This window comes from Perna viridis, chromosome 13 (genome assembly GCF_037379345.1).
Source record: "Perna viridis isolate PV_CMFRI_1.1 ecotype Kerala chromosome 13, ASM3737934v1, whole genome shotgun sequence".
In the NCBI taxonomy this organism is placed as follows: Eukaryota; Metazoa; Mollusca; class Bivalvia; order Mytilida; family Mytilidae; genus Perna; species Perna viridis.
The window spans coordinates 36,212,856-36,357,034 of record NC_142457.1 but is presented as its reverse complement, the minus strand read 5'-3'; the positions used below and the strand labels follow the sequence as shown (position 1 = coordinate 36,357,034).

The window sequence follows — 144,179 nt, the reverse complement described above, 5'->3', positions numbered from 1 at the left end:
TTCCCATTTGAGTGTTCCTGCATCGTTTATGGTGCATTTTCACAACGTTTTACGTTCGTTTAAACACATGATAGAAAAGCTCTTTTAAACGCACAATAGAAGTGTTCGTTTAAATGTATGCTCCAAGCGTGCATTTAAACGAACACTTCTATCGTGTATAAATGCACAATAGGAGCATTCGTTTAAATAAGTTCAAATAAATTTCACATCTTAAAGACACGTGGTATACTTATATTGTCTTTTTACTCCAATATCTATATATTGATGCAAGGTTTTTAATGATTTTTTCCTGTTGATTTTCCCTCTAATGAACCTTTTGTGTCATATTAAGCAATCGACATAAAGGGCTAGCTTATAAGGGTTATCTCATATACTAATTGACATAATGAAAGATAAACACTTGAATTATAATACATCTGTATTTCAGCAATTAAGGAGCTATACCAGTGCAGCATGATACAACCACAGCATATTTACAAGAAAAAACTTACACATACATGGACCCAATTATATGTTTATTCAAACCTATTGAAGTGTTCTCTGCAGAAAGAGCTTAGAAATCTTTTGAAATCTAGACTATACATAAATACCTTTTCACAAATATATTATACTCCTTGGCAAAATGGTCCAGTATCCTCTAAAATTTTATAGTTTGAGTTTAAAATTCAATATCTTTTGATGGATATATGATATTCATATGTTCAAGTGACTTTGATTTCTGGCCCTTTATTGGCTTAAAGGCCTCTTTTTAGCTCACCTGGCCATAGGCCATGTGAGCTTTTGCCATCACTTGGTGTCCATGGTCATCATCTGTCGTCATTAACAATACTTCGAACATTTTCTTCTCTGAAACTACTGAATGGATTTGGATGAAACTTATTATGATTATTTTTAGATTATCCTGCACAAAATGACTGTTTCAATTTTTGATCTGTTCAAAAACATGGCCACCATTACTAAAATTAGAACATATTTGCCAGACAAAGGGTCAAGAAACAGTAAAAAATGCCGGTCATTGACAGACAAATTTTGCAAATGACCGATAACCATTCTCCAATATCGGACATAAAAAATTTGCCAACCCTTATAAATTACTGTCTGGGTGATTTTTTAGTGTACCTGTCTCCTAATTGTTTATTGGAAATTAATTGACAGGTTGGGTCAATATTAGCCGATGTGCAGCCACCTGTGGTTGTGATTTACCTGTTACTGATTAGTTGATAAATAATCAACATTTTCTTTCAACTCAGAATTTTTTGGCTGCTTGCTGATGTGATGAGATATGATGTTTTGTTTACATGCTTGAACTTCCACATGTGGTTGAAACCAAATTTGTTCACTTGTTCAGATATTTTGTAAAAGACAGAGTATGTGATGAAATAACACAACATTTATTTTTAAATAACTACAAAAAAATTTTTTTTTTAAGCTAGTTAATTCTCGATCTGACCTTTTAAAAGAATGACACAAACGTCTGCTGAAGTTTGATAAAATGACCGAAGGGGCTGTCAAAGAGCAAGACAGCAGTTTTTTGCATATATCTCCAATACCATTAGGTTTAACCAAATTCTGACAAGGATAAAAGTGTTCAGCGTGATGAGATCTATTTGTGATGAAATTTTGGTGAAGATCTGTTGACCCATGTTAGATTTATTGCCCTTTTTTGACGTTTTCTGCTATATTTGATGTTATCACTTTCAAAAAACTTCTCCATAGAAACTACATTACAGAATTCAATGAAATTTGGCATAACAGATTTTTAGGACATCCTAAACAAAATGACAGTTTCGATTTTAGATTGGTGAAAAAATTTGGCTGCCATTAGTAAAAATAGAACATAAGGGTCAGCCAGCAGTTTTTTGCATACATGTATATCTCCAATACTGTTAGGTTTAACCAAATTCTTACATAGGGTAAAAGTGTTCACCATGATGTTGGAGTTATTGCCCTTTTTTGACCTTTTTGCAGTTTTTGATGTTGATACTTTAAAAAAATCTTCTCCTCAGAATCTTCTGTACACCATGAAAGTAGGTATTACTGTTTTTTTGGGTATCCTGCACAAAATGACCGTTTGAATTTTTGATTGATGAAAAAAACATGGCTGTTGTTACTAAAGATAGAACTTTGCAAATAGCTCAAAAACAGTTGAATTTAGCCAAATTCTGATGGAGAGTGATCTTGATCACCATCAGTAGAAGGACCTTCGCCAAAATTTTCAAAACGATTTGTTGCCTGTTTGTAGGATTTATAGCCCCAGAATCAGAGATTTTTGTTGTTGGAATGTTTACAACTCTCGGGAACCAATTGCAACAAAATTTAGCAAGAAGCTTCCAGGATTACTTACCTCGTTAAATTTTTGTTTATCAAGGGCAATAACTCTAACAAGAATGTTCTCCAACAATTTTGACTCCCCAGACTTTAGTAAGACTTATCATAAGGATCATATCAGCAATTGAAAGTTTCATACTATCTGTTAGTTTTCAAGATACTGACTGAAAACTGCTAAAAATGTAATTTTTTGCATTAAAGGGCAATAACTCTTACAGGGAGTAGTCTGACAACTTCGATACCTGGAGACTTCTGTAGGCCTTATAATAAAAATCATTTCAGCAATTGCATGTTTCATTTCATCTCTCATATTTTGAAAGATGTTGGCTGAAAATTGTGAAAAAAAAGTCATTTTTCACCTCTCAAGAGCAATAACACCTACATGGAGTCGTCTGACAACTTTGATCCCTCAGAGATTTTCGTAGACCTTCTAATTAGGATCATTTCAGCAATTGAAAGATATTGGCTAAACCTAACTGTTTTGGAGATGTATGCAAAAATCTGTTGACCGACCCCGTTGTTCTATTTTTAGAAACTGCGGCCAAGTCTTTTTAACCAATCAAAAATCCAAACGGATACCCTGAAAAACAAAAATACCAACTTTCAATGAATTCTGTACAGTAGTTTTTTAGAAGAAGATTTTTGAAATTGAAAACAGCAAAAAACGTCCAAAAAGGGCAATAACTCCAACATTTGACAACAGATTTTCACCAATATGACCATAGATAGATCTCATCATGGTGAATACTTTCCCTTTTTCAAAATTTGGTTGCAAAAGTCTGCTATCTGACCCCTATGGTCTATTTTTAGTAATGGCGGCGAGGTTTTTTAACCAATCAAAAATCCATACATCATTTTATGCAGTAATAAACCTAAGTAACAATCATCTTAAGTTTCATCCAAATCCTTACAGTAGTTTTGGAGGAGATGTTTGAAGAACTGTTCACGATGACAAATGACGACTACAGATACCAAGTGATGGCAAAAGCTCACATGGCCTACAAAATTCATTTCTTTCAGGATCTCCCCTATAATCTGATCATATAAAATTTTTCACAAGTCAAAAAAACATGAAAATGAAAGTTACCCATTATTAAAGATAAACATGATATTCTAAGTTGACAGACAGTATACAATGTAGCCTTGATTTTTTAGGCAGCCATTTGAATGAAATGACTGTCATTTGGCAAAATGGTCTGTTTCTAGTAACGGCAGCCATGTTTTTTGCCAGATCAAAAATCCCCACACAAGGAACATTCATGCAAAGTTTGTTTACAATCCTATTAAGTAGTTTCCAGGGCATAATCTAGGATTCAATGAATAGGAGAAGTGACCTCTCCCTTCCAGGACTGAGTCTGGAATGGGGACAAATCATACTTCACCGCTAGAATATTTTTTCGCATTGATATGACCTTGATATCTCAAGGACATGTATTCTAACAAATAATAAACAAATAAGTTGAATATTGTAATTCAACTTTCTACACTTGGAAGTTAATAAGTAAATGTATTATAAGTAACTGTAATTGAATATAGAAAGTGATCAGATGGTCATTGAGAACTTGTTTCTTGAAGTAACATGTTCTTAAAGTCTAAGAATGGTCTGTACTTTCATGTGGTCTCTTCCTGAAAAAAAAAAAAATATATATATATATATAAATCAACTCTGTTCTGACATAATGATGAGTACACTTGCATTATAATTGATACAAAGCACAAATCAACCTGCACAGACATGTGCATGTCCATGTATGTTTACATGTTTAGTGGGATTATTTTCAAATAATTGATAGTTATAATTTAAATTGAAAAGTGAATGACTGCATCTTGATATGGCAGTCTGTTATCCAATAAATTTCCCTGATTTTTGTTAAGAAGTGATTATTTATCAACTACCCAAAATAATATAATATGTCAAAAACTGACCATCATAATTTCCGGTTGTTTGACACTGCCATTTTGAGTTAGAATTGGATTTCATGAACTTTGATCAGCAGGACTAAAAGCTGCAAAAGCACAATAAAATCTTCCATTTTATACAAAAAAGATATTTAAGACCGATAAATGCAAATAAACCTACATGTTCTTGATAAAACACGAAAACAACTGTTCTACAAATCATCTAGTTGAGTTGGTTAATCAAATTGTCAATACATATGTAATTTTATATTGGCCCTGTTATAGGTTTCAGTCAAAAATATTGGCCTCGACAGCCTTATTGGCTCTTGGCGATGCCTCGGGACCAATATGACAGACCTCAAACCTATAACAAGGCCAATAGGAAATTACATACCTTTTAACTTATATTATAGTTAGCTTAATTACCCTTTTTTTGGCCTTATAAAAACAAATTGTCACTTCAGACGCGCATGCACTTATACACACAACTATGATCCAAGATGAACCTACCAATAATTAATTTTCTTTTAAAACCATTGAAATCACTGCAAGAGTCTCTCTATGAGTAAATAAATTAATTGTTGTCATCAAATTAAATATTTAATCAAGGAACACAAAATATACATGTACCTTACCTTTTGTGATTGTTTTCCTTTGATTTTGAACTCAATAAGTTCATGTTTCATTCAAATATGTTCTTCTGGTTTTATCCATTATCAAAGTCGCTAGATGGGGCGAAATATCCCCTGGATTGCTTGGAACTGATGACAATTAAGTGAACTTCTTCCAATTCAAGTTTTCTCTTTGTTACAAAAATTGCCGCCATTTTGGTTGTTTATTACCTGGAAGGTCTCTCTTTGGTCAAATTTCACAGCAATTTCACTTCTCTTAAAAGAACACAAGCTGGCAACTTTTCTTTATTTTCAAAAATTCTTGGCGACTAAAATCTACATTTTGCTGTCTAGATTATGCCCTGGTTTCGGAGGGAAAGATGTTTGAAAAAGTTAACGGACTACGACAGATGGACGACAGAAACATAGTGATGGCAATAGCTCACAATGCCTTTCGGCCAGGTGAGCTTAAAATAGCAAACCAAAGTTGAGAAAGGGCAATAACTCCAACATGGCTAAACAGATTAACACGATAAATTGACCACAGATAGATCTAATCATGCTGAACACTTTTACCCAATGTCAGAATTGGGCTAAACATAACGGTTCTGGAGATAAATACAAAAAAAAAAACGGTCTGACCCCTACTTTCTTTTTCCAATTATAGTGGCCATGTTTTTTTTTTATGAATCAAAAATCCCCACAACAGTTCTATACAAGATACCCAAAGGAACAGTCACACCAAGTTTGGTTCCAGTTGGTCAAGCAGTGTCAGAAGAGAAGAGTATTGAAAAATTGTTAACAATGGTGAACACCTTCGGCCAGGTGAGCTTAAAAGGTGGCAACAAACATCATTTGTTAATAGAAAATAACAAAAATGCATACAATGGATGCCAAAACCCTTGAAAAATTGCAAGAAGTCCTTGTTTTAACATGAAACCAAGTAATTTTCTGAAAGTCATGTTTAGGAAAAAGAAGCAGGCAACACCTTTTAGTATTTTCTAGTCGTTTAGAATTCCCCACCCTCTTACAGCTGTAAACTGTCTTGTAATTACACTATTTCTGACTGTCTTAAGGTCAATTTTGCTGCTGGCATTTACTCTTGGTCAGTAAAAAATATGGTAGGTTTATTACAGAGTTCTCCCCATTATTTTGGAATAGCACAGTGCTTACTGTCATAGCACAGCTCTTTTCATCTTCAACCAAAATTATAGCACAGCGCCCATAGTGCATTTTAACTAAAAATAATTACTGATAGCACAGTGCTAAGAAATTAAAGCACTGTAAAGTACAGTGCTATAATGGCCTGGGGAGAACACTGTATTATCCATGTATCTCACTGACATAATGGTGCCAGTTTGCATCCCACTTCATGCACTGACAAAAAGGGTGTATTCAACTCGCTCCTACAAGTGAGAAAGCTTACCAGATGCTTCGGCATGGTCGGGTGTTTCTCTGGGTCCATACGGCTGAATTGAGAATCAGAAGTACAATGTAGCAGTTACTCTATCATAACACTGATGAAAATCAATCCGGCACCTGAAAGTACATTTGAATTTGTGAAACAAATGTTTAAATTCATTAGAAATATCATGTGCACTTACTATAATGCATTGCATGGTCACAACAACTACATCTTACAGCACAGTTAATGACTCCTATGATGTTTCTTGTGGTGCAGCTTAATACAACTGCAGAGGTTAAACAGTTCAGGCAAATATACATGTAGGAACAATATTCAATCTCTGTACAGCTATATTTTGGATTGTGAAGAAATGTTTAGCACAACATAAGCATCTGGATAGAAAGGAAAATGTTCCAAGAACTTCAAAATTTGAAACTAATTATTATACAAAAGAAATAAGTAATTTAAACATGTACAAAGTTTCAGGAAATGATTAATTTCAATAAAGGTCCCTATTTCTAAATGGTTTGGACCACACCACTAAAATCAATCAAAATATTTTGGGTATGAATCCTTTTAGTATGTCATTTTCATTGATATTCATACAGTTTGACTGAAGTTACATGCATTAGGACTTTTTCTACCTTTGATTTACTGTCGATTATCTCCCCTATTCCCAATGACAAAAGTGTCTTTTTTTCCCAAAATTCGTCAACAATTTCCCAACTGAAGCAACAATATGAAAGTTTTCATGTGATTTGTCTGTTGGTGTAGCTAGTTGAAATGGACATGTATCTAAAGACATGATTCATTTCAATGATTGTGGCGGCTAAAATCTGAATGATCTAAAAAATTTAGTCATGTCATTAAAAATTCAGCATGATCTGTTTTTGTACATATTTATAATTTGTTGATGTGTTATTTTTTATTCACAGCTCTAACTCCTATGAGTAAGAGATATCATGTAGAAACATTACTTTGTGTTTTTAGCAAGTAATAATGCTATCTTTTGTTACTTTTGATTTTAGTTATTTATGTTCTTTGTTGTGTATGTCTGTTTTCCATGTCTGGTCTTTGTCCCTGCATAACATTCTTTTGATTACCGCTATAACCTTGGTTCCCTTGATTACTTTTTTTGACACTTTTAAATGGATAATAACTATTAATCATCATAAATAAAACACTTTGAAAATTGAATTGATTGTTGCAATTTGATTCAAGTGTCGGACTTGTAAAAACAGTCTGGTGATGCTTTTAGTTTCTAACAGTTTTAATAATTGAGTGGCTTTTCCAGAAATAAAAGAAATAACAAATGTAAGTACAGGTCCCAAGATATCTACACAATGTGTACATAAGAACTGTAAAGTAGAAGGCTTTAATCAGGACTGATAATATAGTCAGTAATAATTATAAGTTACAGTATTATGTTCGAACGAGGACAAGAGAGCGACCTCAGTCAGTTGTTTTTGACCCCTAAAATGCTTCAAGTTATCTCTTATGTCTGAGACAGTTTTTATTCAAAGTACATTTCAAATACAACCTACAAATATCATTATTTTCATGATAAGTTGCATTAAACTATTTCAAACTCTCACTGATGCTGATCGATGTTTACTCCCATATAAATATAATTCCTTGACAAACTGCACACCAATATAGTAGTCTATTTTTAGAAATTTTCATGAACACATTGTTTAAATGTCTCTGATGTGTTTCTGGTAATCAAATGGACTTCAATTAATTAAAACTCAATACAGGACAGATACGAGTATGTATAAACTGAAATGTCTTTTTTTTATGATTTTAATGTTTTATTTGATAATCGTTAATACCACATTAAAGCAGAGGACGCTTACCCTACCGGTGCACCTGGTCCATGCTCCCAGTTTTTAGTGGAGTCTGAGTGGCTCATTTACTTTTGTTACTATGTATGTATGATTTTAGTTACTTTATCTTCTTAGTGATGTATGACTGTTTTCCATGTCTGGTCTTTGCCCTGGATTACATTCTTTTGATTACCCTATAACCTTGGTTCCCTTGATTACTCTTCCAATAGTCTCACCCCATGCAGGTTCGGGTGTCATCAAATAGGCCTTCAGCAGCGCTAAGCTTGTTATAAAAGGCGACTAAATAGTGCTTAGAACCCTAGCCGGGGGCTAAGGCCCTCTGCTCATAGAGTAAGTGGGTTGTGTGCCCCAGGTGGTGGAATGGGGTACCCATGTCATGTTACATGCTGGAGTTGTCAGGCTATAATAAGGAAACCCTGACTGCAAACCATAGTGGTGCACCGAGTTGGGAAATATGCCATGTTCATCGCATGTTAAAGAACCCTGCTGTAGTATTCGATGGGAGTAGGAACCTTTGCGCTCCGCCACAGGAGGTTAAATTGCCTGACCCTACCAATCCCTCTCTTTTTCTAGTGGTAAAAAGATTTGTCGACCCTATTATCCTTGTGCCCTATCCTTTTTTTCATTTCATCATCATCATCATTTCATGTTCATTTTATCATCCATTGTATGTTCATCGCCTGAATATAGCTGAAAAATTTCTGCTCGGGCGTTAAACCCCAATAATCAATCAATCAACTAATAGTCTCAACTGCTGTGTTATAATAGCAACAGCTTTGATTAAAGCTGAACAAATCAAATATTGATTATCATTGTTGGCAAAATCAATAAGATTAAAAAAGCTAAATGATTTCTGTATTTTTTTTTTAAATGAAAACTTTTCATTTAATAAAATATAGGAAGTATCAATAGTTCAATGCAATTTGATAAAGATCAATGTGATCGGAGTGGGAGGAAGACAATCTTAATTTATACAACAATGTTTTAACAATCTCAGCAATAGTCTGACAGAGAAAAAGCAGTTCAATTTGCCTAACTTTTATGAAAATGCCATGGATGGAATCCCAAAAGTTCTAAAGAATTGTTTAATGAAACAATTCAATCGAAAACGATGTTTTAACGTCTAAGTTCTTCTTGTTAAATTATGAAGAACTTGTTAAATGCACATGGTTTAATGGCATCAACAAAATGACCACACCTACCAAGGTTTTAATTTCTCTAGAGGTGTGGACAAGCCTACGTAAGGGAGAACTTGGTATAATTGAAATAGACAATAGACTGAAAAAATTGTTGATTTCTATGTTGTAGCTAGTGCTATTAGCAAGCACCGCAAAGCGGTGTGAGCTCTACTGTTATTACGTGTACTGTTTAAATTTCCCTTAAGGTTCCCCAATATACTAACGAAAGAAAAGTCACAGTCCCAGAATAGTGTTATATCTAGGATTAGAAAAGAGCATGGTAATTTTTTTTTTCAAAAGTCACTTTTTGTCGCGATGTTTGATTTTTAGGGCACATTGATTTGTTTAAAACTTGTTATACAAATTAAAAAATCAAAGACACATCTGAATTAAAACATTTTTATTAGAACTAAAACTTAATTTCAAAAAGTCACATACTTGCCAACTTTTGAAAATAACAATGGGGGTGTTTACATTACATAGGACATGTGAATCAACATTTTCGGGACATATTTTGCAAACTGCATGGGTTTTACTGTAGTAATGTACCAATGAGACAATCACTAGCATTAAAGGGCCTTTTACAGTTGAACAAATTTTACATGCACTATAGTCTATAATATATTATAAGTTTGTTTTTGTGTTTGATTCCTCCAACCCATTTAAAATTCCTGTTTATTTTTCGAATTCCCAAAAAATGCGCATTAAACAAAAAAATGAAAATATCCGATGAAAATATGAAAGAGTAACATAAAATGCGTGGTATAATGTTATAAAACTACCCTGTGGCTCTGGTATTAGCGTCGGTTTGGTTTTTGTTTGTTTGTTTGTTGGGGTTTAACGTCCGAGCAGCAACATTTCAGCTATATTCAGACGATGAACATGAAATTGATGATGAAATGAACATGAAATGATGAAATGAAAAAAGGGATGGGACACAAGGAGAATGGGGTCAACAAATTTTGATTGTCACTGGAAATAGGGAGAGGTGGGTAGGGTCAGGCAATTTAGCCTCCTGTGGTGGACCCCTATGGTTCCTACTCCGGGAGAATACCACAGTAGGGTTCTTTAACGTGCGAGGAACGTGGCATCTTTCCCAACATGGTGCACCACTATGGTTTGCGGTCAGGTTTTCCGTATTATAGCCTGACAGTGACAACCCCAGCATGTAATACGCCAGGGGTACCCCATTTCACCACCTGGGGCACACATCCCAATTGCTCTGTGGGCAGAGCGGCCTAGCCCCCGGCTAGGGTTCTGAGCACTATTTAGTCGCCTTTTACGCCAAGCTAAGCGCTGCTGCAGGCCTATTCTTTTAACACCCGGACCTGCACGGGGCGCGTCGGTTTGGAACTGTTAGTGTAACGTTCATAGTAAATGTGAAGTGCCTTTTCTATGCAAGTTCATTTCAACAGGAAAACCCAGACTGGCAAATAACCACTTTACCCAGGACAATTCTGTGAAGCTTCGTGTCTGCTGCTTACAAATTTCTGATTTTTGACGATCACTGTGGAGCTGGTGTTATATGGCGCGTGCAAACTAGTACTTGTAAAATCCGAAACGAAATCAAAGCGAAACGAAACGAAATTAAGGCTAGAAACCACTAATTCCACTTCCCATAGGCTTCAATGCTGATTTCACAATATTCAATGGCTTCTCTGGATTAGTTAGGTCTCAGTATCGTATTAATTTTCCCATAGACTTCTTTAGTGAAGTGCATATTTTTTAGGATTTAAAAAAATATACATGTTAACTGATTCAATAAAACATTCACTTATGTAGCATTTCTAAGGACATCTAAAAAAAGTTTGGCATCTTATAGTGCGATATTTGCTCAATTTAATATGTCATTGTTACTATCTATTGACAAACATTTGTTTGTAGAGAGGCAAAAAAAAATGCACTATCTTTTTATAGCCTCCATGTTTTGAAGTACACCCGCTCATGCAGGGATACCAATGCGATACTGGAACCTATTACTAATAAACATTTCAATATAATCATAAAAGTGGTTTTATTTCTTCAACAGTATTCATGTTCATACTGAAAATCCAGAAAATCACTGCCCTGCTACAAACATGAGTTTTTTCTATTCAAATTTTTATACAGTATGCTTCCGATAGGATGAACATAAATGATTTTGGGCAGGGGAGTGGACTGCTATTCCAAGTAGCATGGCCATGTGAATGGTATAGTCCGCATTAGATGTGATGAGCATGCCTATTTTAAGAAGGAATGCTCCATGTGAAGTAGTTTGGTTATACTAAGAATACATGCACTTGAATGCCAGTCTCCTCAACAAACCTGGCTGTCTTCTGTAGGTCATCCGCATGTCCATACAGTTTCTCTGTAATGGGTTGGGTTTGGTTTATCCCATATCATCTCTCTCTGTGCCTGGTGTAACTTGCACGTCTGCAGAAAGTGTTCTGTATTCTGCTATGCTTCTAAACAGGGACACATAGGTGATGGTATGACATTTAAAACTCTGTACAGATGTTGGTTGAGCCTGTTGTGTCCTATCCTGAGCCTGAAGATTGTAGTTTAGTTCAGATCGTTTTATTTGATGGTAGCTATCTTGCTTCTGAGGGGTTTTGTGCAAAGACTTGATGATGGTCTTCATCTCTGTGTAGCAGACAGGATTTTCATCTTGCTGTTGTTGAGCGCCTTCTTTTGCTAGCTTATCTGCTTTTTCATTTCCGATTATTCCGCAATGTGAAGATATTTACTGTATGGCAGTTTTAAGGTTCACTGGCGCCTTAAAAGCAGATAACCTCGGGTAGCTGGGGCTCGTAAACCTTGGAGGTTAGCCCATCTAGGAGCAGGAAAACTCTGATCTAAAACCACCGCTGCCTTGCGGCTAAACCCTTCGACAGGGAAAGGCTTCAGAAAACAACCTCGAGAAAAATCCAGAACCAGGAATCTGTAACTTTCTTCCTGTACTTCCAGGATCAGAAGTTTTGTTCAAAAGCTAAGGGTGAGGTAACCTCGACAGAAGATGTAGAGTACTGAAGACGGGGGTGTTGGACGATACAGCGCCCTCGAACAGACCACAACACCACGCACAAACAGCCAAAATGACACTTGAAACCATAAAATGTGATGACCATGTATTTTTTGGTAGGTATGTGCTATTCGAAGTAGTATGGCAATTTTAAGAGTACCGTCCTAATATGTTGTGATGGGCGTGTTTGTCTTTAGTTTAAAAGTACTAATTTAAGTAGCATGGCTATGTTAAGAATATGTTATGAATCAGATCAGTATGTATGCTTTGGGTAGAAAAGTACTATTTCAAGTAGTATGGCCATATCAGGAGAAGAGTTCAAATAAGATATGGTGAGCCTGATTGATTTTCAGTAAAGACATGTTATTTAGAGTGGTGTGATCAAAAGTGCATCATAAGCTGTGATGAACAAGTACAATTTATTTCTGGTTTTAAAGAGCTATTCCACGTAGTCTAGATATGTTAAAATTAGTTACAAATCAGACGTAATGAGCATGTATAATTAGGTAGGAAAGTGCTACTTCAATGGTTACGGCCTTATTAATAGAAAAGTCGTCATCACATGTGGTAGGCATGCATTTCTTTTGGATAGGTAAATCCGGTTTCAAAATGTATTCCCAAGTAAAGAGTGCATTCCGAATCAAATGTGATGAGATTGATTTTGTGTATGAAAGTAATTTTTGTATTTTTTTAAGTAAAGTATGGCAGTTTAAAGAGTATAGTCACTTTAGGCTGGATCATATTAAATGGACATATATGTTTCGCTTAGGAAAGAGCTATTTCAACTAGCATGGCCATGTTTACATTACAGCAGAATCAAATGTGATCAGCAAGAATGTTTTGGGTAGGAAATTGATATTTCACATAGTGTGTCTTTTTAGAACATACAGACTGCATCAGATGAGCTTGTTTGATTTGGGTAGGATAGATCTATCTCTCATATTGTGGCTTTGTTATAATAATAGTACGAAACGGATGTTATAAGCACAAGTGGTGTGGGACGGAAAGTGCCGTTTCAAGCAGTATGGGCATGTTAAAATTTTTTTACAGATGATTTTGAATACATATGGTCAATTTATCGGGTAACTGTAGGAAAAAAACTTGCAGGCGCCACTATATGCTGAACTACCTCCGAGTTCTGTTTATAGTTAACTTGCATTCTAAACATCTGACTGAAATAAATCCATATTTTTTAAATTTAATTCCAAAAGAAATTTTCCGTCGAATTGAAAGCCATTAACCATGTCCGTATTCTATAATGTCGAATACTTGTTTTGTTTTGCTTTTTTGCAGTTTTTTTTTTTTTTTTTGTAAGTCATAAAATAAAAGATTGCAATCTGCGAGATGCGTTTGCAGATTATGGGAGTTGCTAGTCGACGCAGTGCGAAGATAAAAGAAATAAACCCCCGCTTGCTACCACACCAATCAAACCCTATCGCGACAAGATGTTTATTAAAATCTCATTGTCAGGTCGAACGTATTACGTTTCGCATATAAATGATTTTTTATCTTTAAAACCATTAATAAAAGCTTCTATTAAAGTTTTTGATCATACCATCAAACCAATTCTCCTATATGGTGCTGAGATATGGGGATATTTTAACCCATACAAAACTAGACTTAAAAAGGAAGTTTTACCACTCGATGATATATACCGAAGACTTATATGTGAAAAACTTCATGTAAAATTTTCAAAATTTATTTTGAGTGTTCATAAAAGGTCAACAAATTTAGCAGTATTGTCAGAACTAGGTCGCTTTCCACTTCACTTTGATATTATCAAATCATTGATAAAATATTGATATGGACTAGAAAATTTACAGTCGGACTTTCCATTGCTTCAACAGGCCTATGCAGAATCCAAAAATGTGTTTAGACAAAATAAACCCTCATGGTATGGATCAATAAAATACATTATGAACATTGTTCAGGATATAAAAGATAGTATAGCAAACATGACTCAATGCTCATTTGAACGAATCTCTAAACTGATCCTTTCTCAGCACTATAGAGAGACATGGGTAAGAAATTTGAGAAAGAACAATGAAGGCAAACTTAATGTATATGCTAAAATTAAAAACAATTTTGGGCTAAAGAAATACTTATCTCAAGTAAATTTTTAGCAAAGGAGAAAAATTACAAAGCTGCGCATCTCATCTCATAGACTAGAGATAGAAACAGGGTGTTATCATGGCATTCCTAGACAAAATAGATTATGTCGCAGATGCGCCTCAGGAGAAGTAGACGATGAAGTACATTTTCTTTTTTCATGCTCATGAAATAAAACAGAGAGAGATATAATATATGAGTTAATAATATCTACATGTCCACATTTTATTAACCTCAGTGATGAAAACAAATTGATATGGATCTTAAATTGTGAAAACTCTATTATTTTATCTGGTTTAAGTGATCTTGTTATATCAAGTGGGCAACGTGAGCTTTACCATACATGTATCGTCTGTGCGAGACTCAGTTGTAAAAATGATAAAGGACATTAAAAAGGGGGGTCCACCCGGATGAAATTTTTACCTCTCAAGTGCAATATTTTTTATTTATAATTAAGCAGCAAGCAAAATCACAATTTCTATTTGAAAAATGTTAATTAATAGGGGAATTTTTTTTCAATTAATGCGTAACTTGAACAATTTTTTTCGTCAAAATTCCAACACAATCCCGCTCTTTCCCTCGCTCTCAAAATGGTCAATAACTTTATAGGACTTTGCAATACTTAACATTTTCATCTATCAACATCAATATCAGTTTTGGCCTGTCAGATCAAGTACCGGAAATATTACAGTTCTCCACGGATGGGATGGTGGGAATATTTTACAGATATCATGTGACGTAAACAAAATTCAGACGACAGCTGCAAATTCAAAACAAGAAAATGATTACCTATCCTAAGGTGAAAGGAAGGTGAAACCTTTAAACGCTCCTGAAGAAACATTATTTCAAAGAACCTTTCTGGCTTTTTTATAAATTAATTTTGTCAGCACTGATATACTTTTCTTAATATGAGCAATTTTGCAAATTCTGGGTTCGACAAATAATGCAGTATATTTCATTCTGTATAATTCATCATTTCATGTCTGAAACCTCTTCTTCATATACCTCCAACTATTCCTATTATATTGAAGACTATCACTTACAAATTTCTCAGAAATCAACTAAATTTTATAGCATGCAGAACAAACTAACAAAAATGAAAAAAAAGTGCTTTAAAAAAAGCAGCATTTTTTAAATTTACCATAATCAGTCAATCAATGCATAGAGCAAAACTTGAGATGTATTTAAAAGTAAAAAAGAGGACAAAAAAAAAAAAAAAAAAAAAAAAAAAAAAATTGACAACCATGCAGCATTGCTTACCTTAAAAGTGCTGTTTATGCTTTTGATGATCCAGTTACATGCTTGACATTGGCTGTTAATGGCAGACCTTAGGGCATGCATGGAGGCAGGGATTGAATTTAAAAAAAAAAATGTCTATTTTTTTTGTTTTGTTTTGTTTGTCTGAGTTGAACTTATATATGTGTAGAATTCCACACACAAATATTAACATTTCTAATATGTGTACTAAAATTAAATAGCAAGTCTATACTCTTAAATTTCATCGCCCCTGGAATGGTATATGTTGTTATAGCTCAGGCATATATTTATTTAATTTTTTAAAAATTTATAATATACAAAAAAAAATGGTTAGAAACAAGTATGTTTCAAACCACAAAAAAAAAAAAAAACATATTTATTTAAAGAAATGAAAAACTGTAACTTTTCAATTATTTTTATTCAACTCCTGCTTCAAACTCATAGGTAATTATGTTTTTATTAAATTGTGTTTTTAGAAATATAATATTGTTCATTGTAATCAAAGATGTTCAGAGACTGGTATGTCTCACACCAATGACATAAATATTGGTTTTATTTCTTACTTGTAGTATCAAATAATGAAATACATTTAAGTACAAAAATGTCCACGAATTCAATATCTAAAAATATAGAACTGGACTGACTTTTAATTTATTTGTATAATGGTACATTGCACATCACTGTCTTCTTTGTTGGTGTCATCTGAAACCTCTTTAATTTCATGCACTGTACATAATTAAATATTTGTTGGTTTATAAAATTTTAGTTCTGAACTACAAAAGGAAGATTGACAACTGGTTATGACAATTATATTCTATAGAATTTAACAATGAATATATGGAAGTTGATGTACACCATATCTCTTTCCAATCATACCACCAGATGCCACACCCCAAAAAGTTTGGGATTAATTTTGAAGGTTGTGAATGAAATAATTAAGGAATTACATGCTTAAAAAGGGTTACTCTGATTCTGGTGAAATTCTTATCCTGTATAAAAATTCTTATCTCAATAAAATTCAACGCTGTGTCAAGTTTGAATGGTAAATCTTAACTAGCTCCGTTTGTTTTAGGTTAAACATCTGTAATAGCATAAAGTTACCCCCCCCCACCCCCACCCCCACCCCCTTTGCAAGCCTTTTTTTTTTTGTTTTATGTAACATTATTGTTTACATATCTAAATCAAAATTGTTCCACCAAGTACCAATTAAATTATTAAAAAATAATGCTTTTTCTAGTTCCAATTTATGAAATTTATATTAAATTTGAGATAATATACTATTTTAGTACAGTTTAAAAGTTTTCAAACAATGCTGTGAGTTCCAATTTTTGGGCATTCACAGTTATCAAATTTGACAAGACTAAAGTGTTACTAAATGAAATTTCTTAATTTTGTAGTTTGATTAAACCAATGTTGTGTGTAATCTGTCTAATTTCGCATGATTAATTCAAGAAGAAAGTGAACCAGTGTGGTACACATGCTATTATACCAGATATCTGATAAATAATCATCTGGATGTACACCATTGTACATGAAGTCATAACAAAATTTGGTGGACTTTCTTTTTTTGTTATTTTTCATGTGCGTTTTATGTTTAATGATAGGTTTATGCCAGCAAATATTTTTCATACCTCTCTTAGAATTCAACTCACAAATTTGGTCATTTAGGGCTGTAACATCCTGTTCAAGACTTTTTTGGGCCTCTGCAATATCCTCATCACTAAACCAGCTCTTAGTAAGTCGAAACCATCCAGTATGAACATAAAATTTGTTCTTGTTAAAATCTCTGTACTATGAGATTGAAGCAGGAGGAATGGTAGAAAAAATGACAGGAATTTGTCTCTCAAATAGATCTTTTAGCATAGCAGTATACTCTGATATAATGCTGTCAAAATTACTGCTTTCTCTGAAGTAAGATAACTCAGCCCCAAATTCATGTTTTATTTTGGTTGTAAGGTCACATAAACCAGCACAAAAAATAACAAATATTCGATCTCCTTTATCTAGAGAAATGGAATTAATTTCCATTCTTATATCCTCATAAATCTGGGATATAAGACCCCCATACCTGATTTTAATGCGAGTCCTGAAGTTTTTAAGAAAGGGTTTATGTAGGAATATGTAGTGTAATAATTTAGCCCCCCTAGAGGTGCATCCAAATATAAAGTAACTGGTCAAATAATTATGAACATATACATAATTTGCAAAAGCAGATGTTTTAGATTTGGTTGTTTTAGCCAGTGTGCAAAGTTAATTTTTTATTGCTATCCAAACCCCCTGAGAGGGTACAAAACTACAAAGATAAAAAAATAATCATAAGAACTGTGAAATTACAATCTTAGAATAAGAAATAATAAGACCAAATAATTGTTACAATTTGACAATACACTACTATAAAATTAATTTCTTCTGACTTGATTATATGTGTGAATAATTGGGAATGTGAAAATAAAATAGATTTGGTATGTTTTAGAATAAATGCTATAGATTTGGTTAATCTAAGCAAGAGATTGGTACATCTTTCATATGTGTAAATAATTGGTAATGTGAAAATGATATACATGTAGATTTAGTGTGTTTTAGTAAGAGATTGGTATACCTCCCACTAAAAACAGATATTTCAATTATACAATGAGTGTTTAATACATATGATGATATAACTTCAAGTGGCTTTACATGATAACCCAATTCTACATTCAAAGGGTCAAAATAAAGGAATTACTGTACCGAGTCATTCAGTAAAAAAATCATGTTGGTAAGAGATACATTTGTGGGACCATAATACCTCCTATCAGTGATGAATATACAAATACATGTTGGTAAAAAATGGTAAATCTCTTACTAGTGGTAAATGAAGAAAAATACATTGGTAAGAGAGTGATATATCTCTTTTAAGTCATGAATATGTAAAACATGTGGGTATGAGATTGGTATATCTCTAACCTATGGTTTAGTATGTATAAAATAATAGAAATTTATGTGCCATGTTCTTAATGATTAAGTTAATAATAACTTAAGGTTACAAATAATGTATCTCCAACAATTGGTGAATATAAATAACTTTTAATGTGTCAGAATGGTACACCCCTAGCAGTTGTTAATATAGGAAACCATGTTGGTAAGAGATTGGTATATCTCCTACCAGTTGTGGATATAGGAAACTATTTTGATAAGAGATTGGTATATCTCCTACCAGTTGTGGATATAGGAAAATATGTTGGTAAGAAATTGATATACTCCTACCAGTTGGGGATATAAGAAACTTTGTTGGTATGAGATTGGCATATCTCCTACCAGTTGTGGATATAGGAAACACCAGTTGTGGATATAGGAAACACTAGTTGTGGATATAGGAAACTATGTTGGTAAGAGATTGGTATACTCCTACCAGTTGTGGATTTAAGAAACTATGTTGGTATGAGATTGGCATATCTCCTACCAGTTGTGGATATAGGACTTGACTTTTTATGAGCAACTCGGCGGGTGTTTCTAGAAAAGCAGAGGACGCTTACCCTACCGGTGCACCTGGTCCATGCTCCCAGTTTTTAGTGGAGTCCGAGTTCCTCATTTACTTTTGTTACTTTGTATGATGATCTTAGTTACTTTATGTTCTTTGTTGTGTATGTCTGTTTTCCATGTCTGGTCTTTGTCCCTGGATTACATTCTTTTGATTACCGCTATAACCTTGGTTCCCTTAATTACTCTTGCAATCTCCTTTGTACGAGCTGTAACTGTTGGAGTATTGACTGTGTGACAAATCCTATCCTGGTTTACAAGTACAGTTGAATGCCAGGCAAAATCAGGCTCACAATTACATGTATCATCTCCTGCTGACTTTGCTCTAGAAAGGGCAACAAATAATGCACCTGTATTCCTGGATTCAAATGACATTGAACCAGGATTTATGATAATATAATTAAAAGATTCCCCCTTCCCTATGGTCATGCCTTGGCATTTATGAATTGTAGTTGTCGACCCAAGTTTTAATGGAATCTGTTTTCTTACACAACAGTTACAAGGACATTCAATTTTTCTCTCAATAGGGAAAATAGGAACAACTTTTGGGTTTTATTCTATGAAAGCAGGACCTCTATAATTATCAAATTCAACCATAACAACAGATGGCAGTGCATTTTCTGGTCTTTTACCCCTACTGTGTACAATATAAATTATTTTTCCAACAGAGCCGTTAAACAAGCCATGTGAAACACACAGGTTAATTGGAAGCATCACTTTGGCAGACTTGCACAAGTATACTGTCCTTAGCAGACCACCTGATTTATCACTATCAGCAGACTTAGTGTGATAACCCCTATTTTGAGATTCTATTTTTACAATTGGGTGAGTTTCATTTAAATGCAAAAGTTTCAATTTATTATGACCCCAAACCTCAACATGTGTAGGAAAAACAAATAAACCCTTTTCAGACATCCTGTTTAGTATATCAGCTCCATATTTCATCTTTAAATTGTGCCATTGAAAATTTTGCAACCAACATGTTTGTAGAGAGGTAGCCTTATATTTTCTTAATGCCAATAGAACTTTCAACTGCTTTTGGTCTTCAGCCTGTCTCATGATTTGCTGTAAATGAACAGCACAGTTAAAATCATTCCAAACAAGAACCCCATGCATTGAAGCAGGTATTTTTCCAGATGAGTTGTATACTGGGGAATCTAAAACTGGAGGTAGCTGAACATCATCTCCAAAAAAAAAAACGACAACTGGTAGACCACCCCATGAGACATTACAATTTTTACCCTTTTCAACACCGTATCTACACATAAATTCCATCCAACCCAGAATTCATTTTAGAAATATCAACATTTGGAAGATTTAGTTGTGAATCATTTGTAATCAAACTTGATTCCTTAACCTCCTGAAGCCACGAAGCACCTTAATCTGAGGGATATTGGAATGAAGCTTCACTCCAATCAAAATCAGGACCCCATCATTATAAACAAAATCATTCTGACATTCATCAAATTCCTTGCATGGATGAATTAATTCCATTCATTCAGGTTGATCATCCATAACTGATTCTTTGTCATTTTCATTGTCATTGTCAGCACTAGTTTCATTTGCTTTTTGTTTAGCTCGTTCCACATCGGCTTTGACAAAGTTAGGGCAATCATTTGAATCTAAAAATAATTTCATTCTATCAACCCAAGAAATATCTTCAGTTTTAGTATCTTTTAAACTGCAAATTTGGAGTTTGTCAAATCAACATGCTTCTACAGTAGTTTTCTTCAAGAGGCCAAGATGCATTTGAATATCTGTTAAAACAGGCACTTTTCCATTTTTGCAGATAAAGCTATAAAAAGATGAAACATCTTTATCGGCCCTCTGTACATATATATCTAAAGGAGTATGTTTGTAACTTTTAAATCTGAGCCATCTTTTTGTAAAATGCGAGAACCAGATAAGCTTATATTTTGAAAACTATGACTTGATCTATATAGGGGCAATTTAGATAATTAATAAGATGCTTCAACAGCAGGGATGTCTCTTTTTACTGTATTCATCAGAAGTTTTGTACATAGAGATTTTGTAGATGAACTAGTGGTTTTATTATCACAATTTACAATGTTATGAAAAAGTTCAACTATAGAACCAGTGGGTTGATAACCTTTGCAGGCATAGCCAGTAACATATTTTTCAACTCCTATGATTTCATCTACAGAGGGGTTGTCAGGGTCACTTCTAGAATGAATGAGAGATACATCCCCATTTGCTCGCCAACCTTGGGTATGGAATTTTGAATGCTGAACGAGGATTGGATGGTCTCTGGCCATTTCAAGCCTGAGAGAACCATATTTGTCAGTTTTCAGTGTTGGCGTATCTCTCAATTCTTTACCTGGGGAAGATTCACTACCAAATTCTATCCTACATTTTTTTGTTTTTCCCAATTTGGAAGTTAAGCAATAATCAGAACAACTATGTGTATTGAATCTATTGTAAGTAGTAAGTGATCTTCAAGTAACGACTCTTGTGATGTACTTACATCCATTAATAACTTAATAAGTGAGTTTTTTTCCTCAGGTGGTTTAGGGCCAGTGCCTTCTGGAGGAGGCCAAAATTCTTTCTTGGGATTACCATCTGCATTTTTTCCAGCTGGATGAGATGCAGTAAGGCCAAATTCAGAGGCAGCCCAATCATGTAGTCTTGCAGCACATTTATCATCTGACAACCCTTCCTTTAAAGCCTTATTAATAAGAAAGTGTGGTTCTTGGTCATTTCGCCAACAGAGCCCATGCCAATGAACCATACCTCTTGACTTAGCAAATTCTTGCCTATACCAAAAAAATTTAACACCAAATGCTGGAGACATCACATCATGAAAGTAGTTAAGAGTTCTAATATCAAAGTATTGGGCAACAATGTGGGTGTGTTTTTGTAAAACATCAAAAAAGTACAGATATGTCTGATAAATCTCTTTCTTCACTAGTAGTTTCCTTTATATATATTGACAAAAGTCGTTTTAAGGGCTTAAAATGATATTCTGCACAACTACCTGTAGAAAAACACGATGGCAATCCCTTTTCTCATTTATTTGAACTGAATCAAAGCTCTTAACTCTTTTGCCCTTTGTGCCCAATACTGAGAAGTACCTCTTAATGATGCACCAAAATAAAGAATTTTTTTGGCAAAAGAATCATCACCATTTTAAATTTTTTCATTTAAATCAGAAACAGTCAGATGTTCATCACCTAGGTATTGATTGGCAACAAAACAACCACATTCAAGTGCCTTTTTTTCTGCTAATCATATTGTGTACAATAAATTTAAAATAAGGATGTTTTGCAAAACGCCCATCTTCAAGTAAGTGTTCAGCCCAATCTGCCATATATGTAACAGTTCTAGCAGGATTAATAAAAAAATCACCTGTACCATATGGAAAACGAGTGGGGAATGAAAGAGTACAAAAATATTGAGTTGTAAATTCTGACACTGGATCATTATTGCGAGTTGGCCATTGGAGGACAAAAGAACCTTTTTTTATTTACAAGTACTGTTTTTGGATTATATTCCCCAAGAACATCTTTAACAATTTTATTTACTTCCTCTGAAATATTTACTTTGGGATCAGACAAAAGTACACCTGAATGTGTTGTTCCTTCAATTTCTCCTGGGTTAGTATGATCAAGAGCAGGTCCTTTATCTTTTTTCAAGGAACATGAGTCTTTATGTATTTCAACTGTTAAAATATTTTGTAGTTCACCATTTTCAGGGAGAGAATTTAATCTGTCCTCACTGATTATAATATTCCTAAAACCTGGATTATTATTTTTTAAAAAGTGTAAAGCATTCTGAATTTTAATGCGACGAACTGTGTAGTCTTTTGAAATATCATTTTTACCAATTTTACGAACTCAGATAATTTTTATTTCACGAGGAAGTCGTGAGAATATTTGAGCAGGTTCATTTACCTCTTGGGGAAATCTTACAGAAAGAGTAATCAAGGGAAACAAGGTTATAGCGATAACCAAAAGAATGTAATCCATTCATGTATCAACAGCAAGTAAAATTTGGGGAAATATGTTCTAAAATACCGTCTTCCATCCTGCAGGTTTTCTTACAATAACTCTTGGATGATTGGTATAAAATTTACCTAGTAACTGACAGCAGCTTATTGAAAAGTTTCTTATTTATTGTGTTACCTAACTGTCAAGTGTATGAAATCTTTTACCCATTATCTGATCTGTCGAGCACTATCTTGTGAATAGTTTTAACCTTTACAAGCAGTATCTTCTATTTTCTAAATTACTATACAGATGACCATGTTACTAGTACAATAATTGTATTAGTTATCAATACAATTTATTGAATGTCTATACAACACATCTGAATTTATATCTATTTCTTCTTGTTAGTGTCGGTCAAGGAGGAATAGGACAGATGTCTTGGATGAGGATCCCACCATCAATGCACGGTAAAAAAATCGAAATCATTTGTGATTGAAAGATAGAAGAAATGATTTTCTCATCAAATGGTAATCAGGAAGGCTCAGATCAAGATTAGAAATAAATTCTTGAAGCTTATGGCATAAAGTTATTCCAATAGTAGGTTGACAATGGCAATATATGTTCTTGTTTATAAGAGATGGTTCAGATATACCCTATGTCTTTTATTTTATTTTTTTTGAAAGTTTGGTTAAATGAATGATTGCAAGTCTTTTGTAGATTTTATTTGTTTACATATCATGGTTTGAATTTGGAACGATAACTTAGTATTTACAATTTAAAATCAATCTCTAGCTTAGTACCTTTTTTTTTAAAAGTGTTGTTTAATGCTTAATGTTTCTTGATCACCAAAACTTTTTCTTTTACTTACTTATTGAAAATTGACAAATTTGTTTCCCAGTTATAGGGTTTATAGCTATAGTTCATTGTTTGTAATGCATTTTATTACTTCTACTGCTTTTAGGCATTTCGGTCCTTTTATTTGAGAAATATTACTTTTGGATAGATTTAAAAACTCAAGTTCTCCATTTCTTACAAACAGAAATAGGTTAACAGGCATTTTGTATTCTATTGAATATCTGGAATTATATACTGTAGTTGATATAGGTTCTAAATATGGATACATTCAATTAATTTAGCTGATAATGAAAATTATTTGTAGAACTAATATTAAATACTAGTAATTGTGTTGGCAACTTGTCAATGTCAAAAATGTGTTCAAACCAGTACTGGTATTATATTTTTGTATGGATCTCTGAAATAAAGTAATAAAGTTAGGTATGTTTCACAAGTCAATAAATGTAAAGTAATCATAAGAAACTATTTTCTTATAACGATACTATAATGATTTGCATGTATTTCATTAATATTTTGTTAGTTTAACCCAAGGGCCGAAACTTTCTTGGTACAATTCTATTTGGAATGAAGTATACCTTTAAGGAATACAGTTAAAAGGGAATCAATATCTTCTTGTATGTGATCATACTTAGTTTATTAGAGTTTAAAACTTACAGTAAATTTCAGCACCAAGAAGGTATCAGGGTATTCATTGTTTGTTCTCTTCTCTGACTGACGAGGCCCAAAGAGAATAAGGTTTAAAAAGCTTGTTTGAAGTAGAAGTATAGGATTGGAAAAAATATTGTCAAATATAGTTGAAATGAAAGAAAATCTGAAATTCTTAAATTCCCCTTTTTGCAACGGGTTATTATTGTCACCATATACTGTGCCTGAAATGAGCAGACATATTAAATACATGGATAATTAAGCAGTCAACATGTGAAAGGAAAGTGCTATTTCAGTTTGCATGGCTATGTTAAGAGTGGCATGTATTTTGTTTTTTGTTTCTTTTGTTTTTTTTTTTGGTTGGGGGGGGGTATTTTGTGACATATGGCCATGTCAAAAGTCAACATCAGATTGATAAGCATCACTATTATAGGTAGGAAAGTGCTTTTTACGTGGCAATGTTAGGGATATAGTTAGATGTAATGGGCATGTAGGTTTTGGGTAGAAAAGTGTAAATTCACTGTGTATTTCAGGTATTATGGCAATGGTTTCAGTCCAATTTGCATCAGATGTGATGAGAATTTATGTTCCGGGTGGGAAAATGCTATTTCAAGTAGCATAGCATTGCACATTACAGTATATATCAAATGTGGTGAGCATGTATGTTTTGGGTTGAAAATTGCTATTTTACGTAGTCTGGTCATCTTTCGATAACTGTTCGAATAAGATACGATGCGCATGTATGATGACACAGTTGTTTGGGTAGGTGTACTAAGCATCTGTTCCTTGCAGGCATATTATATCTTCATTTTTCCTCCTTTCATTATAAAGAAATGGGGACATTAAGGGTCACTGGTGGGGGCAAACACTATCAGATTGTTCATTAATTACTGTATGCAGCAGAATGATTTTAGCCTTCTGGTGAAGATCTGTTCTGTGTATACGATTACAAATTAATTGCACACATTTCTTTCAAAAGAGGATTTTTAGTGACTGCTGCTTTGTTGAGAAATAACTAAGTAACTTATTTGGACAAATAAGATTTCCAAAGCACGATATCGCACTTCTTTATTCATAAAAGATGATCGTTATAAAACTTACAATGGATAAAAAAGAATAGTTCATACAATGACATTTTTTAAATTTTTTTAAGCACTAAGGATATCTTTGCAATGCAGATATAAAGCCTACTACTATTGTTCATAAAGAAGTCCTGACAAAAATTAACCTCACACAGGCGGAGGCAGAAACTAAATGTAATAAGTACAAACCAAACCTGTTTTACAGTGAAAACATAAAACTCCATTTTGCTTCCAAGGCAGGATAGCGCTCATATTACTTGATACTGCACTATATCTAAACAAACTCGAGCTTCAAAGATGTGACAATACAGTGGTTTCAATCACGCATACACAAGGATTATTTATTATTCCAGCTACTTCAATATGCAGAAAAGAAAATATGTGGAAATAAGTCTTCTGTACATAAATCTTCTGTCTACAATACTTATTTACAGAAACAAGTGGGGTAATATCAGTGTAGTATCTCCATTTCCATACTATGCAACATTCTTCTGCATTTAGCTCTCTCATTGAATAACTTGGTATGGATTTTGCTTACTTTTTCCTCCTCTGGAACATTTTTTAAGAAGCTTGCAGGCTGATTTGACAGAAACTTTTGAATCATCTTGCGACCTAAATCAAAATGTATTCATAGTTAAAAGGTGTTTGTTTTATTTCACAATCAGGCTATTCACGCAAAACTGCGAAATTAAGGGAGTTAAAACAATGCATTAATAAAGATTGCGGTTGCAAATATAAATTTTCATTTCAAATGTTTCGCACCTAGCTCCACACAGTACAGTTAAATGAATTGTCTCCCAAAAACAGTAGTGATTGCAACAACACGGTTAAAGATTGGATGCAATACTGCTATCACAACAATTACCAACTCAAAAGAGTACTTTTAGGCAATCTTCCTAAATGACACTCGATTTATTGACTTGTTTTTCTCAAACAAATTACATAATTTTATTTCATTGAAGCAAATTAACCGTAATGTCTTTCGAAGTTTAGTTTTTTCACCTGTTTACAAAATTTAAGTGAAACTGTTGCCCGAAATAAGAAGGTAAACTTGTAAATGTTGAATTTGTTGAACAAAAGAATGTAACTGGAAACTGAAAATAGAGCAGCGCTCATGATGTGGGATTTTTAACCTTACTCAAACCGGTTGCAGTATCTCGCATAAAATACCTTTGATCTTTGATATGGTAAATCAATACCACATCAACAAAGAGGACAAAAATATCAAAACATTTCTTTTTTTTTCTTTTTTTTAAATTAAGACTTCAAATAGTATCTTTACAAATGGTGACTTTGCAAATGGCTGTCTTCAAAATCAACAGGTTTATCCCCATCGCTGCTCCTTCATAATAGCTTTATATGTGTTGATTGATAATCACGAAACTTATCCTTTGCAAAAATGCAAAGACCTTTGTCAATATGTTACCTTTCATTAAAAAAATGACAAATATACCATAGGCGAAGTTACAAAGAGGAGGATTATGAAACCGTCATAATCGGATTTTTGTAACATTTACAATTTAAATTTCAGACATAATTAAAATGAATGACGCTTGTGGCCCTTAGTTGAATGTGAACTTGCTGTTGCTGACAAACAATTACGGAGTGTCATACACAATTTTGATAGAGGATCACTCCATAGTCCTTCAAATAAAAACTGTGCATAACACAGCATGATACGACAGCAGTAGTCGAATCCTGAACAATTGGTGCAAGTGTGAATCAATAATAATTGTTGACACACTTAAGCATAGGGACGTACAATTTATTTAGGACACAACAACTGGTTTGGACATTATATTGTACAAAATTTGAAATTCATTAAAAAAAACTTTCAGAATAAGACCAAACATAAAAAGTCCAATTAGCAGTCGTACAGAAATGCTGGACAAGCTGGACAAGAACATTATTTAATGAATTTCTATGAGGGTTATTTGCAATAAAAAGTTTTGATTATTTACGAGTGTCTTGTGTTTATATAAATTGTTCATGCACACATTGTACTGTTTATCCCAAAGTTTGCATGTTCGATATACCAGACAGATTATAACAACAGGATAAGTGACCAGGAGACTTTAATTTACTCGCTATGCAGTTGACAAGGGTTATGTCACATTTAAGTTTACCTGGTAAGGATCCCTTTGTCCCAGATTTTGAGAAATCATGAATGAAGGTCTTAAAATTTTGCTCCACAATTTTTTCTTCTTCTTTTGTCCACAAAGCACGAAATTCTGCAAGAAAAAAGGAGCTTGTTTTATTTTAGTTTAGTTGCAGAAAGTTGCCATATATTATTAATGATAATGTTAAATAGTGCAATGCTTTTTACGTATTTACTCCGAACAATATTTCAATAGAACAATTATGGGCATCTACATTTACTGCTATTACAAAATGAAAAAAAAATAAATAAAAAGCCAATAAAACATGTTATGCCTGTCGGAAATGAGCGAGTTTGACCACTCAAAGGAAAGTTACGGAAGATGGCCAAAGACAGGCAGAAGTGGCGTACCTCTGTTGATGTCCATACCATTGGGCATAACGGGCAGTAAGTAAGAACCTTTAATCTATTTAATATATCTATAAAGACATAGTAAAAACTGGTTTCAATCATTTATCAAAACTGGAAAACAAATAGATGGATTTGAGTTCATCTTCAAAAGTTCATTCTAACGATACAAGAACAAATATAAATTTACATTTCCTGACTGTAATCTCTCTCTACCGGATTGTGTATCGATGTTGGTTATAATCATGATACTGTTGTAAGCTTTTCTTTTTTAATATCTATTATTGCCTTTATAACTGGATGAAAAGCTGACATCATTCCGAGGGAATTTGTATAAAATGTAAGAAGTCGGAAAGACACAGTTTGCAACAAGATATGTATTACTTAACATACTTCTCTTTTCCTTTTTTCCTTTAATTTCTTTCGAAGAACCAACAAGTTCTTCAAGTTCTTTATGACATTCATTTCGATCATTTTCACTGTCAATCTCAGATTCTTCTGATTCGTAACTTGAATCATTGTCTTAAAACAAACGTAATACATTAGCTTTGTTCACGAATTGGCAAAGATGAGAGTGTATATGTTCTTGTTTCTATTTTCTACATTAATATTGTTTTATTTTATTTCAAGTTTTCATTTATTTGAAATTGTAAACGTCCACAGTTGATCACAACCCCTATTACAATGTTTCATTGATGGACCCTTTTCCGATTCACCAGCATTAATATCATTAAAATGTTTCTTGTAATAAGTTTTCTTATGTATAGATATTTTATCCGACTTTTTATGGCAGAACTTGCAACAACAAAATCGACAAAAAAAACACCAAAAAGTCTAGAACTCAGTGTATGGAAATTTATCAACGACATAAATTATCATTTGATCATTTGAACACTTTCTTTTCCAGTTCCAAGCTCAATAACTTTTTAATTTGACAATACAATGTTTTGGAATCGATTCCTAGTAGCTTTGAAATCTTAACTACAAAGAAATATATGCATGTTGATGTTCATTTAGCGATCGATGATATTGATATGGACGTTGCGCATATAAGTTCCTTAAAACTAAAAAACTTACTCAGATTGAATTGATGGTACCTTATATTTACCGGGAATAAGGTAAGCTCTTCATGAAAATAAAATAAAAAAAAAAGAATAAAAAAAATAAAGAAATAAAAATAATTAAAAAAAACCTCTGAGTCATGTGATAGTGCAGAATATTATCCTCGTATTGAACTTTTTAAAACTACATCAAGTTCCTTAAATTATAATATCTTAAACCGACCCCCCTGCACTGTCTGAGCCACTTTTTGTTAATTTGGCTCAGAATTTTGCAACTTTGATGACTCATTAAAATGTGTACGAACAAAGTAAATACGTTTGAAATCAAGATACCTTTCACTGTTAACTGCCTTTTTTGTTCTGTGTACGTCTTCTCAGATTTGTCGTTTTTCCCTGAAACTAGAAATAAAGATACATTGTGTAATAGTGCAGCGGACGGCTAAGGATTCTCTAACTTTAATGGGCCTAGAGGGTATACGACTATATCATGTCAATGGAAAGATAAATCAATGTAATTTTTTAATACCATTCTTTTCTAACTGAAATAGTAGCAGAGTTGTCTGCTATTTTGCTTTAATTAGAGGAGAGGTCAAAGATCAATGGAACCCAATACACTTTGATTAGTGATCATTGTAGGTATCGGAAAACAAGTAACATGTAAAGATCACATGTATTGAATTTCAAAAATAAAATAAAGTTGATTTGTTAATCACAGAGCAAAAATGCCCCTAAAATAGTTGCATTTTAGAGCATTTTCATTAATTAAGAGATAATAAAACACCATAGAATATTACAAGGTATATCTATGTATTCATTACTTAATTACATATAAAATAAACACAACGGTCTCGATTCAATCTGCAACATGAACTTTGCAAAATGAGTTTGAAGTTGCAAATTTTCACATATTCAAACTATTAATTGTATTAAAATTGTTTTCGGACAATTTGTCTAGTTTCTGGACTGTTTTATGAACAAGAACCGCGTTAAGTATCGAGTTTACCTTACATTTTGGTGAAATGGCTTAAGGTTTTGAGATATATTTTTGTACTTACAAAGGCATCTTTGTTCTGTGATTAAATTTTTTAAAATTCTATACAAGAGACCTTTGTATGTTACTTGTTTCCTAATACCTACAATAAATTATTTCACTATGTTATAAAGTTGTATAGATGTCGGTTCATCTTTGACCTCTCCTCTAATTATTGCGAAATAGCAAAAAATACTTTACCATTTTTCACTTTGATAAGTATGATATTCAAAAACTACATAGATTTATCTTTCCATTGTCATATGGTATATTAGTCGTAGTCCCTCTAAGATCATTAAACTCGAAAACTAAAGCACTTTTGATACCTGTTCGCAGCACCATGGAGTAGAGGAAGTCAATCATAAAATAAAGTTAGAGACAGGGATAACGTTCAGACGGCCGTTATTTAGAAATAGTTAATAGGATACCTGACGAGAACTATTACCACATTTCTCTACTTAAATGTTGTATATATCTAAAGGAAATACATCCCATAATGTTTAATACAGATTTTTAAAAAGTCTATTTACGGCTGCCATCGAAAATTTTTCATATTCGGCACAAAGTGTTGGATATGCAGTGGAACATACACCTATACCGCACTCAGTGAAAAGATCATTTGAACGGACTTTGAATATTACAACATTAAGAACTTTTTTAGAGAGCCCAAAGGGTACAGTTTCAAATAAGTTCCCCGTGGTGCCAGCCTTTCAATTTCCAATCAGCATTAAAATTATATTTTGTTTATCATAGATTTATTTGCATATGTAAAACAATAACATAGAAACCAAGAAATTGTAATGATTATAATTGACACGCAAAATTGCTATCATTTTTATCACATCGAACATTTTGTTATTGTCAATAAGTTATATGTTTTTATGATTTTATTGTTTAATGTTAGCAACAATCTGAGACTAACTACACAATTAACACTGTACATACTTAGAGATAATCTGTGTTATCAACTTACCTTTCACAATCAATTGTGGTTTCTTCACTTTTAACTTCACTTTAGTGAAGTGTCTTTTCTTTGAAACTGGAAGTAAAGGTACACTTTATAACGGATAGTAAAGGAATAGATAGCAGTAAATGTACTCCTTAAATCCTTAAACTTGGTAATAAATATAATCAATATATATATAAATATGTCAATGAGGAATCAAGGGAACAAAGATTCAAAGGGAAATCAGAAGAATATAAATGTATATTTTATAATGCAAAAAAGAGAATATTGAGGATAAATCAGTAAGTGATTTACAAATTTAAAAGTTGCTACAGGACAACAAAATAATTAGTTTTACCTGCTTCTTCTTTTGGATTGTCAAAGTCTTCCTCCTCTTCGTCTTCTGAATTACCAACAATATCTGAGTTTTCTGAACACCCCTCGACTTCCGATCTAACACCGCTTTTTCCTGAATTTTGGACATGATCTTCTGAATTCAGGATTCCTACTCCTTTTTTTTTGAGTACCTAAAACATACGTCTATCTCGTGCCTATCGTTCAGCTCAAAGAAAAATGATTTAGTAATATTAAAGTTCAAATAACAGTTAAACAGAAAAAAATCATTTTCGAGAAGATAACACATTTTTTTTAAAACATGTTGACAACATGTTTAAAAAGTCTATAGTGTGTGTACATGATGGATGTAGAAATAATCAGGATTCAAAATAAATAAATAAATAAATAAAATATAATAAAATCGAAATAGATATAAAGAAATGAAATTTTATGTAATTAATAAAAAAGTGAAGCTGTTGTTTACTCAATTTAGTGCTATGAAAATAGATTTTCTAAAGATTCGAAAATTGTTACATGCAAACGCATTGCGAATAAACGAGAATATGACCATTTTAACCATCTAAGTTGATCACACAGAAAGTTAAAACGAATAGAAACGTGAAATAATCTGTACTTTGTTCTCTCAGAAATGTTCTAAGTACACGTAAATGCACCATATCCAAATAAAACAGTATAAGAAAAACAAAAAACAAAAAAAAAAAAAACAAAAAAACAAAACAAATATTTGGAAACCCATATTAACGATATGTGAAGAGTATACACATTTGAACAAAAGAATCTACTTAATGATTGTTTTTTTCTTACAAAACAGAAATATTAAAGTCAGAAATCGTATTTTATAGTACGGAAATATTGGTTTAAGGATTTCTATATGCTCTCTTCTTATAAAACCATTCATGCTGAACCGTAATGAAACTTTAACTTCACATTTTTACTTCCCAAAACTACCTGAATCCAATGACGTGAGGAATTTTCCAACCTTAGTTACTTCCATAACTGCCATTGGTGCCTGATAAACATTTTTATTTATCTCCTCTGAGTGACCCATGTGTTGGTAAAACAGTTCTCTTTCATTCAGTGGTACATCCAAGCTTGCATAGATTGTTGATGCTCTGTGTCTCATTGATGTTGCCGTAATGTTTTGTGTTATATCTGCTTGAATCATAATATTCTTTACGGCTCTCCATCCTTTTACATGCGTGTTTGAGTGTTTTGTACTAGCAAATAAAAACGGATTAGCTTTGTCGATGTTAGCATCTTGTCGTATTGTCATATCAGCGATTTTCCTAATTCCAGCTAAGCAGTCCTTGGGAATCAAAACTGGCACCATTTTCTTCAAATTTTTGCCAGCTTGGTATGCGACTTTTATATCTTTGAAAACCCTTTTTTCCATAGGGTCAGCAATAGCTTTTGCTTTTACATTTTTGCTTATCCATTCATCATTTTCAGCATCCTTCCATTCTTGGAGTAACAACCTTCCAGGCTCTCCTCCTCTTCTAGCATTAAATAAAGTTAGACGACATACTAGAAGATCTCGTAGTGTAACAAAGTCATTACCAGCCATAAACTCATACTGATCTGAAGTCAAATCATGTATTGTCTTCACGTTGTAGTTTCTTAATTCTGCAATGACTTCTTCTTTTGGTAGACATTTTGGCTTCCTCAAATTAGTTTGCCTGACCATTTCGCAATTGTACTGAGCTTCACCAAACCACCTGTCCCACTGCAAATTCAGTACGGATTGAAATTTGTCAAACTGTTCTGCTTTTGCTGGATCATCATTTGCTATGTGAAAACCTTTTAGAATGAGACAAACATTTTTTATGATATAGCCGATGGTTCGACAAAGTCCAGATTTTAAAGAGCCATCTGCCTTCCGTGTTGATTCTAGTAATGCTGCATGCATGAATTCCATGTTACAAACATTAAACATATGGTCACAAGAGGTTATATCTTTACCTTTCTGCTTAGCTTTCTCTTTTGCAAGCAGAAAAAGTTTTGCTATGTTTCGCATGTCTCCCATAAGTTTCTCACGAAGAGTTTGTCGTTTAACAATTCTTGCTAATACCTTGTGAACTCGGGAAAGGCCAAATATTTTGATAAGATTATCTGACTGACATACTTTCCCTACATCATCATTTCTAAACTTGGATAGAATCATCTGATCAAATGTTTTCCTCTCTTCAATAGTAAATGTGTCAGTCGAAGTCAAACATGGTGTCAGCATTGTTATTGGCAATGCATATGCTTCGAGTTCTCCAGGACAAACAGCTCTGTGAGTAGACATATTACTTTTAACATAAAACCCCTTACAAGAACAGCACATAGATATTTTAGTTCTTGCACTTTTTCGCTCTTTTAACAAGTGCAACTGTTTGTCCTTGATGTTTCGATTTAGTAATACTTCTCTATTTTTAAACAGAATGCCTTCTTTTTTCATGGTGTTAAAAACCTGATGCCTCATTGGTTCTGGCAATGTCATGGCATGGGCAACTCTTGGTTCTTTGTGATGGACCTTTTTAATATGCAACGATAACTTTGACATAAATCTATGGCAAAATGGACATGGTCTGTATGGTTTTTTCCTTTTTGCTAAAAAAAGAAATGCACACGTTTTACCGAGTACATAGGAGCTCAGTTTGATATTAACTCGTCAAATAAAGTAAAGTAGTGTGTGTTTGTAATAAAAAGAAGTTTTTATATAAAAATTAACACGGGCATGTAGTGTTTTTGTCTTACTGATTGGTAGAGTATTTTATAATTCACAACCAAATCACAAGTAAAACACTTAAGAGGGCTGAGTATCACACTCGTGGACAATATGAAAAACTGATAAAAAATGTTTTTGACAGTCACATTTTTTTTTATTGTAGTTCTACAGGAAAATAATTAGCACAGAATCCTTTCAATACTTAACCAAACATAATACATTTCTCTAGGTTCCTCAATACTACACAACTTACCAGTAGTTTGCGTAACAGATGTGCTCATCCTACTGACCCGATCTGCTAATTCTATCATTTCAATCTGGGCCTGCATACTCTCAATGTATGTGACTTCTGCAAAAATAAAACTGAACTTCTAATATTTTTCCTTTCTGTCAGACGGTTTTGAGACTCTATAACGTTCCATTACATGGAAAGTTAATCAATAGTAGTAATCGATGCGAATAGTTTGGATATCGATATAATTTTAATAAGAGACAATCTTGGACCTGTTTCATGTGTATTTTTTTAATATCCCGATGGGCCGAATAATATTAGACAATGTATTCCTAAATGAATTTATTTTTTCCCTTTAAAGTGTTTTCAATTAGTACTAGTACCTTGTATCAACGTTTGGTGCCAACAGTTACCCAAAAGCCTCTAACGATAAACATTTATATTGTAATTGATGTTGGACAAAAGAATAATTATATAAATGGACAAAAGTGATGTTGATAAGTGAAATGGCCTCCCAAATCTTTTAATACACACAATTGCAGCAACATTCTATTTCTACAATTACCACCGGTCAATTGTTCTATAGATGACTTTTCTCTATGATCAGCCAGATGCAGCATTTCAATTCCTGCTGTATTACTATCTATGTACGTAATGTCTGAAAATTGGAATTATATAAATATACATTATTGTTTACATGTTAAGGAACAGTGGTTCTAAGAATCTTACAAATTCTCTGTTTTTTTTTCATTTTTGTTAATAGGTTAATATATTGTGATGAAATCATTTCAGTCTATATATTCTAAGGAAATAAATCAAATCGAAAATGCAATAGCTATGATACATGTAAGGGAAAACAATTGACCAAACTTTACGATAGACGTGATGACTTCTCATTCAGAATTGTCAACGCTCTTTCCATCCGTGGCAACATCCCTTCAGCGTACATAGTTTTCATATCACTACTCAAATGTTATTCCAGAGCTTGCCGAAAAATACGCAGACTTTTTGTATCGCACTAGACTTCTACCAAGCAGGCTTTTTGAACAGGGTTATGTTGCTACAAGTCATCACTACAAAAGTTTATGGTCGTCAGCATGAACTCGTGGATCGTTACGGTGTATACATCTCCGCCATGAAAACAGATTTGTTCAACGTGTCATAGTTTTCCTTTCTACTTTCGACTACTCTGGACTCTGGATGGTTTAGAAAAGCACTAGACTCTTATCCTATCGCTGCATCTATCCATGCTCCAGGTTTTAGTGGAGTCAGATTTGCTCATTTACTTTTGAAACTTGGTATGTATTATTCTAGTTACTTTATGTTCTTTGTCGTTTATGTCTGTTTTCCATCTCTGGTCTTTGTACCTAGATTATATTCTTTTGATTTCCGCTAGAACCTTGGTTCCTTTGATTACTCTCCTATTGTATTTTAGTGTTATTTACTGAGTTATCTCTCGTAATTATGAATTCTACAACACTATCAATGCTTTTATCTCTTACAAAAATATTTCCATGATAGGCAATAAACATATATAATGTTATTGAGGTTGGACAAAAGAACAGAAATGGAATGAATGAAAAGTGATGTTGATAAATGAAATGGCCTTCCAGATCTTTTAATACACCCAGTTACAACACCATTCTTTTTTTACACTTACCACTAGTCAATTGTTCTATAGAAGATTTTTCTGTATGATCATCAAGATGCAGGATTTCAATTCCTGATGTATTACTGTATATGTACGTGAAATCTGAAAATTCGTATTTTTATATATATTTAATATATATTCATGTTATATTATAAATAGCGGTGTTTCTAAGAATCATGCAAATTTTCTGATATATGACTACCGCCCCCTTTCCTCCCAAGCAACACATTTTCATTTGTTTCTATTACTTACTTTATGTGTCTACGTGAAGAAATGTGTAGTTATTCATTTCAATCTGTTCTAAGGAAAAAGATCATATCGAAAATCCAATAGTTTCCATTGTATTTCAGTGTAATTTACAAACTTATCTCTTAATATGAATTCTACAATACAGTCAACTTTATTTCTAAATAAAAGGTTTTGGATAGGCAAATGTAATTTCTGTTTACTGTTCACTGAAACATTGGAAACAAAATATCAGATGATAAAGATATGTTGGTTTTCCAACCATTAATCTTAAGCAAGGATTATTGATGAATACTCTCCCCAAATGGTCACTGTTTGCGTAAATAAATCATGAAGACAAAATATGTACGGATAATGTTCCCATTGAAATTTAGTTTTTAAGTTGGCATCTTTCCGCAATAATACTTTTACAAAAAACCAAATCATTCCAGTGCATTGATGCACTCTATGATTTGAAGTAAAAAGTGGCTGACTTATCCAGCGGGAGTCCAAAAATGTGAGAAAACCTACATTTACACATTGTTTTAAAAATCTTAAGTTTTTCAACACTTTTTTTAAGTCTTATGTTCGAAAAACGCACTTGATTAAAATGTCTACTGAAATTAAGTTTAATTTAAGTACAGCCTTGCATATCATTCCTTCCAAAATATATTATGTATCTCTGAATAACAAAAACCTAGAATATAGATTGATAGTTTTCTTATTTGAAATGTGTACCTTCCTATTGGAACTTGAAAACTGCAGTGTAAGTATATTTGTTTTCATGAGACTATAAAACGGATCTCTATGAAGTATAATGGATATAATGATCAATTAGCATTTTCTTACCGTCTGTTTTACTCAACGTTTCACCGAACGACGCTGACCGATTCTGATTTACATTGTTGTACAGATGAATGTCTTCTTCCGTTAGATACTCTTCAGCTTCTGAAGTATCAATGAAATTTTCACACCGATAATTCATCTCTGTATTCCGCATTTGGTGCATCTGCTTTATGTCTTCCTTTGGTTTTTGAGTTCCGCCGATTCTGTTACTTTCACTAATTTGTTCGGCATCATACATTGCATGTGACCTTATATCTGTATTTGCGTTAAGTTTTATTTGCTGGGGACAATCCACAACTTCCAAGATTAAATTTGTATTTACAATACCATTCATTTGTTGTTGATTTTCATTTGAATTTTTATCAGAAGAAGCAGTTTTATATGTTTGATCTAATGTTCCAGAGCTTCCATTTGTATTCACCATCTGTATTGTGTGTTTGACAATATTCTTTCGTTTGACACTTTCATCTGCATCCACTATTCCGTGTATTTGTTTTTCGTCATACTCCAGTTTTGTGTTTCCAATTTTATTCATTTTAGGTGGAAAATCCTCTGTAATCGGGCTTATACCTGTAATTGTATTTTGCCAACTTTGGTGATTGGATCCATCTTTTAGCTCAGAATTTTCATCAACATTATCAATTCGTGTGTGACAACTATTTTGTCCAGAACTTTCATTTGTATCTTCAATTTGATTTAATTGTGTGGGACGAGCATTTGGTTCAGCGCTCATATCAGGTTTTTCAATTAAAATTATTTGGATAGAACCATCATTTGATTCAGCACTCCTATCTGTATTTTCAATTTGGTACATGTGCATGGGTCTTTCTTTTGGCTCATAATTTTCATCAGTATTTTTCATTTGATTTTCATCAATTTGATTTATTTGTGCAAGACCACCCCTTGATTCAAAGGTTCCATTTATGTCCGCATTTTTCCCCACTGGTACAGGGATTCCAACTGAATCCTTAATTTGATATATTTGTGTTGCTCCATTCTTTGGTTCAGAGTTTCCATCTGTATTCCAAATAAGATTTCTTATTTGAATACCATTATTTTGCTCATCAGCATAATTAATGAGATTATTTTTCTTCAGACTATCTTTTAATCCTGGTCCCTCAACCATTTTTTCCCTTTGATTTTTTTGCTGTACATCATCTGCTTTATTGCTTAAAACTGTAATTGCAGTTTGCTGAATACTTTTCTTTTGATTTTGACTTTTATCTTTTTGTTTCTTCTTCTGTGATTGCTCAACTTAAAAAAAAAGTAAACAAAAATAAAAAGGATAGTAATATATAGAAGATGATGATGCTGCTGTTACATCAAATTTGATATCGGTAATCCGCCTCTTATCAACGCAAATATGAATTTCAGGTATCTGTATACCTTCTATTTAGAAATAAATTTTGTGTTACTTTTAATTATCTTTCATCCTTTTTTTACTTCTTGTTCATATGTGAGTTGATTTTACTACTAACATAGCATTGTTGACAACCAAGACTTTATTTAATGTAAAAATGGAATTTTTTTTATCCTTCCCCTACATTTCTGCAGTAAATACTTAACAATAAAGTTTATGACAGCAAAGAAAAAATCAGGAAGAAACACACACACACACACACACACACACAATAACTATATTCGTCAAAGTCAAGGAGACTTAATTGTGATCTCGTACCTATTAATGAAACATCAATCACTTTCCCCGTTTTGTACTAAAATAACCTAGAGTTATAGTGATATACGCATGTGCCCTAAGGGTTATTGATGTTTGAACTGTGAACACCATTTAAACTCATGAGAAACAAAACTTATTGAGGAATTAAATAACATTGTGTAAGTGGAATGTGAAGCAAAAACTCCGGGATCTCATCCTGAAAAGATAAAATGTGTGGAATTTCAAAACCTCAAATATAGCAAAAGCCGTTTGGTGTTATTTGAAACCGGTAACGTTTCCTTAATGAATGCAACATTAAGAAGTCGGGTATACGATTTGCCTTTGTTCCCGCAAGCTGTTCCGATCAGCTTCAACCATCAATAAACTTTACTGGGATGATATCAAAAAGCAGTTTCACCTCCCGTATATATATGAGTTTGCTAAGCGTCTGTAATATCGAAAGGATGGCGATGAGCATGCCCATGTAAAGTTAGACTTGCGTGCAACTGTTGTTAAATCCATGCTTGCGAAATAAATAATTGAAAATTTGAAAAAAAGACTGACTTTACAAAACGTTCATTTGAATCAGTTGGAATCCTTGTCTTAGCCTCTTGTGTAACTGTTTACTGGTGCATGCACAGAGACGTATTTGTGAATGGAATCATAAATGTTTTGCACTAAAATTATATTTAAATTGGTTTGATTGTCAACATTAGAATATGAGAGTTTACAACTACCATAAAAATTAAGCAACACTTTCGGCGACCATCGATTCGAAAACCAAACTTTTCGAGTTGGGGTTACTTCTGCGGACATTTTACAGGCTAGAAATTAGCGAAAACAATCCCAACGCAAACAATTTCTACTTTTACATTACATTAAACTAAAATGTCGACCAGTTTGAATCTTGTTTTTCAACAATGCCGCGCTGGTGATAGCATTATTAAGAAAACTGTTTTGTCTGAGTAATTGTGATGGTGAGAGAAATGGCTTACTCTCTAACAAACAAGAGCATCTCACCGGTCTGTTTCTAACTGGTAATGAATCTACCTTGGTTTTGATGTCAGAAAATCACCAAATCTATAAAACGTACCATGCAACAATTCGTCGCTGTCGATCTTCAGCAGTTTCACATAACATGGCTTCACCTACAGAAGTATGATTCACTTTTGATATTAATGATACGGATGTAGAAGTACACGTGCCCTTTCATACATAACATTTGTAAAATAGAAATTGTCTGAAATTGCCCAAACTTGCTTGAGAAAAGCTAATGTTTCCCTTTTTTTCATCGCTTTGAATTTGCTTTCTGATTATATGTCTGGTGATTAAAGTCTCAGCTGGTATATTTTGTAAAAGTTAACAAGGCATAGAAAGGAGAAGACAAGAAACAGAATAAATAAGTTCGTAGTAATTGTTTTAAGTCGCCTTTGAGAAATTCTGTAACTGTCAAGTTTATTGGGAAGTGATCAAATTTGTGAATATTATAAGAAAAGCAGAGAATGATAACCTAACCTGTGCATCTGACCATATTTAAAGCTTTATTAGTTGTTCATTTATTGTTTGTTTTGTGTCTATTGTATATATTTTTTTATTTCATGTCCTTCTTGTGTGTGTCTATTTTCATTTGTAATAACAAATATGATATTATTGGTTATCGAATCGAATAAGATTTCCCTTTGAATTCTGCTTCCCTTATTTGCTCTTTCGAATGATCAACTGACAAACTATTCACCTTTGTTGGGTCAAGAACTGTGCTACTCTATTTTCATTATGTATCAGGAATGGTCACTTTGTTTATATGTATACATAAATTGATTTAAATTTTGGTACAAGCACATACATGTGATAAGCATCACCGTTCAACTACAATATGCACTTACCACTACAGAAGTTTGCTCCTTCTTTTTCAATCTTTGTGCAATCTCCTTGGTCAATGAGATGTTTCGAGTGTGTCTTTGCTGTAAATAAAAGAGAATTTTTTTGTATTTGTTCTACAGAGCATAAAGAATTTAGTTTGTTTGTTTGTTGGGGTTTAACGTCCGAGCAGCAATATTTTAGCTATATTCAGACGATAAACATGAAATTGATGATAAAATGAACATTAAAAAATGATCAAATGAAAAAGGGATGGGACACAAGGACAATGGGGTCGATAAATTTTGATTGCCACTGGAAATAGGGGGAAATGGGTAGGGTCGGGCAATTTAGCCTCCTGTGGCGGAACCCTATGGTTCCTACTCCGGGAGAATACCACAGTAGAGTCCTTTAACGTGCGAGGAACTTGGCATCTTTCCCAACACGGTGCACCACTATGGTTTGCGGTCAGGTTTTCAGTATTATAGCCTGACAACCCCAGCATGTAAGACGCCAGGGGTACCCCATTCCACCACCTGGGGCACACATTCCAGTTGCTCTGTGGGCAGAGCGCCCTAGCCCCTGGCTAGGGTTCTGAGCACTATTTAGTCGCCTTTTACGACAAGCTTAGCGCTGCTGCAGGCCTATTCTTTTGACACCCGAACCTGCACGGGTCATAAAGAATTTAGAAAATGTAGATTATTATCACTAAATGCATCCATTCCCGGCAGCACTAAACCACTGAATTTAATTCATTCAACTTTACGCAAATTTGCAATTTCTTAACCTAATAAGTTAGATAGAGTCATGAAGGTAAATGGTAAAAAGTATCCAATATCTGTCGTTTATACTAATCATATAAACAATGATGTTCCTGCTCTTGGAATCATTTAATTATTAATCAAAGGGTTAACCGATTTTTTACTGAGATCTTGATCTTCAGCTAGATATCGGTGGAAAGTTCCAAGGCTTCAAAATGAAAAAATAAACATTGAAAAAAAAGGGTTTTCATAGATTTTCATTAAATTTGTATGTAGTATTGCAGTCTATAGTATGAATAGCATTATTGTAGCTAGTCTTTGACACTCCCTCCAATGTATTATTACTTGTATAATATGAATTATATAATATGTATGTCCTATCATATTCGCACGCGTTCTATGTGTGGTATAGTAATAGCTACATACAAATTTGTTACACAGTTCAGCAAGTTTCTCTGACGAAATTACGAATACCAAGAACAGTTACTTACATTCAGTTAATCAGTTTGTTATAATCCACGTTTTTTTAATTAATATAATGTACACGTACACGTACTTCATTTTATCAGTATAAGGCACGTGTACGACAATTTCCACATCTATTGTCGAATCTTTATTCAAAACCAACGATGTGTGACATAGAAGTCGGGAATTTTAAAAGTTCACTTAAACGATCGTGTCAAGTATTCAGTTTGGAGTTCATTGATTTATAATTATCGAGGTGCATGTGGCTGATACTTGCAATAGATAAATTGTGATATTATACAAGATATAGAATATTTTATTAAAAAAATGGGAGTTTTTCTTTGTCTTCAATCAATTCCTGGGTGTGAAAGGTGTAAGATATCAGGGAACCTTTACAGGGGCGGATTCAGGATTTTATATTAGGGGGCGCACAGTTAAAATTTATTTGAGGTTAAATTTTTGAACTATTCTTCTAAAGTGGGTGCAATGTAGATATCTTTTGTGGATAAATTAGCGAGAAATTAAGGTTTCCGCCTAAAACCGCCTAAATCTACCCCTGACAACCCATGCTTTGCAAAATTTTAGGGGGGGCGCACGCCCGACACGTCCTCGCCTGAATCCGCCCCTTGCTTTATATAGCTACCCTGGGCTAAGGGGAGTTTACTGTATTGCAGGATTTGTATATAAACTGTATCTGAATCTTTAAAAAAAAGAATTCAACGACACGACCAAAACCTGAGGGAAGCAAAACAAAAACATACTGAAACACCTATATACAACAGAATGCGCCACGATTATATTTAAAAACTGAATGAAACAGGCAATAATGCATTTGTAATTCTAATTCCAACAAAATATAAGAGACACCAAGTGCTTTGGAAGGGTTAGCATGTATTGTCATGCCATTGACACCGATATATTGCTAGTCGAGTGAAACAAAGCTGTTATAAATGTCAAGCGTGGTGAAAAAAAAAAACAATGGAAGTACTGCAAAAAGCGAGAGATTTCTCCGAACCCTTGGAATAGAAAAGCGCGTTATGCATCTATATACAAACAAAATTAAAGCAACACTCAGAAATGAAGTAGTGTTAATGAAAAGTCTTTAAAGATTTAAATTTCTTTGGGTGACTTTTTTCATCAATGATAGTAAAGTTTAGTGCATATTTTCTAGCTTCAAACACTTATATAACAAAGTTAAAACTACCGAGTTAAAACATCTAGTCTGTATTAACTTGAAGACTTCCACCTCTTGATCCAAAACAACAAAAAAGATATTTGAAAGAGTAAATACTTAATGTCAGATGGGGAAAATCATCCCTTTTGATATGCACAAACATTACATTAAATGTAGTACTTTAATCCTATTCCACAAGACTTTCTGTATTAATATTAAATCAAATGAATAAATCTACATTCTCAACTTCTCACTATCCAACTGATGATACTTTACTGCAGATTAATAGTAAATAAGTATTTCATATATCAGTATTACGTTTTTGAAGAAGATATTCTATTAAAGTGGTGAACAGTTTCTTACATGGTCAATAAATACTATTTCTGGAATTTATTTATTTATAATATTATGTTATAAACTGTTCCAATTGAGTTAATTACGCCAAACAAAAATATGTGCGTGTCCTGTTTCAAGTCTGAAAAAATAGGGTTGGTAGGTTGGTTTTTCTTTTTTTTTCCTTTTTTTAAATGAAAAAAATAGCCACTGTATGTCTAAATACAAACAAATACCAGTTTTGTACATTGTCAATTTCGATATGCTGTTCATGTGTTTTAAGGAGTAACCGCTCATCAGCAGCATTAAAATCAAATGTATAGGAAGATCAAAATTGTACTCCTATTTGATTTTGGAATCATTATACTAAATGCCGTCAGTACAATAGGCTCAGGAATCCCACTTTGTTCACCGATTTTCCCGCCAAAAAGTGAAGCGAATGTCATCCATTTTCTTTAATCAATTCTTGCATTTCGAAGTGTTTTAGACACTTTCTGATGGGACAAGCATTGTTAATTGGATTTAATTTATTCTGTTAAAAGGTAAATCTGATTCTGATTGTATCATATAGTTTAAAAGGGCCATGAAACCTCTATGTAGCTACGTGCACATGGCCATGATTGTGTTTACCTTTGACCAGATTATGAGAGTAGATTATCTTAATAATATATTGACTTCAGATTGACATCTCCTGTAATGATATTGTGAGTCACGATCACCTGGTCTAATTACATTTGATGGCTTCAGTCGTAAATTGGTTTTGTTCATTCAACTCTGATCAGATATCACCACAATCGTTTAATTAGAGAGAATATGTGTTACTGTCAAACTTTCTGTCAGTTTTAATATACAAAACCTAGGCGCAGAGAAAACCGCCAACAGGTTATTTTTATTGACAGATCTAATAGAAATCGCGAATTGCGACATTGGCGTAACCCTAATCCGTATCCGTTTCAATGCCAATATTGATTGTAGGGAACGTAATATAAGTACTTCATTATTATGGTAAACATTAGCTCTGAAATTTATGATTTTTGCCGAAAAAAATGCTAGGGTCGGCAATTCGCTTTACACAACAGGGTCGGTAGGGAAACCGGAAACACACTTATTTTTTTTTTTTTGGCCTAATGCGTGCATTAAATGAAAGTGAAAGTTGAAAATTGTGCCTATATAAAAATTTTTCTTTTGAATTTAATTTAATACAAATTATCAAAAGCATGTATTGCCAATGACAATTTAGTTTACAAATGTTATTGCGCCATTATAAGGTCAAATACATTTTCGTCACACATACAGGCATCTGACAATTGTTACTTACACATATGTTTTTGTTTTAGAGAATCCATAAGTAAACATTTTTTACAAATTGGAATACATGTTTTAACACTATAGTTATAATATTTTACAGAATGTTCATTTTTTATGCTTATTAAAAAAAAATCGCAAATTTCGTTCGACCGTGATAAGCAAAAACAAAAATTTGGTAATACTCAATGCCAGAACAATTTATTTGGATAAACCATACCTGAAAAAAAAGTCAAATATGTCTCTAAATTAATGCACCATAGATTAGAAAATTTAAAGCGTAACAAAGCCACATTTAAGGAGATTCCTAACTCCCAATAAAAATACCTTTCCTTTGTAACGTACATAAAACATGCTGAATAACTCATAACGTTGAAAAAAATGTATAAATAATATGACAAATTAGTTTAAGTATTAGACTGAGAACTTACCATCATTCGTCCTTTTCCGATGAATCTAACTTAGCTCTTTTATGTTATATTTATTATGCAATCAGATGTCTTTTGATTGGATACAGTTTAATTTTCCTCTATGGGCGTGTACAAATACAACTAGTTGATATAATATTTGCTCTATCAGTTTAACATGATAAATTTTACGTAGCTAAAAGAAATGTCAAAACATCATTATACTACCGCAAACTTATTAGGGGGGCACGTATCCGTCTCACCGTACGTCTGTTCACATACTTTATAAGATCATCTCTTCTTAAATGCTTGATGGAATTTTGATGAAACTATCAGGGGTGGATCCAGGATTTTAGATTAGGGGGCGCACAGATCAAATTTCACCGAGCGGAGAGAGATGAAAAATGTTTTTAAGGTTAAATTTTTGAAATATTCTTCTAGAGTAGGTGCAATATAGATATTTTTGAGATAACAAAAGCGAGAAAGTTTTAACCTAAAACCGCCTAAATCTACCCTGACAACCCATGCTTTGCAAATTTTAGGGGACGCACACCCGCCACGCCCCGCCTGAATCCACCCCTGACTATACATAAAGTATACCATATGCAGATGTACATAAAACAATGGCTCTTCGTTACCATTCAAGGGGATATCAGGACTTTGTATGTAACTGCGGGGTAAACCTTTTTTATCCGTTATGGCGTATTTTCCGGCAAAACAAAGGAATGTTTGAAATACAAAGACCAAATATTTAAAACCTTTCTTCCCGAAATCGGTATATAAAAATATTGTGAAAATTTTACCAGCAAATGTGGTGAAAAAACTATTATGTTGCTTAGAATTTGGCTACCTATAATATTACAACAATTATCACACGCCTAAACTTTTGAAAGGAAATTGATGGTAATAAATGTTGAAGTTCAGCAACTTCTTCTTTTATAATAGGGTGTTAATAAATCTAACAGATTAATAGGTGTCAAATTGTGCATAATGACAGAAATTTCCTTTCAAGTATCAAAATCTATGAAAATATTAACAATTTCACTTTTATTAAATGTTAGAAAGTCCCCCCCCACAAAAATAGTTAAGTTGATAAACTGATACAATACTCATAAAAGGCACACCATGTATTGTAACCCATTAATTGGAAGTGCTGGGGTAGTACAAGAATTAGATGGTAGAGAGGATATGCAGGAAGAAATAACAGAAGAGTAATAACCAGGTATTTATATATTTTGTAGGGTTCGAACTTAAAAGACTCCTAAATAATAGGTCGGAGAATCAACCTCAGTTATGACACTGGATGTCTGAGGGTGTGCCACCCAGAATTCATTACTGTAATTATGGCGATACGGGCCCACCTAAACTATTAAAATACGGGAAAATACCTAAAAGTGATGTAAACCCGGAACACAAGCTTTGAAAGATATCCGAAAATATCTTCGGATACGCTCTTATGAAAATGCCTTCCAAAGAGAAAGAAATAATGATAAGATTTGGAGAATTTAGAATACAGGATTCTGCCGCCGACGCTATAAAAGAAAGTGCTGAAACCTATATCACTTCAATATTATCAAACGCTAACGTGTGTTATATTCATGGTAAAAGAATACAATATTAGTCAAAGATATACAGCTTGCCCGAAGACTTATGATGGATTATTATTTGCTATTATCAGATTATTATTGGTTGTAATAGAAGTGATATAGCAGTGTCAGTAAAGAGTACAGATACAGTTCCACCAGCGCCACGACACGAAAAAAAGAACAAAGAAAAGAAAAATAAATACTCCTTCCAAAAAACCAGTGAAGAAAAGACTTTTTATATCAGGTAACTATTATTTATTATTATTTTTTTTTTTTAGCAAAAATGCCTGTCAAGAAAAATTTCTCTCGGATGCGTCTTCATTTACACTCCCTGTTGTACCATCATAAACACAGTTGATATTGCTAAATACGGAGATTATGATGACGATAGAAGGCACGCAATCCGTACCAACTGGGAAAATTGAAATTGACAAAAAGTAGCAGAGCTCATCATGTAGATTTTGAATCATCATTGAACTATGACAGAATGTTTAAAATTATTATTATTGTAAATTGAGCGTTGACAGATATAAAAGCGCTGTCAGTTTTGGTGTTAAAGATGGTGTAGTACAAATATTACACAACACCACCAGATCCAAACTTCCCTGAATTGAATTGGATCTACACAGGAAAGGAAAATTACTTGCACCATAAGGCTGGTGCTGATTTATATACATCCGCAGAACACCAACCAACAAAGTTGCAAGCCAAAAAATCATTCCAGATCAAAATTACAAAAATGATATACATAGACAGAGAGTCAAATATGAAACCTATTTTAACAAAAGTAAAGGTGTCCGTCAAACAGAATGAAGTTCACGAGGCTTACGATCCGGATGAAATATCTTTCGGGGTACTCCAAAACATGACACTTAGTCATTACATGTCAGGAGATATTATACTCAGGAAATGGTGGACACCAGTGGCTTTATATTTATATTGGAAAGAATATACAAAACAGCGCAAACTGAATTTATAGGTATATGTAAGACAACTGCACTAGTAGGCCATATATTTACTGAAATGGCCAAAATTTTTTCAGTATAAGTCACTTGTTCAGTGCCTATTCAGTGTGTTTTACCCGTTCGTGTTCAGTGTTTTAAGTATACCGTTCAGTATGTTCAGTAGCTTTTCATTAATGTTCAGTAATTGAGTTCAGTACGATACAAGAGCCTGTTCAGTGTAATTTGGTATAAGAAAATAATATCTTTGTTATATCCCTTTGGCCTCCAATTAGATAATACATACTGTGTATATGCATTCAAAGTTACATTTGCCAGCTACACAAACAACTTGTTTGTTAATATTTTGTTTTTGTGCTTGTTTGTTTTTGTCTATATTTTATTTTTATTTGTATTTTTAATTCTATCTACTTTTGTTTTTTGTTTAATTGTTATTTAATTGGAATGCCGAATAATCTCAAAGATATTCCGCGTGCAGTCATTTAAGATATAATTAATTGAAATTCATTACAATATCATGGTTTTGATTTCTTTAAAAAATGATGATTTATTTCAAACGTTAACTAGACGTATTAAATCGTAAATGTACATGTGCAGGTACTGTTCTCGAAATGTCTGGATTGAATTCTTTAATATCATTTTATTTTACGTACTGAATGTATGTAGTGAATTTATGGCGCCACGCCGATTTTGTTTTTAACATGTGACTGCCGAGCCATGCGAAGATAAAAGAAGCCGCCCACTCTACCAATAATAAAGCCTTACATATAAACAGATTTGCAATACAAAGGTTATAATATTATTAAAATCAATTAGATAAAATTTTGTGCTGAGCCCCTTGTTCACTTTAATTTTAAAAGATCTGTTAGTAACTTTTGTTTAATTTGAGTTTATGTTTGCGGTTCTCCGAGGAACCCTGCCACCCTGTACATTTATAAAATAAGTGCGTTTTAGTTTAACTTACCAGAACAGGTTCTTTCAAGTATCTATCTAATTATGATTATTGAATTTTGTTCAAATATTTACAAATGTAGCTCTAGATAGACCTACATTACTTAGAATGCACGAGAAAAATAAATGTAACCCAACGTTAATTAGCTATGCAAAATGATTAAATCATTGGTCTACGTATTGCACTATTCAATATTCCAAGATAATGGTTTATTGCTCATGGACATATTTTCAAATACTACACATACATTTAAAATTATTTTTTTTTATAGACAGAAAATATCTGTAGGTTCTTTCCTTGCAAGCATAGGGTCACATTATACTCTAATTAACACTTCTTCGTCACCTTAATTTGCTTTCCAAATTGTCGAAAATTAAAGTCAAGATAATTAATTTTCTAAGGGCTTTGAAATCATTTGTTATTTAAACATTTCCCTCCCCTTCATGTTTTTTTTATTTAATAATAGAAATAAAACATCAAACCGAATTTCAAAGTCGAGCAACAACGTACCGCTAATCAACGAAAGTCTACAACGTCGTGGTTACAGACCGTTACTAATGTTATTGCCGAGAAGACTTGAATGTTTTTTTTAATGAATTTAGTATCGCAAGCACTGCCCATTTTTATTACTGTATTTTATTTTGAGAAAACATATCTATGTCGGTCTTCGTGCACTAAGATCGGTCTTTGCAGTGTTTAGCTGAACCCGCAATCAACGACACAACAATTACATAATTACTTAGAACAGGTTCATATAGAAGTCTATAACTATATAGAAGAAATTGCACAAAAGACTAAATAGTGAATGTTTCAATGACTATTATTATATAAATAACCTTTCCAATGGTATTACTTTTACTTCAGAAAAATGTCATATGGGGCTTAGTGCTACTTTTAAGGTCTTAGTGCACTAAGACCGGTTTTGCAGTGTTTAGACGGACCGTAAAATTGCTGTGTAATTTAACTTTCGAAAACTAAGGCCTAATGGATTCCCCAATTACATGTAACGCGTGTCATATGGTTTTGACTAATTTTCCACTGCACATCTCTGTTATAAATAAATACTGTACTATAAATTAATGTTCAATTTGAAAAAAAACATTAAGTTTTAATGTTTATATGCATGTACAACCAACTAAATGTTACCTTATAAATTTGCGTGATGATAATCCATTTTAAATACATTGACATGCCCTTTTGATTTGAAATAATAAACCTGTCGTGTAACGTTTTAAAATGACTTTATTCATTTGGGAAAAATATCGATATGTTATCTTTTTTTCAGCTAGGTTAACACTCTCTTTAAAAAAAAACAACAACTACTGAATTATTTATATATATTTTATTATTATAGGCTTCTATCAGACTACGGAACCGTTGGCATTTTCGAATTATTCATTTATCTCAATTGGTTTTGTTTCTCATAAATATATATATATCTATATATAAATATAATAAGTTTTCCTTTATTTATTGATTAATTTGTTAGTTTATTTATTTATATATTTATTTATCTGACTGTAATAAAGAAAATAAGAAAAAAATAATTATGATTTAGAGCCCAACAAATATAGCCGTCATTACAAGACCCTTAGTAACTACACTAATTTGCACTTTAAAATAAGTTTAATTTAAGGGAGGTAACTCAATTTGATTTAATGTCTAATTCTAGTATAAATATATTGTTAGTCATGTGCACATAGAAATACAAGACATAAACTTATTTTCCCTTGACAGAAAGTAATGAACACTCTTAACACTACTGAATCAATGTTGAGTAAAGGTACTTAATTACTAAAATTGCTCTTGACAACTCTTAACGACAGATACTGAATTTGCACTGAAAAGGCACTGAAACTCTTAAAACAACTGAAATTAAATTTGTTAAGAGTTTTCAGTAGATGTTTAGTAGGAAATGGCCAATTCAGTAAAAAAATTCTACTAGTGCTGATGTACAATTGTACATTACATTAATTAATGGACAAATGTACCAGGTTAATGCATTCGACACACCCTAAGCTAAAGTACACCATCTTATATCATCTGTTGTTGAAATACTTTATCATTCTCTCGAACCTTACGAACACGCACAAGTTTTAAATGAAAATATGATTACTTCTATGTATGGCAACTACTTGCATGAATCCAAAACAGAAGACACCAACAAGGTTCCATACAATATTGCAGTTCATCCCTTTTTGTCTGGAGCCATTGCTGGTTGGTCAGAAATTTGGGACTAGAACAAAAATAATGAAACTTCTATCATGTAACAACAAAAACAAACTGTTATGTGAAAGAGTAATCAAGGGAACCAAGATTATAGCAGTAATAAAAAAGAATGTAATCCAGGGACAAAGATCAGACAAGGAACTCAGGCATACACAACAAAGAACATAGAGTAACTAAAATAATACATACAAAGTAACAAAAGCAAATGAGCAATCCTGGTAGGGTAAGCATCGACTGCTTTTCTAGAAACACCCGCCGAGTTGCTCATAAAAAGGCAAGTCCGGGGTAGACAAACGAGAAAAGGAAAACTATGACCCGTTAAATAAATCAGTTTTCATCGTGTAGATGGGTATACCATAACGATCCACGAGTTCCTGATAACGACCATAAAACTTCTGTAGTGATGACTTCAATCTTGTAGCAACACAACGCTGTTCCGGAACGCTATTAGAGTTCTTGCGCGATACAAAATGTCTGTGAAGTTTCGGCAAGCTCTGGCATAATGTATGAATTGTGATATGAACACTCCATACGCAGGTGCTGAAGGGGTGTTGCCACAGATGAAAGGAAAGTTGACAAGTCTGAATGAAAAGTCATCACGTTTGTCGTTAAGTTTGGTCAATAGTTTTCCTTTACTATCGATTTCTAAGTGTAGATCAAGATATGAGGCTCATTTCACAGTACCTTAGTATCCTTTATCTCATGATCTTTAGGGTAGATGCGATGTATCAAGTCCACGAAATTAGGATTGTTTAAAGATAATACGTCATTTATATAGCGAAAACTGAAATTAAAGGATCTAGCCAAACCATATTCTTTTTTCGGATCAGATCATCTATAAAGTCAGCCTCATAAGAGTGAAGGAATAGGTCAGCAAGTAAAGGAGCGCAATTTGTTCCCATTGGAATGCTGCCCGTTTGTTGAAAAACACGCCCACCACACTGGACAAATATGTTATCGATTAAAAATTTCAGCATTTTGTAAACATTCTCCTCTGTAAATTTGGAAGATGATTTGGAATTATTTCTTACAAAGTATGAGAAATCTCTATCAAGAACTATATATTTGTATCTAGGTGTACCGTCTTTTTTGGAAACAAACAACGATGTATAATATTTTTCAGTCGGGATTTTAACTGCGTATGGGGAATAGAAGTATACAGTGTTGAAAATCATAGGTTTTAATGTTATTATATTCAGATAATAGTTTTGAACTGATTGTCTCCAAAAGATCTCTCGATTTTTCATGATCCATATTGAATTAATACCACTATGGGAGTTCAAATGTTGTGGTAGGACTGCGGAGCCTCTTTGACGTTGTGAGTATAGAAGTTAAAAGTTTGTATGGATTCTTGTGGAGTTTATGAATCCAGTACATAAATGGTAAATCACAATCATCGTCCTTGGTAGAGAGACCAAAAGAGGATAACACATATTTATGGTTTACCACAAGCTCACTAGTCGTCACCACACAAGCCTAATATACGGGTAGTGTACGGTGGAGTTGACTTGCAATTTCAAGTTGACAACATTTACGTTGCAATTGTAGAAGAAACTAAAGTAACAAGGACGTGCACTCTATGTATAGATTTACAATATTGCAAAAAGAAAGTCATTAATTACATATTTATTTGACCTTGTAAGCATATCTAAGAGAGAATGAACATCTGTTACTATATTGATTTCTCAATTTAATTTTGAACGATAAAAATCTGTACTTTACAATTAATACCTCTATTGGGGGTATATACATGTAACATTTTAATAAATGAACTTTACAAGGCAACGGCATTATTTAAATACTCTGTATTTTTTCAGGAGTTTTCTTTGATATATTCAAGAAAAAATATTTCATCAGACCTTTTATGAAACCATAAGAAAAGTCATTTCTACAATGATATTCCGACAGGATACAGGAAACCTGGGAAAACACCCACTACTGCTTCCATGTATGCTTTGCCGTTAAAAGTAGCCAAAAATGAAGATGAAACAGAATATGTACTTTATCCGGTCTTTAGAAGTCAATAAGCTTATAATGTTACTTTTGTTTAGAATGAATGAGGGATGTTCATAGTTGTGCAGTTTTTGATAGGTTCAGTGAAACATTAAAACAAGAAGAAGAATGTGCATGTATTTTTATTTTCATAAGTAGATATATTAAACCATTTAAACATTTTCCAAGAACAAAGACTAAGTCACTCCTGTGCAACTGGACTAGAAGATAAGCAATATTTGCAGGAATTAGTTTGCCTGCTGAAGAAAAAAATATGAATTGAATTCAGTTATTGATAGTAAATTTTTGGACAAAATATACAAGACAATGAGTGATTATGAAAAGTTTGAGAATGATTTTGAAAAACGTATTATATTTACTGATTGGAGTGATATGTACCTACAGGTTTATGACGAAGATGTATTTACTGGAGTTGTGGTCAGACGTAAATTGCTAAATGTGCCCAATAGTAGAGCTCATTGGTTTTACTTTCCTTTAAATCCAATTTTAGTAAAGGTAATAAAGAAGAATTTGGGTTTGACCATAACTCCAAGACATCCACGATTCAAAATATTGTACAATGATAAAAGAATGAAGCTTTCAGACTTGTGTTCATAACTTTATTTACTCAGTGAGATTGGTATTATATACCACTTATATTTGGTTAAAATAGCTTGCGCACTCAGTTTGTTAGGTGTAGTGGATATACATTGTTCATATAGTTGAGCAAAACTGCTGAAAAACTAACTGCTTATTTTATGGATAAATTACCGCCTTAATTGGTGGTAAACAAGTCACACTAAAAGAGTGAAAAGGGCATCCTCTCAAAAATGACAAACACCCTTTGGGTTAGTGGTGGGTGATAAACTATTGATATAGCTTTCTTTCAGTGTGATATACTTGTTCTATTGTCCTCAGAAATGCTTACATATCCATTGCACTACAGTAATGTGTTTTCTGTCTGTAGTGTCCCCTCATTACTAAATTAGTGTGTGTTCTTTTCTTCCTCTCCCTTGTCTGAAAATAAAAATAAATAATAAAATAATAAAAAAAAATAATAAAATGAAATAAAATAATTTTCTTTTTAATTTTTTCTTAACCTTTTTAGAGGGCGTTGCCAACTACACGGGTGTTAATGCTTTTCTTACGGCATCTCCTCTTTAAGTCGTGCACCAGTTTTCTTTCTTTTTTTAGTATTACAAGTCACATCTCAGGGTTCATTATAGTTTTATGTTTACACTTGTAACTTCTGCGTGTGCCTATCTAAACTGATGAAACTGGAACCCCTGTTTGGTCCTTGGTCCTCATAATCTGATCTTTATTCTGTCTTCTTTTGAGAAAATTGTTGGGTGCGTTGTTTAATATTCATCCTCTGCATGTTCTGCATGTTCAATTGTTGTTTTTTTTTTGTTTTTGTTTTTGTTTTTGTTTTGCGCTTTTTTATTTTGTATGCTTATTTTGTGTATTGTATTATGTAGTTGACATTTTGTAATAAAAGAAGAAAAAAGAGAACAATTTTTAAACAGTACATTTGGTTGTGCTTAGAACATATATTGTACAACCAATTGTACTGAGAAATATTTAATCTCTAATAATCTACACCCCAATAACAAACAAAAGGAAAGAAGACATTAAGGTAAGTATCTTTATTAATCCTTTTAAATCCTGCTGATACTGCCGTGTCACGTTCAGCTTTTAATACAGTAAATATTCGCTTAAAACCCGGCTTCTCAGCTTCACTTTGGGTGGATCATTGCTTGCAATAATAACTTTCTCACTAAGGGCGGATCCAGAATTTTATATTAGGAGGAGGGCGCACAGTTAAAATTTCGCCGAGCGGAGCGAGCCAAACAATTTTTAGGTTAATTTTATGAAATATTATAGAGTGGGTGCAATGTAGATATCTTTTGAGGTAAATTAGCGATAAATTTAAGTTTCAACCTAAAGCCGCCTAAATCTATCCCTGACAACTCATGCTATGCAAATTTTATGGGGCGCACGCCCGCCACGCTCCCGCCCGAATCCGCTCCTGCTCACACGCCAAAACAAAAAATGAACCCCCTTTCCTCTCAACTCTTGCAAGATGTCGTTCATCACTCAAGTTATTAATTAGACTGCTCTCTCTTAAAAAAACTTACAGCATCTTCATACACACAGTACTTCTCACCACTGAAAGAATGAAATGGGAAGTGTGACTTATCATGGGGTAGCTCATACCGATCTATACTTGCAGAATGGTGATTTTGTTGTCAGCAGAAAGTTTAATTTTTTTTCATCGCATTTATATCTTACCTCTCAATCATTTTAGGGATAATCATTGTGTTTTTCATTATATCAGTCTCAGTCAGTTATTCAATATAATTTCATGATGTTCATGCAATGCAAATCTTTTTCAGAGAGATTTTGATTTTTTTTCAGTAAATTATGAAATATATAAATATATCATTATTTTTTCAGAACTTATTGGAAACACATCCTCAAATTATGCTCTTTTGAGAAAAAGATATTGTTTCATAAGGTTTTGTTACTGCTAGTTTAAAAAATTCGTAAGTATCCAATTAACACACATACAGTAAACTCTACTGCAATGCAATTCAAATACGTTTTCTACTGCTTATATGTATAGAAAGAGTAATCAAGGGATCCATCTTGTAGCATAAATAACCCTGATCTAATCATTAACATAAAAATGATTGTAAACAATTTTTTTAAAAATATGTGTTATATCTTATACATTGCACCAGATTACTAAATTACATTCCGCACATGGCACGGAAATTATACCATTTTCATGAATCGCACGTTTCAGTTGCTGAATAAACACTTTGTAATGTAAACTTGTCTCTAAAAATGAATAAATTTAGAGAATTTTTGTAGGGATTTGTTTGGAAAGCATTGAAGTATATGTTTTTCTCTTATCTCTCCAGCTGTTTTTTTTTTCAAAAATAGACAAAAAGTTATATGAACAATAATTTGTCCTGCTATTTTTTATCTTATGACTATCAATCCTGCTTTTTCAAATTTGATTTTAGCAACATCCTCCAATACATATTAAATGATATTTACCTTAACTGTAGAATACAAAGTTTTTGTACAAGAGCATGGGTAACCCGCTTGTTATTAAGCACAAAAGAAGTTCGTCAGGAATTACAGTGTTGTACTGGTCGTCCTCTTCATACGGCACGGGTTTTTACAGACCGTCACCAAATATACGAACATTTTCTTCTATCCATATCTTAAAACCTTTGAACTTCATCCATAAAGTCTTTTAACTTTTGTTCCATATTCTTCTTCATACCAAAAAAAAAAAAAAAAACAAAAAACAAACAAACAAACAAAACAAAACAAAACAAAACAAAAACAAAAAAAAACGTACGGTACCTTCTTTGTTTTTTTTTCAACCAACTTGGTCATGCCAGTAAAACTTCGGATTTCTTCAGCTTAATTTTGAAACACTATTTGCATAGAAATACTTGTTATACCTGTCTTTTTCTAAATCTTGAGGGCAACAATGATATCGCCGACCCATATTGCAAGTCCATATTGAATTAAAAAAACTTACACTGTAAACGGCCCTCATATGGGTTTCAAAAATTAAGAACTGTACATTCTTTTAGTGAAATGATTTTTTCTGTAACTTGTGTTGAAGACCTTATCGGCAATACTAAACTGATTTTCATGTCTAGCAATATATTAGACGATGTGATTAACAATCTCAATTAAAGCAAGCAATTCCAGGAATATTTAGTACATGGAGTGAAATGGAATGAATTGCTTTAAAATGTAACCACTAGGTGCCATACCCTCAAAGGAAGACATTTGAGGTCAATTTTTAAGAAACGTTTTAGTAATCAGAAACCAAAAACTAACTCCCTTTCTCAAATCCAAAGATGTATCGAGTTTGAATGATGTGAACATACTTGTCCCAACAGTTAAGAGTACTTTGTAGTCATATCAAGCGGGACTCTGCATTTTTAAAGATACTGTAATAAATCATACCATGATTGATTTTGATGATCTACAGCAAAGAATAAAAGGCATTGTAAATTCTATTAATCCCATTCTCCTCTAGCGAGCAACCGCACCTTCCTATTCAATCAACTGTGTCATCATACATGCTCATCATATCTAAAACACATTTTTTTATTCAGAATTAAGAATTTTGCAAGTTAACTCAAACTATTTATAACGCATTAAACATAATTTCTTTAAAAGCTAGACTCATAATCCAAAAGATTCAAGTATGTGTGTTCTACTAGCCATTTTCCTTTAACTGGTTTCAAGACTCCATAACAGTACTTCCAAAAACTTATTCTGTAGGAATAAAACCAGGAAACTCCTGATAGGCATATTTAGCAGCAAAGAGCAACCAAAAATGATCAAATTCATCAAAATCACTGTCAGACCGAACACAAAATGTTTCTTATCACGGTCTTCAATGTATGATGAAAACGTTACAGGGCTGATTCAGACTCAGGATAATGGGCACTAGACTTGCATTGCTTTATTCAAAGTTCAAGGACCACTTAATGGAACAGCTTTGGCATAAAACCTGATGGTAATTGAAATAAGGAAAAGAACTTCACCAATCCCTCACTTAGACTAAGTTTTGCACACAACGGTAAGTAATTTTAAAGGATCATATTCATTCTCTGGAACATGCCGTTTGACTAATTTAGATTCAAAATTAGACAGAATTTTGATCAAATAATATCCTTATTGTATGTTGAAGTCTTGAATATAATCCGAATCAAAAACCGCACTAAATTAAACCCAACGATTTATATATAATTGGGCATAGTAAAACTTACTGCTTAGTTAATGTTAAATACATGAATAATGACAGGACTTTTCTATCAAGGACCAAAATTAATGAAAACAGTGAATCCTTTTTTATTGAAAATAACAAAGTCACATCTGAAAAGTTATGGAAACAAAATAATGACAGCAATTTCCTTTCAAAGGTTTAGGCTTTATATGATATTTAACATCACTCAACATGCATAATTAAAACAATTGACTGTAAACTCACAATATGGTGAAAGAGTACTCAAGGGAACCAAGTTTGTCTTGTACATAAAAGCATCTGACAGCTTAAATGATGATGTTGGGTATCTCATTGCCTGACTAGAAATGGTATGTACATTTTATTCTTATTTCTTGTCACGAATTAGTTACACAATACCTAACGTACAAATAAATCAAAATCATATGCTGTCTAATCGCCGGCATAATTTTACATAACCTTTTCTTCAAAATATAGACTAAAGTTATTTTTTACAAACGTTCATCAATATTTGCAATGATTATGCTTTGTTTGAAAATTATATCTATATACTCTGGGAATATACTTTCTGATTCTGATTTCTGCAATAGATTTGCAAAGACTAGAAAACTGGAATTTGTTTGTTGGCAGGGAAATATTGTCGGCTTCGCGGACAGCATTTTTTATGATTGTCTTTGTATACTATGAACAGAACATTGTTGACAAATTCATATTTTGTATTTGTCAACATGTTAGCGAGCAGACTAGTTTTGTTTGACCATAGCTGCTGGTTAAATTATCGATTTTTCTGTATCGATATATGTTCAGTTATATGTTTTAATAATGTCTAACAGTCATTTTGTATGGCCGGAAAAAAATTAATTACCGATAAAAAATATTTAGTTATTTTAAATGATATGTTTATATCTTAAGGGGAGATGAGCATACACTCTGCATTGCGTAGTCAGAAATTCATAATATCCAATAAACGATATCATCTATTACAAATAAACCGAAACATAAAATAATCTCAATAATGTCCTTTACAATCTTGAAATATAATTTCTATGATATTTTGTTCAACTTCATTTCTACAGGAAATTTAGAAACGTGATAGCAAGTTTAATGCTAAACATATATTGAATTCAGACAACATATTTAAAAAGCATATCTGTACAAAATTGAAAGGTATAATTCATTTGATTTTTTTAAACGCAATTTTATAAATATTTTCAGGAGAATCCCGAGATAAAAAAAATATTACCCGATGAGATTCAAAGAATTATCATAAAGATGTGCCTAAATATGGACCCAAGCACACGCTTTGAGCTGCAAAATGTCAATTCATTCTTTGAAACCGTAGTTAATGAGACACAAGCACCATGTTTACATATAAGACCAAATTTGTTTCCCGGAAAAATAAAACATATTAAAGTGCAGCGAATAATAGAGGCTTCAGGGATCGGAAGCGGTCTTGTTCTGGAAATAAGACGGACACTACAGCGACAAAATTGGAAAAATGCTATACTAACTTTGAATCCATTAAAAAAAAATTGGTATGAAATAACTAATATATATTGGAAAGTATCACCGTAATTAAATTCAACTGGACAGCGGCTAATGTATATTGTAATAACATATCTTACTTGATTTATAAACAAACAAGACACTGGTAAAGGAAAACAATATTTTGAACCTTTATTTGTATCCTTATCAACCAGAAAATGCGTAAAATAGAATTCAGTAGGTAATCTTGAAATGATGGTGACTTTTTATTTGAATAGTTAATACTCAATACAATAATCGATTGCTTAAAATTTTGTAGAGTTATTTTTGTTTTGTATTGGTAGCTTATGATCATTTAAAAATTAACGTCACTAATTAAATCTAAGTTATATGTCAAATATTGATCTTTAAGTTTCCTTTACCTAGAAAGCTGAGGAAGGGGAAATTGTATGTACTAGTTTATCATAGATAGTATCAATGACATAATATTTTACAATGAACAATATTTAATTGCTTTTTTTTTGGTCTTTAAATTACCTAGGACTATTTGCTTTCTCTGAGGAGTGTTGACTATTCAAATATTGTGTTATTGTATTAATTTGAAAAGTACATTTTGCTTGTGTACTTAAGAAACTCTTTTTCAATGTCCTATACCTAGAAAGCTGGGATAGGGAATAGTGTGATGTGTAATGAAAGTGCTGATGAATAGTACATTATCAAAGGTCTTGAATGCATAAAATTATGGCATTTCAATCTAATCTAGCAATTAAAAACATTAATTGATACTCTTCGCACTTTGTTTTAAACTTATTTTAGATATCATTGGCAATACCATGATTATATTCATTGTTTACTGGATTGTATTTTTGTCTGTTCTGAACGGATGAAGTGTTAAAACTTTGTTTGCCACAGAGGGCAAGTATAGTCCAAAGGAGAACTATTTTCAAATTATTAAAACAGACATTAAGCCATACATGCGAAATTGACAATTGAATGGATGATTGAAGTATGTGAAGAAGAAGGATCAACAGATAATGTAGCACTTCTAGCAGTGAATTATATTGATAGAAACATGTCAATGGTAGATATTGATCGGTCACAATTGCAACTTTTGGGGGCTGTTGGATTACTTATTGCATCAAAACTAGGGAATACAGATCCAATAAAACTTAAAAAACCTCTTGCATATGTAGGAAATTCTTTCAAACTGAAATACACACGTACAATGGAATCATCAAATTTGATAACACTGAACTGGGGATTGTTGTCCGTTACATCGATTTTCTTGATCATTTCTTGAATCAAATGACAATTGCAGATAATTTGCGAGTTGAAGTGAAAAGACATGCTCAAATATTCATTTACTTATGTGCAACTGAAATCGGATTTACTATGCATAAATCATCAGTGATAGCCGCTGCAAGTGTTGCAGACGCAACTAATGGGCTTCTATTCTATTCCATTGACGAATTGCTGACGACTTTACCTGATGTAGCGGGTATAGATAGTGACTGCTTACAATTATGCCAGGAGCAAATCAAACGTATATTAACAATTAATTTACAAGAATAAAATTCTATGAAAAACTCTGATTTCCTGAGAGTAGCGTTGATTTCTTATGTAAAATTTTATTCCGCAACTGCGCTTAAATAATGAACGCTTATAACAAAAACAGTACTGAAAATATTTTATATTCATTTCAGCATGTTAGACTTGTATAAAGCAGGATTCGTTCAACTTAAATAAATATTCCCTTCCTGAAATTATATTTATTACATATTTTCACAGACAGACTCAAAAACAAACACACAATCAATTACATTTAGAGTATCGACTTAATCAGCTCACCTTTAATATATGCGAGTATTAAACAATATATTGATGAAAGCTCATTTACTCTTAAGATTCTGAAAAAAATTAAAATTTTTGATGATCGAATAAATTATAATAACATAAATACCAACTTGAATAATTTAGCCAAATACTCAAAACTACAAGTCAAATATGAACGTCCGTGTAGTAAATGGCAAAATCAAGTCAAAACTGAAAAGATGAAAACCAGATTCGGAAAATACATTTTTTTCTTTCTGTTTTTTTCTATGAATATTTTCTAAACTATATTCAAGCCATATAAGATACATACATTCAAATTTAAGTAATGGACCGGAAATAGAATGCATGTACGAAATGAATACACTCTAATTTCAGTCTTGTACATGTACATATGTCTCCTTTTTTGTATTATTTGTTAATTTGGTAACCGTTCTCTGCTTCACTTAAAAAAAAAACCGAGTTGCTCATAAAAGCGTCATGTCCAGGGTAGATGTACGAAGAAAGGAAAACAAAGGGTGCGCTATACAGCTACATTCAGGCGCACTGTTTTGTACATCAAGTTGACCCGGTCAAATGTTGTACAATTTAAAAGTAAAAGTTGAAATTTGGTGGATGTATTGTTTCAATGTAATTAATCATTTATACATAGACAGATGCAATATATGTATTGGTAAACAGGTGTTATTTAAATGAAGAATGGTATCCGGAACGTTTCAGTCCCCTGCCGTATAATGTTCACCCCTCAGCACCAGCTGGTTGATTTTTTAAAATATCTTATTTCGCACGAACTTTTGAACTAAAATTATGAGAATATGAATCGAAAAGAGTGTTATTATTTTAACCCTTTTTCCACCTTCTCCACGCACACTTTCGTCCTGTGCTAGTGTCTAATTGCCTGATATGTTATAAAACATAGTATTTGGTTGTTATTCTTGGAAAGGCATCCCTGATTTATACTACAACTCAGTAACATTTTTTGCAGTATGTTACCATGGCTATTGGGAGTAATAATAATAATCTCTAAATTACTTATAAATTACTTTAACCTGCACACCCCAAGAATTAGAAAAACATGTACTTTTCAAGGACAAAACACTTGAAATTTCTATGTGGACTGCCTCAATACAGCTTCATTTCAACAAAATGAGGCCAAATGTTCAGATTTGACCTAACCTAACCGTAATATATTACCTAAGACACGTTGAACAAAGCAATGTTCACGGCGCAGGTGGTTACATTGGAACAATCCACCATTTGATGATGACGACCATAACATTTCTGTAGTGATATCTTACATAGCCCTGTTCCAGAAACCTAATTGTAAGAAGTCTAGCGTGATACTGAAAATATGCGTAGTAACGGCAAACTCTAGCATAACGTTTAAGTTGTGATATGATACGAAGGTGCTGGAAGGATATTGCCACAGATGAAAGGAAAGTTGACAATACTGAATAAAAAGTCATCGCGTTTGTCGTATAGTTTGTTCCATAGTTTCCCCTTACCCTGTAAGTGTAGATATGTGTTCTTAAACAATAATAATAAAAATGTTCTGAAGTTCTGAGTAAGTTCTCCTGATTTGTTTATGTTTTTTCCCATCTTTTAAACACGAAACTTGTGTAGGGTACCTTTAATGCTGACTTGCTTGAGGAACAAATTTTTAAGGATGTTTGCTTGTCATATTTTGGACCATTTGACAGATTGTCGGAAACCGCAGGTCATAATATGCATTCAGCTGACATGATATATTTCCACATCCTTGTCATTTTTTCATAGTTTAAATAAAGAAGCACATGATATAGAACACCGTCTTCTTCGTTATTGTGGCATTTGTTGGGATAGTACATGATATAGAACACCATCTCCCTCGTTACTGTAGCATTTTTTTTTTGTTTTGGGGTCATAGTACATGATATAGACCACCGGCACTAAAAGATTTTTTTCAACTTGTGTCCAGGATTTAGGGTTATTTTATGTCCGATGGCTGTTGATTAGAAGCAGTTGTGCAATTTCATATAAAGTATACAATCGATAGTCGAATTTTGGAACATCTTGCACCCAATCAGTAACCATATTTTTTGTGTAGAGATTAGATTTTATTTCATCATTGCAAGAAGATAAGAACATGCATTTTATTTCCCAAATGTCTTGTTAAAATTGAGCATTTTCTGGGATTAAATGCAAAAGTGGATTAACAGAGAAAATGATTTTACATTAATCAATGACTTCTTTTCCACCTTTTTTTGGGCCTGTGTTTTAAAATGATTTTTAGGCATGTTAAATTTCTGCTGCTGACATATACTGTTGAAACTATGCATATTGACAATTGGAACCCGTAAGACACACACACACGCCTTCGGCTATTCTAAAATTAACCCACCGAATTGGTCATAAAATGTCACGCCCATGAAAGACGACAGATAATAAAAGCCATGACAAAATAAATAAATCGGTTCTTCCGGTGCAAATGGTTACACTATTAGTGTCAAATTACCAAAGAAAAAAATGATGGTCATAACGAGATTATAATGATCGACCATCATTATCTGATACACAAACAACGGAACATGGACAATATAAGCATCTTTTGTTACAGTATATAGATTATGTCACTGTTTTATATTCTTTCTGAACTCAGACTCTTAGCAGCTTGTTACGATTAGTCATTTGTATTCTGAATGGCTCATTATCGAAACATAACAAATTTAACAAGAAAGAAATACTATGTTTATTGTACTTAATCGCATACAGAAAAATATATATATATATATATACGACACAATGCTAGAGCAGAGAAAGATACATACATGCAATATTAAAATTTTAGTGTCTACCACTTGCACATTACTTATTCTTTTAACAAAAGACATTTTTGCATATTTTGACATCAGAACAACATTTAATGCCTACCCATGTACAACAAAATGACATTGATATACTCATGATGTCCACATCCAACAGTGGGGCACTAAGCAAACATACATCATACCGAACGACAAAAAAAAAAAAACAAAAAAAAAACACTTTGTTAGGTTTTTTTTACACTATGAATCACCACTACCATTGGCAGTGTCAGAATTTTATATGGATTGGTACAAGCAGTGACTATTCCAATATAAAAGCGCATGAAATGTATACAATATTATACATCTCACGTAGCATGCAAAAAATATTCTGAATATTTACAACCATACACTGAAAGGAAGGAAGATAAAAATCATTCAAATATATACTAGTGATAAAATTACTTTATTGTTATATGCTTTGGCACATTTTGACATCATAACATTAACTGCCTACCCATCTACAAAATATGTTGACATTGATATACTTATGATGTTCAAATCCAAAAATGAGGCACTTAGCACACCGAACGATAAAAAAAATTGTTAGGTTGGTTTTTTTCACCATGAACCACCTCTACCATATGCAGTGTCAGGATTTTATATTGATTATTGCTAATTATAACTTCTTTGTAGAAGTTGAAATCAAAAATAAATTGTTGTCAAGCAGTGATTTTTCTAATATGAAAACGCATACAATATGAAGAAAACATTATACATTTGAATGATTTATGTATAATGTTTTCTTCACTTCAATACAGCCTTTTCATAACTGAGATTTTGACCTTAACTTTTCAAATGTCTTGCTATGAAGAGAGATAAAAGTACCTTGTAATTACAGGAAGAAAAGAAAATTGAATTGCATAAAGTACATAAAGTAGGCGAACTTCCAGGAACACTCACCCATATACTATAAGCAAATTTAAAAAAAAAATGTAACATGTATTGCTATCAATATCTATTTATTCAATTTCAGTGCATTAGCCAAGGGTTTTCTAATGTTATCTCTCTTTTTCTCTCGCCATAATCCCAAACTAATTCCATTCCGTTTGGAACTGAAAATTTTGTTTGCAAAAACAACCTTTTAACTCCAAATTCATCGATTTGTCCTATAAGCTTACAGTTTGGTGAATGTTTCGAATGGTTAAAAAATCTTGCTATGTTTTCGTCCTTTTTAAATAATGTTCCATTAATATCTCTGTTTCCATCTAGATATTTGTTTTTATCGAACACGGCAACAGGGGGCAAATTTTCGCTTTCATAAAACATTTCACGAGTTTTATATTCGTATTTTGGTATCCATTGACCTTTATATTCTACCAGAATATGATCTTTTGGTAAGTTACATTGAGCAAAAACACCAAAACCCTTTTCCTTGTCTATGAATAATTTTTTAATCAACAGTTCGGCGGACATAACCCTTATATTTTCAGACTGCGGTGTAGTATGTCGTAAAAGTCGTGGTAATTTCACATAGTATCCTCTCGGACTTGTACAACTATCTATTTTTCTCACAGTTGCAATTTTTTTAAAGGCCCTATTGAAACCACTTTTTGCTTGATTTTCATTACATCGATATTCCGTTCGTGTGCGAATGTATGACAGATATGAAGAAACCAAATCGCTTGTCCGTATTGGTGTTTCCGAATATTCGAGTAGGTCAACATAATCGCTTAAATATGGAACAAAAGAACTAGTGTCCCTAGGATGTGCACTTGTATACTTCAAAGCAGGATTACGAGGCATCCTTCTGGCGTTTTTTATCTTGAAATCACTATACTGTGTTGATATTCAATATTTAGTCTAGAATTGAACAATTGAATTAGGTCATAAATTATTGTCCTATACCACTATAATGAAGCAAATTCCTATTTTAGCTGTACGAAATTTCTCATCCATAAAGACAGAACACATGCAATTTCCCATAAAAATCTCACTATTAAATAAGGAGTAAGGGAACCATAATATTATTCAATAAGTGATTTAAGATTCTTTTTACATAAACATTTTATCAGAAATGATCGGTGATTAATTATTACTACAGTTTGTTTATAATCAGTGATTGTTTTGAAGCGATCTACATTTTGCACCTGATCGTGGCGTATCTCTGTCACATTGATACGTTATGATCAGCTGTTAAATGTTGACTGTTTGAATTCAAACATAAAAAGAAACAAAAGCCAGTTTTTATCATTCAAGTGTGGGGAATCTCCGGAACCCGTGGGTAAGATATAATAGTTTTTTTTTATCTTGGGGAACCTCGCTAAGGAATGCTTATATCTTACCGTCAGATAATCTTCCCATCTTGCACTCCTATAGATGTAATATTTTTAATGTATCAGTCATAAAAATTCTTTGTTTACCAATATTAGTCATTTGCATATTAATAGGGACTGCTTTAACGAACAAAATCGAATTAACTGTTTAATTAAAAAATGACCTTAGTGCAAATTTTGAAAAAAAAATACTGCCTACCCCTTCCTTAAGATATTTGTCGTCACTAATATAACAAATCCATCTCAAATAATGCGACATTACGCAGACAAAGACAATCCAGTACATGTAACAGCAATGGAAATTACACAATATCAATTTCGAATGTATGCATACAATTATCATTATAAACAGTTAATATAAAAGCGTTCTTTGTGGCTTGTTTTACAGTTTATTTAACAATCACTACCAATAAATAGCTTCTCTGAAGCCACAAAGAGATTGAAGTAAATGAGACGTCTTGCAGCGGAAACAAGAATGTCTATGATATAAATCTACCAAACCATTTTTCTTCCCAGTTTTCTAGGTAAGAGGTCACTTTTTACAATATTACAAGATTACAATATACGCATAATGTTTTATAAATTCACCACGAATAAAAGGAATTGCTTCTTTTCATCTCCATTACTTTTCAGAATGACTTTACAAAATGGCTGACAATAAGCCACAAACCAATGCTGAAATTTGCAGCTTGATTATGAGCTTTTTTTCTGTTTGTGAATAAAATATTCCCCCCCCCCGTCGACACAGCATTTAATAAATTCGAAGTTGGACCTCAATTTTCAAATATCATGCGTGTTTATAATACTATTTTACTGTTTTCTTTTCAGAAATTATAACAAACATTGAAATTGCAATTTATACTTTTGTGAAATACCCTCACAAACCGGTATTAAAAAGTCTCAAATATAGAATATGATTACGTACAAATATTAATTAAAAAAGTATAACTATAAAGAAAGTTAACGCCATAGCCATAAATTATCATAGCATGCAATGTTTTAGGTGGCAGTCAAAAGAAAACAAATCGGTCATTAGGTGATTCATGTATGTCAAACACCAACCTATCAACTTTTATTTCATTCGTAAGAAACAGTTACAGACCACATAACTATCCTTAGATTTTTATTTTCAATTTGAGATAAAATACATGAAATTAAAACTCTGCAAGAGTTATCGTTCTTTATATCCTTGAATGAAGTTAATATGAGTGTGAGACGAATGTATGATTTAAAAACAAAAAGGTTTAAATACAGAAAAAAAAAAAAACGTCATTGCAAATTTTGAAATAAAATTTTAAAAAATCCTCCTACCCATCTACTGGAAATATATATGTTGTCACTGATATAATAACTCCATCTCAAACATGATTGATTGATTGATTGTTGGAGTTTAACGCACGAGCAGCAATATTTCAGCCAAATTCAGGCGGTGAACAAAACATGGATGATAAAAAGAACATAAATGATGATGACGATGAAATGAAAAAAAAAAGATCGGGCAGTTTAGCCTTTCTGGCGGAGCGCAAAGGTTCCTACTCCTATCGAATACCATTTTAGGGTTCCTTAACGTGCAAGGAACGTGGCGTCTTTCCAAACACGGTGCACCATGGTTTGCAGTCAGGTTTTCCGTATTATAGCCTGAAAACCCCAGCATGTAACACGCAAGGGGTACCCCATTCCACCACCAGGAGCACATAACCCAGTTGCTCTGTGGGCAGAGCTCCCGAGACCCCGGCTAGGGTTCTGAGCACTATTTAGTCGCCTTGTACGACAAGCTTAGCGCTGCTGCAGGCCTATTCTTTTGACACCCGGACCTGCACGGGGCATTTCAAATTTGGACAAAGACCATCCTACGCACGTACAACTTTGAATGGTTGAAACGTACCATTTACACCGTTTACAATTAGCCATTTCCAATTGTCCTTACGCCCCCATCCCCATACAAATACCCCCCCCCCCCAATAAAATCCGATTTGAATTATTTGCATTATCAAATTTATTTTTTTCTATTTTTAAATTCCTCAACACTCAAATTGCTATTTGTAATTTTATTTGATACATATTTCATATCAATGAATACTTTCAAATCTAATTTCCCATCCATTCCATTCAAATACTCCATCCCCCTATACAACATACCCATCCCCCTTTTCGCTTTCTCGATTCACCCAAAAACCATAAAATGGAAAACTTTCTGTACCACATCAACATTTGAAATAACAGATCGATAGATTTCAATGTACGCATAAAATTAGCGTAACATACGTGTATTACGCTATTCAAAATTTTGATGGTGAAGAGTAATCAAAGGAACCACGGTTCTAGCGGTATTCAAAATAATGTAAACCAGGGACAAAGACCAGACATGGAAACATACTTTCACAACAAATAACATAAAGTAACCAAAATAACGCATACAAATTAACAAAAGCAAATGCGCAACTCGGACGCCACCAAAAACTGGGAGTTTGGACCAGGTGTATCGGCAGGGTAACCATCCTCTGCTTCTCTAGAAACACCCGCCATGTTGCTCATAAAAAGTCTTGTCCGGGGTAGACGAAAGAGGGAAGGAAAACTATGACACGTTGAACACATCTGTTTTAATGGCGCAGATTGATACACCGTAATGATCCACAAGTCCATGATGACGACCAGAAAACTTCTGTAGTGATGACTTCAATTTTGTAACAACAGAAATTTGTTCCAGAAATATACTTGTTAGAAATCTAGTTCAACACAAAAAGTCTGCGTTATTTACAAATATATATATATATATATATATATATATATATATATATATATATATATTTTATGATACCACAAAGAGGTTGAAGTATATAAATGCATCTCGCAGCTATGACGAGAATGATGGATATATTATTGTCTATAATATACATCTACCAAACCAATTCTCTTCCCAGCTTTCTAGGTGAGAGATAACTTATTAAATTAAAATATGTTCTCAAAATGTTCAGTAAGCTTGATTAAACACTACGAAAAAATAATTGTTTATTTTCGTCTTTATTTCTTTTCAGAGAGAGGTGTTTTTCTGAATACTTCAAATGATGGAGTGCTGTATTCTCCAGTCCAAAATTGGATCAATCGTTGATGCCGAAATTCTGTACACTTTGTACATTTACAAAATGGCTGACAGTAAGCTACATACCAATTTTGAAATCTTGCCGCTCGAGTATAAGCTTTTTTCCATTTATGATAGCTTCTATGAAATTTTTCAGTAATCAAAAATTCTGGAATCCTACATTCCTTGAACCTTTTTTTCACTAAATCTACATAACCATTTAAAATTAAAGTATGCATCGCCTTTAAGTATACCTTCTTTTCTGACGCTGGAATCATAGGTAAAATATTGTCCAGCAATGACTCGTCCAACATAAAATAGCATGAAATGTCCACTATTGCATAAAAGTCGTCTAACTTGCAACTTACATTATTCTTAATACAATCTAACATACATTGGAAGGAAAAGAGACTAAAACCATTTAAATATGCAATGCTTTCCTCCCGTCTACACAGCATATTAATAAACGCAGATTTGGACTTTAATTCTTCAAATATCTTGGAGTTGGATGATAATACAATTTTACGGTCTTCAGAGAATATAAAAAACATTGATATTGACATTTTAACCTTTGTTAAATAAACCAACTAAAACATATTAAAAACAGTAAACTTCAAAGTAAATGAACAGTAATGTCTCTAATAACAAACTATGAAGTAATGAAGTGCGTTAACACACAAAGCCTTCTTGATGTCTTATATAAAAATAACAGCTTTTATATCATAACTATGTTAAACCCACAATAAGATATAAGTTAATAAATGCATCCCGCTGCTACAAATAGGATGTCGAAGCATTTTCCTCACCAACATTCTAGGTAAGCGGTAACAAAATTTATTTTTGTATAATTTTCAATGATTTCTTAACGACATAATGAAACAAAAATATTCTTTTTACTTTGTTGATTATTATTGTTAGAAAAAATGTCTTTTGAATGCTTTATTTGGCAGAGTTCGAAATTAAACGGGTTATAAAACAAAACCAGACATACATCTCAACTGATCAATATCATAAAGTTATCGTTTATACCTTCAATGACAAAAGATCGAAATTCTCCATAAACGTTTTTCAACAAGACAGCAGAAAGATGGCACACGTGGTCGTTTAGTCCATTTTATTAAAATACTTCTGTGACTTTAAATCAGGAAGGACATTTTCTAGCTATTAAGAGGATGTCACACCTAAAATCCTTTGGTAATCACGCGTCCTAAAAATAAAATAAAATATAAGCAAACAATGTCACATTTATTCACAAATAATCTATTATGATATATATTCATATTTTTTTTATGAAGCCCATACCTTTCAAACCTGTAAACCTGTGCATTGGAGACAAAAGCAAAATATCCAAAATTACCTGTTTAAAGGTTTAGCTTATACCAGAAAAAAAATTGATTGATATTCACTTTGTTGAACTTTGATGAATACATAAATGTCAGGACATATAATGTGGAAATAGTCGAAAGAAAAGATAATTTTATAATTATTTTTCTTTGTGGATCTGAGTTATTACGTGTCGTAGAGACATTTATAATTTCCCTGTCAACCTGGTATGTGTGTGTAATGTAAAATTCGAATTATGATCTGACGATGCTTATGTACATTATTGATTATATAATAAGACGAAATGTTATATAGCTTTTGACAAGAACTTAAAAATAAAAGTTACAAGGTCGTACACTCAATGTATAGATAACAATATTGCCAAAGAAAGTGTTTTTATTTACCTACATATTTATGTGACCTTTAAATTATATTTTAGGGAGAATGATTGTTCTTTTCTACGTTGTATTGATTTTAAACAAAGAAAAACATAACTTGATAATGAACAGCTCTATAAGGGTATACAAGAACTTCTCTTTCAGTGAATATCAGAAAGCAACGGCATTATTTAAATACTCTCTCGTTTTTTTGTCAGAAACCTTTCCTAAAAATATATTAGAAACATAATTTAACAAGATATTTCTTATCAGGCCTTATATGAAACCATACGTATCCTACTTTTTAGGACAAAAATATTAGGTTCCTTTAGCCTCTATACATTTCTCCCATCTATTAAAAATTTTACTTCAATTTACCTGTTATTGAACATAATATAGCTGTTGCAGTTGTTCCATTTTCGATTCCCTTTTTTTTCAGTAAATGAACCAAGTAGACAGTATCATTTTCCTCGAATCTAAAAAAGAATATGTCTATGTAAAAAATAAAGATAAAAAGCTTCGTGGAGCACAGCATAGTACGACGCTGCACGTAATAATCTGCTAGTGTGGACACAATATTCGCAATTGACAAGCATGAGGGTTTACATTGCGTTTTGGACACTTCAACTTATTTTAGACACAATTCTGTACATAAAAGAGCTTCAATTCAAGTTGAAAGACGCTTTTAGGATGCACGTCAAATCGACTCGAAATCACCGGAAAATTTCAGAATTCTTATTCAAAAACACAGGGTAGTGATTGTTGTAGTAATATCTATATTTTTCTAAAATCATATTCTGACCAAAAATTTGTAATTTGGGCAACGGCCCCCAAAGTCAACTGCCTGTAAATTTTGGTCTGATTTTTTGTATTTTTTAATCAACTTTTTTTCAAATATAAAAACCAAATTATATCCAAATCTGAGGATTCTGAAGTTTTGTTGGGAGAATCAGTCATCATGGGAATAACGACTTTCAAATTGTCTTGGAATCCCAAAAGTTAGAATTGGCCGCGTTTTTTCAAAGAAACCAATATCGTCCAGTTGTAAATTAAGCTTGACAATTGGTTGCCATAGTAAGGACAACTTCACAATTTTTTTAAGTGTCAAAATCTAAACTCACTTTCTCATTTTAAACCTAAATACTAAAGTTCATTCTAAGAGGAGTATTTTGAAATTTTGGGGACTCTAATAGCAATACAGACGATCGTGTCGTTAAAAAGCAAACAATGGTTTATTGCCGTCCTGCATCCCTCTGAGCTCAGAAAAAATGGCAGATTTTCATGAGGTATAAAAATTTTAAGAATGATATTCAAAATAAGAAAAAATGTAAATTAAGATTTAGTAAAGTGTGTTAGTGACCATGATCTCGGTGATGAATTCAGCAACGATGTTAGAATTGCTATTCACAGAAAATTATTTCTTAATTGTACAATTAATGTTTTTGTGCGATGTATTTTGAAAAGGTCTTTATGTTGGTTCCATGTACAGGAGATTCATATATTATACTTGGCTTGATGGTGACGTTATAGTTAATTTGTAATTGGATTAATTAAATATTAAATATTAAGTGGCAACGGCATTATTTGAATATTCTTTATTTTTTTCAGAAATCTTTCCTAAATATATGCTAGAAACATAATTAAACAAGATATATTTATCAGATCTTATATGGAACAATATAAGTATCCTATTATTAAGTTTTAGGACAACAATAAAAGGTTCCATTAGCCTCTATACATTTCACCCAACTATTCAAAAATTTACTTCAATTTACCTGTTATTGAACATAGCTGTACCAGTTGCTTCAGGTTCTTCATTTTCAATTTTTTTAATAGTTGTTCCAAGTAGACAGTGTCATTTTCCTTGAACCTAAAAACAACAATTCTGTTTATGCAAGACAAATATAGATACAGAACTTCACCGAGCACAGCTCGGTACGACGCAGAACGTTATACTCGATTCACGTTGGGAAAGTGTGGACACAATATGATGCATATCTAATCAGTTTAACTTTAAATAGTAGGAAAATTCTGAATTCTAATTCAAAATCATAAGGCATATTCATATTTTTTCGAAAATCAAAGTTTAATTAGATATGAGTTATTTAGGCAATGGCCATAGAAATCAACTTTTTGAAATTAAATTATTTTTAAAATATTTACTTATATGGAATTTGATTTTTAAAAACCGGCATTGATTTTCATGAGAAGTAAAAGTTTTACAAATGATTATCAAACTAAGACCAATATATAAATTAAGAGGGACGTTAATTGTTGAAAAGGTCTTTATATTTGGTTTACAATTGCAAAATACATGTGATTCATTTAATTGAATAAAGGTAATAATAATTTGACTAAAATATCATTCATATATTGTGTTCTAATCAATTAGTTATGTAATCGACGTCAATACTTATTGAAAGTTCATTCGATCGAAAATAATGTGGTTTTGTAAGTCATACATCCTTTGATTTTATTAACACATACGAAAACAATTCGAGTTATTCTATTGCAGATAGTCATTATATTTTTAACGACCATGCAGTTGTGACATATTTCAATCTGAAATGCGTAAATGTTCACCTTAAAGAGTAGCATTAAAGTATGAAATTTTTCGCTAGATATAGAAGACATTTTACTTATATAATTTTGTAGTAAAATATCAATAATAAATTTCATCACAATGAAAGTTGGTGAAAAAATATGAATTATTGAACTTACCTTGCATAAGAATTTGTGAACAATGACCATCTAGTTCAATAAATTTTAACAAAAACTTGTTTAAAACATTTCACCTCTATTCACAAGGCGGGAAATATAACTGTGCAGACTGCAATCTTGTATATTTATATGTATGAGATTTTTTGCATGTGGTGACATACCACTTACTTCATAGGTCTAAATGGTTACGCCTACCACTTTGAAATATTGCTGTTCTTCATGGTTGTAGTATGTTTATTTACATGAGTCAGATAGATAAACGATATGATTGGCTGGGCGCTTAACAATCTAATCCCCGCCTTGTTTGCACGCTTGTTCAAAATATACGGAAATTTTACGAAATAAGGACCACATTCTTGGGTATTGTATCCATGAATCAAATTATTTTTTATCAATTAACGTGGATGTTTGAGTCACAATCATAAAGTTATAGATTGAAAGCGAAAAGTTCGAATTATTTCACTCTGATCCTGTAGCTAAAAACCGAAACTTCGATTAACCCAACCATATAGGAGATTTTGTTTCTTTGACGCATAAAAATAAAAAGAATATGATTTTTTATTCAAATCCTTATGTTGTTCCTTACATCAATTATATGGTTAAATTGTAATACACTTCATATTTTAATTCGTTTTTCCTGTTCATTATTATACATTTCTGACGCCTCATTTTGTTTGGTTTTGATCCATTACTTTTTTTTCATTGAAACGCCCAATCCCTACAATTACTACATTATGTCTCCGCGACTTGTACAAGAAAAGCATACTTTATCTACTTTTAACGCAGAGCGATTTGTCTACTCCGGACTTGACTTTTTATGAGCAAGTCGGCGGGTGTTTCTGGAAAAGCAGAAAAAGCTTATCTTACCGGTGCACCTGGTCCATGCTCTTAGTTTTTAGTGGAGTCCGAATTGCTCATTTGCTTTTGTTACTTTAGTTTAAACATATTTATTCAGGTGTATAAGCACAAGCAAATACAGTAAACACATTTATATACAAACTTATGGTAGGAATCGGAAAGAAGCTAGGTAGCTTATACAAAGTTCCGTGTCCATAAGAGTTAACTTGCAAGACTATTCTCATAAATAAGATGCATGTGGAATGATTTTCTTAATTGACTAGTAAATAAGACAAATGAATAGAAAAACAAGAAATGGAATTACAAAATTAGTGAAGAGATGCACTATATGGAAGTCAAAATTTTATAAACCTTTCACTTTTGATAATAAACTTCTGAACTGTATGAAAAAACTTCTACATTTTGTTCAGCATTAAGAATATTTAAGCCATACAAAAATAAATTTACAGTAATAGGAACATCAAGTGCCATAGAAAATATGATTTCATTTCGTAATAAAGTATATTTGGGACAAAAGAAGAGCAAAAAATGGAAAGTTGATTCGTCATGACCACAGGTGCTATTGTGGAATTAACAAGGTTACGACTGAACGGATGTTCGTTGAGTGAAGCACTGTTCATTCGCAGTCTGGCATGTAATATCTGCCCTAGTCGTGTACCAATAAAGTAAAGATTGAGACATTTTGTCAAATGTTCCTGAATCTTATTTCTAGAAATGTTTTGACTTTGTATGTATGATTTTATTTACTTTATGTTCTTTGTTGTGTATGTCTGTTTTCCATGTCTGGCCTTTGTCCTTGGATTACATTCTTTTGATTACCGCTATAACCTTGGTTCCCTTGATTACTCTTCAAAAACAATATTTGAAAATTAAAGGTATATATATATATATATGTAATAAAACACAAGTTTTGGGATATCCCGAGAACAAGGAGACATCTACAAATTCCTCCAAAGTTATTGAAACATGTTTTTCTTTCGTAAAACATGTATTTTAATTTAACTTGTTGCGATAAACTACTTATCAAAATGCAACGAACAATATAACAGTGTGACTGATCGCTTGACATTTTTCTATTTCGTCTATTTATAGTTGCTGCTGAAATCAGATTTTTTACGAGGGCATACTGTAGTGAAAATACAAAGTTTGTACGAATGGCCATGTTGTCAATACAGTCCGTCTAAAGTCTAAATTTTGATGACAATGTATGATTCAGGGAAAACTGCAATCTGTTTCAAGTAGTATGGCTCAACTATGAGTACAGTCTGTTTTAACCCGAACATTTGATGGGCATGTTTGTTTTTAGGTAAAAAGTACTATTTCACGTAGTATTACCATGTTAAGAGTAGGGTTTGAATCAGTTGTAATGAACATGTATGATTTGGGAATGAAAGTAATATTCAAGACATATAGCGATATTGATAAAATAGTCCGCATCAGATGTGTTCAGTATGAAAGTTTCGAAGTACAGGTATATTAAGAACTATTTTCAATAGAAACATGATATTTCATATACTATGATCATGAAAAGAGTACAGTATGCTTACGATAAGATGAAGATAAATGATTTTGGGCAGGGGAGTGGACTGCAATTTCAAGTAGCATGGCCATGTGAATGGTACAGTCCGCATTAGATGTGATGAGCATGCCTATTTTAGAAAGGAATGCTCCATGTGAAGTAGTTTGGTTATATTAAGAATACATTCCGCAGCAAATTTGATAAGCATGAATAATTTGTGGGTAGTAGAGTGCTATTTCAAGTAGTATGGCCGTGTGAAGAGTACCGATATCATACGATATGATGACCATACATGTTTTGGGAAGGAATATGCTATTTGAAGTAGTATGGCCATATTAACAGTAAAGTCCGCTTCAAATGTAATAAGCATAAATAACTGGTGGGTAGGAGAATGTTTTTAACTAGTATGGTCATTTGAAGAGTACCGTCAGTATACGATGTGGTGACCATGTACTTCTTTGGGAAGTAATGTGCTATTTTATGTAACATGGCCATATAAAAAGTAAAGTCCGCATTGAGCGCCTTCTTTTGCTAGCTTATCTGCTTTTTCATTTCCGATGATTCCACAATGTGAAGATATTTACTGTATGGCAGTTTTAAGGTTCACTGGCGATAGCCTCGGGTAGATGAGGCTCGTAAACTTTGGGGGTTAACCCATCTAAGAGAAGGATAACACTGATCTAAAAACACCGCTGCCTTGCGGCTACACCCTTCGACAGGGTAAGGCTTAAGAAGACAACCTCGAGGAAAATCCAGAACCAGGAATCTGTAACTTTCTTCCTGTACTTCCAGGATCAGAAGTTTTGTTCAGAACCTAAGGGTGAGGAAACCTCGACAGAAAACGTAGAGTGCTGAAAATGAAGGTGTTGGGCGATACAGCGCCCACGAACAGACCACAACACCACACACAAACAGCCAAAATGACACTTGAAACCATAAAATGTGATGACCATGTATTTTTGGTAGGTATGTGCTATTCGAAGTAGTATGGCAATTTTAAGAGTGCCGTCCCAATATGTTGTGATGGGCGTGTTTGTCTTTAGTTTAAAAGTACTAATTTAAGTAGCATGGCTATGTTAAGAATATGTTATGAATCAGATCAGTATGTATGCTATGGGTAGAAAAGTACTACTTGCAGGCGCCACTAAATGCTGAACTACCTCCGAGTTCTGTTTAGTTTTTTTAACCATCATACACTATTTAGTGTACAGAAGTTTTATGGTCGTCATCATGAACTCGTGGATCGCTACGGTGTACCCATCTGCGCCAAGAAAACTTATTTCTTCAATGTGTCATAGTTTTTCTTTTCCCTTTCGTCTACACCATCACGACTTTTTATGAACAACTCCGCGGGTTTTTCTAGAAAAGCAGAGGACACTCGACCTATTGGTCCATGCTCCCAGTTTTTAGTGGAGTTTCTCATTTGCTTTTGTAAATTTGTATATATGATTTTACTTACTTTATGTTCTTTGTTGTGTGTGTCTGTTTCCATGTCTGGTCTTTGCCTCCGGATTGCCTTCCTTTGATTACCGCTATAACCTTGGTTCACTTGATTATTATGTACAATGCTGCCATTGTCATCGTTGTCCGTAAACATTCCGTCTCTGGTCCAGCACTTAAATTTGAATGTATGTATCTCTTATGTATTGAAATGTTTGAAAAAAATGTATTTTCCTATTTCACCTCATGAAAGGGACTTTCATATTTGACTTTTCCTTTTGAGTATTTGTTTAAACTTAATCAGTTTGGTAATTGTGTTTTTACAGTTCATTCGATAATCAAATATGTTTTGTTTTCAAAATCTTGAGAGTAAATGAGTTTTCATCAATATATTGTTTAACACTTGCATATATTAATTAAATATCTATTCAAGTTAAACAAATCCTGCGTTATACAAGTCTAACATGCTGAAAGGAATAAAAAATAAAAAAAATATTTTCAGTACTGCTTTTATTATAAGCGCTCATTATTTACGATGAATCACAGAATAAGTTTTGAAGAATACATACACATATTCCTAAGACACAGTTGTAGAATAAAGAATTACATAAAAAATCAACGCTACTCTCAGGAAATTAGAGCTTTTCATAGAATTTTGACGGGGAATCGAATGTTATTATTGTAAATTAATTGATAATATACGTTTAATTTTCTCCTGGCATAATTGTAAGCAATCACAATCTATACCCTCTACGTCACGTAAAGTCTTCAACAATTCGTCAACGGAATAAAATTTTGTCTTAAGCCCATTAATTGCTTCTGCAACACTTGCTGCGGCTATCACTGATGGTTTGTGCATAATAAATCCCATTTCAGTTGCACATAAGTAAATGAATGTTTGAGCATGTCTATACACTTGAACTCGCAAATTATCTGCAATGGTCATTAAGTTCAAAAAATGACCAAGAAAATCAGTAGGTGTAACGGACAATAATCCCCAGTTCAGTGTTCTCAAAACTGATGATTCCATTGCATGCATGTCTTTCAGGGTGAAATAATTTCCTGCACATGAAATAAGTTTTTGTGGTTTTATTGGATCTGTTTTCCCTAGTTTTGATGCAATAAGTAATCCAACAGCCCCCAAAAGTTGCAGTTGTGTCCGATCAATATCTATCAATGACATGTACCTATCAATATAATTCACTGCTAGAAGTGCTACATTATCTGTTGATCCTTCTTCTTCACATACTTCAATCATCCATTCAATTGTCAATTTTCGCATGTACGGTTTAATGTCTGTTTGAATAATTTGAAAATAGTTTTCTTTTGGACGGTACTTGCCCTCTGTGGCAAACAAAGTTGTCAACACTTCTTCCGACAGATGCGAGTTCACGTTGGCATTGTACTGAACAGTTTGAAATTCAAAGGATTTAAAGTTAGTGCATACAGGGCTATCTAATTCAAATTCATAACATTTTAAATCCATTTTCTACGTTATTGTTTGTAAAAATAAAATCAATAAAGTCTCGTCAGCTCACGAGGTGTGTCATTTGCAAAACCAGATAATCCAGCCCATATTTAAAGTCTATTTCCAACATTTAGAATTATTATTGTGAACAATCAACAAATCAAGAGTGCAAAAATGCACTCGTAAATATCGGATATTTCCTTGCTTTTATTATGATTATATCAAAACTTTCCCATCATTCTAGGTAAAGGTGAATCAAAATTAATTGTCCATCATACGTACAGTATAAAATGATTTAACAAATAACATTTAATTGGTCAAAAACCCACTTAAAAGCGCTTTAAGAGAAATCGTTCGACGTTCTTAAGGCAGCAAGCAATATAATCAGGACGCTCTTAATTATGCAGATATGATTAGCGTTATAGCTATTATCATTAGAACTAATCATAATTTGATCTTCAAACGCCTGCACTAAGTTCAGCGCCCTAGACCACTAGATTAGTGCAGGCGTGTTGCAATAGATGTCACAGCGGTACGAGTTCGAGTCCCGCGGAGGAAACGACCAAAAATTTGCATCCCAAATTTGACAGTTCTAACATATTTGGGAATTTTTCAGACCCTTCTGTACGTTTACATTATCTTCCCTGTATCAATTTGATCGAGCAGGGTAGCACATAGAGTCGTCATATTCTGAGACGTTGTATATATGTATATAATTTTTTTTAAACAAAACATAATCGTTTCAAATATTGATGAACGTTTGAAAAAATAACTTTAGTTGGTAATTTGTAGAAAACGTTATGTAAAGTCATGCCGAGATAAAATAGCTTATAAATTTGATTTACTTACAATACGATAGGTATTTGTAACAAATTCGATCTCATGTATGATTGAGTGGGAAGGTGCTTTTTCACGCAAGTTCTTGAAATAACACTTTATTAACCTAACCATACAAGTTCAGCACATATGGTGTGGAGTGTATCCGTAACATGACCACACTACTTTAAATTGCAGTGTCTTACACAAATTCATGCATGTTCATCACATCTGATTCGAACCCTATACTTAACATGACCAAACCTTTCTATATGAGATGCCATGCATACTCTTAATTTGGACAAAATACTTTTATCACTTTCCTACCCAAAATCAGTCATGCTCATGGTTATTGATGCGTATTGTACCCCTAAAGTAGCAATACATGTACTGCAAGTCCAAGTATAGCAGCACTGTGTGCAATACCCTTTTCATACCAAAGTTCTTCATATCTACCGATCATGTATGGTTTTTGTAAGAAATTGCTATTTCATGTTTTATAGCATTTTTAAATTACAGTCCGCATCATATATAATTTGGGAAAGAAAATGTGGCCATACTTTGTGTATAGCTTGCATCAATTGTGATCGAAATAGTCATTGGATAGGAAAGTGCTTTCAAGTAGACTGACCAGATTATGAGTATGATACGACAATGTTGGTTTTAGGTAGGAAAATTATAATTTACATGGTATGGCTATGTTAAGAGGAGGGTGTGAATTAGATTTGATTACCATGGATGATCTGGGTAAGGGAGTGCTATTTAAAATCGTTAAGCGGTATTAATATTATAGTCCGCATCACATTAGATGTTCATGTGTGTTGTGGGAAGGAAAGTGCTACTTCAGGTTGTATAGATATTTTAGGAATTTGGTTTCAATCAGACGTGATGGGCATGTTTTTATGTTTTTGTTTTTGTTTTTTTTTTGCGGGGGGGGGGGCAGGAAAGTGCTAATTCATGACATATGGTCATGTTAAAAATCAACATTAGATGATGAGCGTGTAGCAAATAGGTAAGAAAGTGCTTTTTACGCGGCCATGTTAGTGATACAGTTTGCATTAGATGTGATGGGCATTTAGGTTTTGGGTAGAAAGGTGTTATTTCACTGTGTATTTCAGGTATCATGGCAATGGTTTCAGTACAGTTTGCGTCAGATGTGATGAGCATTTTTGTTCCGGGTGGGAAAATGCTATTGCAAGTAGCATAGCATATTACAGTGTATATCAGATGCGATGAGCATGTATGTTTTAGGTTGAAAATTGATATTTTACATATTTGGTCATATTTCGATTAAAGTTCGAATCAGAAACGATGAGCTTGTATAATGACAGAGTTGATAAGGTAGGAAAATGCATTTGTGCGATAGATTAGACTGGGATTCTAGTATTTTATAGATTTTATGATGCTGATAATTTTTTGCTGTAGAACATCAAAATCTCGGTATAATTTCTTACAATATCTGTAAAAAAAAAATGCAGAGCCCTGCTTGATATAATTACAAAGTACTCTTAACTGTCGGGAAAATTATGTCCACATCATTCAAACTCGATACATTTTTGAATTTGAGTCAGGTCAGTTAGTTATTGGTTTCTGATCACTAAAAGGCTGAAGGCAAGCCTCGAAAATTGATCTCCAACGTTTGAGGGTATGGCACCTAGTGGTAACATTTCAAAGCAATTAATTCTTTCTTACTCCAGTTACATGTGCTTTGTGTTCCTGGCCCCTTTATGGCCTTTTATCGTATTTATATAGTAACAACAAATGGAATTTGATGAGTCTATATGTTTTGGGTAGGAAAGCGCTAGTTCATATAGTACCGATATATTAAGAGCACAATACAAAACAGATGTGATGAACATGTATAATACTGCTATGCTATGAAAGTACTATTTTACGTTGTCACTCAATATTAAGAGAACATTAGGTGTGGTATTTGTTAAAAACGTACTATCTGTAGTTACATGTCCATATCAGCAGTAGGGTTTGAAGAAAATGATATGACTATGAATATTTCGGGGTAGGAAAATGCTATTTCAAGTAATTTATGAATATTGAAAGAACAGTCGGCAGCTAATGCGATGATCACATATGTTTTGGTAGTTAAGTGCTATTCCAAGTGATATGGCCATATTAAGGGTACAGTCCACATCAGATGTGATGTTTTGGATAGGGTATTTTTGGATGTTTGTGATGGGCATGTACAATTTTGTGAGAAAAGTGCTTTTTCAAGTGGTATGGTTATACTGATAGTATAGTTTGGATAACATATGATTGGCATGTATTATTTTGGCCTTGTTAAGACTACGGTAGATATGTGATGAATGTATGTCTGTATGTTTTGGGTAGGAAAGCGTTAATTCATATAGTACCGTTATATTAAGAGCACAATACGAAGCAGTTGTGATGAACAGGTATAATATTGGTATGAAAGTGCTATTTTACGTTATCACTCAATGTTAAGAGTACATTAGTTATGGTTGGCTATATTAAGAGCACAGTACAAATCAGTTGTGATGAACATGTATTAAGTTGGTACGAACGTACTCTTTGTAGTTATATGTCCATATCAGCAGTAGGGTTTGAAGAAAATGTAATGACTATGAATATTTTGGAAATAGGGATTTGCTATTTCAAGTAGTTTAGGAATATTAAAAGAACAGTCGGCAGCTAATATGATGACCACATATGTGTTTGGTAATTAAGTGTTATTCCAAGTGGTATGGCCATATTAAGGGTGCAGTCCACATCAGATGTGATGTTTTCGGTTGGAATAAGGTCGAAATAGATGTGAATAGCATGTACAATTTCGGTACAAAGGTATCAAATATAAAGATCATCTATAGATGTTTTGGTGGGAAAGTGCTGTATCATGACGTTTTGTGATATTAAGAGTGCTGCTGGCGTCTAATATAATGGTCATGTACAATTTTGTGCTTTTTTTCAAGTGGTATTGCTCTATTTATAGAAGGGTTTGAACAACATGAGATTGGTATGCATGATTTTGGTTAGGAATTCCCCTTTCAAGTAGTATGGCAATAGTTATAGTACGAGCAAACATGTTTTGGTGGGAAAGTGCTGCTGGCGTCTGATATGATGGGAATGTATAATTTTGTGAGGAAAATGCTTTTTTCAAGTAGTATGGCCATGTTCAGAGTACAGTTCATTTTAGGTGTGAATAGTATATATGTTTTGATTTGATAAGTGATACTGAAATAAATATGGCCATGTGAAGAGTACATTCCCTATCATATATTATTTTTTTTGTGGAAATTACTAGTCTCAGTAGTAAGCCAATTTATAACAACACTCCGTATTAGATATGATGGCATTGAACGTGCTAATTCAAGTAGTATGGTAATGTGAGAATTAATGAACGTATCAGGTGTAATGAGCATGTATGTTTTAAGTAGTGAAGGGTTAATTGACGCAGTATGGATTTGTTAAAAACACAAATCGGCATCATATGTTATCGGCGTATTTGATTTTCGTAGGAAAGTGCTTTTTCAAGTGGTATGGTTGTATTAATAGTAGTTATAGCGGTAATTAACAGAATGTAATCCAGGGACAAAGACCAGACATGGGAAACAGACATGCACAAAAAAGAACAAAGAGTAACTAAAATCATATCTAAAAAGTAACAAAAGGAAATGAGTAACCCGGACTGTACTAAAAACTGGGAACATGGACCAGGTGCACCGGTAAGGTAAGCGTCTTATAGTTAAGTGCTATTCAAAGTGGTATGACCATATTAACGGTACAGTCCACATCAGATGTAATGCTTTCGGTGGGAAAGTGCGATTTCGCATAGTATGCCAATGTTATCAATAAGGTTCGAAATATATGTGACTAGCATGTATGATTTCGATACAAATGTATCCAATGTAATGAGCATATATGTTTTGGTGGGATAGTGCTCTTTTATGTAGTTTTGCTATATTAAGGGAGCTGCTGGCGTTCGATGTAGTGGGCATGTACAATTTTGTGAGGAGAGTGATTTTTCAAGTGGTATTGCTATAGTAATAGTAGGGTTTGAACAACATATGATGGGTATGGATGATTTTGGTTAGGAATTGCTCTTTCAAGGAGTATAGTTATAGAAGAATCCGCCTTAAATAAGATGAACATGTATATTTTTATTATGAAAATGCTATTATAGGTAGTATGGCTTTGTTAAGAGTACGGTAGAAATGTGATGTGATGATCCTGTTTGTTTTCGGTAAGAAAGCGCTAGTTTATATAGTAGTGATATATTAAGGGCACAATACGAAACAGATGTGATTAACAAGTATCTTTTTGGTATGAAAGTGCTATTTTACGTTGTCACTCAATTTTAGGAGTACATTAGATTTGGTTGGCTAAATTAAGAGCATAGTACAAATCAGATGTGAAGAACATGTAGAAATATAGTAGGAACGTGCTATTTTCAGTTATATGTCCATATCAGCAGTAGGGTTTGAATACATTTGAAATGACTATGAATATTGTGGGGTAGGAAAGTGCTATTTCAAGTAATTTGGCAATGTTAAGAGAGCAGTCGGCAACTGAAACGAAAATCACAACTGTGTTTGATAGTGAAGTGCTATTTCAAGTGGTATGGCCTCATTTAGGGTACAGTCCATATCAGATGTGATGTTTTCAGTGGGAAAGTGCTATTTCACATAGTATGACAATGTCATCAATAGAGTTCGAAATAGATATGATGAGCATGTATGATTTAGGTACAAAAGTATCAAATATAATGAGCATATATATATTTATTTGGGAAAGTGCTGTTTCAAGTAGTTTTGCTATATATTAGGAGTGCTGCTGGCGTCTGATGTGATGGGCATGTACAATATTGTGATGAAAATGCTGTGTCAAGTAGTATGGCTATGTTCAGAGTACAGTCTATTTCAGATGTGAAGAGGGTATATGTTTTGATTTGGAAAGTGATACGGCAAGTAGTATGGCCATATGAAGAGTGCAATTTACATCAGATAGTTTGGTATTAGATGAAGTCTAAGTCTCAGTAGTAAGCCAATATCTGACAACACTCCGTATCATATGTGAAGACTTCGTACTTGCCATTTCAAGTTGTATGTTATGTTAAGAGTATGGTACAATCAGATGTAATGAGCATGTTTGATTTTGGTAGGAAAGTGCTTTTTCAAGTGGAATGGCAATATTAATAGTAGGGTTTGAATAACATATGATGGGTATGTATGTTTTTGGTTAGGAATTGCACTTTGAAGTAGTATGGCAGTATCTATTGTACAGTCCACGTCAAATAAGATAAACATGTACATTTTGAGTAGGAAAATGTTATGATATGTATTATGGCTATGCTAAAAATACGGTACAAATACGATGTGATGAGTGTAAATGTGTTGGGTAGGACATTGCTAGTTTATGATGTACCGATATATTATGAGCACATATCAAAAAGGTCGAATGAACAAGTATACTTTTCATATGAAAACCCGTTCTTACGTTGTCACTCAATGTTAAGAATACATTAGGTATGGTTGGCTATATGAAGAGGACGATACATATCAGATATAAGAACATGTATGAATATGTATGAATTTAGTAGGAACGTACTCTTTTTCGTTACATGCCCAAGTCAGCAGTAGGAGTCGGAGAAAATGTAATGACTTTGAATATTTTGGGGTAGGAAAGTGCTATTTCAAGTTCTTTGGCTATATTGAGAGAGAAGTCGGCAACTGATGCGAGAATCACATATGTGTTTGGTAGTTAAGTGCTATCTTAAGTGATTTGGCCATATGATGTGTAGTGTCCACATCAGATGTGATGTTTTCGGTGGGAAAGTGCTATTTCACATAGTATGACAATGTTATCAATAATGTTCGAAATAGATGTGATGAGCATGTATGATTTAGGTACAAATGTATCAAATATAATGAGCATATATATTTATGTTAGAAAGTGCTGTTTGAAGTCGTTTGGCTATATATATTAGCAGTGCTGCTGGCGTCTTTTGTCATGAGCATGTACAATTTTGTGATGAAAATGCTGTTTCAAGTAGTATGGCTATGTTCAGAGTACAGTCTATTTCATATGTGAAGAGGGTATATGTTTGATTTGGAAAGTGATACTGCAAGTAGTATGGCCATATGAAGAGTACAATTCACATCAAATAGTTTCGTTTTAGTTAAAATTACAAGTGTCAATAGTAAGCCAATTGATGACAACACTACGTATTATATGTGATGACTTCGTACTTGCCATTTCAAGTAGTATGGTCATGTTAAGAGTACGGTACAATCAGATGTAATGAGCATGTTTGATTTTGGTAGGAAAGTGCTTTTTTAAGTGGTATGGCTATATTAATAGTAGAGTTTGAATAACATATGATGGGTATGTATGATTTTGGTTAGGAATTGCACATTGAAGAAGTATGGTAAGAGTTATAGTACAGTCCGCGTCAAATAAGATGAACATGTATATTTTGAGTAGGAAAATGCTATGATAGGTATTATGGCTATGCTAAAAATACGGTACGAATGTGATGTGATGAGTGTATATGTCTTGGGTAGGAAAGCGCTAGTTCATATAGTACCAATTTATTTTGGGCACATACGAAAAAGATGGAATCAACAAGTATACTTTTTGTATGAAAACCCGTTCTTACGTTGTCACTCAAGGTTTAGAGTACATTAGGTATGGTTTCCTATATCATGAAGACAATACAAATCAGATATAAGAACATGTATGAATATGTATGAATTTAGTAGGAAAGTACTCTTTTTCGCTACATGCCAAAGTCAGCAGTAGGAGTCGGAGAAAATGTAATGACTTTGAATATTTTGGGGTAGGAAAGTGCTATTTCAAGTTCTTTGGCTATATTGAGAGAGAGGTCGGCAACTAATGCGAGAATCACATATGTGTTTGGTAGTTAAGTGCTATCTTAAGTGATTTGGCCATATGATGTGTACTGTCCACATCAGAAGTGATATTTTCGGTGGGAAAGTGCTATTTCACATAGTATGACAATGTTATCAATAATGTTGGAAATAGATGTGATGAGCATGTATGATTTAGGTACAAATGTATCAAATATAATGAGCATATATATTAATGTTGGGAAGTGCTGTTTGAAGTAGTTTGGCTATATATATTAGGAGTGCTGCTGGCGTCTTTTGTAATGGGCATGTACCATTTTGTGATGAAAATGCTGTTTCAAGTGGTATGGCTATGTTCAGAATACAGTCTATTTCAGATGTGAAGAGGGTATATATTTGATTTGGAAAGTGATACTGCAAGTAGTATGGCCATATGAAGAGTACAATTCACATCAGATAGTTTCGTTTTAGTTTAAATTACTAGTCTCAATAGTACGCCAATTTATGACAACACTCCGTATTATATGTGATGACTTCGTACTTGCCATTTGAAGTAGTATGGTCATGTTAAGAGTACGGTACAATCAGATGTAATGAGCATGTTTGATTTTGGTAGGAAAGTGCTTTTTTAAGTGGTATGGCTATATTAATAGTAGAGTTTGAATAACATATGATGGGTATGTATGATTTTGGTTAGGAATTGCACATTGAAGAAGTATGGTAAGAGTTATAGTACAGTCCGCGTCAAATAAGATGAACATGTATATTTTGAGTAGGAAAATGCTATGATAGGTATTATTGCTATGCTAAAAATACGGTACCATTGTGATGTGATGAGTGTATATGTCTTGGGTAGGAAAGCGCTAGTTCATATAGTACCAATATATTTTGGGCACATACGAAAAAGATGGAATCAACAAGTATACTTTTTTGTATGAAAACCCGTTCTTACGTTGTCACTCAATGTTTAGTGTACATTAGGTATGGTTGGCTATATGAAGAGGACGATACAAATCAGATATAAGAACATGTATGAATATGTATGAATTTAGTAGGAAAGTACTATTTTTAGCTACATGCCCATGTCAGCAGTAGGAGTCGGAGAAAATGTAATGACTATGAATATTTTGGGGTAGGAAAGTGCTATTTTAAGTTCTTTGGCTATATTGAGAGAGAAGTCGGCAACTGATGCGAGAATCACATATGTGTTTGGTAGTTAAGTGCTATCTTAAGTGATTTGGCCATATGATGTGTACTGTCCACATCAGAAGTGATATTTTCGATGGGAAAGTGCTATTTCACATTGTATGACAATGTTATCAATAATGTTCGAAATAGATGTGATGAGCATGTATGATTTAGGTACAAATGTATCAAATATAATGAGCATATATATTAATGTTGGGAAGTGCTGTTTGAAGTAGTTTGGCTATATATATTAGGAGTGCTGCAGGTGTCTTTTGTGATGGGCATGTACAATTTTGTGATGAAAATGCTGTTTCAAGTGGTATGGCTATGTTCAGAATACAGTCTATTTCAGATGTGAAGAGGGTATATATTTGATTTGGAAAGTGATACTGCAAGTAGTATGGCCATATGAAGAGTACAATTCACATCAGATAGTTTCGTTTTAGTTTAAATTACTAGTCTCAATAGTACGCCAATTTATGACAACACTCCGTATTATATGTGATGACTTCGTACTTGCCATTTGAAGTAGTATGGTCATGTTAAGAGTACGGTACAATCAGATGTAATGAGCATGTTTGATTTTGGTAGGAAAGTGCTTTTTTAAGTGGTATGGCTATATTAATAGTAGAGTTTGAATAACATATGATGGGTATGTATGATTTTGGTTAGGAATTGCACATTGAAGAAGTATGGTAAGAGTTATAGTACAGTCCGCGTCAAATAAGATGAACATGTATATTTTGAGTAGGAAAATGCTATGATAGGTATTATTGCTATGCTAAAAATACGGTACAAACATAATGTGATGAGTGTAAATGTTTTGGGTAGGAAAGCGCTAGTTCACATAGTACCGATATATTTTGAGTACATACGAAAAAGATGGAATCAACAAGTACACTTTTGTATGAAATCCTGTTCTGAGGTTGTCACTCAATGTTTAGAGTACATTAGGTATGGTTTCCTATATCATGAAGACAATACAAATCAGATATAAGAACATGTATGAATATGTATGAATTTAGTAGGAAAGTACTCTTTTTCGCTACATGCCGAAGTCAGAAGTAGGAGTCGGAGAAAATGTAATGACTTTGAATATTTTGGGGTAGGAAAGTGCTATTTCAAGTTCTTTGGCTATATTGAGAGAGCAGTCGGCAACTAATGCGAGAATCACATATGTGTTTGGTAGTTAACTGCTATCTTCAGTGATTTGGCCATATGATGTGTACTGTCCACATCACATGTGATGTTTTCGGTGGGAAAGTGCTATTTCACATAGTATGACAATGTTATCAATAATGTTGGAAATAGATGTGATGAGCATGTATGATTTAGGTACAAATGTATCAAATATAATGAGCATATATATTAATGTTGGGAAGTGCTGTTTGAAGTAGTTTGGCTATATATATTAGGAGTGCTGCTGGCGTCTTTTGTAATGGGCATGTACCATTTTGTGATGAAAATGCTGTTTCAAGTGGTATGGCTGTGTTCAGAATACAGTCTATTTCAGATGTGAAGAGGGTATATGTTTGATTTGGAAAGTGATACTGCAAGTAGTATGGCCATATGAAGAGTACAATTCACATCAGATAGTTTCGTTTTAGTTTAAATTACTAGTCTCAATAGTACGCCAATTTATGACAACACTCCGTATTATATGTGATGACTTCGTACTTTCTATATCAAGTAGTATGGTCATGTTAAGAGTATGGTACAGTCAGATGAAATGAGCATGTTTGATCATGGTAGGAAAGTGCTTTTTCAAGTGGTATGGCTATATTAATAGTAGGGTTTGAATAACATATGATGGGTATGTATGATTTTGGTTAGGAATTGCGCTTTGAAGTAGTATGGTAAGAGTTATAGTACAGTCCGCGTCAAATAAGATGAACATGTATATTTTGAGTAGGAAAATGCTATGATAGGGATTATGGTTATGCTGAAAATACGGTACAAATATGATGTGATGAGTGTAAATGTTTTGGGTAGGAAAGCGCTAGTTCATATAGTACCGATATATTTTGAGCACATACGAAAAAGATGAAATCAACAAGTACACTTTTTGTATCAAAACCCGTTCTTACGTTGTCACTCAATGTTTAGAGTACATTAGGTATGGTTTCCTATATCATGAAGACAATGCAAATCAGATATAAGAACATGTATGAATATGTATGAATTTAGTAGGAACGTACTCTTTTTCGCTACATGCCAAAGTCAGCAGTAGGAGTCGGAGAAAATGTAATGACTTTGAATATTTTGGGGTAGGAAAGTGCTATTTCAAGTTCTTTGGCTATATTGAGAAAGAAGTCGGCAACTGATGCGAGAATCACATATGTGTTTGGTAATTAACTGCTACCTTCAGTGATTTGGCCATATGATGTGTACTGTCCACATCAGATGTGATGTTTTCTGTGGGAAAGTGCTATTTCACATAGTATGACAATGTTATCAATAATGTTCGAAATAGATGTGATGAGCATGTATGATTTAGGTACAAATGTATCAAATATAATGAGCATATATATTTATGTTGGAAAGTGCTGTTTGAAGTCGTTTGGCTACATATATTAGGAGTGCTGCTGGTGTCTTTTGTGATGGGCATGTACAATTTTGTGATGAATATGCTGTTTCAAGTAGTATGGCTATGTTCAGAGTACAGTCTATTTCAGATGTGAAGAGGGTATATGTTTGATTTGGAAAGTGATACTGCAAGTAGTATGGCCATATGAAGAGTACTATTCACATCAAATAGTTTCGTTTTAGTTTAAATTATTAGTCTCAATAGTAAGCCAATTGATGACAACACTACGTATTATATGTGATGACTTCGTACTTGCCATTTCAAGTAGTATGGTCATGTTAAGAGTACGGTACAATCAGATGTAATGAGCATGTTTGATTTTGGTAGGAAAGTGCTTTTTCAAGTGATATGGCTATATTAATAGTAGAGTTTGAATAACATATGATGGGTATGTATGATTTTGGTTAGGAATTGCACATTGAAGTAGTATGGTAAGAGTTATAGTACAGTCCGCGTCAAATAAGATGACCATGTATATTTTGAGTAGGAAAATGCTATGATAGGTATTATTGCTATGCTAAAAATACGGTACAAACATAATGTGATGAGTGTAAATGTTTTGGGTAGGAAAGCGCTAGTTCACATAGTACCGATATATTTTGAGCACATACGAAAAAGATGGAATCAACAAGTACGCTTTTGTATGAAAACATGTTGTTTCGTTGTCACTCAATGTTTAGAGTACATTAGGTATGCTTTCCTATATCAAGAGGACGATACAAATCAGATATAAGAACATGTATGAATATGTATGAATTTAGTAGGAAAGTACTATTTTTAGCTACATGCCCATGTCAGCAGTAGGAGTCGGAGAAAATGTAATGACTATGAATATTTTGGGGTAGGAAAGTGCTATTTTAAGTTCTTTGGCTATATTGAGAGAGAAGTCGGCAACTGATGCGAGAATCACATATGTGTTTGGTAGTGAAGTGCTATCTCCACTGATTTGGCCATATGGTGTGTACTGTCCACATCAGATGTGATGTTTTCGGTGGGAAAGTGCTATTTCACATAGTATGACAATGTTATCAATTATGTTCGAAATAGATGTGATGAGCATGTATGATTTAGGTACAAATGTATCAAATATAATGAGCATATATATTTATGTTGGAAAGTGCTGTTTGAAACAGTTTGGCTATATATATTAGGAGTGCTGCTGGCGTCTTTTGTAATGGGCATGTACCATTTTGTGATGAAAATGCTGTTTCAAGTAGTATGGCTGTGTTCAGAATACAGTCTATTTCAGATGTGAAGAGGGTATATGTTTGATTTGGAAAGTGATACTGCAAGTAGTATGGCCATATGAAGAGTACAATTCACATCAGATAGTTTCGTTTTAGTTTAAATTACTAGTCTCAATAGTATGCCAATTTATGACAACACTACGTATTATATGTGATGACTTCGTACTTTCTATATCAAGTAGTATGGTCATGTTAAGAGTATGGTACAGTCAGATGTAATGAGCATGTTTGATTATGGTAGGAAAGTGCTTTTTCAAGTGGTATGGCTATATTAATAGTAGGGTTTGAATAACATATGATGGGTATGTATGATTTTGGTTAGAAATTGCACTTTGAAGTAGTATGGTAAGAGTTATAGTACAGTCCGCGTCAAATAAGATGAACATGTATATTTTGATTAGGAAAATGCTACGATAGGGATTATGGTTATGCTGAAAATACGGTACCAATGTGATGTGATGAGTGTATATGTCTTGGGTAGGAAAGCGCTAGTTCATATAGTACCAATATATTTTGGGCACATACGAAAAAGATGGAATCAACAAGTATACTTTTTGTATGAAAACCCGTTCTTACGTTGTCACTCAATGTTTAGTGTACATTAGGTATGGTTGGCTATATTAAGAGGACGATACAAATCAGATATAAGAACATGTATGAATATATATGAATTTAGTAGGAAAGTACTATTTTTAGCTACATGCCGATGTCAGCAGTAGGAGTCGGACAAAATGTAATGACTATGAATATTTTGGGGTAGGAAAGTGCTATTTTAAGTTCTTTGGCTATATTGAGAGAGAAGTCGGCAACTGATGCGAGAATCACATATGTGTTTGGTAGTTAAGTGCTATCTTAAGTGATTTGGCCATATGATGTGTACTGTCCACATCAGATGTGATGTTTTCGGTGGGAAAGTGCTATTTCACATAGTATGACAATGTTATCAATAATGTTCGAAATAGATGTGATGAGCATGTATGATTTAGGTACAAATGTATCAAATATAATGAGCATATATGTTATTGTTGGAAAGTGCTGTTTGAAATAGTTTGGCTATATAAATATATTAGGAGTGCTGCTGGCGTCTTTTGTAATGGGCATGTACAATTTTGTGATGAAAATGCTGTTTCAAGTAGTTTGGCTATGTTCAGAGTACAGTCTATTTCAGATGTGAAGAGGGTATATGTTTGATTTGGAAAGTGATACTGCAAGTAGTATGGCCATATGAAGCGTACAATTCACATCAAATAGTTTCGTTTTAGTTTAAATTACTAGTCTCAATAGTAAGCCAATTTATGACAACACTCCGTATTATATGTGATGACTTCGTACTTTCTATATCAAGTAGTATGGTCATGTTAAGAGTATGGTACAATCAGATGTAATGAGCATGTTTGATTTTGGTAGGAAAGTGCTTTTCCAAGTGGTATGGCTGTATTAATAGTAGGGTTTGAATAACGTATGATGGGTATGTATGATTTTGGTTAGGAATTGCACATTGAAGTAGTATGGTAAGAGTTATAGTACAGTCCGCGTCAAATAAGATGAACATGTAAATTTTAGTTGGAAAATGCTATGATAGGTATTATTGCTATGCTAAAAATACGGTACAAACATAATGTGATGAGTGTAAATGTTTTGGGTAGGAAAGCGCTAGTTCACATAGTACCGATATATTTTGAGCACATACGATAAAGATGGAATCAACAAGTACGCTTTTGTATGAAAACATGTTGTTTCGTTGTCATTCAATATTTCGAGTACATTAGGTATGGTTTCCTATATGAAGAAGACGATACAAATCAGATATAAGAACATGTACGAATATGTATGAATTTAGTGGGAAAGTACTATTTTTAGCTACATGCCCATGTCAGCAGTAGGAGTCGGAGAAAATGTAATGACTTTGAATATTTTGGGGTAGGAAAGTGCTATTTCAAGTTCTTTGGCTATATTGAGAGAGAAGTCGGCAACTGATGCGAGAATCACATATGTGTTTGGTAGTTAACTGCTACCTTCAGTGATTTGGCCATATGATGTGTACTGTCCACATCAGATGTGATGTTTTCGGTGGGAAAGTGCTATTTCACATAGTATGACAATGTTATCAATAATGTTCGAAATAGATGTGATGAGCATGTATGATTTAGGTACAAATATATCAAATATAATGAGCATATATATTTATGTAGGAAAGTGCTGTTTGAAACAGTTTGGCTATATATATATATATATATATTGGGAGTGCTGCTGGCGTCTTTTGTAATGGGCATGTACCATTTTGTGATGAAAATGATGTTTCAGGTAGTATGGCTGTGTTCAGAGTACAGTCTATTTCAGATGTGAAGAGGGTATATGTTTGATTTAGAAAGTGATACTGCAAATAGTATGGCCATACAAAGAGTACAATTCACATCAGATGGTTACTTTTTAGTACAAATTACTAGTCTCAGTAGTAAGCCATTTTATGCCATAACTCCGTAGTATATGTGATGACTTCGTTCTTGCCATTTCAAAAAAGTATGGTCATGTTAAGAGTATGGTGCAATCAGATGTAATGAGCATGTTTGATTTTGGTAGGAAAGTGCTTTTTTAAGTGGTGTGGCTATATTGATAGTTGGGTTTGAATAACATATGATGGGTATGTATGATTTTGGTTAGGAATTGCGCTTTGAAGTAGTATGGCAATAGTTATAGTTCAATCCGGGTCAAATAAGATGAACATGTATATTTTGAGTAGGAAAATGCTATGATAGGTATTATGGCTATGCTAAAAATACGGTACAAATGTGATGTGATGAGTGTAAATGTTTTGGGTAGGAAAGCGCTAGTTCACATAGTACCGATATATTTTGACCACATACGAAAAAGATGGAATCGAGAAGTACACTTTTTGTATGAAAACCCGTTCTTAAGTTGTCACTCAATATTTAGAGTACATTAGGTATGGTTGGCTATATGAAGAAAACGATACAAATCAGATTTAAGAACATGTATGAATATGTATGAATTTAGTAGGAAAGTACTATTTTTAGCTACATGCCCATGTCAGCAGTAGGAGTCGGAGAAAATGTAATGACTATGAGTATTTTGGGGTAGGAAAGTGCTATTTTAAGTTCTTTGGCTATATTGAAAGAGAAGTCGGCAACTGATGCAAGAACCACATATTTGTTTGGTAGTTAAGTGCTATCTTAAGTGATTTGGCCATCTGATGTGTACTGTCCACATCAGATGTGATGTTTTCGGTGGGAAAGTGCTATATCACATAGTATGACAATGATATCAATAGGGTTCGAAATAGATGTGATGAGCATGTATGATTTAGGTACAAATGTATCAAATATAATGAGCATATATTTTTATGTTGGGAAGTGCTGTTTGAAATCGTTTGGCTATATATAAATTGGGAGTGCTGCTGGCGTATTTTGTGATGGGCATGTACAATTTTGTAATGAAAATGCTGTTGCAAGTAGTATGGCTAGGTTCAGAGTACAGTCTATTTTAGATGTGAAGAGGGTATATGTTTGATTTGGAAAGTGATACTGCAAGTAGTACGGCCATATGAAGACTACAATTCACATTAGATGGTTTGTTTTAAGTAGAAAATACTAGTCTCAGTAGTACGCCAATTTATGCCAACATTCAATACTTTATGTGAAGACTTGGTACTTCCCATTTCAAGTAGTATGGTCATGTTAAGAGTATGGTACAATCAGCTGTAATGAGCATGTTTGATTTTGGTTGGAAAGTGCTTTTTCAAGTGGTATGAGTATATTAATAGGAGGGTTTGACTAACATATGATGGGTATGTATGATTTTGGTTAGGAATTGCACTTTGAAGTAGTATGGCAATAGTTATTGTTCAGTCCACGTCAAATAAGATGAACATGTATATTTTGAGTAGGAAAATGCTATGATAGGTATTATGGCTATGCTAAAAATACTGTACAAATGTGATGCGATGAGTGTAAATGTTTTGGGTAGGAAAGCGCTAGTTCACATAGTACCGATATATTTTGAGCACATACGAAAAAGATGGAATCAACAAGTACACTTTTTTTTATGAAAACCCGTTCTTACGTTGTAACTCAATGTTTAGAGTACATTAGGTATGGTTGGTTATATGAAGAGAAAGATACAAATCAGATATAAGAACATGTATGAATATATATGAATTTAGTAGGAAAGCAATATTTTTAGCTACATGCCGATGTCAGCAGTAGGAGTCGGAGAAAATGTAATGACTATGAATATTTTGGGGTAGGAAAGTGCTATTTCAAGTTCTTTGGCTATATTGAGAGAGAAGTCGGCAACTGATGCGAGAATCACATATGTGTGTAGAAATTAAGTGCTATCCCAAGTGATTTGGTCATATGATGTGTACTGTCCACATCAGTAGTGATGTTTTCGGTGGGAAAGTGCTATATCACAGAGTATGACAATGTTATCAATTGGGTTCGAAATTGATGTGATGAGCATGTATGATTTAGGTACAAATGTATCAAATATAATGAGCATATATATTTATGTTGGAAAGTGCTGTTTGAAGTCCTTTGACTATATATATATTAGGAGTGCTGCTAGTTTCTTTTGTGATGAGCATGTACAATTTTGTGATGAAAATGCTGTTTCAAGTAGTATGGCTTTGTTCAGTGTACAGTCTATTTCAGATGTGAAGAGGGTATATATTTGATTTGGAAAGTGATACTGCAAGTAGTACGGCCATATGAAGAGTACAATTCACATTCGATGGTTTGTTTTTAGTACAAATTACTAGTCTCAGTAGTACGCCAATTTATGCCAACATTTCGTATTATATGTTAAGACTTCGTAGTTGCCATTTCAAGGAGTATGGTCATGTAAAGAGTATGGTACAATCAGATGTAATGAGCATGTTTGATTTGGTAGGAAAGTGCTTTTTTAAGTGGTATGGCTATATTAACAGTAGGGTTTGAATAACATATGATGGGGATGTATGATTTTGGTTAGAAATTGCACTTTGAAGTAGTATGGCAATAGTTATTGTTCAGTCCGCGTCAAATAAGATGAACATGTATATTTTGAGTAGGAAAATGCTATGATAGGTATTATGGCTATGCTAAAAATACGGTACAAATGTGATGTGATGAGTGTAAATGTTTTGGGTAGGTAAGTGCTAGTACACATAATACCGATATATTTTGAGCACATACGAAAAAGATGGAATCAACAAGTACACTTTTTGTATGAAAACCCGTTCTTACGTTGTCACTCAATGTTTAGAGTACATTAGGTATGGTTGGTTATATGAAGGGAAAGATACAAATCAGATATAAGAACATGTATGAATATATATGAATTTAGTAGGAAAGCAATATTTTTAGCTACATGCCGATGTCAGCATTAGGAGTCGGAGAAAATGTAATGACTATGAATATTTTGGGGTAGGAAAGTGCTATTTCAAGTTCTTTGGCTATATTGAGAGAGAAGTCGGCAACTGATGCGAGAATCACATATGTGTGTAGAAATTAAGTGCTATCCCAAGTGATTTGGTCATATGATGTGTACTGTCCACATCAGTAGTGATGTTTTCGGTGGGAAAGTGCTATATCACAGAGTATGACAATGTTATCAATTGGGTTCGAAATTGATGTGATGAGCATGTATGATTTAGGTACAAATGTATCAAATATAATGAGCATATATATTTATGTTGGAAAGTGCTGTTTGAAGTCCTTTGACTATATATATATTAGGAGTGCTGCTAGTTTCTTTTGTGATGAGCATGTACAGTTTTGTGATGAAAATGCTGTTTCAAGTAGTATGGCTTTGTTCAGTGTACAGTCTATTTCAGATGTGAAGAGGGTATATATTTGATTTGGAAAGTGATACTGCAAGTAGTACGGCCATATGAAGAGTACAATTCACATTCGATGGTTTGTTTTTAGTACAAATTACTAGTCTCAGTAGTACGCCAATTTATGCCAACATTTCGTATTATATGTTAAGACTTCGTAGTTGCCATTTCAAGGAGTATGGTCATGTAAAGAGTATGGTACAATCAGATGTAATGAGCATGTTTGATTTGGTAGGAAAGTGCTTTTTTAAGTGGTATGGCTATATTAACAGTAGGGTTTGAATAACATATGATGGGGATGTATGATTTTGGTTAGAAATTGCACTTTGAAGTAGTATGGCAATAGTTATTGTTCAGTCCGCGTCAAATAAGATGAACATGTATATTTTGAGTAGGAAAATGCTATGATAGGTATTATGGCTATGCTAAAAATACGGTACAAATGTGATGTGATGAGTGTAAATGTTTTGGGTAGGTAAGTGCTAGTACACATAATACCGATATATTTTGAGCACATACGAAAAAGATGGAATCAACAAGTACACTTTTTGTATGAAAACCCGTTCTTACGTTGTCACTCAATGTTTAGAGTACATTAGGTATTGTTGGCTATATTAAGAGGACGATACAAATCAGATATAAGAACATGTATGAATATATATGAATTTAGTAGGAAAGTACTATTTTTAGCTACATGCCCATGTCAGCAGTAGGAGTCGGAGAAAATGTAATGACTTTGAATATTTTGGGGTAGAAAAGTGCTATTTCAAGTTCTTTGGCTATATTGAGAGAGAAGTCGGCAACTGATGCGAGAATCACATATGTGTTTGGTAGTTAAGTGCTATCTCAAGTGATTTGGCCTTATGATGTGTACTGTCCACATCAGATATGATCTTTTCGGTGGAATAGTGCTATTTCACATAGTATGACAATGTTATCAATAGGGTTCGAAAAAGATGTGATGAGCATGTATGATTTAGGTACAAATGTATCAAATATAATGGGCATATATATTAATGTTGGAAAGTGCTGTTTGAAGTAGGTTGGCTATATATATTAGGAGTGCTGCTGGCGTCTTTTGTGATGAGCATGTACAATTTTGTGATGAAAATGGTGTTTCAAGTAGGATGGCTATGTTCAGAGTACAGTCTGTTTTAGGTGTGAAGAGGGTATATGTTTGATTTGGAAAGTGATACTGCAAATAGTACGGCCAGATGAAGAGAATAATTCACATCAGATAGTTTCTTTTATTAAAAATTATTAGTCTCAGTAGTAAACCAATTTATGCTAATATTCCGTATTATATGTGATGACTTCGTACTTACCATTTCAAGTAATATGGTCATGTTAAGAGTATTGTACAATCAGATGTAATGAGCATGTTTGATTTTGGTAGGAAAGTGCTTTTTCAAGTGGTATGAGTATATTAATAGGAGGGTTTGACTAACATATGATGGGTATGTATGATTTTGGTTAGGAATTGCACTTTGAAGTAGTATGGCAATAGTTATTGTTCAGTCCGCGTCAAATAAGATGAACATGTATATTTTGAGTAGGAAAATGCTATGATAGGTATTATGGCTATGCTAAAAATACTGTACACATGTGATGTAATGAGTGTAAATGTTTTGGGTAGGAAAGCGCTAGTTCATATAGTGCCGATATATTTTGAGCACATACGATAAAGATGGAATCAACAAGTACACTTTTTGTATGAAAACCCGTTCTTACGTTGTCACTCAATGTTTAGAGTACATTAGGTATGGTTGGCTATATGAAGAGGTTGATAAAAATCAGATATAAGAACATGTATGAATATGTAAGAATTTAGTAGGAAAGTACTATTTTTATCTACATGCCCATGTCAGCAGTAGGAGTCGGAGAAAATGTAATGACTATGAATATTGTGGAGTAGGAAAGTGCTATTTCAAGTTCTTTGGCTATATTGAGAGAGATGTCGGCAACTGATGCGAGAATCACATATGTGTTTGGTAGTTAAATGCTATCTCAAGTGATTTGGCCATATGATGTGTACTGTCCACATCAGATGTGATGTTTTCGGTGGGAAAGTGCTATTTCACATAGTATGACAATGTTATCAATAGGGTTCGAAAAAGATGTGATGAGCATGTATGATTTAGGTACAAATGTATCAAATATAATGGGCATATATATTAATGTTGGAAAGTGCTGTTTGAAGTAGGTTGGCTATATATATCAGGAGTGCTGCTGGCGTCTTTTCTGATGGGCATGTACAATTTTGTGATGAAAATGCTGTTTCAAGTAGTATGGCTATGTTCAGAGTGCAGTCTATTTCAGATGTGAAGAGGGTATATGTTTGATTTGGAAAGTGATACTGCAAATAGTACGGCCATATGAAAAGTACAATTCACATCAGACGGTTTCTTTTTAGTACAAATTACTAGTCTCAGTAGTAAGCCAAGTTATGCCAACATTCCGTATTATATGTGATGACTTCGTACTTGCCATCTCAAGTAATATGGTCATGTTTAGAGTATGGTACAATCAGATGTAATGAGCATGTTTGATATTGGTAGGAAAGTGCTTTTTCAAGTGGTATGGCTATATTAATATTAGGGTTTGATACGATGGATATGTATGATTTTGGTTAGGAATTGCACTTTGAAGTAGTATGACAATAGTTATAGTACAGTCCGCATCAAATAAGATGAACATGTATATTTGGAATAGGAAAATGCTATGATAGGTATTATGGCTATTTTAAAAATACGGTACAAATTTGATGTGGTGAGTGTAAATGTTTTGGGTAGGAAAGCGCTAGTTCAAATAGTACCGATATATTTTGAGCACATACGAAAAAGATGGAATCAACAAGTACACTTTTTGTATGAAAACCCGTTCTTACGTTGTCACGCAATGTTTAGAGTACATTAGGTATGGTTGGCTATATGAAGGGGACGATACAAATCAGATATAAGAACATGTATGAATATGTTTGAATTTAGTAGGAAAGTACTATCTTTAGCTACATGCCCATGTCAGCAGTAGGAGTCGGAGACAATGTAATGACTACGAATATTTTGGGGTAGGAAAGTGCTATTTCAAGTTCTTTGCCTATATTGAGAGGGAAGTCGGCAGCTGATGCGAGAATCACATATGTGTTTGGTAGTTAAGTGCTATCTCAAGTGATTTGGCCATATGATGTGTACTGTCAGATGTGATGTTTTCGGTGGGAAAGTGCTATTTCACATAGTATGACAATGTTATCAATAAGAGTTTATTTCAAGTGATATGGTCATGTTGAATCAGATCAGATCGGATAAGCAGCTTTAAACAGGGTTATAACTTTCTGTTTTGAATTGCTAGGTCGTGTTAAGTGGATGTTCGAATTAGATTTTACGAGCATGAATAATTTGGGAAGGGAAGTACTACTCCACGTAGTATAGCTATGTAAAGAGTATATAATAAACATGTTGAATTGGATTAAATTGATATTTGAAGGAGAATAACTATGCTAAGAAAGCGATTAAAATATGATGTGATGATATGGAAAGAAATGTGTTTTCAGTAGTATGGATGTGTTGAGCGATCGGTCATCATCAGATGTGATGTGATATTATGATTTTGGTAAAAAGAGCTCTGTCAAGTAGTATGGCCATATTTAAAGTACAACCCACATAAGATGAAATCAGGATGGATGTTAGAGTAGGAACGTGCTATTGTTATGTTAATAATACGGTATGAGCCTTATGTTTTGGGTTGAAAAGTGCTAGTTTATGGTAAAGCTATGATAAGAGAAGAGTTCAAATCAGTTTGATAAACATGAATGATTCTGAGTTAGAAAGTGCTGTTTCAAAGAGTGTGGTCATGTCAGGAATATAGTTCACTTTACTTCAGATTTAATGATTATGCATGTTTTGAGTTTGAAAGTGCTATTGCAATATTTAGATTAAAGTTTTAATCTGATGCAATTATCATGTGTACAAAAACTTCATCTCACCAAGGAACGTGCTATTTAAGGTTGTTTGGCCATGTTAAGAGTAGGTTTTGAATCAGATGTAATAAGCATGGATGCTTTTTGTAGGAAAGTGCTGCTTCAAGTAGTATGATCATGCTAAAAGTACGGTTAAAATCAGGTGATTGTTTGTGTAAACATGCTATATAATATAATAAGGACGTGTTAAGAGTACAATACGCGAAAGATGTGATAAGCATGTATATTAGGAGGTAGAAAGTTGCTCTGTCAATTAGTGTCGCTACATCAAGAGTATAGTCTGCATGAAACTTGATGAGCATATATGTTTTGGGTAGGATATTTTTTAAGTGAAATTAACATGTTCAAAGTAATATTCGAATAAAATTTCATGAGCATGAATAATCACGCGTATGAAATTGTTATTTTAAACGTAAGGCCATGTTAACAGTACCATATGCGGTAATCATGCACATTAAGGGTATGGAATTGCTTTCCAAATAAAGTGACCATTTTAAGAGTAGCGTTTGAATTGGATCTGATGTAGGAAGGTCATATTTAAAGTATCAAATATGGTGAGCATGTATAATTTAGGTAGAAAAGCGACGTTCGTAAGTAGATTGGCCAAATTCAGAGTACATTCAATCAGATGTGATGAGCATTCATTTATTTGGTAGGAAAACGTATTTGCACATAATGTTGCCATATACCGTCATTATCATATGTAATTACCATTTATAATTTTGGGTAGGAAGTGCTATTTCACGCGAAATGGCCATGTTTATAGTAGGTTTCCAATAAGATGCGATGAACGAATATTACTTGGGCAGGAAAGTACTATGAACATTTCAGAAGTACTCTCTGTAGCAGTTATGATGAACATTTATGTTTTGGATAGGAAATTTTTTTTCAAGTAGCATTGAATGTTGCGGATACAAACCGCCTCTGATCAAAAAAGCATGTTTGTTTTCAGTGGTATTATGTTGTTTTTTTTTCATGTGGTATATGTATTTCATTGTACAGAAAAAGGTTTGCAACATATGTAATAAGAATGCACGTTATTATGGTCATGTTAATTGTACGGTTTGCAACAGCTGTGATGTTTTGGGTAGAAAGCGCAATTTCATGGTAAGAGCACGGTACAAATCGAGTGTGAAGATCATGTATGATAGGTAAACGGTACTTCATGAAGTATAGCTATCTTAAGATTGATTGATTGATTGATAGATTTAATGTTGGAGGCTAACTACTGAGCAGCGACATTTTAGGTATATCCAGGCGATGAACATGAAATGAAGAATGGGACGGGACACAAGGATGATAGAGTCGGCAAAGTTTATTAGCCTCTGGAAATAGGGAGAGGAGGGTAGGGTTGGGCAATTCATCCTCCTGTGGCGGAGCCCAATAGTTCCTTCTCCGATAGAATACCATAGAAAGGTTCTTTAACATGCGAGGAACAAGGCATTTTTTCAAACACGTTGCACCACTATGGTTTGTGGCCAGGTTTTCCGTATTATTGCCTGACGACTCCAGCATGTGGCATGCCTAGGGTACACCATTCCATCATTCGGGCACCACTTTAGACTTCATACAATTATGCCTCTTGAACAAAGGTATGTTGCTAACAAAATACTCCAATGTCAGATTATTTAAAAGTAAACATTTAATAGTATAAAGATGCTAACAATGTTCCGCGTTAGTGATCATAACTTGGAACTGGAACATGGTAGATATAAAAATATACACCGTTAAAAGAGAAGTTGACAAATATGCAAAGTTTTAGGTGAGTTTTCAATTGCAAAATAAATGAGGGGTTAAGGGCAAATTAAAAAAAAAGTTTTGTCAGATAAATTCCCAGATTTTCGCCAACTTGACTCTTTTGATAAAACTATTCTTATTCTAAATTAAGATATAGGTGAATTACCCATTGTTGTAGATTTAATGAAGCAGTCTTTAGAAGTGTGAAAATGAGGTCCACATTGGTTAAGTGCATACGTATTTAATCATTTTTTATTTCATTTCTATGTTTCAATAGCTTAATATGATATAGTGTTTCTTTTTATATTGTATTTGTTTCTTTACTTATCCCATAAGGGTTTATATTCAATAAAATATTATAAATATTAACTAAATCAATAAAATGATAATTAAAACATACATTTTATTCAGTTATATGAAACGCTCTTTTGCAGAAATTCTTTTGAATTCTGAACAAGTTTAATCTAGTATTGGTCTGAATTGAAACTTGTAACATTAATATCACAGTGCAAGGCAAAATATATTTCACTCCCCATTTTGCTTATTACCAGATACCCTCTTTTGTAACGTACTAGGTGTTTTACTAGTTTACAATTTGACCTTGATATGAATGATGAGTGATTTCATATCATTGCAAGCCTCGTTATTTTTATTTTTGGAAGGAAATGGCTGTCAATCAACATTTAAGCTTTGAATTTCAGTTCAACAATGAACGTATGTGTTTGATTTACTACAACCTTAAATAATAGATGACTGGTGTGTCGTAATTCATAGTTGTAGGTAGAATTTTACTATCTCGTTACTACCAATACATTTGAGTTCAAAATTTGTCATTCATTCAATTGCTTGCTTTACTTGAGACTGTTAATCAAATATTCTTATCTATTGCTTAGACATGAAAATCAGTTCAATATTTGGTCTAGTACACAAGTTACAGAAAAAATCATTTCGTAAAAAGGTTAACAGTTATTGACTCTTGAAACGCACACGAGGGCCGATTGCAGTGTAAGTTTTATAATTCAACAAGGACATCATAATTTGCAAGTATACTTGCAATCTTGGTCGGCCGAAGATTTAAACAAAACAGGCATAACGACATGTATATGCAAATGGTGCTTCAAAATGTGAAAACAAATACTATGTGTGTTAAAAACAAGCGGGTCTTGTACAAAACTTTGTATTGTACACTCAAGAAAACTACAATTTAATATTCAGTGCAGGATGTTGCTACGATCAAATTTGAAATAAAAGGCAGGATTGAAATTATCGGACAATAAAAAGTCATAACAGTCATAAAATAAAGAAAGGCAGGACTGATTATTGTTAATATATATTTTTGCCTATATTTAAAAATTTATTCATTTAAGAGCCAACTTAACATGTATGTTTGACCGTACGATTCATGAAAAATGGTATAATTTCCGTGTGCGAAATGTAATTTAGTAATCTGGTGAGAAGTATACGAAATATCGCATATTGTTCAAATGTTTTACAATACTGTTTGATGTTAATAATTTGAACCGTTTCGTCTAACAACCACTTTCACATTGAAACTAAACATTTATTTTTATAGTTAAAGTAAAATCAAAATCAAGGCAGATATGATATATTGAAAATGTAAATATAAACAAGCTTAATATCACCTCTGTTTTGTCCCTGATGTTGGGTTAATAAAAAGTAACACGGATGGTTCGATTGATCGTAGCACAGTTCGTATGCTTGTACTACCTTATACAAAGATACATGTATTAAGATCCTTCAAAACATCATTAATAATTCTCTTAATGTTAGTGGTGCGTTTTGTTATATTGAATTGCATGATTTTATACTAAAACAAGCCGTCTGATATCCTACAAGCTGTCTTTGTCAATGGCACTTGTATATAGCTTTTTAGCAGATCGAATGCACTGACAAAATGTGCAATACCAATACTATCAGTGTGGTCGTCTTTTATAGGGAACGGATATGAGTTAAACTTTGAAAGAAAGTTAACCTCACAAAACACCCTAAAAATGCAAACGGTCTTATTAGGTTTAGGGAGCTTCATTCACTGGTACTTGGCCCAATAATATATTTTTATAGCATATATTAAATCTCTATTCTCACGACTTCCAGCTATAAAGAACAGCCAGTATAATGTTGCTGTTTTATAAAAACAACATCAACATTATGGCAAGCAGCTATCTTAACAAAATCTGGCACACATGCATGTTTCAAAATTTCAAAGGTGGGTCTCATTCAAAATTGTAACACTTATAGTGCAGACGAGCTTTGCTATGTGCAAAAAAATAATTTCAAGTATCTAATCAAAATATGGTCTGTTGGGGAGCGTTCAGTCATCTGTCATCAGTAATTACATTAAGGTTGTATTTACAGAGACCAGTTATTCATTCCTTAAATTATAGTGTAGACATGTTGTGATTAGAATGACAAGTGAAATGTCATCAAATACTTCAGCAAGTTTGTTTTTATGTGATGTTTTTTACAGGGTGTTAAATGTTAAATTCTAACCCATTGATTTCTGATTATATCAATGGAATACCACATAGTTAATTGTTTAGTAAATGTCAAAAAGTTCAGTCAACAAGCGAAAAATTACGATTTCAATCATCTAAATAAAACGTTACAAATTCCATGATTAAAAATTTAATTGAAAATGTTAATATCCATCGAGTCCAATGTACTATTCAACACTTAATTCAAGGTACAAATGTATGTATATAAGTCTAGTATTTAAAGAATTAAAGCACTTTTATAAAATTGTTCCCCCCCCCCCCGCAAAAAAAACAAAAAAAAAACAACACTGATGAGTTGATTAAATTAATTTGAGTGTAAGAAACCAAGCATTTAAGTTCAAAGTCAAAAATGTTCTAAAAATACTACGAAAGTTCTGGACTAATTTACATCATTGTAATGCATCATCAAAGAGTCGCGAAAAACAGTACTTGTTTGGTTATAAAGTCTAGAAAAAATCATTTATTAAAATAATATATTTACAATATTACTATTTTTATATTTAGCAATAATAATCAAACAAGTATAATAGTAGCTAAAACATATTCACCTTGAATGTAATAAGCATATATAGCATTCTAACACCCCTTAAATACAAATCAAAATGCTATAAAGCTTATAAAATTGTAAAACATTCTTTTTCAATATTAATTTTTACCTAAAATATGGAATTGGTTGGTTTACAAGATCTGGCCTCTCCTTGCACAGGACAGCTCCAACATAAACGTCGCTTGCGTCTACAAAAAGTATGAAAACATTTTCTTAATCTGGAGATATTAAGACCGGAAAACTAGTCAACAGTGATTTTATATTTTCAACAGTTATCTGGTATTTGCCATTCGACCGAAAGATGGGATTCTCCCTAAGACTAAGAAGTTGTGTTAAATGTTCAACGGCAGTAGCAAAATTAGAAAACAAATTTCTATAGAAATCAAACATGACCATATACCTCATTATTTGCGTTGGAGAAACGAACTGAACAATTGCTTCAACTTTAGCAATAAGGGTTAGACATGTTCTTGACATCCGCACCATGAAAACTGATTTATTCAACGGGTCATAGTTTTCCTTTCCTCGTTTGTCTACCCCGGACTTGACTTTTTATGAGCAAGTAGGCAGGTGTAGAAAAGCAGAGGACGCTTACCCTACCGGTGCACCTGGTCCATGCTCCCAGTTTTTAGTGGAGTCCGAGTTGCCATTTGCTTTTGTTACTTTGTATGTATGATTTTAGTTACTTTATGTTCTTTGTTGTGTATGTCTGTTTTCCATGTCGGGTCTTTGTCCCTGCATTACATTATTTTGATTACCGCTATAACCTTGGTTCTCTTGATTACTCCTTGACCTATAGTATGCATTAAGTAGTCAACTGTTGATTTTCAAACTTCGAGATTAACAGTGAGATTAGCAGTTTATAACTTATCAGAAGTCCCTCTAAATATTTGATGGAATCAGACCACCTATAACCACATACAATTAAATCATCAATATACATGGTAAACAAACTTACACACTGTGCATCAAACAGTCACTTGTGACGTGCTATTAGTATCTAATATTTTCAACAGTCCAATGACCATAAAGGGACGACAAAAGATTTTCTCAAACTAGTCAAAAAGGAAAGATAATAGTTGACCGACGGAGAACATAACATAGTTCTATCAGATGCTCTTGTTTCCGTTTCAAGGTGATTTATTGTCATTAAACAGTCCTAGTTTATACATCGCATCTTCCCATAGGAACTTGAGATAAAGAATACTACCGACACTGTTGATTCGGCCTTATATCTTGACTTACACTTACAAATCGATGGTAAAGGAAACTATTGACAAAGAATACGACAAACGCGATGACTTTTCTTTCCGTATTGTCAACTTTCTTTTCAATTTCAAACTTTCTTTGCAACATTTCTTCAGTATTTGCGTATAAAGTTCACAAATCACAAATCATAAGTCAGAGCTTGCCGTACCTACACAGACTTTTTGTATCACTCTATAATTCTTACAGTTAGACTTTTGGAACAGGGTTACTGATGCTTCCGGATTGATGTCATCACAACAAAGTACATGGTCGTCATCAGGTACTCGTGGATAGTAACTGTGTTATCTGCACCATAATAACCTATTTGTTGAACGTCTATTTTTTTCTTTTTTTTCGTCGACCTCGGACTTGACTTTTTATGAGCAACCAATTTGGTGTTTCTAGAAAAGCAGAGGATGCCCACTCTACCAGTATACCTGGTCAATGCTCCCAGTTTTAATTGTAATCGATAACATTCTTTTGATTCCCGCTGGAATCCTGGTTCAGTTGATTACCCTTTCTATGCATTTAAACAGTAGAAACCGTATTTCAATTGATTACAGAAGAGCTCACTCAATGTGTATTAATTTGATACTTACGATGTTTTATATTAGCAGTTACTCAACCTTATGAAACCATAATTCAACTCAAAAAAGTATAATTTGAGGATTTCTTTCGCCAAAATCCTGAAAAAAAAATTCGATATCTATATAATGCCGTTCTATTCCAGAATTTATTGAAAGCGAAATTCATAATCATTCCGGTATAAGCTTTAGCACTGTGTTAACAAGATGAGTTTATGTTTAATATCTAGCTAAGAATGACACACAGAAAAAAGAAATAATGATTAACCCGAAATGACTGAAAGGAAAGATAAATATGCAGTGACAAAGTACTTTTTGTTGATAACAACACCTTGATTCTGTACATTTAGAGCAAGTACATGTTTTTATATCAGTTTCTCCCAAAAAGGTATAGTGTGAATGCAACATTTTTTTTTAAAAAGCACTAAACAATAACTTATTTACTACCCGTCAGATGCTATCTTGAAATACAAATAAGGAATGTCGGATAACTTTTATGAAATAATGTATACAGAGGAAGATGTTTACAAAATGCTGGAATTTTTAATCGACAACATATTTGTCCAGTGTGGTGGACGTGTTTTTCAACAAACAGTCGGCATTCCAATGGGAACAAATTGTGCTCCTTTACTTGCTGACCTATTCCGTCACTCTTATGAGGCTGTCTGTATAGCTGATCTGATCAGAAAGAAAGAATATCGTTTTGCTAGATCCTTCAATCTCAGTTTCCGCTATATAGATGACGTATTATCTTTAAGCAATCCCAATTTCGGGGATTTGATACATCGCATCTACCCAAAAGAACTTGAGATAAAGGATACTACAGACACTGTGAAGTCAGCCTCATATCTTGACACACACAGAAATCGATGATAAAACTATTGACCAAACTTTACGACAAACGTAGACTTTTTGTTTCGCGCTAGAACTCTAACAAATGGGCTTCTGGAACAGGGTTATGTTGCTACAAGATTGAAGTTATCACTACAGAAGTTTTATGGTCGTCATCATGAACTCGTGAATCGTTATGGTGTATCCATCAGCACCAGGAGAACTAATTTATTCGACGGGTCATAGGCTTCTTTTCCTCGTCTGTCTACCCCGGACTTGACTTTGTATGAGCAACTCGGCGGGTGTTTCTAGAAAAGCTACTCTACCGGTGCACCTGGTCCATGCTCCCAGTTTTTAGTGGAGTCCGAGTTCCTCATTTACTTTTGTTACTTTATATGTATGATTTTAGTTTCTTTATGTTCTTTGTTGTGTATGTCTGTTTTCCATGTCTGGTCTTTGTCCCTGGATTAAATTCTTTTGATTACCGCTATTACCTTGGTTCCCTTGATTACTCTTTCATAACGAATCGTTGGCTTTAGTAGAAAACAAAGAAAATAAAAAGTCAAAGAATTGTCCCTAACTCCTAGCAATAACACTTTCAAATAAACTCATATTTGCCCATGAAGAAAACAGCTTTTTCGTTTTCTTATAAACTTACCATTATATAATGATATTATTACATCCAGTGCAAAAAATTTTATACATATATGTTGGCGATTCAGAACATCTCAAACTGTCATGAATATACCTATTTTCTGTTCAATAACACATCAGAATAAAGGGCTTTGTAGTTGATTTCTGCAGAAGTGCAAAGGACGGATACTTACGTTTTAACACAAGGGTTGTTGAAATTTTAATGCTTATCTTTGTTTCGCCCAAAAGAGTCTATTTTGAGGAAAGATTTCGCCAAAGTCCTGAAAAAGATACTGGATATTCATATCATGCCTTCGCTTTCCGATTATGTTTTGAAAGAAATTATTGTATACACTGATAGAACTACCCGCTGTAAAATGATTTTTTACCTTAAAAATATGGTAACGAAAGATGATTCTCCCTATGACATGAGTAAAATTTGAAATACATGTATGCAATTAACCTTACGAAACTATGTTTCGCACAAAAGAGCACAGTTTTTTAGTATTTGTTTCGTCCAAGTCTTGAAAAAAAATACAGGATATTTATATAATGCCGTTGTATTTAAGAAATGAAAAATATACTAATTCTGATATAAAGTTGAGCATTGCATTAAACAATGAGTTTGTGTTTAATATCTAGCTAAGAATGACATACAATAGAAAGAGCCAATAATTAACACTAAAATGGTTAAAAAGTAAGATAAATATGTTGTCAAAATAGTTTTTGTTTACAACATCGAGATTCCGTACATATAAAGCAAGTCCATGTTTTTTTTTAATTCAGTTTCTCTAAGAAAAAGGTATAGTGTGACTACAACATTTTATTTGAAAAACAAAAAACAAAAAACAAAAAACAAAACAAAACAAAAAACACTAAACTGTGATTTAGTTACTACCCGTCATATGCTATCTTGAAGTACAAATTGAGAATGTCGGATAATTTTTATAAAAAAGTGTTTTCATTACGAATCCAAAGCTTTAATAAAAAAAAAAAGAAAATAAATAGTGGAAGAATTGTCCCTAACTCTTAGAAACTACTCTATCAAAGTAACTCATATTTGCCAATGTAAAAACAGTTTTTTCGTTCTCGTATAAATTTACCATTATATAATGATGTTATTACATACAGTGCAAAAATTTTTATGCATATATGTTGGCGATTCAGAACATCTCAAACTGTCATGAACACATAAGAATTCCTTAATAAAGTGCTTTGCAGTTAATTTCTGCTGTAGTGTAAAAGACGGCTACTTACGTTTTAATACAAGGATTGTTTAGGTTTTCATGCTCATCTTTGTTTCGCCCAAAATAGTCTATTTTGAGGTATGATTTCGCCCAAGTCCTTAAAAAATGCTGGATATTCATATCATGCCTTTGCTTTGCCTTTCTTGTTTTGAGAGAAATTATCGTTTACAACGATAGAGCTGCCCGTTGTAAAATGATTTTGTTACCTTAATAATACGGTAACGAACAATGATATGATTAAAATTTAAAGTAAATACATGTATGCAATTAACCTTCGAAACTATGTTTCGCCCAAAAGTGCACAGTTTGAGTATTTGTTTCGCCCAAGTCCGGAGAAAAAATACAGGGTATTTATATAATGCCGTTGTATTCAAGAATTTACTCAAATAAAATATATACTGATTCTGATATAAAGTTAAGCATTGCATTAAAAACATGAGTTTGTGTATAATATCTAGCTAAGAATGACATACAGTAGAAAGAGACAATGATAAACACTAAAATGGTTGAAAAGTAAGATAAATATGCAGTGACAAAATACTTTTTTGTTAACAACATCGAGATTCTGTACATATAGAGCAAGTCCATGTTTTTTTAAGTCCGTTTCTCTAAGAAAAAGGTAATGTGTGATGTGACTACAACATTTTATTTGAAACAAAAAAACAAAAAGAAAACACTAAACAATGATTTATTTACTACCCGTCAGATGCTATCTTGAACTACAAAGTAGGAATGTCGGATAATTATTTTTATAAAAAAGTGTTTTCATTACAAACCCAGGGCTTCAGTAGAAAAAAAGAAAATAAATAGTCGAAGAATTGTCCCGAACTCTTAGCAATTACTCTATCAAAAAAACTCATATTTGCCAAAGTAAAAACAAGCTTTTTCGTTTTCCTATAAACCTACCATTATATAATGATGTTATTACATACAGTTCAACCATTTTTATACATATATGTTGGCGATTCAGAGCATCTGAAACTCTCATCAATATGCCATGTTTCTGTTCAATAACACATAAGAATACCTTAATAAAGGGCTTTGCAGTTGATTTCTACTGTAGTGTAAAAGACGGATACTTACGTTTTGATACAAGGGGTGTTGAAACATTCATGCTCATCTTTGTTTCGCCCAAAAGAGTCTATTTTGAGGAAAGATTTCACCCAAGTCCTTAAAAAAATACAGGATATTCATATCATGCCTTCGCTATCCGATACCTGTTTTGAGAGAAATTTTGTATACACTGGTAGAGCTGCCCGCTGTAAAAAGATTTTTTTTACCTTAAAAATATGGTAACGAACGATGATTCTCCCTATGATATGATTAAAATTTAAAGTAAATACATGTATGCAATTAACCTTACAAAACTATGTTTCGCCCAAAAAAACACAGTTTGAGTATTTGTTTCGCCCAAGTCCTGAGAAAAAATACAGGATACTTTCATAATGTTATTGTATTGAAGAATATTTTGAAATGAAAAATACACTAATTATAATATAAAACTGAGCATCGCATTCAAAACATGAGTTTTCGTTAAATATCTAGCTAAGAATAACCTTCAGTAGAAAGAGACAATGATTAACTCTTCAATGGTTGAAATGTAAGATAAATATGCATTGACAAAATACTTTTTGTGAACAAGAACATCGAGATTCTGCACATATAGAGTACATCCATGTTTTTTTCTTTATATCAGTTTCTCTAAAGAAAAGGTATAGTGAGAATATAATATTCTATTTTCAAAAGCACTAAACAATGACTTATTTACTACCCGTCAGATGCTATCTTGAACTACAAATTAGGAATGTCGGATACCTTTTATAAAAAAGTGTTTTCATTACGAATCCATAAAATTTACTACATATATGTTGGCGATTCAGAACATCTCAAACTGTCATGAACACATAAGAATTCCTTAATAAAATGTTTGCAGTTAATTTCTGCTGTAGTGTAAAAGACGGATACTTACGCTTTAATACAAGGGTTGTTGAAAGTTTCATGCTCACCTTTGTTTCGCCCAAAAGAGTCTATTTTGAGGAAAGATTTCGCCCAAGTCCTTAAAAATACAGGATATTCATATCATGCCTTCGCTTTCCGATACTTATTTTGACAAAAATTATTGTATCTACTGATAGAGCTTCCTGCTGTAAACTGATTGTTTTCTTTGATGTTAATCAAGTAGAAATTATCATATGGTAACGAACGATGATTCTCTGTAAGATATAATTAAAATTTAAAGTATGCAATCAAGTTAAAATACTTTCATCGGCAATATTGAAATTCTATACATAGTGTATACATTCTTGCTACTTTCATTTCAAAATTTACAAATTGTTTCGAAGCCAATAATCAATAATTACTTACTCATAACAGATGAAAGTTTGAATTCCTCATTACACACACATATCGGGATAATGTAAATAACAAGAAAATCTAATTATCTCTACGGCTTGTGATAATTCATTCCTACAAAGAAATTTAGCAATAGAATTATCTTAAATTCTAACACATTCACCATTACATGCCCGGACAATTATTTATTCATCAACCTCATATCTTTCAGCATCCGTCAACAAATCAATTCATAACTTCTAGTACAAGATATACTTGAAAGTTAACGCCTATTATTTTGTTATGAAACCTACAAAAACTAATGCACAGAAATGGGATCTTCTAAGAGAAGTCATCTCCAAGAATCATGAGCTCGAACGAATCGATACAAAACCAACATTTTATTGATCAAACATATTGTTGTTAACGGTTTCGCCGTTCTAAACATCTCAAAATTTTATGAGAACGCAATGTTTTTTGTGCATTAAAGCATTAGAAGTCATCTAAAATAATATATGCATTGCAGTTGATCTGTGCTTAATTGTGTATATGTATGATATTTATGCTTACATTTAAAAGCTGTTCAGATATATTGTAAAAATATGTTTCGCCCGAAAGAGCGTATTTTAAGGAAAGGATTCTCCTAACTCATAAAAATGATACAATATATTTTTTATAATTTCATGAAAACGCAATGTTTTTGTGCAATCAAGCATTAGATACCGTCTTTAAATTTATTGCAGTTGAGTTTGACGAATGTGTAATATTAGGATACTTATAGTTTAAAACTCACAGTTCACTGGGAAGATTGTTCCATAAAGTAGCAGCTGCCTTGTCGAACCTACGATCACCGTACGATTTCGTTTTCACTCTTGGCGTTTCAAGTGTCACAGATTTCTGGGAGAGTAGTGATCTTGATGGGCGGTATAGACTCAGAAGCTTTTGAAGATATGCTGGAGCTATACCATGCACATGATGCAGTGCTATAAAAAAGCATAAGAACAGTTTGTATTGACATCGGAATTCAACAGGTAACCAGTGTAGGTCAATTAAACCAAGTGCTATTAGGTTATATTTTCTGCGCCGTAATATCAATTTGGCGGTAGCATTCTGAACTCTTTGAAGCTTGTTCAAGCCACTAGATTTCACCCCATATATAAGGGAGTTGCCGTATTCCAATCTCGATGTTAGAGTTTTGCAAGCACTGTCCGTAATGTAACAACGAATTCGGTCAATCTTTGTCCAAGTGTATCCGATAGGCTAAGAAAACATACAATGAACTCTGGACCCAAAAACAGGTCCCTGCGGAACGCCAAAGTTTAATTTGATCGAGTTGGATTGGATGGCTTCCTCGGATACTTGTTGAGTCCTTCTTTCTAAATACGAGAGAAACCATGAAAGAGCAGAATTTGCCGTAACGTCGTAATGTGCACGTAATAATTATGGGTTAATAATTGTTTCTTTTTTACTGTACGTCATCCTCAGTTAGATATTGAACATAAACTCATGTTGCTAATGCAATGCTAAACTTTATATCAGAATTAATATACTTTACATATCAGTAAATTCTGGAATACAACGGCATGATATAAACATCCTGCATTTTTTTCTCAGGATAAGGGCGAAATAAATCCTCAAATTGTGCTCTTTTAGTCGAAACATAGTTTCGCAGGGTTTTGTATCTGTTAGAATATGAGTTTATTGATCTATTCTATCACTGGCATTTTTAACACAGTAATGTTATGTTTTGAATTTTTATTTTTTAATGGAAACATTTTTTATTGTTTTTAATTCTTATTTCATTCAAATGATAAATATATCTATTTTCTAGATATTTTTACTTTAGCTATAATTTTTAGATTCAGTAATTCATTCTTATCTTGGTTGAGCTTTAACAGCTTGCTCGTCATCCATGAGCTGATGTCCTCAACACAAGCTTCAATTCGTGTGGATATTTCGGACCAGTTGTCAATTGGTTCAATTATTAAATATATCTGCGAATCATTAGCGTAACAATGATAAAGCATGTCATTTGTCTGAAAATTTCTATCTAATATTTTTATACTATTTAAATAATGTTTTAATACTTAATTATGCTTTAATTACATAATTTATAATTATGTTTTGTTTTTGTTCGTCTTTTCTTTTTTTACTTTACAAATTTCTATATCTTAGATACATAATTACTGTTCTGAAAAATATTTCTCTTTTCACATTCTTTTGTATAATTGTAGGTGTTGATTACTACGTACTTTGTATTGTATATCATATGTATGTCGTAAAGCGCTTAGAGTAAATGCAGTTTAGATTGGCGCTATACAAATACTGTAAATAATAACTTTAAAAAATGGTGTTGTCATCACCAAGCTAATAGCTTAGACGAATGATTTATTAAGTATGCCTTAGAAGAAAACCCGATAATAAACAAAAAAAGTCTGATACATTTGATTACAAAGAAATAATTATATCAGTACGAATTTGTGGATAATAATGCATTACAAAACATTATTTATCCTACTTATTCCTCCATTACATACCTCATAATTCGTTGACATGAATTTTATATTTTTTCGGGTACAAAAGGAAGTGTAATCAAGAGAATCAAGATTCTAGCAGAAAACAAAAGAATATATACCAGGGACAAAAGCAGACATCAGTAACTGACACACACAACGAAGGACATGCAAGAACCAAAATAATACTTTATCCTTAATGAAATGTTTTATTACATATACTGCAACGACTAATGCAAGTGTAGCCTTGGTTATAGAATGTAATCAATCATAAATCAAAAAATAAAAATCTGATAAAATCGTGTTTGCCATTGTTCAAATTGATATCATACTTGATATATTTGTGGAAAACGAATTGATTATACCTATCTGATCAGTATTGCATTTTATTATTCATTAAATTAAAAAGAAATAAGTAAGTTTGGAATACAATAACGCGCAAGATTTTTATTCTAACAAAAAAACTTAATTAAACACAAATGCCCATTTACATTTGTATAGGGAGCAGCAGAAGATTTGACATTCTTTCAATCAAACTTGTGAAGGATCGTTGTCTGATACGTAGTTATCTAAAGAAGAAGCATATACATCCCCGGGTTGTATCAACCATAGTATCGTAAATCGTTTGTTGTATTTCTTATAAGTTACAAGTAATGATAATGCGACAGTAAACGACGCCTACATGATTCAGAAATGCCTCAGTAAATCTGCTTGTAGCGACACCGAGTCATCGATCTCAAGTTTTTTTTCTCCGTGGTTATTGAGTAAAGTGAGAATTTTCCTACTAAACAATGGACTCCTACAAAGCCCGCAATGTAGCAATTGGTTGAATATTGCAGTTTATTTATACACCTGTCATCTCTGGTAGCCTTGATAGAGAATAATATTAATTTTCTAAGATATCTTTATCTTATATGACAGAATTAGCTAATATTTTGACAAACATTTCTCTTTAATTTCTTCTTCACATATCGACTTTACACGCTATGCAGTTTGACGACTAAATTGCTCAATGACATTCCTTTCATTATTAATTATTTCAACATTTCTTTCTGTATCTATTTGAAGGTGTAACATATCTATTACATAACACCCTGTTGTCAGAAAACAAGGACAAAAAGCAAATTATGTGTAAACAAAATACGTCAATATTTTATAAATTTGGTTTATTTAGGTCAACATAGTACATTATAATAGAAAGTTTTGTAATTGACTTATATTTCTCATTGTCCCTTACTCTCAGCAATTACTCTATCAAATAAACTCATATTTGCCAATGTAAAAAACAGCTTTTTCGTTTTCCTATATACTTACCATTATATAATGATATTATTTCATACAGTGCAAAAAAAATTATACATATATGTTGGCGATTCAAAACATCTCAAACTGTTATGAATACATCAGAATTCCTAAATAAAGGGCTTTGCAGGTGATTTCTGCTGTAGTGTAAAAGACGGATACTTACGTTTTAATACAAGGGTTGTTGAAACTTTCATGCTTATCTTTGTTTCGCCCAAAAGAGTCTATTTTGAGGACGATTTCGCCCAAGTCCTTAACAAAATACAGGATATTCATATAATGCCTTCGCTTTCCGATACTTGTCTTGAGAAAAAGTATTGTATACACTGATAGAGCTGCCCGCTGTAAAATGATTTTTTTTACCTTAATCATATGGTAATGGCTATGACATGATTAAAATTTAAAGTAGATACATGTATGTAATTAACCTTACGAAACTATGTTTCGCCTATAAGAGCACAGTTTGAGTATTTGTTTCGCCCAAATCCTGAGAAAAAAAATACAGGATACTTTCATGATGCTATTGTATTGAAGAATTTTTTTAAATGAAGAATATACTAATTATTATATAAACTGTATCATTGCATTAATAACATGGGTTTTTGTTTGATATCAAGCTAAGAATGACATACAGTAGAAAGAGACAATGTTTAACCCTAAAATGGTTGAAAAGTAAGATAAATATGCAATGACTAAATACTTTGTGTTCACAACAACATCGAGATTCTGTACATATAGAGAAAGTCCATGTTTTTTGTTTTTTTTTGTTTTTTGTTTTTTTTTTATTATTATTATTTTTATTCTTTAATTCAGTTTCTCTAAGAAACAGGTATAGTGTGACTACAACATTTTATTTTCAAAAGCAATGAGCATTGATTTATTTACTACCCGTCAAATGCTATCTTCAACTAAAAAGTAGGAATGTAAGATAATTTTTATAAAGAAAGTGTTTTCATTAGGGCTTTAGTGGGAAAAAAAGAGAATAAAGAGTCGAAGAATTGTCCCTAACTCTTAGCAATTACTCTATCAAATAAACTCATATTTGCCAATGTAAAAAACAGCTTTTTTGTTTTCTAATAAACTTACCATTACTTAATGATGTTATTTCATAACATCACAAAAATTTTTATACATATATGTTGCCGATTAAGAACATCTCAAACTGTCATGAACACATAAGAATTCCTTAAGAAAGTGCTTTGCAGTTGTTTCTGTTGTAGTGTAAAAGACGGATACTTACGCTTTAATACAAGGGTTGTTGAAATTCCCATGCTTATCTTTGTTTCGCCTGAAGAGTCTACTTTGAGAAAAGATTTCGCTCAAGTCCTTAACAAATACAGGATATTCATATTATGCCTTCGCTTTCCGATACTTGTTTTGAGAGAAATTATTGTATACACTGATAGAGCTGCCCTCTGTAAAATGTTTTTTTTTATGATTAAAATTAAAAGTAAATACATGTATGCAATTTAATAAAATTACTTCGTTCGGCGAAATTGAAATTCTATACACAGTGTATACATTCTTGCTACTTTCATCTCAAAATTTACAAAATGTTTTCGAAGCCAAAAAACAATAATTAGTTACTCATAACAGATGAAAGTTTGAATTTCTCATTTAACACACATAACGGGATAATGTAAATAAAAAGAAAGTCTAATTATCTCTACGGCTTGTGATAATTCATTCCTACAAAAAAAATTAGCAATAGAATTATCTTAAATTTTAACACATTCATCAACCTTATATCTGTCAACATCCGTCAACAAATCAATTCATAACTTCTAGTACAAGATTTACTTGAAAGTTAGCGCCGATTGTTTTATTATGAAAACTACAAAAATTGATGCAAAGATATGGGATCTTTTAAGAGCATCCACTCTGATAAAACAAAAAATATTTTTATTAATGTCACCTCTGAGAATTATTAACTTGAACGTATCATTATTAAAATACGAAAACCAACAATTTAGTGATCATTTATTGATCAAACATATTGTCGCTAACGATTTCGGCTATACCAAAAATCACAATATTTCATGAGATCGCCATGTTTCTGTGCATTTAAGTATTAAAAGTCATTTAAAATAACAGTTGCATTGCAGTTGATTTGTCCTGAATTGTGTAATTGTATGATACTTATGCTTACATTTAAAAGCTGTTCAGATATATTGTAAAAATATGTTTCACCCAAACGAGCGTATTGTGAGGAAAGGATTCGCCTGAATCCTGAAGAAGATACAATATAATTTTAAAATTTCATTAATACGCAATGTGTTTGTGCAACTAAGCATTATATACCTTCTTAAAATTTATTGCTTTTGGGTTTAACGAATATATAATAGTAGGATACTTACAGTTTCATATTCTAACAGATACGATACAATACATTGCGTAACTATGTTTCACCCAAAAGAGCATAGTTTGAGTATTTGTTTCGCCCAAGTCCTGAGAAAAAATATAAGATATTTTCATAATGCCGTTGTATTCAAGAATTTACTGAAATGAAAAATATACTAATTCTGATATAAAGTTTAGCATTGCATTAACAACATACGTATATGTTTAATATCAAGCTAAGAATTACATACATTAAAAAGAAACAATGATTAACCCTAAAATGATTGTAAGTTAAGATAAATAGGCAGTGACAAAATACGTTTCTGTTGAAAACGACACCTTGATTCTGCACATTTAGAGCAAGTACATGTTTTTATATCAGTTCCTCCCAAAAAGGAATAGTGTGAATGCAACATTTTCGTTTTCAAAAGCACTAAATAATAATTTATTTACTACCCGTCAGATGCTATCTTGAAATACAAATAGGGAATGTCGCATAACATTTATGAAATAATGTATTCATTACCAATCCAGGGCTTTAGTAGAAAACAAAAAAAAATGAATAGTCAAAGAATTGTCCCTAACTCTTAGCAATAACACTTTCAAATAAACTCATATTTGCCAATGTAAAAAACAGCTTTTTCGTTTTCGTATAAACTTACCATTATATAATGATGTTTATACATACAGTGCAAAGATTATTATATATATATATATTGGCGATTCAGAACATCTCAAACTTTCATGAAAACACCATGTTTCGGTTCAATAACGAATTCCTTAATAAAGTGCTTTGCAGTTGATTTCTGCAGTAGTGTAAAAGACGGATACTTACGCTTTAATACACGCGATTTTGAAATTTTCATCCGCAACTTTTTTTCGCCCAAAAGAGTCTATTTTGAGGATAGATTTCGTCTAAGTCCTAAAAAGTACAGTATATTCATATAATGCCTTCGCTTTCCGATACTTACTTCGAGAGAAATTATTGGATACACTGATAGAGCTGGTGTTAAATGAAGTTTTTCTTCGATCTTATCATGTGGTTAAGAACAATGATTCTCCCTAAGATTTAAGTAAAATTTAAAGTAAATCAATAAAATTAAAATACTTTCTTCGCCAATATTGAACTTCTATACATAGTGTTTACGTTCTTGGTACTTTCATTTTAAAATGAAGCAAATAATCAATAATTACTTAATCATAACAGATGAAAGAGTGAATTTCTCATTACACATTAATTTCGGATAATGTAAATAAAAGGAAATACTAAGTATCTTTATTGCTCGTGATAATTCATTCCTACAAAGAAAGTTCGTAATAGAATGATCTTAATTTCCAACACATTCACCATTACATGTCCGGACAATTATGTATTCATTACCCTCATTTCTGTCAATATTCTTCAACATATCAATTCATTACTTCTAGAGCAAGATATAAGTCAAAGTTAACGCCAATTGTTTTATTAAGAAAACAACAAAAAACTAATGCACAGATATGAAATCTTTTAACAGAATTCATTCAGATCAAACGTAGTATAGATTTTTTATAACTACAGTTGATTTCTGCTGAATTGTGTAAATGTAAGATAATTATGCTTACATTTAAAAGTTTGATTTTCTCATCACACAAAAATGTCGGATAATGTAAAGAAAAGGAAATACTAAATATAGCTGCGGCTCATGATAATTTATTCCTACATAGAACATTAGTAATAGAATGATCTTAATTTCTTTCTCATTCACCATTACATGCCCGGGCAAGCATGTATTCATCAACCTCATATCTCTCAACATCCGTCAACAAATCAATGCATAACTTCTAGTACAAGATATACTTTAAAGCTTACGCCTATTGATTATGAAAATCTCAACATCTAATGCACTGGTATGGGATCTTTTAAGAGAAGTCACTCGGATCAAACAAATATTTTTTTATCACCACATGTATGTCATCTCCAAGAATCATGACCTCGAACGAATCAATATTAAGATACAAAACCAACATTTTATTGATCAAAAACATATTGTCGTTAACGGTTTCAGCCATTCTAAACATCTCAAAATTTTATGAGAACGCAATGTTTCTGTGCATTAAAGCATTAAGTCATCTAAAATAATATGTGCATTGCAGTTGATCTGTGCTGAATTGTGTATATGTATGATACTTATGCTTACATTTAAAAGCTGTTCAGATATATTGTTAAAAATATGTTTCGCCCGAAAGAGCGTATTTTGAGGAGAGGATTCTCCTAACTCGTGAAAATGATACAATATATTTTTTTTTTTATAATTTCATGAAAATGCAATGTTTTTTGTGCAATCAAGCATTATATATCGTCTTTACATTCATTGCAGTTGAGTTTAACGAATGTGTAATAATAGAATACTGACGGTTTTAAACTTGCAGTTTACTGGGAAGATTATTCCACAAAGTAGCAGCTGCCTTGTCGAACCTACGATCACCGTACGATTTCGTTTTCACTCTTGACGTTTCACGTGTCACAGAGTTCTGGGAGCGTATTGATCTTGATGGGCGATAGAGAGTCAGAAGCTTTTGGAGATATGCTGGAGCTATACCATGCAGTGCTATAAAGCATAAAAAGCATAAGATAAGTTCGTATTGTCATTGGAATTCAATAGATAACTAGTGTAGGTCAGTTAAACCAAGTGCTATGTGGTCATATTTCCTGCACCGTGACATCAATCTGGTGGTAGCATTTTGAACTCTTTGAAGCTTGTTCAAGCCATGAAATTTCACGCCATCTAAAAGGGAATTGTCGTATTTCAATCTCGATGTTAGAGTTTTGCAAGCACTGTCCGTAATGTAACAACGAATTCGGCCAATCTTTCTGATTTCAAGGAAACATGGATACAGTGGAAATGTGTTGTTCCATGTTTAATGACTTGTCTAAGTGCATCCGATAGGCTAAGAAAACATACAATAAACTCTGGACCCAAAACAGGTCCCTGCGGAAGGCCAAAGTTGAATTTTATCAAGTTGTATTGGATGGCTCCCACGGATACTTGTTGAGTCCTTCTTTCTAAATACGAGAGAAACCATGAAAGAGCAGAATTTGCCATGACGTCGTAATGTGCACGTAATAATTATGGGTTAATAATTGTTTCTGTTTTACTGTATGCCATTTTTAGCTAGATATTAAACATAAACTCATGTTGCTAATGCAATGCTAAACCTTATATCAGAATTAATATACTTTACATATCAGTAAATTCTGGAATACAACGGCATGATATAAACATCCCGCATTTTTTTTCAGGATTAGGGCGAAGTAAATTTTCACATTGTGCTCTTTAAGTCAAAACATTTGTTTGTTTGTTGGGGTTTAACATCCGAGCAGCAATATTTCAGCTATATTCAGACAATGAACATGAAATGGATGATAAAATGAACATGAAATGAAAAAAAAAACAGGATGGGTCACAAGGATAATAGGGTCGAAAAATTTTGATTGCCACTGGAAAAAGAGGGGATGGGTAAGGTCGGGCAATTTAGTCTCCTGTGGCGGAGAGCAAAGGTTCTTACTCCTTTCGATACCACATCAGGGTTCTTGAACGTGCGAGGAACGTGGCATCTTTCCCAACACGGTGCACCACTATGGTTTGCGGTCAGGTTTTCCGTATTATAGCCTGACAACCCCAGCATATAACACGCCAGGAGTACCCCATTCCACCACCTGGGGCACACATCCCAGTTGCTCTGTGGGCAGAGCGCCTAGCCCCCGGCTAGGTTTCTGAGCACTATTTAGTGGCCTTATGCGACAAGCTTAGCGCTGCTGCAGGCCTATTCTTTTAACACCCGGACCTGCACGGGGCTTTAGTCAAAACATATCTTCGCAGGGGTTTGTATCTGTTGGAATATGATTTTATTGATCTATTTTATCACTGGTAATTTTATTGTTTTTAATTCTTATTTCATTCAAATGATCAATATATCTATTTTCTAGATATTTTTACTTTTGCTATAATTTTTAGATTCAGTAATACATTCTTATCTTGGTTGAACTTAAACAGATTGCTAGTCATCCATGAGCTGATGTCCTCAACACAAGCTTCAAGTCGTGTAGATATTTCGAACCAGTTGTTAATTGGTTCAATTACTAAATATATCTGCGAATCATTAGCGTAACAATGATAAAGTATGTCATGTCGTCTGAAAATTTCTATTTTTATACTATTTAAATAATGTTTTAATACTTAATTATCCTTTAATTACATATTTTTTTTTACATATTTTTTTTGTTGTTTTGTTTTTTTTGATTTTTGTTTTTTTGTTTTTTTTTTGTTCGTCTTTTCTTTTGTGGTTTTACAAATTTCTATATCTAAGATACATAATTACTGTTCTGAAAAATATTTCTCCTTTCATTTTCTTTTGTATAATTTTAGGTGTTGATTACTACGTACTTTGTATTGTATATCATTTATGTGCTGTAAAGCGCCTAGAGTAAATGCAGTTTAGATTGGCGCTATAAAAATATTGTAAATAATAATATTTAAAAAATCAGATCAAACAAAAATTATTCTTTCATATTAATGTAAAGTCTGATACATTGATAATAATGCATTACAAAACATGATCAGGGAATTTATCCTACTTATTTCTCCATTACATTCCTAACGATTATCAATCAACATCATAATTCGTTGACATGAATTTGATATTTTTCTGGTACAAAAGGAAGTGTGATCAAGAGAACCAAGATTCCAGCAGAAAACAAATGAATGTATACCAGGGACAAAAGCAGACATCAGTAACAGACACAAACAACGAAGGACATGCAATAACCAAAATAATACTTAACCCTTAACGAAATGTTTTATTACATATACTGCAACGACTAATGTATGTTTAGCCTTGGTTATAGAATTTTATCAGTCATAAATCGAAAAAACGATCTTATAAAATTGTGTTTGCCATTGTTCAAATTGATGTCATACTTGATATATTTGTGGAAAGCAAATGCTTTATTGATTATACCTATCTGATCAGTATCACATTTTATTATTCATCAAATCAAAAAAAGAATTAAAGAAGTTTGGAATGCAATAACGCGCAAGATTTTTATTCCAACAAAAAAAAACTTAATTAAATACAAATGCCCATTTATATTTATACTGGGAGCGGCAGAAGATTTGACATTCTTTCAATCAAACTTGTGAAGGATCGTTGTCTGATACGTAGTTATCTAAAGAAGAGGCATATACATCCCCGGGTTGTATCAACCCTAATATTATCAATCGTTGGTTGTATCTCTTAAAAGTTACAAGTAATGGTAATGCGACAGTAAACGACGCCCCTGTGATTCAGAAATACCTCAGTAAATCTGCTTGTAACGACACTGAGTCATCGATCTCAAGTTTTTTTTTCTCCGTGGTTATAGAGTAAAGTGAGAATTTTCCTACAAAACAATGGACTCCTACAAAGCCTGCAATGTAGCAATTGGTTGAATATTGCAGTTTATTTATACACCTGTCATCTCCGGTAGCTTTGATAGAGAATAATATGAATTTTCTAAGATATCTTTATCTTATATGACAGAAGTAGCTAATATTTTGACAAACATTTCTCTTTAATTACTTCTTCAAATATCAAAACGCTATGCAGTTTGATGATTAAACTGTTTAATGACATTCCTTTCATTATTAATTATTTCAACATTTCTTTCTGTATTTATTAGAAGGTGTATTATATCTATGACATAACATGTCAGAAAACAAGGACAAAAAGCAAATTATGTGTAAACAAAACACGTCAATATTTTATAAATTTTGTTTAACTAGGTCAACATAGTACATTATAGTAAATTTTGTTATTAATTTCTATGTCCAAATAAGGACTAAACGTCATTTGTCTGTTAGATATTTCCAACCAATCAAATTGTGTTGTAATCCGATATACGCACCAAAAAGTATATGTTGCATTTTTAAACTTTATATGTTTAATAAAATGTTATTGTTTTTGTGTTTATTTGGAAAAAATCATTACCAAAATGTGATTCTGTATTTTACATCGGTTAACAACAGTCTCTACAATATATATATATAAAATAAGAAAGAAATTAATGAATTTGTAAAGTTCGCTCAACAACGATTATTCACGTATTGACGATATAGGCAGGTATGCAGATGAAAGGGCATTAAATCGAAACGGGTAACTAAATCAGTTTCAGGTTAAGATATGTTATAAATTGGCACACTAGGTACTCACATGCAAAAGGAAAAGGCATAAAAACATGTAAAAGAACTTAAATTGCACACTTGAAAATAAGGGCGACACCACTTTTTTCGCCTAAATCAAAGTTTCGCCTGAAGTCATATATTTTGAGTAAAATTTTTCTCCCAAAACGGCAAAGGCGCAAATATATATATATATATATATATATATATATATATATATATATTTATATATATATATATATATATATATATATATATATATATATATATATATCCTACGAAACTCATTGTGTTTGCCTGCAGGGGTAAGTTGTAATGTCCTCCCTTGCCAGGAATTTCGAGTGATCATAGGGTAATTTTTAAGGATTGGTTGTTTTTAACTTTTCTGCATCCCCCAAAATAGCAGAAAATACAGACAGGGATTATAAGACAATGTTTCAAGGTAAGGCAAAACAAAAATGTGTGTTTACTGTAACCCGACATACATTGTACCCTATTTGCTTGCCTCCAACACTGAATTTTTTATCAGGAAATTTCAATTTCTGGAAATTTTGTCCTTGATCAGTAACCATTTCCTCAATTATTGTACAAAATGGAAATAAAAAAAATTGACCAACCGACTGACCCTATTTTTTCAGGATGCGACTGTAAACACATTTGTTTTGCCTTATCTTTTGGAAACGAGTGATTGATTTAACGATAGATGGTACTTCCATGAGCAAGCACATTGAATTGTTTGGTGTGAAGATAGGATCAAGTGTCAAGCCAGTTCTTAATTACTGCCAAGTACACCAAATTGATGTTTGCTTTTTGACCATTTGATATAGGCTTTCCCATTAGTGGCTAACTTTGCTCATTTCCAACACAATGGTATGACGCCACATTATCTCTGCGTTGCTTTCACTGTAGTTTCCAGAAAAGGGCTGTTTTACTGTGGTCTTGTTGATGTTTTCTTAAGATTTGTCCAATCCATCTGTATCATCTGATGATGATGTTCATGTCTTCCTGCTTGTATCTAGTAAAGAGGTCCTTGTTAGAGATCATATAAAAGCAGATTCATTTCAATTTAAATAGTATAACAAGATTTTGCACTAGAAAAGTATGAAACAGTCAATTCACTGCTTTCAATCAATCAATCAGTCGATCTCTCCCCCCATCGACACCATGAATAAAGGATCCACCAATTCAAATAACAGATAGATTAAAACAAATTTGCGGTCGTATCATTCCATTGTCAGTTCTGTCATTGTCGAGGTTGGTAGATATTTCTCGTCTGGACAGGAAGTATAAATGTATAGATCTTTATGAAAAATTGAAATCTGCATCAAGCTTCAATAGTGTGTAAAAATATGACCCAACCCTTCATGGTTTAACACCTGCTTAGTATCAAGCTAAGCCCTGCGAGGCATTTCATTTGTTTGATATGAAATAAGGCTCTTATGGAAAAGGGGAGGGGGCTCGGACTTTATGGTGAGTTACAAACTTTTTTTGCCGAAGCGCGAAAATAATTAATTTTTCAGCCAGGGTTAAAATATTTATTTGGTTATAATCAAAATAGGGATGATGGAAATATTGAATTGTTTTTTTTTTTATCGTATAACAGACAAAAACATTTTGGCTGAAATATGGAATAATCTTATTTTTTAAAACAAACCAGGCCATACATCCCCCTAAGTACAAACCTGATCTGTGCCTAACAATTGGTTATAATACAATAAAACCAGGAAACATACCGGACTAAGAAGGCATAATTAACAAAATAAATAAAAGCGGGGAGCAGTTCTAATCTCTTTAACCCACATGGACCAACCACTCAACTGGAGAATACCAGATAATCTGTTAAATGTAAAGTAGAAAAGAGACCATGATACAGACACAGAAACAAATAAAACACTATAAATAATAATAGAAAAACACACACCAACTAAAGATAAACTAGAAATACTTTCAGCAAGTTCATAAAGAGAATACACCCCATTTCAAATGCAGTTGAATGTGTAACCTGGAAGTTCAACTTTCTCCCTTTGCAGTCCCCAGACAGTAACTGTATTTTTTCATGCACATCTATATATGATGCCCTACCTTCCTATAAAGTTCCATCAAAATCAATTCAGCGGTGTAGGAGGAGATGCGCTTATGAGGTTATAACATTTCAACACTTAAGTTGGATTAACTCCCCTTGGAGTCTGCTGACAGTAACTATCTTATTTCATGCACATCTAAATATGTTGCAAAACCTTCGTATAAAGTTTCATCAAAATCCATTGAGATGTTAAGGGAGAAGTTGTGCTTACGATTTATAAACATGAAACATACTTGATTTGGTTTATCTCCCTTTGTAGTCTCCCTGACAGTAACCATATTTCTTCATGTACATATGATGCCCAGCTTCCTATAAAGTAGGAAAATAAAAGTAAGTTGTAAGCTTGACTTTATGTCAAAAGAATATACCACACAATGTATCTGCTAGTCATTTATGGTTTTTCTTTCTTAAAGGACTGCCAAAAAACACATGTGATAAACAGATTAATGACCGTTTGAATATTGCCCATGTGATCAGTCCTTGAATGATATCATCCCCTTAACTCAGCAGATATCAATATCTCATGCTGATAAGAAAGACAATATTGAAATGTCAGAGTGATTGAGTAAGAACATTTTTTGTGGAGGATTCTGAATTTTAATCTCCTAATTATCCTAGCCCTCCATCAGCAAAATATGGTCAGTGCCTCATCTGGATATTGAGTTGGACTTGACTTTACCTTGGTTTCTAACAAGCAAGAAGCCCCCAATAACAATCCGATGGAAAAAAGAATTAATTTGAGAGAAGCTTAAAATGTGTGGTCTAAGGGAGATAATTAAAAAAAACAAACAAACAAACAAAAAAAACTATTTGAAACAAAAGGCACAACACAAAACTTAGATATTTCATATACAGTGAAACCTGTCTAAAGCAGATACTTTTTTATAAAGATCTTTATATCAGTGTAAATGTAGATTTTGGAACCTTAGAAAACCAACAACCTATACAAGTCTTAGAGGAGCCAATTTAAATTTGAAGGATGTAGGTTTAGACAGGTTTCACATTATGTAATTCATACAAAATAACATACATAGATAAATAAGTATAGTGACTTTCCTTAATTAGTTCAATCTGTGCTTTTAGTCGTTAGCCCAAAACCTGAGGCTAGTAAAAATTGATTCGTGTTGGTGAAAAGTCTGAGAATTTCAGTTGCATTCTTATAAAGATATACTGAAATTGACTATTCGAGCTAGTAGGTAAAATGTTGATGCCACAGACTGTAACAGTTAGTAAGTAGCACAGTTTTTTTTAACATGTGTATTGAAATGTCAATTGTTATATCAAAAAAGCATACACCCTTCAGATTTGCCATTGGAAAGCATTTATCACTTCCGATTTACTTTAAAAAAGATACTTGAACATCAGAAGTTTATCATGAGGGTCAGGGTGGTCTATATACATTCTGGAACATAAAGAAGTCAGGCTGGTTTGTAGACAGTGAGAGTCTAAATCCATTCAGGAAGATTAAGGCGAAAAAAATATTTGTGGCAGGTCCTCAGTTGCTGAATCCATGGATGATGATGAAATGCAGCCATCATCTCAAACAGCCCCATGCACATAGTACTGGAAGATGATATATACACAGTCAAGATGAACATGGAACAATTGAGATGAAAGCAGACTAAGATTTTGTCCAACACATTCTTCCACACCACTGGAGAGACAAATGTCCAGAAAATAGAACAAGAATAAAAACATTGTACTTGCATAAAATCTGTAACCAATGAACTAATGACTTTTATATTTAAAAAAGAACACCCAAACCTGTCTTAACAGACAGACATACTGACACCCAGATCACTTCATACACTTGACTTATTAACCAGAAGTATAAAAAACTACCTCCAATCTAACATGCTACAGACATACAGACAGACACGAGATCAATATATATACATTTGACTAATTTACCAGAGCTATACAAAATATCTCAAAAGCAAACAGACACACAGACAGATAGACTGACCAAAAAGGAATCACCATATACACTTGACTGATTAACCAGAGGTATAAAAAAACTACCTCCAAACCTAACATGTTACAGACAGACAGACACGAGATCACTATATACATTTGACTAATTTACCAGAGGTATACAAAATATCTCAAAACCAGACAGACAAACACACAGACTGACATTGAATCACCATATACACTCGACTAATTAACCAAAGGTAAAACAAACACCTCCAAAACTATAGTGCAACAGACTGACAGACATGGAATCACCATATACACTTGACTAACCAACCTGATATATAAAAGCTACCTTCAAACCTAACGGGTGACAGACAGACAGACTGACATGATATCACAATATACATTTGACTTATTAACCAGAAACATTTTTTTTCATCAATTTACATTAATCATCAATCTGCTTCAAAAACAGGAAAAAGTGGTTTAAAACCTTGTCATTAATGACATTTTCAGGGGACATAACTCTAAGGAGTCAACAGATTATTCTAAAATTTGCATCAATAATAGATAATTCAGTCTACAATTTTTTTTTCTGAAATTTACACCACTGAAGGATCTGTTTATTGTGCATACAATTGGAATTGTCATGAGAGCTGTTAATTTTTTTTACAAAGAAAATAACAAAAAATCTAGAGGTTCTAAAGTTGACCTCTTGACCTTCTGTTTACTATTGTCACAAGAATCATTTAATCAATAGTGTGTATCTTAGTTTTCAATTGGGTTTTCATTTATAAAACAAATCTCTCATAGTTATTTTTTTACTCTTCAAGGGCAATAAAATTCAACAGATCTTTATGAAAGAGTATTCAAGGGAACCAAGATTCCAGCGGAAATCAAAAGAATGTAATCAAAGAATAAAGACCAGACATGGAAAACAGACAACCACAACAACAAGTAATCAAGGGAACCAAAGTTATAGCGGAAATTTAAAAGAATATAATCCCGGCACAAAGACTAGACATGGAAAACAGAAATATACAACAAAGAGTAACCAAGGGAACCAAGGTTATAGTGGAAATCAAAAGAAAGTTATCTAGGGACAAAGACCAAACACGGAAAACAGACAAACACAACAAAGTAGCCATAAAGTAACAAAAACAATACACACAAAGTAACAAAAGTAGATAAGCAACTCAGACTCCACTAAAAGCTGGGAGCATGGACCAGGTGCACTGGTAGGGTAAGCTTCCTCTGCTTTTCTAGAAACACCCGCCGAGTCGCTCATACAAAGTCAAGTCCAGGATAGGCAAAAGAGGAAAGGAAAACTATGACACATTGAACAAATCAGTTTTCATGGTGCAGATGGATATTTTCAACAAAGGTCGGTCTCACCATGCTGACCAATCTTACCTAGTCAGACTTTAGCTAAACCTATTTGTTTACAAGTTATTTCCAAAAATCTTCAATCTTTAATTTGACCCCCTATAGTCTACTTTTAGTATCATTAGCCATAGTTTTTGGCAGATCGAAAATCCCCATACAACACTGATAAGGATATATTGAAAGATCTATTTGGGCTTTATGAAAGAGTATTCAAGGGAACCAAGATTCCAGCGGAAATCAAAAGAATGTAATCAAAGAATAAAGACCAGACATGGAAAACAGACAAACACAACAACAAGTAATCAAGGGAACCAAAGTTATAGCGGAAATCAAAATAATGTAATCCAGGCACAAAGACTAGACATGGAAAACAGAAATATACAGCAAAGAGTAACCAAGGGAACCAAGGTTATAGTGGAAATCAAAAGAAAGTCATCCAGGGACAAAGACCAAACATGGAAAACAGAAAAAACACAACAAAGAACATAAAGTAACAAAAACAATACACACAAAGTAACAAAAGTAGATAAGCAACTCAGACTCCACTAAAAACTGGTAGCATGGAACAGGTGCACCGGTAGGGTAAGCTTCCTCTGCTTTTCTAGAAATACCCGCCGAGTTGCTCATACAAAGTCAAGTCCAGGATAGACAAAAGAGGAAAGGAAAACCATGACACTTTGAACAAATCAGTTTTCATGGTGCAGATGAATATTTTCGGCAAAGGTCAGTCTCATCATGCTGATCAATCTTACCTTGTCAGACTTTAGCTAAACCTATTTGTTATTTCCAAAAATCGTCAATTTGACCCCCTATAGTCTTTTTTTTTAATTTCATTGTCCATGGTTTTTGGCAGATCAAATATCCCCATACAATATTGACAAGGATATATTGTAAGGTATATTTGGGCAAAGTTTTGTTGCAATCCATCGTAACCTGGAGTGACAAATGTTCATTCTGTACCTGGTCTTAAATGTTAGAAATTAAAAGCTGATTAAAATACTTGCTTGTAACCTAATATTCAATAGATTTTGAAGATTTTTAAATTCGTTTTTCTTGAACAGGCGCCATTCTTCTTTATATTGTTATTGGAAGAGAGATAAAGCTGGTCAAAATACCGCTAAAGACTCAGTACAGTCCAAATAATGGGCGAGGTCTGAAAATGAGAGTGCAACAGTGACTTCACTCTAGTAGCTTTTGGTGTTGTCTCAGGGTTAAGTGAGCAATCCTAGGACAACTATTTTGCTCGAATCACCCAGTAGTGTGAGCCCTGGATTGTTGGTCAGATCAAAACCTGTATTGTATAATCTGTCATTAATAATGATACTTAGAGTTTGCCTCTCCAAGTCTGCCATGAATAGTGATACTTAGACTTTGCCTCTCCAAGTCTGCCATGAATAGTGATACTTAAGACTTTGCCTCTCCAAGTCTGCCGTGAATAGTGATACTTAGATTTTGCCTTTCTACTATTTCTGTTTTACTTTTGCTGTATAACTGAAAATAAATGACATGTGCAAAAGAGTGGTTATACAAATCATAAATGCCCTTACACAATGTTAATCCAGATAATAAGCATTTGGCTTCTTTAAAAAATGACTAAATATAGTATGACTGCTGTTAATGTAAGGCTAATGTTGAATGATGATACATATCATGATATTTTTGTATTGCTCCAAAGGCTTATTATGTATATTGTATCATGAATTACCTTTCACTACTCAGCTCTAATAAGGTACTTAATGCTAACACCAAGCAGACCTTCTCCTCACCAACAGTAGCTTAGTATGATGGTGATGTCTCTTACAGACTATGTTTTGCTACTGTAAACAATCATCAACTAGCTTTTCAATGTTGGCTCTCAGTATGACAGTAAGCTACTACAGACAACCATCTTAACTGGTTTTTCAATGTTGGCTCTCGGCAAGCTACTGTAGACAACCATCTTAACTGGTTTTTCAATGTTGGCTCTCAGTAAGATACTGTAGACAACCATCTTAACTGGTTTTTCAATGTTGACTCTCGGCAAGCTACTGTAGACAACCATCCTAACTGGTTTTTTAATGATGGCTCTCAGCTAGCTACTGCAGACAACCATCTTAACTGGTTTTTCAATGTTGGCTCTCAGTAAGCTACTGTAGACAACCATCTTAACTGGTTTTTTCAATGTTGGGTCTCAGTAAGCTCTTTAAAGTGTTGTCATCTGGAGTCTGTAATAGTATTAAGAAAACATTTAAGGAGGTAGACTTAGGATAAGGGACATAACTATTGAAATCAGTGATATGTATAATATTCAATTTCATCAAAGCCTATCGAGCTTTCATTTGAAACAGAACGAAATCAGTCCAAGTTACATACATGCTTACATGAGATTGATGTAAAATGCAGAATAGAAATGTTCCAATAATTTGCAAGAGTTGTGCCCCTTATTCTAGGTCTAGCTCCTTAAACAATATCAAAAAATATCCTGGAAACAACTGGAAAAAGTGGTAGACAACAGACTTCTGAGTAATCAGGCTTTTCTCCAGATAAACACTACTGCAAAAACTGCAGTTATCATTATATACCCCAGCTTGAATGGAAAATGGTATTGATCATATTATCTGTAAATAAAACATTCCACAGTACATGCATCAGTGTTCTGACTCTGGTAACTTCATTAACAATGGACATAATACAGAACTAGCCATGAAGACAAACATTTTGAAATTCTTAAAAGATTGTTGAGTTTATGAACCACTTATAGAAAGACATTCTATAAACCTAATGTCCTTTACTATTTTAATGAGACTAGCACAGACAGTACATGTGTTGTAAAGCTCATGGTTCTCCCTGATATAGGAATGCCTTAGTAACTCCATATTAACTCATTTTTGGGAGCAAAATATCAGCAATTGTTTTTTTTTCTTAAATTTTGAGTATTCTCTTAAGGTAGTAGACCTGGAGTATCCCCAATTTTTCCCATCATTCAACTTTCTTAAATTTTTTACATGATATTACACTAACTGCTGTGTATCATCTGCCAATATTTTAAGTGACTGTCTTTGTAAGAATCATGCAAAATTTGAAATATGCGATACACCCCAAAAAGGTTACATATTTTTATTTTCGTAATTAAGTTGTTTTATGGGTCTATTCTATGAAATGTGTAATTATTCATTCAAATCTGCCTGCTCTTAGGAGATAATCAACATTGAAAATCCAATAGATTCTACTGTATTTGAGTGTCATTTACATAGTTATCTCCCTTAATTATGAAATCTACAGGGCATTCCTATAATTTTTATCTCTTAAGAACACGGTTATATGATAAACTGAACGTTAATGTCTGTTTACTATGGCAATTCAAACAAAATATCAAAAATAAAAATATGTATGCTTTTTACCTGTGAATCACATTTTGCATGATTCTTACCGCGAGTGCTACTTAAAGAATTAATATATCAGATTTAACAAGAAATTTTATTCTGTCTGTTTTGTAGGAGATGCTAGGCTTTTAATTTACCAAAATTTTCAGTAATGTTAATATTTAATAAGGTTACCAAATATCACATTATGATGACATATATTGATGATAGAGTATTGTAAGGCCCAGCTTAATTTTAATGTAATACAAATATTCCTACTTCTGCATTAAGGAACAATCTTATATGCTAACATAGTTCAAAACTGTATAGATCTGTACATTTTATGCTTAACAAAGTAACAAAATGAAAACGGGAAGCTTGAAGTCTTATAAGACATTCTAATAAAGAATATATTTTTAACTCTAAAAAGGTTAAGTAGTTATAAAACTGGCAAACGTATTGGTTAGCTGTACTGTATCATGTCATGACAGAGATTATTTTTCATATTTGAATTTGAATATTTTATCTAAAGGTATCTTGGTTCGCAATAGATTAAGAAGATATCATGTCAAATATTTCCCCACCTTATATAATAATAAAAATAAAATCCTCAATATACCCTCTTGAAACATTGAATCGATACTTCAAAAGAGCAGAGTCACTGAGGGCTTGCATCTTTTGAGTTTGTTATATAGGTTGAACCCTTTTTTGGAGTTATTTCCCTTTAACATCAGTATCACTTTGAAGCTTGCATATAAGGAGTCATTCCAACGTTCTAGCGACTAATATCCTTTCAATTTGGATTACCTCCCTAACCCCAGGTCCACATGCTGGTAATCTGATTCCCTGGTCAATATCATAAGCGACCCTAGGATTTCTAAAACATAGACTTAGAAATTATCTAAATTAACTAATTTATTGTGCATTTGTACTGAAAGGTAATCTAAGTAATTTGATAGATAAAATAACGTCATATCTACTCAGTCAACCAAAAGACAGAAGACGTCACTGGTGACCAGGGGTTATACATGTATTTGAGAGAAACTTGTGGAATGCAAATATTACCTGGGCTGCCAGGTTATACATGCTGGGAGCGTTTGTTTGAACCCACAATACCAGCATTCGTTTAAATTGCATGATTAAAGAGTTCAAGTATTTTTGTACTTTGATTATTTCCTTGATTCAGCTGTTATTTTTATATTTTTTGCTTTTATCAATTTATATATTTTCATTAATTCTATTTTCTTTTTTTCCTTTTGTCGTTATTTGTTAATATTATTATTTTTCATCGTTTTTCTATTGTGCGTTTAAATGCACAGTAAGCATTTGTTTATTCTCGTGTGTTAATGCACAACAGAAGCGTTCGTTTATCGTGTGTGTATTTAAGTATTGCGTGTGCAGGAAACCTAAACATCTTAAGGAGTGTACCTGTAAAGAGTAACATTCCACGTATCCATCTGCACCATGAAAACTGACTAGTTCAATGTGTCATTGTTATCCTTTCCTCTTTCGCCCAACCTCAACTTGACTTCTTATGAGCAGCTAATCAGGTGTTCCTAGAAAAACAAAAGATGCTTACTTACCAGTTCACCTGGTCCATGCTCAAAGTTTTCAGTGGAGTCTGAGTTGCTCATTTACTTTTGTTACTTTGAATGTGTTACTTTAATAACTTTATGTTCTTTGTTGTGTTTGTCTGTTTTCCATGTCTGGTCTTTGTCCCTGGATTACACTGTTTTGATTTCCACTAGAATATGGGTTTCTTTGATAACTCATTCCTTATTATTGCTGTAGTGTGTGTTTTGACGAAATTGTTATGTGATATGTTTTTTGCAACATACATTTACAAATGTAGGTAAATAAACATTATGCGACTCCATGTCATTACAGGTTCCCTATAAAATGCGAAATTAAAACGAAACGAAACTAAACTAAATGAAATAAAACAAAACAAAATGAAACGAATTGAAATGAAATTGTAAAGTACGAAACGAAACGGCGGAAAAAAATCATTGAAGTCATCATCATTTTGTCACGTAAGGGTTGAAACGAGTTTCCTAGAATTTATATAAATAGTTTATATATACATGTATGTATCAGGGATTATCCTGGGATGGGCCCTTTCAGTTATACAGGAAAATGTGTTGAGATAGAATTAAACTGGTCATTTATTTGGCTAGGCCCCTTGATAAGGCACCAAAATAAACTGTTTATGTGTCAGTTATGAGAGTATCAAGAGATTTCTGGCCCATTAAAATTTTGCAAGGGCCCATCTTTCATTCAAATGCTCCACTGAAATCCTGAATATTTCATAGGCTCCTATATAAAATGAACCATTGGCCCATTTTGTGGGTCCATAATGGTCTAAAGTCAGGAAAACCCCTGATATATGCTTGTTGTCCTAGTTTAAAAAGGAGGCATCAAGGCTGAATTATTGTTGCATCGTCCCTTGATTTGACTTTAATCAGCCAACATCAAAATCTATAATCATAACAGAAGACATTTTATTATTTTTTTGAATAATTTTAGTCAATGCATGTGACTATACACAACTGAGGTTGATAAGTAGCCATGGACGAGGTTACAAAAAGACATATGGATGGCTACTACATGAAATACTGCGATCATAAGCCATAAATACATTTTCATTCATTCAAAAAAAAAAAAAAAAAAATTGCAGTGTAGACTTTCCAAGTGAGGTTTTGTTATGAGTAGGAACTTTTCATATATAAACCAAGTGAAAATTCATATACTACATACATATCTGAAAAGTACGCAGAAGATTACACCTAGAATATGAAAAAAAGAAGAAGAAGCCATTCACTCTGCTATGAACATGAATAAGAGTAGCACATCCTTACATACATAAATGTACATATACATAGATACGCTAATCTTGGTTAATCCTTTTGGAATATTTATTGCTGTATACATCTAGATTTATTTCAAGTACATATATGTGTATATGGTTACAATTCACATTATATTTTTTTTCTCTGTTCCGTTTCGTTTCGAATTTTACAGTTTCGTTTCGCAATTTGTAGATTTCGTTTCGTTTGGCATTTTATAGGTACCTTGTCATTACATATAAATAAAATTACCCTCAAAACGTCGTATCCCGCCGTCCCTCCACAGAGTATTCATAGTCTAGGGTATTCAGTGCTGAACGCTGCCCCATTGCCTCTTATATACAAATTCGTGGAAGAAGTCGGCTGACGCAGGGGAGTTCATGGTTGACGTAACATCGACATGTCAAGCTTTATAACTTCCGGTAGTGCAACTAGTCCTTTTTAATTTTTGGTACTTTAGATGCTTAAGATACTTTCTAAATTATTGTATGTTTATTGTTCTGCTCACATGCGGACGTCTTAAATTGAAAAATACATACATGTATATTCGTATTCATAATAAATTTTTGAGAAGGGGTGTATACTCATTTTCGTCAAATGTTTTTTTTTATATGTCATATGTGAATTTATCAACGTACAAACCATTTCATCTGCAAAATACATGTAAATAAAAAAGCTAGAATACATGTAGTTGAGGACTGAGGAGAGGAGTAACTATATAGTTATATGAGTAATCAAGAGAACCAATATTCGAGCAGAAATCAAAAGAATACAATCCAAGGACAGAAATCAGATACAGAAAACAGACAAACACAACAAAGAACATAAAATAACCAAAGTAACACGTACAAAGAAACAAAAGCAAACAAGCAATTGGCGGACTCCACCAAAAACTGAGAGCAAGGAACAGGTGCGCCGGTTGGGTAAGCATTCTAAAAATAGACTTAAATTTGGTTGAAGAATACGAAAGAATACAACCCAAGATTTACATAGGCACCTACTGTGGCGGATCCAGAGTGGTTCTTGTGATTGAAACCACTAATTTTGTTGGAAAATTTGGCCTGTTAGTTTTGTGGTGGAGGGTGATCTAAATAAAGCAAATGATAAATGCGCGTAGCTGAGGCCAAATTGAAATGTAGGCAAAATTACGGCAGGGGGTCCGCGGAGATAGTGTTTTAGAGCATCATTTATGCCTCTCCTGGATGTATTTTATCAAAAAAAAAATCGGCAAAATTAAGTGCAGGCAAAAGCTTTTTTGCCTAACGGCAGCTACGCGCCTGTGATACTGGGAATCCCCGCTATACATTTCTGGATCAGAATTCTCTCAATTCCTGATTCCACCCTGCATTGTTATTTCATCTCGGAAAAGATAAATCAGAAACACAGATTACTTTTTTGACTCAATTGTCGAGGTCTGGTGTGTGTTATACAATCAGCACACTATGTATAAAAACAAAAACGTATGACATTTTTCAACTTGGGGACTTATCACTTTTTACTTGGAAAGGTGGGGGGGGGTTTACTGGTCAAAATGCAGGGGGATATTTTTTTTTCTGTATGTGAAAAAGGGGGGTTCAGATTTTTTTTATAAATACAAGGAGGGGGATAATTTTTTTTTTGCACATGAATTTTAAGGTAGGGCGCGGGGTCAACATTTTTAGTTAAGCAGAGAATTACACCAGTCAAATCATAACATATTTTACCACCATTAAATATTTTATTTCATTGTCACATACATGTACAGAAACGTATATATGTATTTTATATGTCACTTGTAAAAGTTCATTCATCAACATAACCATCAGGACCTAAAACCTTAATTAAATCAAATGAGTCCGACTCCTGACGATTCAATTTCCTTCCAAAGTATGAAGTTTTGGAATTGAAGACTTGATTTTTTTATTGTAAGAATTCTTTAACATTTCAACTGCTTCTGCTTAAAAAAATCAGAAGCAGATAGTTTTTTTTTAATAGCAGCCAATTCCTGTCTGGGTCGAATTGAATCTAGACCATTTGTTAATTCTTCAACCTGGAGTCTATATTCAGAATTGAAATAAAAAATCTGAGGTCAACACTTGATATATGTTTCCTATGACAAGCTTTTCTCCTTCTGTTTCTTAACCTTTCTCTTGTTTTCCGTTTTCCTTCTGTTTATACGTATGTAAGGAATGTTAAAATCTTGGCATGTTTAATAGACGGGATCACATTTTTTTTAAATGTTTTAGGGGGGGGGGTAAAAAACTAGTGAAATATCGGGGGGATCGATTAAAAAGTCTCCCCCCTCCCCCCAGGTAAATAATGATATGTCCCTTATTCGCAGAAGAATTTCGTCAACATTTAAATTTGATATACATGTAATTCAAACAAAAGAAACTTAATATTACGTTTTTTTTTATACGCGAGGCAACCACAGCATATACACACTGATTAAAACAATGGACTGAACAAAAATAAACACGAATAGCAGAGGTAATTCTGTACAAGTTACATAGTTCGTTGAAATAGCAGAGGTAATTCTGTACTACATAGTTCGTTGAAATAGCAGAGGTAATTCTGTACTACATAGTTCGTTGAAATAGTTTGTCTACCTATATAGTTTTCAGGAAAAGAGTGTGAATAAAAACTCCACTGCATTCGTTCAATATATTTCGGAAACATATGGCAAGATTTCGGTGACTTAAAATTCCATTAGATTTCACAAAATTCAAATAAATAAATAACAAAGAGAAGTCGAACGTTATTATATTGACCATTTATAAATCAAGCATGATTCAATGCGAACAAATATTTGAGCAATTTTAAGAAACAGTTATTTGTACCACCAGGTTAAACCCGTTGCTTCCAAAACGGTGCTTATCGCAAATACAGTTGACAAACAGTTGAACATAGATCTAAGGGAAGTTAACAATACTGTTATTTTCGCTTAAATAGAAAAATATGAATTATTGGGCTGCATCATCTCTCAGTTGAAAGACAAATGTCTAACTTCTAATAGTTTGATATATGCTAGTACCTCCTTAAACATGAGTATGTTGTTCTTCAAGTGTGGTGGGCGATTCAAGTTGAAAACTCGAACCGGCAGATTTGTTTTTTGACCTGACAAAAATTTCTAAGCTCATGTCCGAATGTCCAGTTATGTCATCAAATATCGAGATGCTTGGGAGACAGAAAAAGAGGAATTCTAGAGTACCTAAAATACCTAAAATATACAGTCAAGCCTTTCTAAGTGACCCCATATATTCAGCAAGAACATGCCGTAGAGGACTATGCTGTACATGTACACATGTACAATGTACATTAAGCTGTATGTAAAGAACATAGCTGTTATTTGATCATGCACAACCTTTATATGTCACTTTAAACGGGTTTGACTGTACCATATAGATATACATGAACATGTGTACATGTTCAACTGTACTCAAGTTACTAGCATGTACCACTGTATTCAAGGTACATGTACAACTGTACTCAAGGTACAAGTACACTTAGTAGTTGGTGCATGTATGTACAAGTAATTTAAACATGTTAAAAGAAGAATTGAACATGACAGAAAGATATTCTACAGGTCATTATCTTTTCGTTGTTGTTGTTATTGTTGCGTGTGTGTGTGTGTGTGTGGTTTGTACTAGAAGAAATGTGTTGAATTGTGAAATTGAATAAAATAAATACAAATGTACTAGACTTACACACAAAATGCTTCCACTGAAAGGACTGGTATTTAATGGTTGCTTCACAAAAGGTGCTAGTTTTGCATATTTCTATGCGACAAATTGGTAAAATAAGATATTTTATTCGTGCTTTTACAGAAATTCATGAATTGATATAGTTTGCCTTTCGATAAGACTGTTTTTCCCCATGAAAGTTTCCAAGCTGTCCTAAATTTATCCCAATCAACAATGAATAAGTTAAACTAATGTATACACGTGCATGTACATTTATTTAAATTTTGAAAGTTGCTAATTTTCGCGAGTTCTGTCAAGTGAACATATTAACGTGTATCAATTTTTTGAAATTTTAAAGAATGATAAGTGTTAAATAGAATTAAAAGTCAATTATGCCTGTACTTTTTTGTTTGTTTTTTTTTTTTTGTTTGTTTTTTGTTTTTTGTTTTTTTTTTTTATATTTGCTGTGAAAATAAGTACACCATGAAAATTAATACTGTTATACACTACAGTGAAAGAACTTTAATTCGTGGATTAGGGAAGAAACACAAGTTCTTGGATTCTTGAATTCGTGGTTTTATGGTTTTCAGTATACATTTCAAAGGAAATCTTCTTTGGAACCAAATTTCATGGTTTTGCCTACCCATGAAAACCTCGAAAATTGGTACCTCACGAACAATAGTACTTTCACAGTATTTCATAACTGGTAGTTGAAAGATATGGAGTGTCTTTTCTCTCTGATTTATTGTTTATGTCTTATCTTTTACTTTACATCCACATCAATCATTTTAACTGCAAATTCAAGATTTTGTTCAGTTATTCCATATTTCCAATTAAAAAAAAAGTTCCAATAAAAAAAGCTAGATGAGGCACAAATAAATGTATTTATAATTAGTTTTGAAAAATACCAACAAAGCAAGCTCGTCCGCAACTTTAGGTGGTTCTTTCGCAATTAAATATGGTCAAAATTACCAGTCTAAGGGTTGATCGCAAACACTGGCCGACAACTGGATGCAAAATTGCTGTTTCCTGTGCATACATGTACATACAGACTTGCGTATATCACGTATATACATGTACATGCATAATTTGTTTTACAGAAATATTTTACATATAGTTGTTGTTTTATAAAAATATTTTATGAAACTTTATGCAATTTGAACATTTGGGAGAAATTAACAATCCATCTAAAATGTAAATTGCTGTCAAATGTCTTTGAAACTACAGGAAAAAGTATCAACAGAAATTCCCCATTCCTTGGTAGGTTTCTATCATGTGAACAAATGACTATAATTCAACGGCCAACCTCCTTTTCTAGAACTGTAAAAAAATGGGCGATGAACTGTTTAATATGAAATAGGTTACTATCAAAAGGATCACAAATATGTTCATTTTCTATGTTTTGAGGTGTCGGTCGCGTTTAGGTCATAGAGTCAGGACGGGACGGCGGAAGGAGTATCAGCTCGTGTATACCAAAATTGATCTGAACTACATTCATACATTGTAACTACTGTATATTTTACTATAGTCTAAAAATGCATGTATTCCAACACTGTCAAAAATAATTGCAATGTATATGAGATTTTTTTACAATTAAGGTGCCCTGAATCATCACCTATATTTATAGCAACTAAACCACAATCCAAGTCTACATACTCACATAAACTAGGGGACCAGTCTCTGCCATATAATCTGATTCTATTTAAGTTACTGTCATCCAAAATCCTTGTTTTATATCTAATTCCTTCACGGAAATTTGGGGGCAAATGTCTCCCTAGCAGTAAATGCGCCTACCCTCTCAAGGGAACTAGAAATATGACAAAAGGGGATTCCCTTGGAGAAGCAGGAATATAATCTAAACAACAAGTAAAATGGATATCAAACAATTCTCCTGAACCTAAATGTTGACTAGGAAGAATAACTTAATCACTTGGCACATCATGTACAACCACACCTTAAAAGACAGGGGAAATACATGTAACTATTATCTGACTGTATGTTTTACCAAGCTCAAGCTAGCGAATAATAAGGAAGTGCGAGAAAACTCCAAAACATAAAAACCATAAAACATAACAAACCCACAACGTACTAGTATGCTATTACATCTAATATATATATATGTATCATTGGGTAATTTCATGATCTATGACATTATTGTGTTTATGCATGTACAATGTACTTCTGATGCATTTCAAATTGCTTTATGGAAACTTGGGTTCTAATATAAAGTAATTTAAAGCTCTTAAGACCACAGCCATGGTAAAACAGTGATAAACACATGAACAACATTCTGTGAGTGATTTATTTCTTTGTATAAATAAAAAATAGAAAATAAAATTTTAAATGTTTTTTCTAGACTTAACATGAGCTGGATCTAAAAGGACAAAATACCCAGCCTACTTATTATTATTATTTTAAATTTTACATTTTCGTAAATGAAAGTAATATGCATACTGATATAATTAATTACTTTTACCTTGTTTTTGGGGCCCCATTGGCTTTTGATGAGATATCTGAATTGATGTAATTAAAATATAACAACTACCTTAGCTCGCGATTTTAATGCAAAACATGTTTACTGTCTGGATTTATTTGTCCTGAAGAATCTGTAGTAAATATGTTTGAACTAGATTGTGATAGTGATATCCTGGTATATACATGTATGTGTAGTTACGATAATTTGAGACAGTATGATATTTCATTGCAAAGAGCAACAGAGTGCGCATATACAAGGCGATCGGGTGCGATTGGACCCCCGTATAAAAAAAAGATACATGTATAAAAACGTTGATTTACATATTAGCTTGTAATTAAAGAGAAATCATACCAGATACCAAGTAAAATTGCTTCTCAGTGATCGATTCCCACCCCATTCAGAAAACCTGGCTACGGCCCGGATGTAAACAACACTGTTATGGTCACAATTAATCTATTGATTACATGTAAAAAGTTAAATCTTTACATTGTAAATTTTAGAATTTTGAATGATAAGGGCAGGGGTAGAAAACGTGTAAAGATACAAGGTTATCTGATTATTTAATACTATCGTCAAGGGGCCAATTCTTAACATTTTCAACCTTAGTAGGGTCACATTTTATCCCCTGATCTGATAGATATAACCTAGAAAATTGACTTCTTTTTGTAATAGAGTGCATTTGGATGGTTATAATTTCAAATTTGCAGCTTTCAAAGCTTGGAAAACTTAATAATGATTTTCAATAGCTTCTTCAAAATACTTACCAAAAATGATAATGTTATCCAAATAACAGAGATATATTTCCCTCTGTAAATTTCCATGAGACATTGAAATGTTTGGGCTGCTGAATTTAGTCACATGGGCATGACCTTAAACTGAAAAAAGACCTTTGTGAGTTGTAAAGGCAGTCTTAGGTTTATCATTCTTATCCATTAAAACTTGCCAGTAACCTGATTGACAGTCTACCATGGACATCAATTTTACAGAGTATAGGGCATCTAGACAAGAATCTATTTTCGGA

General features: G+C 33.0%; 1 protein-coding gene, 2 long non-coding RNA genes and 1 pseudogene across 5 annotated transcripts in view; all 4 read right to left on the bottom strand.

Moving 5' to 3' along the window:
* Positions 1–10,818, bottom strand: part of LOC148600650 (uncharacterized) — an 18,154-nt pseudogene extending 7,336 nt beyond the window's left edge. The window contains exons 1-2 of the transcript XR_015917812.1: positions 10,715–10,818; positions 6,265–6,377 (exon numbers count right to left, since the gene is read on the bottom strand). The product of XR_015917812.1 is annotated as an uncharacterized LOC148600650 (transcript). The remainder of the gene's footprint in view (positions 1–6,264; positions 6,378–10,714) is intronic.
* Positions 10,819–25,655: 14,837 nt separating this feature from the next.
* On the bottom strand, positions 25,656–42,135 carry LOC148600649 (uncharacterized). The gene is made up of 15 exons (XM_088558251.1): positions 42,011–42,135; positions 40,785–40,862; positions 39,995–40,049; positions 37,248–38,498; positions 36,183–36,275; positions 35,088–35,180; positions 34,544–34,639; positions 32,516–34,172; positions 32,094–32,139; positions 31,582–31,750; positions 31,251–31,316; positions 29,581–29,646; positions 28,580–28,708; positions 27,807–27,911; positions 25,656–26,292 (listed from the first exon to the last, which is right to left on the bottom strand). Exons 4-15 carry the CDS (start codon positions 38,368–38,370, stop codon positions 26,132–26,134), a joined length of 3,804 nt encoding a protein of 1,267 aa, XP_088414377.1. The 5' UTR covers positions 38,371–38,498; positions 39,995–40,049; positions 40,785–40,862; positions 42,011–42,135; the 3' UTR covers positions 25,656–26,131.
* Positions 42,136–68,951: 26,816 nt separating this feature from the next.
* Positions 68,952–117,421, bottom strand: LOC148600648 (uncharacterized). Of its 2 annotated transcripts, none has more exons than XR_015918082.1 (10): positions 117,077–117,421; positions 113,889–114,078; positions 113,129–113,230; positions 112,771–112,820; positions 111,848–111,981; positions 108,069–108,155; positions 106,331–106,409; positions 72,699–72,793; positions 71,302–71,399; positions 68,952–70,430 (listed from the first exon to the last, which is right to left on the bottom strand). It is a non-coding gene; the product is annotated as an uncharacterized LOC148600648 (long non-coding RNA). The 2 variants fall into 2 exon arrangements; XR_015918081.1 differs by having other exon boundaries at positions 111,848–111,934; positions 117,077–117,420.
* An 11,714-nt stretch (positions 117,422–129,135) lies between these two features.
* On the bottom strand, positions 129,136–137,474 carry LOC148600647 (uncharacterized). Its single transcript, XR_015917821.1, has 3 exons — positions 137,273–137,474; positions 135,603–135,730; positions 129,136–133,037 (listed from the first exon to the last, which is right to left on the bottom strand). It is a non-coding gene; the product is annotated as an uncharacterized LOC148600647 (long non-coding RNA).
* Positions 137,475–144,179: the final 6,705 nt, after the last annotated feature.

Bases quoted from the DNA above. Each gene is read 5' to 3' on its own strand.
- LOC148600649 (XM_088558251.1), bottom strand. From the start codon at position 38,370: ATGGTTGAGGGACCAGGATTAAAAGATAGTCTGAAGAAAAATAATCTC. The intron at 32,140-32,515 runs GTAAAAATGTGA...TGATCAACTTAG, and splicing joins GATTCAGGTAGTTTTGGGAA to ATGGTTAAAATGGTCATATT. The intron at 26,293-27,806 runs GTAAACTTAAAT...ATTTTGATTTAG, and splicing joins GACAAAGGGATCCTTACCAG to GTCGCAAGATGATTCAAAAG.